This window comes from Aquarana catesbeiana, linkage group LG06 (genome assembly GCF_042186555.1).
Source record: "Aquarana catesbeiana isolate 2022-GZ linkage group LG06, ASM4218655v1, whole genome shotgun sequence".
NCBI lineage: Eukaryota > Metazoa > Chordata > Amphibia > Anura > Ranidae > Aquarana > Aquarana catesbeiana.
The window spans coordinates 144,690,228-144,834,406 of NC_133329.1; positions in this window are offsets into that span (position 1 = coordinate 144,690,228).

Consider the following 144,179-nt stretch of genomic DNA (forward strand, 5'->3'; position numbering starts at 1 on the left):
GGACGGAGGGGAGGAAAAGGAAAGAGCAGAGATATGGCACCCAAGAAAGGTAACAAAACACCACAACCTCATAGGAATAAAAAAGAAAAAATAGAAAGCAAAAATAAAAGCACTACAGGGGCACAATCTATGCAAACATCAGATATTAAGGAGTTTTTCCAACAATTACAACCACGGTCCCCCCAAATAGCACAAGCACTACAAACATCACAGGAACTATCAAATATAGTGGAATCATCCGTAACATCTAGATCGTCAGGAGAGATATAAGTAAACCATCCAAGAAATAGCTCACCAAATGATACAACGGGTCCAATAACTGAACAAAAAGAAGAGGACAAAGAAAAATGGGATATGAGAACGTATATTCGATCTCTACCAACCAGGGCAGATATGGACCAATACGTGCATAGACTGGAAAAATCATACAAAATGGAGATACAAGAACTTAAATTTTCCACAAAAAATACACAAGAAAAAATGGGCATAATAGACACGAGAGTTTCAAAAATGGAACAAGAATTGATAAAAATAAAGGAAAAAATTCAGAAGCAAGGCAAACAACTAAAACAAACAATAAACAGCTTAGATGAGGAAGAAAATAGATATAGAAGATCTAACATAAGAATTAGAGGTTTAAAGGAAAATGTGAGCTCAAAGGAACTAACAATAACACTACAGAAAATATTTCAGGAAATGGTCCAGGACATTGATATAAAAGATTTAACAATTGATCGAGCACATAGAGTAACAGGAATAAGAAGATCAGACCCTAATAAACCACGGGATGTTATCTGTAAAATGCATTATGCTCAAACAAAGGATAAAATCATGCTTGCGGCACGTCATAATAAAAATATCCAATACGAAGGTGATCCATTAATATTTTTCCAAGACTTATCAAAATTCACATTGGACCGGAGAAGAGCATTAAAGCCCCTTTTGGAGCAATTAATTAAGAAAAATCTTCAATATAGATGGAAATTTTCATTCCAAATACAGGTTCAAAATGAAGGACTTATTGTATCATTTAGAGACCTGGAAGACTTGCCGGAATTTTCGGCAAGTCTTAAAATTCCAGAAGTAGAATTACCGGACTGGCCCATTTTATACACAAAAACATTTAATAACCATAAGCTGTATGGGGGGGGGGGGAGGGTCTGACATAACTATATAATGAATCATAGATGAAGTAAGTAAGATAAAATAATATAGTAAGTGGAGGTAAAGAAGAGAAAAGAGGGGGGAGGGTTTTTTTTTTTTTTCACAATTATGGAAAAGGTGGGTCATGGAATAATAAGATATAAGGTGGAAAACAGGGAATAATATATATGGGGGTGTGTATATATATTTATATGAAATTTTTTTTTTTTTTTTCTTCTCACAATAATGGAAAAGGTGTGTCACGGAGCAATATGATATAAGATGAAGCACTAGGAGTAACATATTTGTGTGTGTATATATATATGTATATCATTTTTTTTTTTTTTTTCCCCTTACAATAATGGAAAAAGGCGTGTCACGGAGTAATATGATATAAGATGAAGCACTAGGAGTAATATATATTTACCAAATTCTAAACTTATTTAATAAACAAAAAATAGATGTTATCTTATTTCAAGAGACACATTTTCGTTCAGATCACATTCCGAAACTCAACAACCAAAACTACACTACCTGGGTCCATGATACATTTTCTTATTCCAAATCAAGAGGGGTATCTATTGCATTCCACAGGAATGTACCCCATCAAATACTACAAAATTATAAGGGCAAAGATGGTAGATCCTTGGTTCTAAAAGTAGCGATATACGGGAAAATCTTTACAATTATTAATTTATATTTACCAAACTATGATCAAATCAGGAATGGGATGAGGGCTTTAAAGAATACAATGGAGAAAGTGGAAGGTACCGTGATCATGGACGGGGACTTTAATTTTATTATGGATATAAACAACGATACAACTAACACCTGTGCTCATAGAAATAATAGTCAAATAGAGGAGTTTAAAGGGTTATTAGTGAAGTACCAACTGGTAGATATCTGGAGGGCCCAACATCAAACGGAGAAGAACTACTCATATTACTCAAATATACACGATTCCTATCACAGAATAGATTATTTCTTTATTAACTACTCTGAAATGATGATGACTCCATCATCAGATATAGGTGGGTTTTTATGGTCAGATCATACCCCGCTATATTTGCAAATTAAAGTAATAGAATACCTAAAAACAAAGGGTAATTGGAGATTGAACGATAACCTGATTAAAGATAAAGATTGCGTAGAGGACATCCGTAAGGGAATTTTTGTTAATTCATAAAAATGTCATCAATTTCCATGCAGTGGGAAACACTAAAGTGTGTGCTAAGAGGGACGTTCATCAAGCATGGCTCAAGATTAAAAAAAAAAAAGGGAACAAAAAAAAACTCAATTAATAAAGGAAATTGAGAAGATGGACAAAAAACATAAACAGAGTCTGAACTCGTCAGATAAAATAGAATTAAAAAGTAAAAGATTGGAATTACAAGCAATGCTTGATAAGGAATCTCTAAGGATAAGGGATAAAAACAGAGCACAATGGTATCAATACGGAAACAAGACTGGGAAAATATTGGCTAAAACACTAAAAGATCAACAACCGTCAACTTCCATAATAAAAATATTAAAAACAGATGGGGAACTGACATACGACCCAAAAGAAATATCAAAAGAATTTCATACATATTATTATAATCTGTATAATATTAAAACACATCGAGGGATTAAGGAAGAGGAAAGGAAGGGGGAGGAGATTAAAAAATATATTGAGGAGACAGCCTTACCTAAGTTCCCTAAAGAAATATTTGAGGCCCTGGAAAAAGATATCTCAATAGAAGAGATTCAGCAAGTTATTACAGAACTGGTTCCAGGAAAAAGTCCAGGACCTGACGGATATACTACTAGATTTTATAAGAACTTCCAGGATATAATTACTCCCATCTTGAATATACAACTCCATATCTAACACACAAAGTTTTGTACCTCAAAGCACAGAAGCTCATATTACTTTAATCCCAAAGCCAGAGAAGGATCATACACTATGTAAAAATTATCGCCCAATATTCTTAACTAATATAGATATAAGGTTCTACTCTAAAATTATCGCAAATAGATTAACACCAATTCTACCTAATCATAAAAAGTTAGAACAAGCAGGGTTTACAAAAGGGAGAGAAACTAAGGATAATATCATAAAGACCTGTACATTGGTGGAATTTGCCCAAAGAGCCGCCATCCAAACATGCCTTTTGGCTGTCGATGCGGAAAAAGCATTTGATAGGGTGGGATGGCGGTTCTTGGAAGCAACATTAATACAATTAGGCATGGGCCCAAAAATGCTCAGTAGGATTGTCGCATTGTACTCCAACTCAAGAGCTAAAGTGAGAATAAATGGAGTATTATCAGAAGACATATCAAACGGAACCCGTCAGGGATGCCCCCTTTCCCCTTTGCTGTTCGTGTTAGTAATGGAGCACTTAATTACGGCAATAAGGAACAACAAGGGTATCAAAGGGATAAAGGTGAAGGATAAGGAATATAAGATTGCGGCATACGCAGACGATTTGTTAATATATATAACTAATCCTGTTACAACTATTCCAAATTTAATGAAAGAATTCAAAAAATTTGGGGAACTAAGCCATTTTAAAGTCAATTATGACAAATCAGAAATGTTGAATATATCATTAACCGAAAAAATATACTCACTCTTGCAAAAGGATTTTCCATTTAAATGGAAACAAAATGCAATTAAATATTTAGGAGTCTTCATACCAAAGGATTTGAAACAACTACAGGGGTTGAACTATGATGAGACAATCCGAAAAGCTATTATACTAATACAGAAATATGATAAGTTAATGTATTCATGGACGGGAAGAATTAACATAATAAAATGGATATACTACCAAAAATATTATATACTTTTCAAACAATACCATTAGAACCTCTTAAAAAATGGATGTTGGAATTAAGAAAGGCTATGGTCGATTTTATCTGGGCTCACAAAACTCCCCGGATAAAAAGAGAAAATCTAATTAGAAAAAAGAGAAATGGAGGACTTGCATTACCAGATTTCGTAAAATACTTACAAGCAGCATCATTGACCAGTGTGATAGACTGGCATCACAATAAAAAAACAAAGCAATGGGTCAGTTTGGAGGAAGAAATAATAGGTCCTCAATTAAAGGCTCTCCCATGGATAAAGCCCCAACTAAGACCAAAAAAAAACCGAATTAACTCTTTTTGTAAATGCTACACTAAAAATATGGGACACCATAATAAAAAGGGGGACTCTTTCCACAATGTTGGGACCTATGACCCCTCTGTTTTCCAATCCCGAATTCCCTCCAGCTATGGAGGTTACAAACTATTTGAAATGTAATAAAACCGAACACACAAGATTAGTACAAGTTCTTGCGAACGGGAAACTATCCGGGTTGTGGGAATTGGGATCGGAAAATAAGAATAAATGGCTGCAGTATCAACAATTGTGGGCATTTATAGAGGCCAAATTATCTAAGATAAATTGACCATTAACTAAATTTGAAAAAATACTCATTGAAGAACAAGTCCCAATTAAAAAATTATCAAAGATATACGACGAGTTACTTCCTTACGGCCCGCTTAGAGAGATAACTGGAATTAAGAAGTGGGAAGCAGAATTGGGAAATCCTTTATCAGAAGAAGAGTGGGGAAAATTTTTTGAAATTATACATAGAACAACTATAGCAAACAGATATCAGGAGAGAAATTATAAGATCGCAATGAGATGGCATAGGAGCCCAGTAGCTTTAAACTTAATTAATAAAAGAAATACAGATGTATGCTGGAGATGTAAAATAGAAAAAGGAACACTGGAACATATATGGTACGGATGTCAGCGGGTGAGGGGATTCTGGAATAAGATATTTGAGATCTACTACAAAGTATCAGGAGTAGAGGAGACTCCAAGTTTGGAAATCTCGTTACTATCTTTGACATCAAAATCAATAAAAACAATTAAAACAGATATCGTCCACCACATGACATCCGCAGCCAGAACTATAATAGCAAGAAATTGGAAAGAAACAAGGTGTCCAACAATAGCGGAATGGATATGTGAAATGAACGAAATTCAGTATATGGAGAAACAGATAAGAGATGAAGGGTTTATAATAAATCAAATGCCAGAAGTATGGCAAAAATTGGATAAGTTTCGGTCATCAAAAGAAATGTTAGAATTTCTATAAAGGGAAGGAACAGAGTTTTTTTTTTTTTTTTTTGTACGGATGTATTAGAGGTATGAATTTGGTGGAAACGGGGAGGGTAGGAATAAAGAAATTGAGGGATAATGAATAAGCTTGTTTACTAATGTACGATATATTAAAATATCATTATATGTATTTTTTTTTTGTATTTATATATGAAGGAAATGATGTATAGATTATTATTATTATACAGGATTTATATAGCGCCGACAGTTTACGCAGCGCTTTACAACATAGATGTTGATGTATATTGTTATTAATTTTCTTTTTATAAAAAAATGAGTGAAAATCTAATAAAGAGAGATTGAAAACAATTATGTGACCGTTTGTATGCAAGACAAGTTTGGGCCAATGCCCTTCGGAAAAAATCCCACGTTTTTGTTGGCCAACAATCCGATCGTGTGTACGAGGCATTAGTGAATAGCTTTCTGTAGCTACACAGACTTATGTAAATAGACTAGGTGTTGATTTTAACATGAATGATTCCTTCTCAAAACAATCAGACGATTCACACAGGGGCAACAAGACTTCAGTGCGATTTTGCAAGGCGACTTCAACACAACTTCAACGCAACTTCAGCCCTACTTGAAGCAACTTACAACGCGACTTCAAGTCGCCTCCAGGACAGGCGACTTTGACTGTGGCCAATCACATAATAATCATCTCTCTGGGAGGGAGGGGTTTGCCTGGGTAAACTAATTTCTCTTCCTGTAAAGTCGCTTCAATATAGATGGAGATCCGACTTGGAGGCGACTTCCATTGAATTCTATGGGTACAGGTCGCCTTGAAGTAGTACAGGAACCTTTTCTGAAGTTGGAGCAACTTCAGTAGTGTACATTAAGACGGCTCTCATTGACCATAATGCAATTCCCAATGCCAAGCGACTTGGGGCGACTTGAGGGCTGACAAGTCAGATCCCAAGTCGTTGTAGTGTGAACCGACCCTAAAGCTTAAACCACTATTTCAGTATATGGACATTTATGTTAACCATATACAAACTTGGTAATTTTAACAAAGACTATTTATAAATAAAAATACATTTAGAATTAATTTATTTTTAAACATGTATCACAACAAAACCATTGTACAGACTTTGGCCTTAGCTTTGTAGAGACAGACAAAAATGTGTATGTCTCTTAATATTTGGAATATAATTATTTCATGCTGCAGGTAAAATAATATAACTCCAATTTTCTCTGCCATATATTTAAATGATTTTGTTTTGTAAATGTTAAAACAATTCAATTACCAAAAGGTAAAAATAAGAAGATTAATACTTTACCAGTGCTTAAAGTGGTTGTAAACCCTCTCTAGTGACTTTTAACTATAGGTAAGCCTAGAATAAGGCTTACCTATAGGTAGTGGAAATATCTTCTAAACGTGTGCCGTTTAGGAGATATTTCACTTGTAATGCACCGATGATGTAATCGGCGCATGCGCTGTGAAGAAACGGACCTCCGTGCCATTTCTTCCCCCTGCATGTGTCGTTACTGATGGCTCCCGCGTGCATGCGCGGGAGTGACATCACGCGGCTCCGGACAGTCACAGAGCCGGAGTCCGTGGCTCCTGGAAGGAAGAGGGGTGAAGATGGACGCAGCCTGCACAGGGGACAGCGATGGATTCGTTTGCAGGTAAGTGTCACATAATGGGCTAGTATGCAATACATACTAGCCCATTATGCTTTTAATTTGCAGGCTTTGCAGGGAGGAAAAGAGGAAGTAAAACCCATCAGGGTTTACTTCCTCTTTAAGAACTCTGTTGTTTTGAGAAGCATCAAGTTAGGTGTGCCTTAGGACTTCTTCCAACATTCCTATATCTCTGAGCTCTGTCCTTCTCCTCTCGTCTTCCAAGATTCTTTCCATCCCAAAAACTCTTTCAGCCCCCTTCCAGCCCTCTTTCAGCTATGTGTAACCACTTTTATCCCACCCAAAAAGTGGGGGTGTGTGTCTACGTAATTGATGATGTCAAACGGCGGGTTGTTTTCCATGTAACCATGACAACCTCGTCTGTGCAGCCATCTTGGACTCCTAATATTTTCACCACCAGGGGCAGTATAGGATAAGAATTATATTGAAAATGATTTTCATTTGTCCAAAATTAATCTTCATGTTACCTTCAACTTTAGGCTTAACAGAAAGCTATGAATTGTCTAAAGTTGACACTCATGTGTCAACTTTTCCTAGACATTCCGGCTCCTCTTGAAATATATGTGTTTGAGAAAATATCCCTACACAATTAACGGCTGTTCTACATACCTTGAGACTCAGATCATTGGAATTTAACCCTGTGTATTATTTCACAAATACAGCTTCTAATACAGATAACTTTTCATAGGATTTCATATTGGTAACCTGTATTATAATAATATATATATATTAATGGGTTTTATGAATATCCAAACAATAGATTATGAAAATATTATGAAAGAAAAATTATTATTAAAATACATAAACCAATATATGTAAAATTATTTGCTTAATTATGCATATAAGTACTGTAATGTAATAACAATTCCATGTAACTTTGGCTAATATGATTACTTATGCAATACGTAATACAACATATTTCATTTGTGAATAAGCCCTCTCTTGTTGTTCAATCCTGGAAACAAAATTTAGGCCTGTGAGCTCATTTGAAATATGAGTCTCTAGTCTAAACACTAGCCACAGACCCTCTTCTTATCTTTAAGTGTCAAAGGCTCCTAATTTATGACCCAGGAAAAATAATACAGATAAGGCTTACACAGTCTCCTTGTTAATCACATTTAAAATAATATTTTAAACCATTAGAAATTAATATTAATATTTAACCACAATAGTCCTGACAATTGTATACCATAGATATCGCCTAAGTCACTTTATTCCAGTACCAAAATAATATGGGGCAGCACCATATTAAGGGCCCTTTCACACTGGGGCGGTTTGCAGGCGCTATTGCGCTAATAATAGCACCTGCAAACTGACCCGAAACAGCCACTGCTGTCTTTCCAGTGTGAAAGCCCCGAGGGCTTTCACACTGGAGCGGTGCGCTAGCAGGATGGGAAAAAAAGTCCTGCTAGCAGCATCTTCGGCGCGGTTAAGGAGCGGAGTGTATACCGCTCCTTCACCGCTCCTTCACCGCTCCTGCCTATTGAAATCAATGGGACAGTGCGGCTATACCGCCGGCAAAGCGCCTCTACAGAGGCGCTTTCCGGTGGTTTTTAACCCTTTCTCGGCCGCTAGCGGGGGGTAAAACCGCCCCGCTGGTGGCCGAATACCGACGGTAATGCGCCACTTACAATAGCGGCGCTTTACCGCCGCTGCCGCCCCCGCCCCAGTGTGAAAGGGCCCTAAGTGGATTAGTGAACCTTCCTCTCTACAGCACTTGGGACATAAAGGTGAGTCTCTCCTACCACAACGATGCAGCTGAGTAGTAGTGTGATAGGCTCTATGCAACAAGAACAAATGTGATAGCTTGTGTGACTGTGAGACTGAAATAGTAGGTATGGACTGCAAGCATATCTCCAACATTTCTCCACTAATATTCCCAAAGTCCTGTACCCAACCACGCCTACATGGTAAAGAGGCCGAGTCTTGTATGGTAGACAGTAAGGTAAAATATATATGCTAGATCATGCCCTTCTTGTCAGGCCATTAAAAAGTTGATTTGATAAAGAAAGAGTAGCATTATGCCCCTGAGCCTGTAAGGCGTGTCAATTGAAGATACTTATAAAACTGATGTCTGGGTAAATTAAATAAGTAATTTATTAATCAATTTTCTCTGGAGGTCCATAAAGGTTTTTAACACGTTTTGAGTAAATAACTGTGATATATACTTGTAGCACGGCCCCCTAAGGGACTGCTTGGATTTACCTGCTCATCTGCACTGCCATGACTTGATGAACATTCCAACCCATCTGACACTCTGGGTTCAGACATCTTTGCACCACCTTAAAGCAATAAGTCAGACAACTCTGTGCGTTTATGTTCTGATAATGTTTAATAGAACAGTTCAAAGAAGATATTGTCACAAAAAGGAAGTAATAGATATGCTGAGTTTTAGGCAACAGAGCCAAATCAGCAAAGGAATTCCTCCAAATAACACAAGTCAAGATAATCGCAGGTAAAACAGTCTATTGTATACACATGTACAGTGGAGTTCTGCTTGCACCTGATAGGATAAATAAAGTCAAATGGTTATACTGACAAATTTCTAAAAGGGAAACCTTGGCCAGCCTATAAACCCTTAATCCTAATGAGAGGTCAGACTTAATGGCAGTGGTATAAAGACCCTTGTAGCAATAATGACAGTGTAGCAGGTCTGATGGTCTTCACCGGCAGTAGAAGCTCATCAATTGTATCCAATAAGGTGTAATAGCAAGCAATAAGGTTTCTTGAAATGGTAGAAACTAAAGGTGTCTATGCGCAGTGTTCAAAATAGATTCAGTAAAGTATTCCCGAGTTAAAGATGTCTGTTCAAAGTGTTTCGGTGAAACTGTGAGAAAAGGATTTGTAAAGGTGGGTGATTGCCCTCTCACCAACGACCAGGCCGATTTAATGCCCTCCCGGCAGCAGCTCCTGTAGCGACACACGTGCTGCGGATCCGTCTTATCGATCTCCCGATGCGAAGCTCAGAACACAGGTTGGCAGGCAACTGAAGTGGTGTTGGATGGATGTCTGACGAACAGCAAGCAGTGCTAGGCACCTCTCATCTGAGTTGGAATGTGGTTCACCACGTGGTAGGCCGTGACCTCTCTCTCCATGCACGGAGAGGTCCGTCTCGCGTCAGGCCAAGGAGGAAGAGAGCGCAGGGTCGAACTGTGGTTTCTTTTATAGTTCCTCCCAGCAATCTCTCTGATGGTAGCAAAGATCCCTGGGATATGTAGTCCAGGTACAGAGTTATGCGAAGCAATTATCAGTCTGAGGAACTACTCATCCCACAATCCCTTTAATTTGGCTCACAAACATGATGTCACTTGATAACACTGGGCACTAGAGGGACATGCGATGCATAGAAATACAGGAGGATCACTCTACTTTATAATTGTAATCCACATTGCTACATACTGAATACCTGTGGTCTCCCATGCCTTAAACCCCTCCAATTTGTATACTTCATCATAAACCGGGTTGTGCCAAACAGTAGGAGTTGGTGCTCCATGTAGCAATACAGCGTGGATCTGACACATCCAACAACCCCCAACCACCCAGATGTTGGAGCTGGAAAGCATAAAAATAAAGCCTTGGATTAGGTACCGCCGATCCCCCTTGATCTTTGCCATGTTGCAGCATGGAGAGGCGAATCCTGGCAACCTGTTTTTTCCAAATAAGAGGCCTAAATAGTGTTTCAATAAGTATAAACCATCTACGAGGTATCCATTGTGGGGAATTGTAAATGATTTATAGTAACTGTGGGCACTACACCAAAACAAAAGTTTAAAGAGGAGGGTTGTCTCCAGTCCCCTAAAGTCTAATGCCGCGTACACACGATCGCACATTCCGACAACAAAATCCATGTTTTTTTTCCTACGGCTGTTGGCTCAAACTTGTCTTGTATACACACGGTCATACAAATCTTGTCGGAAATTCCGAACGTCAAGAATGCGGTGACGTACAACACGTAAGATGGCACTAGAAAAGGGAAGTTCAATACCAAGTGCGCCACCCTTTGGGCTCCTTCTGCTAATCTTGTGTTAGTAGAAGTTTGGTGAGAGGCGATTTGCGCTTTCCAGCCTTGTGCTTTTCCGATCGTTACTGCTCTTCAGTTTGTGCTTGTGGGTTCGTATCTGGTTTTCAGTGCTTGCTCCCCAAAGTGCACGCGAGGTCCGTATAAAATATATGGAGTACTTTGCGGGTAGGGGGGCCATTAATATGCCAGAAAATGTTTAATAAACATTTTAAAAATACATTATTTTATTTAAACTGAAATAATATTTCCTTTGATTTACTGCTTGTGTTTCTTTTAGCTGTCTCCTAGGTTCTCCAATTGGCTGTTTTTTTTTTGGACATTTTCTTCAATAGTGCAAATGGAATTTATTTGATAAATGAGGTGACAATCTCTTCTTCAGTGAACTAATATTATGTTGTGGGTCTGCTACACACACACCTTGTTTTTGTTGTTAATGTATGTAATGCATTACTTTTAAAAATATACATAATTTTCAACACCATGAATGAATTTTGCAGAGTCACGAAAATGGCATGATTGTGGCAAATTATAAAGCACTGTGGGAGTTATTTACTAAAGGAAAATCCACTTTGCACTACAAGTGCACTTGAAACTGCACTTATAGTGCACAGTGGATTTGCCTTTAGTAAATAACCTCCATTTCAGTGTAAACACCAACATAGTCCAAAAAATTATATTGAGCATTGAAAGAAGCTACACATTGTTGAGTAGAAAACCTTTTACTCTGTGCACATTCACATGTGCGTTAGAAAATAGTTTTTGAACAAACCAACATATTTTAGTAATAACATTTTTTTTTCACAGTACAAATAGCCTTTTTTGTGTTAAAACAGGCATGTTTAAAACCATAAAACAATACACAACTCATGAACTTACAAAGTTCAACTTTGACAAAGTGAAGGCAATATCAGACATTATTATGTCCAAACTGTGTTGATCTTGCCTTCATCAGATGGAGTGATGTCACCCCTGTGAAAGCCAAATTTTGAACATGCACACAAATTGAGAGTCAAAATGGGGATTTCCCTCCTAATCCCATGCCTAATGTCAACATGTGCTAGCTCCCATCATGGGGAGATAAATGGACGTGTTCCTCTCATCTACTTTATTTGCGAGGAAGGGGTTGCACCCCCAAAATGCGTACCTTGATATCCCCTGATGGCAGATAGCACATGTTGACACACTGTGTGCATCTTCAAAATCTGGCTTTCTAAAAAATATTCAAAATGTGTGAAAATACTAAAAATAAACTAGAAGAATTTTGTGTTTTTTTAGATTCTGCCTAAAACATCAATGATGTTTTTTTTTTTTTTTCCACATCATTGATGTCTTCCTTGATCTTTTGTAAATCACGTTTGCACACTATGATCTCCCCGATGAGGACGTGTGCACTTGCAAAATGCAAATCTTCTTCCACAACATCCACATCAACTAGAATTAAAAAACACACCATGTATTATAAATATGCAGGCATACATCTATTACCTGAAGCTGTGGTCTCAGACACTCACCTATTGTGGTCACTATTTCGCCCACTTCATAAACCTCTCCTTCCTCCACATCTTCTGGTTGTGGTGTGGGGATTTGCTATTCTTTCAGAGGTGGGGGGTCCCTGGTGTCCTCAGATGTCCCGAGTCTTTTCTTCCCTATGTGAATAAAAAAAGGTATTCTTAGCACACAGATATTTGAGGCCAGAAATAGTAATATGAAACATTGCTTGGAAGTGTTGTACAATTGTCTTTTTTGGCAGAGTTCCAAGCTGAAGACATTATTTTTCTCCCTTTCTAAAGCTGGAATACTTACCTTTTTTGTACAATTTTCACACATCGACACACCCCTAGTATCCACTGGAGCACCTGTGTAGGACACCCTAAAAAGTGTGTTCTGGTGTCCCACACTAGTGCTCCTGCGTCCAGATGTGTAAACAGCTGCTGAGTGTCCTCTCCTTAGACCCCTTTTACACGATCGGACCGTTCAGGTCCACCTGTCAGTTTTGACAGCGGACCTGAACGGGCGCTCCATGTTAGCCTATGGAGCGACGGATGTCAGCGGAGACATGTCCGCTGACATCCGACCCTGTCCGATCCGCTAAAAGCAGACGGATGGCCCTACGTCCAGATCCGTTGCTGGTGGATCGGATTGGGTGAGATCTGGCGAAAACGGACATGCTGTCCGTTTTCATCCGATCCCTCCATAGGCAGCAGCGGACTGCCGGCGGACTGAGGCGGGCTCCGTGGAAACGGAGTACGCCTCGTGTGAATGAGGCCTTACACTGAATCAAGTTTGCATTTCATTCTAGTACAAACCCATCTAGACAACAATGTCATAAAGTAATTTTAATACAAATAGGCCTGAACAAATGAAGTTAACCTGTATCTGCCAAAAACATCGTATTAGTCGGCGAACTAACAATGTTTACTCTGAACGATTACTGTGCCCACGAACCTGAAAGTTGCCATTTTAAACTGTACAACAGTAAAGAAAAGCACATGGAGCAGCAAGCAAGTAATAATAATAATAGGAACACACGACAACTACTTACTTTTTTGAAGAACTCTCTTGATCTTTCTGTACTGATCCTGCTCCCTCAATTTCAGGTCTGACCAGCGTTTCCTCAATTGATCCTTGGATCGTCGTACCCCAAAATTCCTGTGCAGACTTTTTACAACTTTAGCCATGATCTTGGCCTTTCTGATATTTGGGTTTGGGTAAGGTCCATGCTTCCCATTATAGTCGGCCCTCTTCAAGATGTCCACCATCTCCACCATCTCTATAAAGGATATATTTGAGGCCTTAAATCTCCTCTGGGATCGGGACGTTTGTGGCTCCAGGCTTTCGTCGTTGCTGCTCTCCTCTGCATGCACTTGCTCTTTCTCCGCCATGTGCTTTCCCACTGCGCCAAAAGACAAGGGGCAGGGAATAGACTAGAAAGAACATCAGGGGCGGGCAGAATTTCACACATGTGCAGTGTATATAAAGCGTAACACGCGTGCGTCGGACGTACGATCTGTGAGAGGAGGAAGGAGTATTGGAAGCGCTGATCGTTAGAATGAAGGTACAATTTTAACTTGGTGCATCAGTGGCCTATACTGCTTATAGATTGAGGCCTATATTGGGACAAGATTAGTAGAGTTTAGCCTGACATTAGGTTTTGTCTTGTGTTATGTCTTGCAGAGAAAATGGATCTATTGAATGATCAGGACTTTGTTCCCATATTCATTGATATGTACAGGGAGCTGCCCTGTCTGTGGCAGTAAACTATCCCTTTTATAACAATAAAACAAAGAGGAAGGCAGCGCTGGATCAATTGCTGGAATTTGTGAAGCCATTGATCCCCACAGCAGACATCCCCTATTTGAAGGCCCTAATTGGTGGCATGAGGAGCACTTATAATAGGGAGCGCAAGAAGGTCCAGGATTCCCAGAGATCAGCAGCTGTAGCAGATGACATTTATGTACCTAGGCTGTGGTACTATAACAGACTGCATTTTCTGGCAGGCCAGACTGAACCCAGGCCAGCACTCTCCAGTCTTCCTTCAAGGCTTACTTCTACCTCAGCTACTTCCGACATCCAACCTGGGGCTTTCAGCCAGGAAGAAGTGGAGGAGCCCAGCTTGAGCCAGGTATAACATTGTTCAAAATATTTCTTGTCAAAAAATTAATGATGTTAACTAGATGTTATTATTGATCAGTAATTTCTGATTTTACAAAGTGTTTTACATATCAATAGACAGTAGTGGCCACAACTGATTGGGAAAAAAATGAAAAATGCTGGGGTCAGAATGATAGTCTTTTCTATTTATTAATATTCAATTTGCAGTCATGAGCTGAAAATTGTGTGTGATTGATGAACCAAAAACTAAAACTATGTCCCTTTTTCATACACAGGAAAGTCTCAGCCAGGAGGAGGCTGTGGAAAGTGGCAGCCAGGAGGTGGCAGGGGTAAGTGGCAGCCAGGAGTTGGCTGGGCCCAGTAGCCTGCCCGAATCCCAGGTCCCTTCCCTCAGTCTTCCAAAAAAAAGTACCAGGAAGAGGAGTAACCTGGAGGAGGCAGCACTTGGCCTATTTCAGAAGGTTACTCCGGCCCTCAGAACCCCCCCCCCCAATAATCAAGACGACTATGCCTACATGGTAACCTGCAAAATGCAGGAAATGGAGGAGGGCCAATGCCTCTTATGTGAGGAAGTTATGTTACAAGCCCTAAATAAGGGGTTGAGGGGTGAACTCACAAGCCAAAGCCACGTTTGTGAGTTCAACCATGATCCTCCTCCTTCTCCACCTCCTGCCACAACTACAACACCAGAGCCACAGCCTGGAAGCAAGCCTGGAAGGAAGCGTGGAAGGAAGACAAGAAAGTGATGGCCTGGGTTCAGTAGTTTGGTCTGACAAAAGATGCAGGCTGTGGTAAGACCACAGCCTGGGGACAGATATGTCATCTGCTGCTGTTCCTGATCTCTAGTAGTCCTGGACCTGGATTGTGCTCACTATTATAAGGACTCCTCAGGCCATCAATTTTTACTGTAAAATAATTGATGTCTGCCCTAGGGTAGAAAGTCTTTGCAAATTTCACCAGTTTCTCCAGCATTTCTTTCCTCTTTATTTTGTTATGACCCATAATAAATGGCTATTTATTTTTCACAAATACTTGCCTATGTGTTTTTTTTTTTTAATCAAATCCTTTTTATTATTTTATATGAAAACGACATTGACACAATACAGACAAAACCACAAAAATAGAAATCACACCAAACCAAAACCCCTCAGAACCCCCCCCCCCAAACCCCTTCCCTTCAACAAGCCTCACCAACCCCCCCCCCCCCACTCAGAGTATATATGACAAACAAGAAAAAAAGGAATAACAATATCCAGCATTACAAAGTACACAGTACACATTGGTTGACATGATACTTAAGTCATAGATTGAAGCCATCTAGACCAGATAACATCAATCTTATTCAGGGAGTTCGTTAGGAAATATGTATGCTTTTCAAAAAGAATGATCCTATTGAGATCTACAATCCAATCGGACACAGTCGGTGGATGTGGAGAGGTCCACTTAAGAGCAATCTGTCTACGGGCAACAAAAAGTGCGCGCCGTATAGTATTACCAGTAGGGGAGGTGTAGATAGAAGTGTCACAGTAACCCAATTAACATCTAAGCGGTTTAACCGGAATAGTAATATCCAATACCTAATTTAAGGTACCAATCACCTCCACCCAGATGTATTAACGTACCTGTGTTACCGCATCTAGCACAGGCTGGCTCAGATTTCAGTCCAGTTGCACTGAGAAACTGCGGAGTTCTATAGACCCTATAGAGAATAAAAATCTGGGTCAGTCTATGTGATAGAGAAAGAGACACACTGCACAGGGACCGGAGGACATCGTCCCAAATCTCTTCAGAGATGGGACCAATATGCCTATGTGTTTTACTTCAAAAAGGACAGTTTGTTTGTGAGTAGGCAGGTACATTTCAAAAATACAATGTCAAATTAACAAGGGACGCCAACACCAACCTCCTTGAGGTTAAAAAATACAAGATAATAATGGTGTTGTGGTAACTTGACACAAAACGAAAGAAAAAATTATTGAGATCACTATAAAAAAAATAAATAAATAAATAAATAGGAGATCTGAAAAAAAAAATAATAAAAAAAAATTCTAAACATAATTATGGAGATATGACGAAAAAAAAAATTATTCATGAGATCACGAAAAATAATAAAGAAATCAGTTTGTCAGAACTCTGTCTGAATTTGAGCAGCAAAACAACTTCATTATTCTAGCATTATAAAGAAGAAGAGAATGAGAATGCAGCGTGACGTATATACTATCTCCATTACAAACGCTAGTTTTACCAGAACGAGCTCTTCTGTCTCGTACTTGATTGAGAGCAAGCGTGGAACTTTGTGCATCGGAATTTTGTACACACGATCGGAATTTACGAGAACGGATTTTGCTGTCGGAAAATTTGTGATCCATATCTCAAATTTTGTTTGTCGGAAATTCCAATGAAAAATGTCCAATGGAACCTACACATGGTCAGAATTTCCGACAACAAGCTCCCATCGAAGATTTATTGTTGGAAAATCCGATCGTGTGTACGCGGCATTACAGTGCCAGCCTGTTTACATAGCAATAAGAAAAGGTCTCTTTTGTCTCCAGCAGTGCCCGACTAACTGCATCTGTAACTAAGACAGCCACACGTAGAAGCACAGTCTTAACCAACTACACACACTGACAAAATGTGAGTGAAATCAGGATCAGATGAACTGCTATGGCCCTGGTTCTGACACTTGGCAGGAAATCCCCATAAAATTAGCTTAACCTGTATTGTGGAGTCCTGTGCCACTGTAACACAACTAGGATGTGACTGTCATTCGCTGGATTGTTGCAGAGAGAACACCAGTATACAACTGGTAAAACCTTTGCTTATTGGTCAACTGGAGAGAATGTTTGGATTTATTAAATATGGCATGAGTCTACCAGTGACTGAGTATAGTGGAAACTATTCCAATGCAAGGAGAAGGGTTATAGCTCCTAGGGGGCTGGCCTTTAGTTTCTATGTTCCTAGTGTCCACTTCTACTGTAGACTACAGTGTAACCCTTGGTTACTTGTTCTTCATAAATCTGTGTCCCTCAATGAATGGTAGAGATAGTAGCTTTTAAATTTTTCTATTGCCATTTATTTTTTCCACCTTGGCAACATTGTTAGCATAGATATACAGGTATGTTAACATTTAAGTAGGTCTTCTTTGCCTTTTAAAAGAGCTGCAGAAAATTGACATAGTTTATTCCAAGGTTAATGTGAGGTAGAATCTTTTTCACATTTCATTGACTGGAAATCTAATCATGTTGTAGAAATACGTTGAGTACAGTTGCTTGAAGGCACATATTATATATCCCTTTATTGTACCTTCAGTAATGGTTGCCTCTGGGCTGTCTGACTATTGTACAAAACTACAGCTGTTTGCACTACTTTGCAGCTGGAAAATAAAAAGCTGGGTTTGTGACTAGGCAAATGAAACTGTACTTTAAAAGCATACTATGATGTATTGTAGCTGTAGCATGTTCTAAACCGTATTTACAAGTGTGTTGCAAATTTACATGATCCAATGTATGTGTAAAAAGACAAGTATCTAAAACTAATATTTTAGTAATTTTGTACTGGAGTTGTGAATTATGAAAGGATGAATTCTCCACCAGACATAAAAAGACTGTGGTCTACTCTACAGACTTTCTCTGTATATTAATGGCACATTCTGTACAAAACAGATGTGTCAGTGCACAGAAAATTCAGCTTACATGCCCTTGCATTTGTAAAAGTGGTATTAGGCCCCAGAGAAGCTAGTTGAGGCAGTCATAGTTTGTGATACACATAGTGCATCTAGAAGGTATATGAGCTGCTTCAGGGTGGCCAGAGGACAACAAGCTGTTTGACCCTTTCAATCACGATGCAGCCTAGATTCCAAAAATCCTTCAAAGGGTAACTTCACTTTTATGGAAAAAAATATATAGCAAAATAAATAAATAATATAGCATATACAATTGTGACACAAACCATATTGTAATATAACTTTATTAAAAATTACCTTTCCTTTTCAATCTGCAGCACTGTAATTTTCTGTAAAATTCAATATATTATGGCAACCTGGAAGTGTTCTGTACACAGATGGTCTAGAAATGTAATTTCCTGCTTGTGTGATTGGCTCACTGATTTTTCCAGAAGACTGCACTAAGATACCAATCTGATTTTGGACATCTTCGCATCCTCTGCAACAAAAATTTCATTTTTGGTGAGATAGTCCCAAAGGGTTAAAGTGATATTAAAGGCTTTTTTTTAATAACAAACATGTCATACTTACAGTGGGTATAGAAAAGAATCAACCCCTTTAAAATAATCATATTTTATTGCTTTGCTGCCTGAAATGAAGACAGGAACAGTTTTTTGTTTTATCCAGCTGTATTTACTTTACTTTAAAACATCCGAATGAAAGATATAACACTAACATGTCACAAAAAAAAAATCAAAAACAGAATCAGGTTCACCACCTTGAATTTTGCTAAACCACCTTTTGCTCTAAAGGCTAAGTTCACCTTTGTTCACCTTTTTCTTTTTCTAAATTCCAGCTCCCCTATGTACAAATATAACATTAATGCATAGATCCCAACTGTCCCTGATCTCGAGGGACTGCCCCTGATTTGGAACAAAGTTCCTCAGTCCCTCTTTCCTCCTCATTTGTCCCTCATTTTGGTCTGATCTATATAGTTGTATATAAAATGCACTATTTATCTTTCAAAAAGTGTTTCCCAGTGCTGAACCTTTCATCCAATTTCTAAACTGCTGCATTTGTCAATTTCAAAAGCCAGTATAAATGAATAGTAGTGGTTAAAAAAAAGCACTTAAATAATCTTTTTTTGCATAATTCCCCTTTAAGGGGGTGTGGTGGGAGGTGTCTCCTATACCTACATACTTTTGCTAATAGGTGTCCCTTGTTCCAATCTCAAAAAGTTGGGAGGTATGTTAATGTACTTATTTTGTAAAAATTAACCACTTCAATACAGGGCACTTAGACACCTTCCTGCCCAGACCAATTTTCAGCTTTCAGCGCTGTCGCAGTTTGAATGACAATTGCGCGGTCATGCTACACTGTGCCCAAACTAAATTTTTATCATTTTGTTTCCACAAATAGAGCTTTCTTTTGGTGGTATTTGATCACTTCTGCGGTTTTTATTTTTTGCTAAACAAATAAAAAAAGACCGAAAATTTTGAAAAAAATAAAAGTTTTGCTTTTGTTTCTGTTAAAAAAAATTGTAAATAAGTAAGTTTTCTCTTTCACTGATGGGCACTGATAAGGCGGCACTGACAGGCACTGACAGGCACTGATACGGCGGCACCGATGAGGTGGCACCAATGAGCGGGCACTGACGGGCACTGACGATGGGCACTGAAATGCGGCACTGATGGGTGGCACTCATATGCAGTACTGATGGGTATTGATAGGCGGCACTGATGGGCACTGATGGGTGGCACTGGGTGGCACTGGTTGGCACTGATGGACACTGATGGGTGACACTGATGGGCAATGAAAGGCGGCACTGCTGGGCACTGCTAGGCACTGATAGGGTGGCACTGATAGGCGGCACTGATAGGCAGCACTGCTGGGCACTGATGGGCACTGATAGGCAGCACTGCTGGGCACTGATGGGCACTGATACATGGCACTGATGGGCACTGATACGCAGCACTAAAATGACGCACTGATGGGCATCCCTGGTGGCACTGGCAGTGGTAGGCATTGCAGTGGGCACTGACTGGCAACTGCCTGGGCACAGATTGGCAGCTGCTTGGGCACACAGTAACATTTCCCTGGTGGTCTAGGGGCATACCTGGTGGTCCAGTGTGGATCGCTTCCCTGGTGGTCCTGGGCGGCTTCCCTGGTGGTCCTGGGTAGGATCCGAGGGGGGGCTGTGCTGATAAACAATCAGCACAGACCCCCCCTGTCAGGAGAGCAGCCGATCGGCTCTCCTCTACTCGCGTCTGTCAGACGCGAGTGAGGAAAAGCCGATCACCGGCTCTTCCTATTTACATCGTGATCAGCCGTGTCCACGGCTGATCACGTGGTAAAGAGTCTCCGTCGGACACTCTTTACCTAGATCAGTGTTGCAGGGTGTCAGACTGACACCCCGCAACAACGATCGCCGCGATGCACGCCCCCGGGGGCGCGCAGCAGCTAGATATTCCTGATCACGTCATATGACGTCCGATCAGGAATATCAAACCACTTTGCCGCTGTCATTCTGTAATAGGGCGGGCGGCAAGTGGTTAAACAGCTTTCCATTATTTCTGCACCGGATTACCTCACTGTCTACATAGCCGTTTAACCACTAGCCAACCAGCCACCGCAGTTATACTGTGGCAGGTTGGCACGGCTGCACAAAACGCTGTAGCTGTACATGGCTCCTTTAAGATGTCACAGCAGGCGCGTGAGAACCGGGATCTGTGTGTGTAAACACGCAAATCCGAGTTCTCTCAGGGAAGGGGAGACAGATCGTGTGTTCATACTAAGTATGAACACCAATCGGTCTCCTCCCCTAGTCAGTCCCATCCCCCCTACAGTTAGAACACACCTAGGGAACACAGTTAACCCAAACAAATCAATATACACTTATTGCGATTTTTTTTTACCAAAAATATGTAGAAGAATACATATCAGCCTAAACTGAGGAAAAAATTATTTGAAAGTACAAAACATTGTGTTTTTTTCAAAATTGTCGCTCTTTTTTTGTTTATAGCGCAAAAAATAAAAACTGCAGAGGTGATCAAATTCCACCAAAAGAAAGTTCTATTTGTGGGGAAAAAAAGGATACAAATTATGTTTGGGTACAACGTCGTATGACCACGAAATTGTCATTAAAGCGACGCACTGCCGTATCGTAAAAATCGGCCTGGTCAGGAAGGGGGAAAATCCTTCCAGGGCTGAAGTGGTTAAACACACTGCTCGATTACTTTTGCCTTACTACCTGGTCAGAATTTAGTTCATGACACAGGAACGAGTTGACCAGCTGAGGGTAGATGATGCAAGGTGTGTGCTAATGAGATCAGTTGGTCAACTCCTTCCTGTGTCATGACCTAAAGTCTGACCAGGAAGTAAGGCAGAAGTAATCGAGCAGTGTGTTTAAACAGCTATGAATTGGAAAGCTATTTTATTTTTGCAAAATAAGTACATTAATGCTACATTGGTACATAGGGAAGCTGGAATTTGAAAAAAAAGGTGAACTTGGTCTTTAATTCCTCCTGTATTGGATTGTATTGTAATTGTACTGTCTGTCCTAATGTTGTAAAGCGCTGCGTAAACTGTTGGCGCTATATAAATCCTGTATAATAATAAAAATTCCAGCCTTTAGTCTGTTGGGATATGTCTCTACTCACTTGCCCACTCTCCTTCGCAAAACTGATCAAGTTCAATTAAGATTGATGGTGACTGTTTGTTGACTGCAGTCTTCATGTCATTCCACAGATTTTCAATGGGGTTTAAGTCTGGGCTCTGACTAAAGCCTCGCACACACGATCAGATTTTCCGCAGACAAAACCTCGGACTGTGCCTGGATTTTGTCTTGCATACAAACGGCAAGGAATCGTCGGCCAACAAACACGAACGTACTGACATACTACGTGGTTTTTCAGCTCTTTAGCACCACCCTTTGGGCTCCTTCTGCTAATTTCATGTTAGTAGAAGTTTGGTCAGTGTTGACTCGCGTTTTTCATTTTGCGCTTTTCATTTTGCGCTTTTCATTTTGTGCTTTTCATTTAGCGATTTTCAGTTCGCGCTTTTCAGTTTATTTCTGAATGGCTGTTCGTCAACCAGACATGTTGCGGGATCGGAGGAGATAACATGTTATTTATTATTGGCCTTGGAGTTATTGCTTTGACCCAAGTCCAATCCAGGAACAGGAGGAGTTCTTGGACCAAAAATTGGTTGCTTTATTGATCGTGACCACTTATGTCATTGCTGCGGGAGCTCCAGGAGAATAATCCAGATGATTTTTGGAATTATCTCCAGATGACGGACCCCTGCTTTTACTAACTCTTGGTATTGCTGACCCCCTATATTAAGAAGCAGGACACATGCATGAGGCTTTTATTGTATTTTTTGGTCGAATAATAATGATTTGATTTGGTTTATTTTCTGTATTTTTGGATGCAAAGAATGCGCTTTTTGGTTAAGTTCTATTGGCAGATAGCATGTAGATTGTGTAGAATAATACTTGGCTATGTGTTTTACTTCAAATGATAGTTTGGGAGTAGGCAGTTACATTTAAAAAAATACAATGTAAAATTGACAAGGGACACCAACATAGTTGTATCTTTGATCTTAAAAACTATGGGATAATGGTGTTAAAAAAAAAAAAAAAAAGCATAATAATATACAAATAGGTTGAACTGTTCCCCCTTTCCCTGTCACTCTCTGTCGGACACACCATAGGCAGAACGGGAGGAACTCTCATCTCCTGCTGGCTTCCCAAGCTTGCATTTCAATTTCCATCAGGTATGTCTACACTGCACTTTGGTGTTTGCTGAATTTGCTTGTCGTCTGATGCCTGGGCTTTTCTATTTAGGAAAAGTCAATTTTATTTTATTTGGTTTTTTTGATCATATATTGTGTTCTAGGTTTCCGTACCTGATATATCTCTCAGGGTCTGGCTTGGATTGGGTGAACACTGTCCCCTCCTTCTCTAAGTCTCCCATCTTTTTTAGTATACTATGATCCTTCTATCTTGCACATCCCATCTTTGAAGTGAATTACTCCAATTAACCCTGTGGATGCGATTAAAAGACAGTATTGATTCTACAAACCAATATCTTTAAGGTAACCTTAAGACCTGTTTTACTTATATACTAACTTAAATTTTTTTTTCACTGATATAATATATATCTTTACCAGCTATTATATATCCTCGTATTGACAATAATTTTTTGTTGGTCCTTTCCTCACCAGAAAGGACTTTTCAAATTGATCATCTTTGTATATTCTCTGCAAACGCTTTCTTTGAGGCCCGTCCTTGGGCGGAGGCAACTCATGGAACATATTCCAAACTGACTGCGATCTTTAGCTTTGAGTGATACTTATTGAAATCGCTAGTTGGGTAAGGTTCATTTTCATTCAGTAGCTTTATGGCCATATATTCTGCTTCCGTATCTATATAGGCTTTTGCTTTCATATTCTTCTGTACATATATAAAAAATATATATAAAAAATAAAAACTCCCTTTCTGTTATATGCTTTTTCTACTTCAGTAAAAATAATGTATATCTGATCTATAAACCAACTGTATCTAATAATTCATTATTTGTTTTCTGTAATTTTAGTACAATATGATGCCACATGCTAAGTCTCCTGAAGAAGCTCTACAGAGCAAAACATATTGAGAAAAGTGATATTCTTATCGTGATTTGTCACTGGATTTTATGAATTTTTTGTATTCCAACTGGTCTTATGCCTTTTAATATTGTTCAAATAAAAATTTAGTTTTTATTTAATAATACTGATGTATTTACATTCCCTAATCACTTACAACATAACACACCATTAAAGTCCCAAAGCTCATTACCTCAAAGTCCATTTTCTTTAAATTGATACAAATTTGGGATGTGGTGTTATAATATTTGGTTTTCCTCTTTCCATTTTTCACCATAATAATATTATTCTTGATATCACTAGAAAAAAAAAGCGTTTGAAAATTTGTTTGCAATAACTCCATCAGTATCACCAGAAAAGCAGCTTCATTATTATCCCATTAAAGAAGAAGAGAATGTGCGCTGCATTTAGAGATTTCATAATTTGCCACGTCACGAAAGTTAATTCTCCATTACGAACACTAGTTTACAAGACCGACCGCTTCTGGCTCGTCCTTGCTTCTGAGCATGCGTGTTTGTACTTTGGATTTTTGTCCGACGGACTTGTGTACACATGCTTGGAAAATCTGACAAAAGACACATGTCCGCGGAAAATTTTAAAACCTGCAATCCAACATTTGTCCGCAGAAAATCCGACAACAATTGTCTGATGGAGCGTGCAAACGGTCGGATTTTCCACCAACAGCCTGTCATCACACAATTCCCGTCGGAAAATCCGATCGTGTGTACCAGGCTTTAGCCATGCAAGGACATTCATCTTTTTCTTCTTCAACCACTGTGTGGTCATTTTTGCTGTGTGCTTTGGGTCATTGTTATGTTGGAAGGTAAACCTTCTTCCCATTGACAACTTTCTGGCAGAGGGAAGCAAATTTTCCTTTAGAATTTGACGTTTTTTTGCCCCATCTATTTTTACTTCTATCCTGACAAGTGCTCCAGTTCCTGCTGCAGAGAAACATCCCCATAACAGGATATTACCACCTCCATACTTTACTGTAGGAATGGTGTTATTTGGATGGATTTCCGCCAGACATATCATTTATTGTTGAGGCCAAATAATTCCATTTTAGTCTCATCTAACATGTCTTTCCATGTGGCCTCAGAATCTTCAAGGTGCATTTTGGCAAGGTTCAGTTGTGACTGTATTCTTGAGGAATTTCTTTTTTCTTGCAACCCTCCCATACAAGCCACGTTTGTGGAGAATGTGTGATAGTGTTGCCACATGCAAACAATGAACACACTTTGTCAAAAATTCCTGCAACTGCTTCAGAGTTGCTGCAGGCCTCTTGCATAGTTGCCAACATTATAAATAAATTTATAGGGACACTTTTTTGCCTGTAGGCGGAATTTTATAATAATTATGGGGCGGGGCGTGCGTTCAGAGGCGTGGCATAGCGGGGACAGAAAATGGGCATGGTTTAAAAGGGCGTAGCTCAAGGAGGTGTGGTTAGAGCCTGAGATGAACGAGGGATGGAGGGAGAAAGAGAGAGGGAGAGAGGGAGAGGGAGAGAGAGATGGAGGGACAGCAGGCCCAGATCCTACACCACAATAGAAATATGTGTATTCCAGAAATTTTAACAATCAGCAGATAAAGATACTCCAAACACCTGGTGTTAGCGTTTCAATCATCCCAGCACCATAGTTGTTATTATGTCAGGATGATTGAAGCACATTATTTCTATTATTACATTGTAATATAAAACAAAATCATTCAACTCACCATGAGGCAGAAACAGTGGGAGCCCTGAGTGTGTCACCTGCCACGTTGCCTGCCACCAGATGCCATCAGGTGCCCCCAACGGAGTCCATCCTTACATCAGGTGCCCCCAGCAGAGTCCGTCCTTACATCAGGTGCCCCCAGCGGAGTCCGTCCTTACAACAGGTGCCCCCAGCGAAGTCCCCTCCTTACATCAGGTGCCCCCAGCGGAGCCCCTCCTTACATCAGTGTCCCCAGCAGTGGAGCCCCTCCTTACATCAGTGTTCCCAGCAGCAGGGCCCCACCTTACATCAGTATCCCTGGCAGCGGAGCCCTCCTTACATCTCTGGTGTCCCCAGCAGCGGAGCCCCTCCTTACATCTGCGTACCCAGCAGCAGAGTCCCTCCTTACATCTGTGTCCCCGGCAGCGGGGTCCCTCCTTACATCTGATGTCCCTAACAGCGGAGCCCCTCCTTACATCTGTGTCCCCAGCTGCACAGTGAAGCCCTCCTTCATGTGTCTATCCCCAACAGCGGCAGCTACAGTTCCTGGCTTTCTTGTGTGTGAAGCCAATAGGCTTCAGTGTACAAGTGTAAAGATGTCTGGCGGCAGACATCTTTTTGTAGCCCGCTTGCCGTTTTTGCCTAAAACATTCCCAATTTCCTGGGGACAAAGACAAAATCCCGGGAATTTAATCGGGACGAGCTCTGAACGGGACGAGGGTCCCAAAATTGGGAAAATCGGGACTGTTGACAAGTATGCTCTTATTACCTCTCACCAGTTTCCTCCTGGCTCTGTCATCCAGTTTGGAGTGATGTTCTGATCCAGGGAGGGTCTGTGTTGTACCAAATACCTTCCACTTCTTAATAATCGACTTCACTCTGCTTCTAGGCATTAATAAAGCCTTTTTTTGTATCCATCTTCTGACTGTCCACAACTTTATCCCAGAAATCCCGGTGACAGTGCCTTTCCATCCATAATTGATTGTTTGCTTCAGTTGAACTACCAGGGACTGAAATGCTCCAAAAAAGCTCTTTGCATGCTTAGCTACCGTATTTTTCGGCATATAACACAAACTTTTTTCCCCTGAAAATCAGGGGAAAATCGTGGGTGCGTGTTATAGGCCGATCCCCGCCAATTTTGTGCGATCGCCGCCGACATACACAGCCGTGTGTAAATTCAAATATGGCGCCGAGACTGCAGGGACTCAGCGGAGCCGAGATACACATACTCGAGAGTCCTCGGCTTTTCTTGGCGTCGCTTACAGTCCCGCCCAATCCCGCCATTGGACCTGTGTGATGTCCATGTAAGCGGCGCCGAGAAAAGCCGAGGACTCTCGGGTATGTGTATCTCGGCTCCGCCGAGTCCCTGCAGTCTCGGCGCCATATTTGGCTGTGCATGTTGGCAGGGATCACGCCGATCACACAAGGCTGCACTGGGGCAAAGCTGCACTGGGGCAAGGCTACACTGGGGCAAGGCTGCACTGGGGCAAAGCTGCACTCACATGGCTGCACTGACATGGCTGCACTGGGGCAAAGCTGCACTGACAAGGCTGCAATGGACACTGGGGCAAGGCTGCACTGACAATTCTGCACTGGGGCAAAGCTGCACTGACAAGGCTGCACTGACAATTCTGCACTGGGGCAAAGCTGCACTGACAAGGCTGCAATAAACACTGGAGCAAGGCTGCACTGACACTGACAAGACTGCAGATGGACACCGATAACGCTGCATTGATGGGCATTTTAATGTAAGTTTTTCTTCCTTAAACTTTACTCCTAAAAGTTTTTTTCCTTAAAATTTGGGGTGCGTGTTATACGCCGGCGCGTGTTATACGCAGATAAATACGGTAATCAAAATGACCACAGCTGATCCCAGTTGTAAGTAAAATTACTTTATATGCCATTGAGAAGGTAATTAGTTACAACTGATTGAGTTTACAAGTAATTTTAAGGAGGGGGTGATCCTTTTTCCAACTCAGTGATTCTGTGTTTGAATTTTTTAAAATATTTTCTGATATGTTGGTGTTATATCTTTCACTTGGATGGTATAAGTTGCAAGAGTAAATACAGCTGGATAAAACAAAAACAATGTCTGTCTTCATTTCAAGCTGCAAAGCAATAAAATGTGATTATTTTAAAGGGGGGGGGCGATTCTTTTCTACACCCACTGTACCTGCTCAGTGGTTTTGCAAACAGTAGAATTGATCCTCCTCTTCTCGGGTTCCTTGCTGGCACTCCTGGCCCCTCGCCCTGCCGAGGGCCTCCAGAGCAAGCAGCTTGCTATGGGGACACCCAAGCAGGCTCACTCCAGAGCCGCTACTCTACATACTCTGTCCATACACACACAGAGATGTGGCTTGGCCCCAACCCCTACCCTCTCCTCTCTCTCCTCATTGGCTTACTGTCTGTGATTGAGGCCGAAGGATGGAGTGTGCCCGGAGAGCCAAGGCTCTCATGCACATCGCTGGATCGCAATGGAGCTCAGGTAAGTATTTGGGGGTCTCGGGGCGGGGGGGGGGATGGGCTGCTGCACACAGCAGGTAGAAGGTAAAAACATTGAGGCTTTTTAAACACTGACACTTTCCTCATTAGAGGACTGCAAGTGCAACAATTGGTCAATATTGAAAAAGTCACTCCCGTTCACGTTTAAACATGGGCACAGGCAAACAACAGCTTTCTTTAGAATAACAAAAGGTAGGAATCTGCAACAAAGTTTGATATAATCCCTGCAGTATACATAAATCACCCAGAGGGGGGGGGGGGGGTTTTCTCAACAAAAGTAGATTTACTCTTTAAAGCAGGGGCGTCCAAACTTTTTTCAAAGAGGGTCAGATTTGATGAAGTGAACATGTGTGAAGGCCGTCCATTTTGCCTGACATTCTTTGCACCATTAAAATTAAATGCAAATGATCTATTATATGCAAAGTTTATTTCAAACGGCATACTTTTCATTTCGACACATGGATGACAAATCTAAACAGGTGTTAAATCACTCTGTCTTTCATATCTGAAGGCCAGATGAAAAAAAAAAAAACAGGAACATTGTAAAGTACATTACATATTATTAGTAATAAAGGTTGTCTGTTGACTTTTAAGTTAAAAAAATATGAACAGTAACATAACACCAATTATACATGTTGCGTCCAAATATATTTATAACTGATTTAGACCAACTGACATTAATTGAGATTTTACAATGTATTCATCTCAATTGAAAAAAAAACTTGCCTGCACACTGCTGTGTGTGGTGAAGAGTCTAAGGATGAGCAAGGGGCGTGTTATTTGGATATATATCTTTTGTAGCCCCGACGAATCCCCGAGCACCGCTCAGGACTAAGGATGAGCTTGGGTCACAACTCCACGTCCCCGAGACTGCCAGGAAGCTGACAGAGTGCAGCGCCAATCACAGGCACTGAGTCATTTTGCGATCTCTGCAGCTGCGGACCGGGAAATGTCTCAATGCCTGTGATTAGCATTGCATGCTGTCAGCTTCCTGGTGGGCTCAGGCACGTGGAGTTGTGAACACGCTCAACCTCATCCTTAGTCCTGAGCAGCGCTAGGGGATTCGTTGGGGGCCACAAAAGATATATATGCAAATTAACAGTGGGGCCATACTAAAATGGAACATGGGCCACAATTGGCCCACAAGCTAGACTTTGGACATGCCTGCTTTAAAAGAAATATGTGGTGGGAGAATTCAGAGGCTGCTATTGCAGATGCTCTTTTGGCCATACTTCTCCTGTAAGAAAGGGGAGTTATGGTCTGGAGAGACCACTCTGACAGCTCCATCCCTGAATATTGCGAAAAAAGAGGGAAGATAGGGACTTTGAATGAGGTGAGAGAGATTAGGCACACGTACACAATAAATGCAATAAAATTAATTTATTGATCACAGAAGCTGTATAAACAAATGGGAACAGCAACAATTGTGCGTTACCTGGCATAGTGGCCTAGTTAACAGCATAAGTAAAAAACAAATACAAATTCACTACAATTCATTTATACACCCATAAAAAGTAGCAAGATCCATAATAAATTGCTAAAACTAATAGATACATATACATCATCTAAAATGTAAAAATACACATGCATGAATTGAGGCAGTGTATAAACATGATATGACCAACTATGGATAACCAGCAGAATGGGTGTGCAGGTTTTAGCAATTTATTATGGATCTTGCTACTTTTTATGGCTGTATAAATGAATTGCAGTGAATTTGTATTTGTTTTTTACTTATGCTGTTAACTAGGCCACTATGCCGGGTAACGCACAATTATTGCTGTTCCCATTTGTTTATACAGCTTCTGTGATCAATAAATTAATTGTATTGCATTTATTGTGTATGTGTGCCTAATCTCTCTCACCTCATTCAAAGTCCCAGGGCTATCTTCCCTCTTTTTTCGCATACTTCTCCTGTAGGTCACAGGAGTACACTTAGTTCTACACTCTTGTGACCCAGATTACTAAAGCCCGCTGTTAGCTTATGTCACAGAGCTAATCCAGACTGCAGGGATCCCGACAATAATGTTGGGATCTGTTCAGATGCCTGACTGGGTAGCTGGCTCAGCCTCTCAGCGCACTGCTGAGAGCCTGAGCCTGTGGCTCCCACTCCCTCCATAGCCTGGGTTAGGGTTAGTGCTGTAGGGGCAGAGCTGACAGTAATTGCTCTGTGCTCAGAGCAGACCTGAGGACTGAGTGATCAGTGGTCTTTGATTGTTCAGTTCTCGGTGTAGAGGCGGCAGGGGACAGATGCAGCATCAGATCCATGCTGCATCTACATAGTTGAGTATGATTTAAAATGAAAAATATAAGTGCAGCGCTATTAATCTATCATATGAAATATCCGGTGATATAAAATTATATTCAAATAAATAAATAAATGAATCTATATAATAATGTGTACAATTAAAGTTCATATGCTGAAACTTTTCTGCGTTGAATTATTGTGACTTCTCAATTATTGTGACTTCTCATATCATCCACCACTGTGCAAATTGTGTCACATAGCACATAATACTTTAGGTAGGTGGCGTTAATTGTCTTTTATACACAAAGGTGAGTATGATTGTTTTTTTGTTTTTTTTTTACCTTTCTCCCATACTTCTCTATTTTTTTTTTACAAAAGTTTTAATTGGAAGATTAAATAAAGGTTTCACTACATTGAGGAAAATATCCTTTGCGTATACAGTGTTAGAATATAATATACAGTAATATACAGTAATATACAGTATTGGTTTAATATTTTTCAAAGCAGGCTATATGTATAACAGCTTAAGAATAAGACATCGTAATGTTGGGTAAGATTATGTAAAAGACCATTAGGAGGACATTGGAGAGATTGGTAAAACTGCATAGGATTCTAGAATGGTAATGCAATATATGATAGTATGTGCTTATGGTAAATTCCAATAGATCCATTTCTTATTGAAGACATGCATACTGTCGTGTAGGGTATGGTGGATTCTTTCTTTGAGCATTTCCATCCTGGATATGACCTGAGACCATAGTAAGTTATTGGATTTCCAATTAAGGGCAATCATCCATTGAATAGAACTGAATAAGGAGTGGATCAGTCTGTTACAGGGTGAGGGTATAACTGGGATTGAGGCATATAGAAGGCATATTTGTGGTGAAAGGCTAATGTTTTTGTTTGATGCCAACTCTATTTTACTAGCAGCAGCTTGCCATATTGGTTCTAGGTGTTTACAGCTAGATGTGTAGGTAAGTTCCTAGTAAAGTACAACCTCTGAAACAGTAAGGAGAGGCTGCAGGGTAGAAGGAATGAATTTTTGAGGGGGTCATATACAGTCTGGAAAATAGTTTCAATGATGATTCTCTGAAGGAAACCGCTCGGTTACTTTTACAAAAGTTATCTATCATAGTATTGCATGTCTCCATGGAAAAAGAAATCTGATTCCCAGTGCATCATTAGACCAGATTTTTCAGGCATCATAAGATTATTGAGGTATCTATAGAGTTGGGAGATCAAACCTCTGTCCCTTGAGGAGTTTATACAGATGTGTTCAAATAATGTGACTTGGGATTGGATAGCTAGTGAGTAGTGTTCTGTGTAGTTTTTAATCTGGAGGTAGTATGAAAATTCTGAGGAAGGCAGATTGTATTTAGATTGTAAAGAGGAAAAGGAGGGAAATTTCATGTTAATACTTAGTGATCTTAGAGTGGTCAGGTTGTTATTTCGCCATTGTGAGAATGAGCTGTCATCATTTTAATTTTGTGACAGTCTAGAGTCCCCTAAAAAAGAGGCCAGAGGGGGGTTTCCGAAGAGAATTTAAAAGTTTTATTAATTTTGAGCCATCATTGGAGAGAATGGGCTACTATATTGTTTAATTTGAGGATTTTGTGGTGAGAATTTAAGTTAGACCGTAAGATACCTTGTAAGTAAAATGGGGAAATTGAAGTTGATTCTGATAAGGTCAGGGATTTAATTTAGAGTTCTCACTTAATATGATGCCTACATGTAAATCTGTTTTTAACTTTTTGGCTGTTGAACCCAATTGAAGCTGCTTTTGTTTTCTTGTAACTATATTGCCATGGTGTTGAAGCTTGTGTTCGTAACCCAGGTGACTCCTGTTGTTGTTTACCCTTGCCCTGTGTGGGGGGGTTGTGCTAATGCTATTGTTTGTATAAAAGGCCTTGGAAAGATTAAAGAGCGGCAGTCCATTATGCTCAAGAACTGATACACGGATTTCTGACTCTGTGTCTTAATTCCTATATGAAGCAATAATTTGGCAAAGCAATATAAACTATAAGCAACTTATTTAACAGTTGCATCTAACATTTTGGCGCCCGGACGAGGAACTCACCGATGATACTACAAGAGGTGGATGAGCTACGCTGACGGAACAAAAGAAATAGGCATTCCGGGAATCACAGATCAAAAAAAAACCTGCGCAGGTAAGAAAAAGCTTTATTTTTCTTATATTCTGTGCTCCCCTGATTTGTGCCTATCCGTTCTGTCAGTTACGGTTCTCCTGGTTTTAAAACACCAGCCTCTGTAGTGGTGAGTCTAGAATTACTGCATATTTTAGTTTATATTGCTGGAATTATTTGTTTGTTTTTGTTATCTGTGTTTGTCTTGTCTGTCTTGTTGAGAAAGTGAATGAGCCTTGTCAAGGATGGTATGAGTTAGAAGGGGATTGCCGAACTAAGCAACAGAATGCGCCTTACCTCACACGATTGGGAACCTGAGGGCTTGTGAGCTTGGGGGTCTGACGCTTATGCTTAACCTCACATCTAACTCATAAACCATAGACGGGTTGAGAGTATAAGCCCTGTCTGCTCCATAAAACAGGGATAAGAGTGTATGAGAGGGATTCCCAGATACGAGGGGGGGAATAAGGTCTCAACAAAGTCCCGAGATCTAGTCGGATACCTGGCCACTTAAAGGAATGCTTGTATATGTTGTAGCCGCATTTTTGTATATGTTGTAGCCGCATTCTGGTTTGTTATTGGGCTAGCATATAAAGTAATTATTTATTTTTGGGCTAGCATATAAAGTAATTTGGTTTCAGAAATCTCATTCCGGAGAGGTTTCTAGAATTCTAGCACCCTAGGAGGAAGGCAACGAGGAACTAGTGTAACTTAGCTGGTTTGCTATTGGGCTAGCATATAAAGTAATTATTCATTCTTGTATATGTTGTAGCCGCATTATATTGTACACTAAGTGTCCCACACGCTACCTAGGCAGGACTGTTAGAATGGGCCAGAGGAACACAAAACCCCGTCAGGGAATTGTGGCGCACTATACGGTGCCACAGATAATTAAGAACATTTATGGGAAAACCGAAGCATAGGACTTAAAGGATGTCCTTCGTAAATTTAAGGTGAAAGGAGCAGCGGGCTTAGACCCGGATGTATGGAGTGAAATAAAAAGGGACAGACAAGGAGAGGTGTTAGAGAAGCAATGGATGCGTCAGGTTCAATGCTTAATTAAGGTTTCAAATAGAGAAAAAGAAGAGGGGTGGAAACATAATCCAGATTGTGATGGTTGGGATATGAAAGACAGAAGAACAAAAAATGTTGAAATTTTAAATAATCTTAGTTCAACCATCCCACCCCCATATACTGACATAGAACGTAAACCACACAAGATATATCCTGTACTTAAGGGTAGAGAATGTTTTTTTTTTTTTTTTTTTTCAGGTTTGTGGAGTATAAGAATTTCATTCAGAAACTGTAGCTCCCGTACGCACTGATACATGCATTATAGTAAAGCCAGCTGTTTTCTGTAGATTTGTGACACAGTTAATGAATACACATGAAGCAACCTGGCAGGATGGGGAGGATTTATGCAGACATAAAATGACTCTGACCCTGTTTAACCAGTTTATGACTGACCTGCAGACCGAGCTGAGGGGGATGGCAATACTGGAGACAGACAGACACATAGACTCAAGGGCTCCTTTTATTGTTAGATTAGAAGTTTTCTGTCAGGCAAAACAACAAGAGAGGGGGTCCATATCACCCATGAAGCAAATGCCAGGACAGACTGTATCGGAATTTTACTTATCTATGGAAAGTATGATGGCAGATGAGGGATTGGACTTGGCCCTGCCAGTCACAATCCGAGCCTTCAATAGACAATTTATGGAGGGATTAATTCCACAGATAAGTGAGAGACTGAAAGCCTGCACACCAGAGTGGAGGGCAACTAGAGATAGAGGGACGTTGTTACAAAAAGCGCAAGGCATAGAGGCGGACTTAGCAGAAACCAAAGGGAGGAAATCTCATGCTATCAACGCACTCGGGGGTCCCCAAGAGCAAGGTAGAGGTTCCTTTTGCAAACCCCTTACCTGTCACTACTGTAACAAGATTGGTCACATCAGACGCAACTGTAAGAAAAGAATAAGGGATGAAGGAGAGGAAGGTGTTGATTCTCCAGTTAATCAGAGAAGGAACCAGCCCAGGGACAACAAAAATAGTCATATCAGGCAGCAGGGAGATGGTCCACGAGCATGACTCACCCCGGTTTTAGAAAAATCCAAAACAACAATGCTTAAGACAAATATAACGGTTGGTAATAAGAAAATCTCTTGTTTAGTCGATACAGGAGCTTCACGCTCGTTACTTTCTGACTCTGAACTACTCCCTGGCCAAAAATCACCTGACACTTTACTAATAACTGGATATGATGGCATTTTAGCCGACGCCCCGCTTACAAAACCTCTGAAAGTTAAAGTAGGAAACCACATGTTCCTTTCACGCTTTCTGGTATCCAGAGGAGCCCCCACTAATTTGTTAGGAGCTGACATTTTGCAGAAAATAGGAGCTAACATTACCTATCACCCAGATGGCACTGTCACCTTAGCTATAGGGGATAATCAAGAACACATGGAAATGTGTAACCTGATACAATACCTAGAGGAGGAATCGGAATTGTCCGGTACACCTCCTTCAGACTTAGATCAGATTTTGTCGTCCCTTCCAGGAGAACTATGGGAAAAACATCCAGCTGATGTTGGACTTTTGCCCATACCTCCGGTTACCCTACAGCTGATTCCAGGAGCAGTGCTTCCCCAACAAAAGCAGTATCCACTTAGTGCACCCCAAGAGACGGCCATAGAAATGCAGGTCCAATCCTTCTTAAAAAGTGGAGTTCTAAAAGAGGTAAAATCACCGGCAAACACTCCCTTGTACCCGGTTAAAAAGAAATCAGTAGCCGGTAGTCCGGTTAAGTATAGAATGGTCCAAGACCTTAGAGCGGTCAACAAAATACTAGCCCCGATGACACCTTTAGTACCCAATCCACATACATTACTGTCACAAATACCATCAACCAGTATGTACTTTACGGTTATAGATTTAGCGAATGCTTTCTTTTCCGTCCCGCTTGCTGAAGAATGCCAACTTTGGTTCGCATTTTCAATAAAAAATCGGCAACTAACCTGGACACGCCTACCTCAGGGTATGGCGCATTCACCTACCTTGTATTCGCAAGCATTGCAAACGGTGTTGGGAGAATGGGTACCACCAGATTCCTGTGTATTGTTACAATATGTGGATGATTTATTGTTATGCTGCCCTGACAAAGAAACTTGTTTGGCCACCACCCTTAATTTGTTGCGATTTTTGGCAGAAAAAGGTTGCAAGGTTAATAAGAAAAAGTTACAAGTGTGTCAGGAAAAAGTTATCTTTTTGGGACATTGTATATCACAGGGTACGAGACATCTCACTGAGGAGAGGGTTCAAGTGATAAAGGGAATGTTACCCCCACGGAATTTCAAACAATTGCGTATGTTTTTAGGTATCGTGTCATATTGTAGACAGTGGATACCACATGCTAGCGCTTTGATGCAGCCATTATACGATTGTTTGAAAATTGTACCGTATATGCTTACAGAAATAGCTTATGAGTCGTTTATCACTTTGAAAAAGTTGTTGATTTCTGCCCCGGCTATTGGTATACCAGATTACACCAAGATATTTAATCTGTACATTGCTGAGATCACTGGACACGCCACAGGTGTTCTGACACAGGCACATGTAAAACAAAGACCAGTCGCTTACTTTTCAGCAGCATTAGATCCAGTATCTAGAGGTTCACCGTCTTGTGTACGGGCGGTAGCTGCAGTGTCAATTATCATAGATAAGTCATCAGAGATTGTTCTAGACAATCCAGTCGTAGTGCATACCACACATGACATACATGCAATCTTGTCTCAGGTACAGCCCAAACACATTTCAATGGCTAGGCAATTAAGATTACAGTGTACTTTACTCTTACCTCCAAATGTTACTTTTCAGCGCTGTACAACCTTAAATTTGGCCACCTTTTTGCCTCTTCAGTCACCAGATTTGGCAAGGGGGAATGATAGTACTAATAGTACTAGTGAGAAAAGAAATGAGGACACTCTTTTGTTTAAAGAAGTAGATCAGCACGATTGTTTTCAGCTCATGGAACAGGAGACAATGGGATTCCCACATGTTACAGATACACCGATTTTAAATGCTGAGCACACCTTGTATATAGATGGTAGTAGGTTTGCTGATGACAAGGGTAAATATCACACAGGGTATGCTGTAGTGACTGATACGCAGGTAATTGAAGCACAGGCCTTACCAGCCCACATGTCAGCACAGGAAGCAGAATTAAAAGCTTTAGAACAAGCCCTAGAATACTTAAAAGAACGAGAAGGGAATATTTACACTGACTCTGCCTACGCTTATGGCGTAGCGCATGATTATGGCCACATATGGAGGGCTAGAGGTTATCTGACAGCAGCAGGTACACCTGTAAAACATGGAGAAGGGATTAAGAGAGTCCTGAACAATCTTCAAAAGGTTAAACGAGTGTCCATCATGAAGATAGCGGCACACATGAGCGCAAAAACAATTGAGCCAAAAGGAAATGCATTTGCAGATTTGACTGCAAAACAGGCAGCTCTAGGGGAAGGAAGCTCTGAGACCTTAGCAGCGGTAGAGGTGAGTATCCCAGAACCAACATGGCAGCAGCTGAGTAAATTACAGGAGCAAGCAGGGGAGAGCGAGAAAGATAAGTGGGTCAGGATGGGAGCAGCACCAGACCTTGACAATGTATGGAGGGAAGGAGGCAAAATATGCCTGCCTGCCTCTCTGTACCCAGCAATGGCAGTGGCAGTTCACCTACCCACACACGTCAGTTCCAATTCCATGTATAGGATTGTGAACCAAGGATGGCTCGCCCCTGGATTCAGTAGCACTGCAAGAAATTACTGTGCAGCCTGCCAAATCTGTCTCCTGAATAACCCAGGACAGAGAGTAAAAACCCCACGAAAACACCAGGTCCGGGCCCAATACCCCTTCCAGAGACTGCATATTGATTACATACAAATGCCTAAGAGCGGCCCTTTTGAATTTGTCCTCGTGTGTATCGATTTATTCTCAGGTTGGCCCGAAAGTTATCCAGTAAAATCGGCTACAGCTAAAGCCACAGCTAAGAAACTGATCACTGAGTTAATACCTAGGTTTGGTCTTCCTGAAACCATAGAATCAGATAGGGGGACACACTTTACAGGAGAAATCATGCAGAATGTGATGACCATGTTAGGGGTTCAACAAAGTTTTCACACCCCTTACCACCCACAGAGTTCAGGATCAGTGGAGAGAGTAAATGGGACAATAAAGTTAAAAATACAAAAAGCCATGCAAGAGTTAAACAAGCCTTGGCCAGAATGCCTGCCTTTGGCTTTGTTCTCTATAAGGTACACTCCAACAGGAAAGACAGGATTATCCCCATATGAGATACTTTTTGGGAATGCACCTAGATTGGGTTTATACTTTCCACAGAGTATGCAATTGCAATGTGATAGTTTGACTGCATATGTGATACAATTACAACAACGTCTAACTAAGATCCACAAAAGTGTGTATTCTTCTCTTCCAGACCCTAATTCAATAACAGGTACACATACTCTGCTACCAGGGGATTATGTATATGTGAAGAAACACACCAGAAAGACATTGGAACCCAGGTTTGAAGGTCCTTACCAAGTACTCTTGACCACCGCCACCTCAGTAAAGCTGGAAGGAAAACCTACCTGGATACACGCATCACATTGCAAGAAACAACCCGAGAGAACAACATGATGAAATATCTACTTACATATTTTTTGTTGAAGATTGTTGTTTTACAAATATATGCATGGACTCCTGGTATTAATGTACTTGAAGTAGAGGAAACAACAACTTTCGAATGGGCTATAGATGATCCTAAAGTAGCAAATTATTATTGACAAAAGGTAGACTAGTACATCTTTCCTCACAGATACAACAGGATACTGCACCACATTGGTGGGATATATTTAGTGGAATGTCTTCTACAGCAACCAATACCTTTCACTGGTTGTTAAGTCCAATGGTAATTATTATTCTAATATTAATATCACTTACAATCACGAATATATGTGTATACAGGAAAATAAATAGGAAAATTAGGAGAATAGACAGGGTATACTGATAAATGTGTATTGACATCACCCTACTCCTATAAAACTCCTCTTCTTGAATTTTAAGATGTTGGTAATACCTAGGGAGATGGGTTCTACCCCTCTGACAACTCGCGGTCAGGGAAAGGACTCTGGGGAAAAACTGACTAGAACTTATTCATGAGGACCCAGGGGGAAGGAGAGGATGATGTTAAAGGGGGAAATTGATAAGGTCAGGGATTTAATTTAGAGTTCTCACTTAATATGATGCCTACATGTAAATCTGTTTTTAACTTTTTGGCTGTTGAACCCAATTGAAGCTGCTTTTGTTTTCTTGTAACTATATTGCCATGGTGTTGAAGCTTGTGTTCGTAACCCAGGTGACTCCTGTTGTTGTTTACCCTTGCCCTGTGTGGGGGGGTTGTGCTAATGCTATTGTTTGTATAAAAGGCCTTGGAAAGATTAAAGAGCGGCAGTCCATTATGCTCAAGAACTGATACACGGATTTCTGACTCTGTGTCTTAATTCCTATATGAAGCAATAATTTGGCAAAGCAATATAAACTATAAGCAACTTATTTAACAGTTGCATCTAACAATTCGAAGGTTAGCCATGGGATATATAGAATGGGGCAAACCATTGGGCAATCCGTGTGAATTTGGATGCTAGAAAGTATTGCCAGATGTTTGGAAGGCCAAGTCCACCTTTATTTTGGGGTCTAAACATGACAGAATAACTACATCTTGGTTTTTTATTTGACCAGATAAATCTGTTGATCTCTCTTTGGAGAGCTTCTATTCTAGTTTGGGGAACATTAATAGGAAGAGCTTGAAAGTAGTATAGGAGTTTGGGAAGGATTGTCATTTTGAAGGCACAGATCCTACCAAGAAGGGAGATATGGTACGAGGACCATATTTTAAGTACTAAAAAAATGATTGAATAAAAACCAAGCGCTGATGTGGATAGATATGTGTGATATAAATAAATTGTGCTAAAAAATATATATAAACCAATATAGTTAGTGCTATAATAAAATCAGTAAATTAAAGCTGCTATCAATATATGGTGATCAGATAACCAAACAAATAGTACTAAGTATAAAATTGATGCGCTTTAAATAAATAGTGCACAATATGCTGCTGCGACTAAGCTTAAATCCAGGAATAAAAAATGCATACATGTGAATAAAATAGATAATTATGGTGCTAATACATGTGTTAAAATTGCCAAAATAAATCTTCAAATTGGTGATGTGACGGTGAATATAAATAAAATAATAATGACACTCTGAGTACAATGTCCAGATAGAGATAAATAGTGGGGGAAAGTAAAAATAATTAAACAGTTCCTTCCCTTAATCCAGATTGATTGACTCACTGGGTTAGATCGTTTGTCTCAGGATATTTAGTTTTTCTTGCATCCCACTTCAGCCATAATATTGCTGATGATTCGGCTCTCAGGATAAAGGTTTTATGCAAAGCAAGCAAAGAAAAAATAGATCATTGTGCAGTGAACTTACTAGATAGTGCACAAGCAAAACAGGGACAAGAGATACACTCACAAACTCCCAGTCTATTAGAAGCATTCAAATATGCAGATTGCAGTCAGCCGCTGTGGACAAAGTTTCCCATAGAGAAACAGCTGCTGTTAACCTTCAGGTGTATTGCAGCACTGAATGTCCTAAGCTCCTCCCACGTGTTACATCACTGACACGTGACTTTTTCAAGGACCCGATAAATCTGTTGATCTCTCTTTGGAGAGCTTCTATTCTAGTTTGGGGAACATTAATAAGAAGAGCTTGAAAGTAGTATAGGAGTTTGGGAAGGATTGTCATTTTGAAGGCACAGATCCTACCAAGAAGGGAGATATGGTACGAGGACCATATTTTAAGTAGAGAGCTTATATGTGCAAAAAGTGGGGGGTAGTTAGTTTTATATAGTAATTTATGGTGGGATGTAATGTGAATGCCAAGATATCTGAATGAATTTGAACACCATATAAAATTGAAGTTTTGTTGTAATAGGGAGATCAAGTTGGGGGAGTGATTGATAGGGAGGGCCGAACATTTATTTATATTAATACCTAGATCAGTCAAAGAATGAAACGTGTTTAGTTCAGATATGAGGTTGGGCATGGATATGAAAGGGTCTGTTAGGAATAGGAGAGCATCATCTGCATATAGACTTAATTTGAATTCATTTGGACCTTTATTATAGCCTTTAATGTTTATATTGTTTCTTATGGCATGTGCTAGGGGTTCTATTGCTAATGCAAATAGAAGTGGGGAGAGGGGGCAGCCTTGTCTGGTGCCTCTACTTAGGGAAAAGAAGTCTGAATTGTTGCCTGGAATTTTAATTCTAGTTTGGGGGAGATGGTAGAGAGCATTAGCTCCATGTAAAAATGTATCTGTAATGCTAAATTCGGGGAGTAAGTGGTTGAGGTACGACCAGTTTACACTCTCAAATGCCTTGTGAATGTCAAGACACACTGTGCGAGAGTAAAGGTTGGCGTCTTGTACTATGTTTGTAACAAGTCTGATATTATCAGTTATCTGTCTGCCTGGGATGAATCCAGTTTGGTCAGTATGAATTAGGGATGTTATAACTGCTGCTAGTCTGTCTGCCAAAAGTCTGCCAAAGATTTTCAAATCATTGTTGAGGACTGAAATAGGGCAAAAATTTTGTGGGAGGGTGTGGTCTTTAAGAGCTTTAGGTGTTAAAGATAGATTGGCTAAGAGCATATCTTCAGGGAAATGACCGCCCATTAGTATATGGTTAAATAAATTGGTTAGTTTGGGCACTAATTGGGGTGCACATTTTTTATAGTCGGGGGCATGTTTTAAGGGATCAGGTCAGTGCAGGGTTTATTAACCTCCCTGGCGGTATGATTATTTCAGATTTTTGCGTCTCAAAGCGGTACAATTATTTTGCATAGAAATTTGGCGTTTTATATTGTAGGTCTGTAATTCTTAGCAATAACACACTTAGATCTGTCTACCAAGAGTCTAGTAGATATCCCGGGTATGATGAAGTTTGAAACACAAAATCATAAATTATAATATAATAAATAAATATAAATAATTAAAAAAAAATAATAATATAACAATAATAAAATAATAATAATAATAATAATAATAATAATAGTAATAATTCACTATCGCTCAATTCTGCAAGTGTTATAATTTACTATCGAAGATCAATAAGGGATAGAGGTGACGTGAAGCCTCCACCAAACTTCAGTGTGCAAAGGAAAGGCACACCACACCCATGTGCTATCAATCTGCTTACCAGAAAGATATGAAAACAAGCGATGTAATCATATGATGCAAAGGGTTAACAGTAGATCCGAATGGCACACTCCATACTTGACAGGCAGATCATAGAAATAGTCAGGTCGTCAAATATCAAAAGGACATCAGGACTCACATACAGGGCTGTCTTTAATATTGATTGGACCCTGGACAAAAAAAAATTTGGGCCTCCTCCATGCAGTTTCGCTCTCCACCTGCTCTGAGACATACAATAAATAGCAGCTAAACTCAAAATCAGTTTACTGAATCAGATCAGGCAGCTATTGGGATTGGTTGCCAGAGGTTACAGTGTATCATTACCGCTCACTGATTAGTTGCTAGAGGTTACAGCACATGATTTCTGCTTGTTGATTGGTTGCTAGAGATTACTGTACAGCAATACTGCTCACTGATTGGTTGCTAGAGGTTACTGCACATCATTACTGCTTTGCAGAACAGGCTGATGTTAGGCTCATGACCACAATTTTAGCATAGTTGCCAACAGTCCCGATTTTCCCGGGACAATCCCGATTTTGGGACCCTTGTCCCGATTTAATTTTGTCCCGGGTGTTTTCCCGAATTTTTGGGTTTGTCCCGAGAAAATCGTGAGTGTTTTTGTGGTAACGGCAACGGCTCCACAAAATTGGCCGCCGTTGCCTCCACGAGTCAGTCACAAAGTTCCCCTTGTGTTCAGTGCAGGGGAGAGGGGCAGCCAATCCGCTTCTCTCTTCAGTGTACAAATAGAAAATTCTATTGTACACTGAAGCCTATTGGTTGGAGGGATTGGCAACCCCTCCCCGCTCTACACTGCACACAAGGAAGACGTGATCAGCCTCCACCACCATCACCCTCCGCCCCCGTGTGTCCGACGGGGCTCAGGGAATAGTGGGAGTGACGGGAGGGAAGAAGGGAGGCTTTCATCTGGCTGTTCAGGAGTTGTCTGACCTGTGAGTAGTGGCCTGTCAGTGTAGTGGGGGAGAGGAGAGATGGGGGGGGGGGTGTACTCAGTGTATGGGAGGCTTGGAGCTTTCCCTGCAGTACACTTCTCAAAGGCTGAGGTCCAGCATGGAAGGACCGGGGCTCCTCTGGCTGGGCACATTGATGGTCCTGGCTCCCCTCTTGCTCCCCATGTCACCACCATACCTGATTCCCCCTCCCCCCTGTGTCACCAACATACCTGCACCCCCCTCTCCCCCCTGTGTCACCACCATACCTGATTCCCCCCTCCCCCCTGTGTCACCACCATACCTGATTCCCCCCTCCCCCCTGTGTCACCACCATACCTGCACCCCCCTCTCGCCCCCGTGTCACCACCATACCTGCACCCCCCTCTCCCCCCCGTGTCACCACCATACCTGATTCCCCCCTCCCCCCTGTGTCACCAACATACCTGCACCCCCTCTCCCCCCTGTGTCACCACCATACCTGATTCCCCCCTCCCCCCTGTGTCACCACCGTACCTGATTCCCCCCTCCCCCCTGTGTCACCAACATACCTGCACCCCCCTCTCGCCCCCGTGTCACCACCATACCTGCACCCCCCTCTCGCCCCCGTGTCACCACCATACCTGCACCCCCCTCTCGCCCCCGTGTCACCACCATACCTGCACCCCCCTCTCCCCCCCGTGTCACCACCATACTTGATTTCCCCCCTCCCCCCTGTGTCACCAACATACCTGCACCCCCCTCTCCCCCGTGTCACCACCATACCTGATTCCCCCCTGTGTCACCAACATACCTGCACCCCCCTCTCCCCTCTGTGTCACCACCATACCTGCACCCCCGTCTCCCCCCCGTGTCACCACCATACCTGCACCCCCCTCTCCCCCCGTGTCACCACCATACCTGCACCCCCCTCTCGCCCCCGTGTCACCACCATACCTGCACCCCCCTCTCCCCCCCGTGTCACCACCATACTTGATTTCCCCCCTCCCCCCTGTGTCACCAACATACCTGCACCCCCCTCTCCCCCGTGTCACCACCATACCTGATTCCCCCCTGTGTCACCAACATACCTGCACCCCCCTCTCCCCTCTGTGTCACCACCATACCTGCACCCCCCTCTCCCCCCCGTGTCACCACCATACCTGCACCCCCCTCTCCCCCCGTGTCACCACCATACCTGATTCCCCCCTCCCCCCTGTGTCACCAACATACCTGCACCCCCCTCTCCCCCCTGTGTCACCACCATACCTGATTCCCCCCTCCCCCCTGTGTCACCAACATACCTGCACCCCCCTCTCCCCCCCCCCGTGTCACCACCATACCTGATTCCCCCCTCCCCCCTGTGTCACCAACATACCTGCACCCCCCTCTCCCCCCCGTGTCACCACCATACCTGATTCCCCCCTCCCCCCTGTGTCCCCAACATACCTGCACCCCCCTCTCCCCCCTGTGTCACCACCATACCTGCACCCCCCTCTCCCCCCCGTGTCACCACCATACCTGCACCCCCCTCTCCCCCCTGTGTCACCACTATACCTGCACTCCCCTCTCCCCCCGTGTCACCACCATACCTGCACCCCCCTCTCCCCCCCTGTGTCACCACCATACCTGCACCCCCCTCTCCCCCCCGTGTCACCACCATACTTGATTTCCCCCCTCCCCCCTGTGTCACCACCATACCTGCACCCCCCTCTCCCCCCCGTGTCACCACCATACCTGCACCCCCCTCTCCCCCCTGTGTCACCACCATACCTGCACCTCCCCTCTCCCCCCCTGTGTCACCACCATACCTGCACCCCCCTCTCCCCCCCTGTGTCACCACCATACCTGCACCCCCCTCTCCCCCCCTGTGTCACCACCATACCTGCACCCCCCTCTCCCCCCCTGTGTCACCACCATACCTGCACCCCCCTCTCCCCCCCTGTGTCACCACCATACCTGCACCCCCCTCTCCCCCCCTGTGTCACCACCATACCTGCACCCCCTTCTCCCCCCTCTGCTGGGGGCACCTTATGTAAGGACAGACTCTGCTGGGGGAACCTGATGGCATCTGGTGGCAGGCGACGTGGCAGGTGACACGCTCAGTGGTCCCACTGATTCTGCATTATGGTGAGTTGAATGATTTCATTTTATATTACAATGTAATAATAGTAATAATGCGCTTCAATCATCCTGACACCATAACAACCTTGGTGCCGGGATGATTGAAGTGCTAACACCAGGTGTTTGGAGGTGTATGGTGGAGTATCTTTATCTGCTGATGGTTAAACTCTGGAATACACATTGCTATTGTAGTGTAGGATCTGGGTCTGCTGTCCCTCCATCCCTCTACCCCCCTTTCCCCCTTTCCCTCTGCATCCCTCATTCATCTCAGACTCTAACCACACCCCATTTTAGCCATGCCCATGTAAGCCACGCCCACTATTTCACGTAAACCACGCCCATTTTTTGCGCGGTGCGCGAAGCGCGCCGCATTTTTTCCCTTTTGCTATGCCACGCCTACTAACGCATGCCCCGCCCCCAATTATAGGCTGACTCCGCCTACAGCCAAAAAAGTGTCCCGAAAATTTTTTTTCCAATGTTGCAACTATGATTTTAGGCAGGACTTTCTAGCATGCCCCTTTATCTCCCAAGTGGCCAGCATTCAGTATAGGTGATGGTGGATATGACCTCAGGGGAGCATGATATACATACAGTATGAATATCGGCTCTATTTACAATTGAATGCTGCCGGTCCGCAGCTATTTACATATAAATGCAGCCGCTATTTACATATCAATGCCGGTATTTACATATAAACACAGGGTCTGCAGATGAGTCATCTGTACACAACAATAGGGCAGAGCTGGGCAGCATTAGTAACAAAGCTTCACACAGGACTAAAACCTCAAGGGAGGAGGGAGTTTAAACTGGGATGGTTGGCAAGTATGAGGCAGCTGCTTTGGGCCCCACAACAATGACAGGACCCAGGGCAGCTGCCCCTTTTGCCCTGCGGTCCTGATCACATAAGAAGATGGATGAATTGTGCGATCACCAGCAGGATAAAACCCAGTAGGATAAAACCCAGTAGGAAAAAACCCAGTAGGATAAAATCCAGTAGTGAAAAAGGAACATCATCACAAAAAGAGAATAATCCGCGGCTCAGAGTACGTGCATCGGCCAGCCTAGGCTGGCCGATGCAAGTACGCTGTGAGCCACGGATTATTCTCTTTTTGTGATGACGTTCCTCTTTTACCTGTAAGTAGACTACAATAAATACGTGTGTTTACCTTTACGGGCTTCACTATTGTTGCTTTTTTCCTACTGGGTTTTATCCTGCTGGTGATCGCACAATTCATCCATCTTATGTGAGTCCTGATGTCCTTTTGATATTTGACGACCTGACTATTTCTATGACCTGCCTGTCAAGTATGGTGTGTGCCATTCGGATCTACTGTTAACCCTTTGCATCATATGATTACATCACTTGTTTTCATATCTTTCTGATAAGCAGATTGATGGCACGTGGGTGTGGTGTGCCTTTCCTTTGCACACTGAAGTTTGGTGGAGGCTTCACGTCATCTCTATCCCTTATTGATCTTCTATGGACTATCACATATATTTTTAAATTTGTTTCACCTAAGCGCTGCATTTTGGATTTTTATATTTGTGTTTGATGAAATCAACAAACTATGCTGGCTGCTTTTCTTTTTGGTGTTCTTTTTAGTTAGCGCAGATATTGGTTCACCTGGTTTTTTATAATTTACTAACGCTGTTTTCTAGCTGGTCTAAAGCCACTTTTGACGTAAAGGGACGCTTTTTGGTTGCTATGGACAATCTCAAGTTTCCAGGCAGGAAGAACAGTATATGTAATATAAAACTGCATGCAGGGCATGGGCCAAAGCACTGGGGACAAAAGGGAAGTGAAATGATTTCATACAGTACTGTAATCTGTAAGATTACAGTACTGTATGTGTTATGAATTTTAAATTTTTTGGAATTTGCCACCAGGCTCCGCCCCCGTGCCTCACGACGCTCGCAGGGAACGGAGCCTGGCACACAGAGCTTCGGGCAGAGGATGGAGTCCGCAGACAGCGCGGGGGACATCGCAGGATCCTGGGGACAAGGTAAGTAACCTGCACCAGGATCCTGAGATGTAATCCCGAGTGTGGCTCGGGGTTACCGCTAATGGTGCTGAAATTTAACCCCGAGCCACACTCGGGAATACCGTCAGGGAGGTTAAGGGAGGCAATATGTTGCTCATTAAGAGTCGGAAGTTGAAGGTTATTTAGCCAATTTAATTTAGATGTCAAGGACCTCTTGGGGATGAGTAACCAGATTACCACTTTGGTTACATAGTTTATAAACATGGGGTGGTTTGTGTTCCTGGTTTAGTTTCTTTGCGAACATGGCGGAGGTAGAATTGCCATGTAGCATAAATTTAACCTTGGAGAATCTAAGGGATTTTTCAGTATCTGCTGATAGAATCGTGTCTAGGGCTTGACGTTTAGTTTGTATTTGTTTGGTTATTTCAGGGGAGGGTGATTGACTCAATTTATTGTATACGTTGTCGAGATCTCTGGTGAGGCATTTGATTTAGGTAAGTTTGTTTTTGGCTGCGGCAATGCTGATTATATGTCCCCTCAGTACTACCTTGTGTGCTGACCAGAGTGAGTTAGGGGGAATATCGTCAGTTGAGTTATTGATAAAGTATTCTTCAATGTGTGTTTATATTTTGAAGTATGGATGGATCAGTCAGAAGGGAATCATTTAAACGCCAGTTAAAAGGGGTAGGTGCTAGTCCGACATAAGAGGTTTCAAATGCGAGTATGTTGTGATCAGACCATGGACAGGGGTGGATTTGATGCTTAGAGGAGTTGGCTAGTAGTATAGGCATACCAAAAATGTAGTCCAGTCGGGCATAACCCTTGTATGGGTGAGAATAGTGGGTGTAAGCTTTCACACCAGTGTTGTGAGCTCTCCAGGAATCAATTAATTGGAATTTGCTAAGGGGGCGATTAATTGATTTGAAGAAGGCCTTTGAGGAGGGAGCAACTCTGCTTTTGTCTAAGGCTGGGTGTGCAGCTAAGTTGAAGTCTCCTCCCGGTATTATATGGGGGGAGCTGAAGTGGTCTAGAGTTTCAAAGAATTTAGTGAAAAATGAGGATTGTGCATCATTAGGGGCGTATATTGATGCAGTTGTCAGTGAGCGCTTATTCATTATGCCCTTCAAGATGATGTATCGACTGTCTACATCTTTATAGATGTTTTGGAGTTAAAAAATTATAGAGGTAGCTACAACCCCTGGATTTATGTTTTATCAAAGTAGGGTGGATGATTATTTGATGAGAAGTGAGTTTCCTGAAGGAGGATTATGTCTGTGCCTAGTGTTTGGTAATGGCGGAATGCTTTTTTACGTTTGTGTGGGGAGTTAAACCCTTGTACATTGTGTGAGAAGATCCTAAGACCCATTTTTAAGGGAAAGATATGATCATGTTATAGAATATAAGCTAGAGGTAGGTTGGGGTGGACAATGTATATAGTATGCAGAGATTGGTCGTTTAGTACTGTATCGGTTACTTTTACCGACATTACAACACTACGATTAAGGTTAAAAGATAGGAGGTATTGTTTGAGGATGTTACACAGTGCGAGGGAAAAACATTGACTCAATATCCTGAACGTCCTCTTGAGCAAACATGACTGAGAAGATGGAGAGAATCTTCCAGTAAGCATTTTAAATATGAACATTGCCATAAGGGCTAAAACATGTAATTTGTAATGTAAAATAAAGGGGTCAGAAGACACAATGTCATCTAACCTTGCAATACTTAGGAGAGGACAAAAAAGTCCTAGACTCACCAACAAGGCCTGCCACGACATCCCGCGCAATGAGGGTGCAGTACCAGGCCGCGAGAGTGAGTATGGGGTCAAACCAACAACGGCGGATGTGCCAGGTATAATTATTCATATCAAACCTTAAAGTGCATGGTTATAGTAACAATTTATACATAACTTTGGGAATCACCACAGATTTAAAGTACTATACATAGTACAAACAAGTGAGTTCAAAACCATGCTATATATCCAAGCAAAAAGCTAAATCTAAAGGGAAGGGAGAGAGAAGACTAAAATAAAATTTAAAAAAAGGAGGGGGGAGGTTGGAGGGGAAGGGGGGGTTCTTGTCTACTTTATTGTCCACTTCCTACCATCACTTACACCCCTTCTCCTCCAATATAAAAATATTGTTCAGGTAAACCCAGGAGAATGTGACTTAAATGTCAGGTTGGTTTAAGTTTCTAACCCCATGTTGCAATAAGTTCCAGTGCAATCTAGAGTGGAAATTAATGTTCTGCGGGGTGGTGTAGACTGGGAGAAGGATTGGTAGTCCATCATGAACCATTTACTGGATCCAGAGAATAGCGTTCGTGTAGTGGATTTTAGTGACTACGTCACATTAATTCGCAGCAAAGGATTCATAGAGTGCATAAGTGAATTCAATAGATCAAGAGTACCTACATGATAATGGGGGAGACCTAAAACAAAAAGGGGTCTTCTGAAAAGGATTCAGCCTGCTGTTGGAGGAGATTATAACAAGAAGGGTTGGTGAACAGTCAATCAAACCATTGGAACTATGAGAATATAACAAGAATTTTTCTCTTTTCATTTTCTTCCTTCACTCATACTCTGAACGCATGGCTAGAGAACTTAAAAGTGATTATTATGCCTGATCCTGGAAGGATTGGCGCCATCTTCTTTGGTCTCTATTTGATTGCGGCGAGATGAAGGGGTAGACCAAACAGGTGATGAATGGGGGGTTGCAGGAAGACGGTTCGGGGGTTCCAGCAGGCCCAATTTGACTAGAAGGTCTTTCCCCTCTATGATGTTGCAGACTGTATAAGTGGAGCCATTGTGCATCACAGATAGCTGAAATGGGAATCCCCAGCGATATTTAATTCTGGCTGTCTGGAGGACTAAAGTGACTTCTTTCATCCTGTGTCTTCTATCGAGGGTGGCTGGGGAAATGTCGGGGTAGATTTGTACTCTGATACCATCCAGTTCTATATTAGATGTATTCCTGGATGCCCTCATGATATCTTCTTTAATGAGAAAATCTTTCATGCACATTATTACATCACAAGGGGGTTTATCAGGTGGTGGTTTTGGGCAAAGCGCTCTGTGAATCCTGTCACATGTAAAGGCCGACATGGGTTTATCAGCAGGAGTAAGATCTGTGATAGATTCTGGGATACTGCGTACCCTTATATTAGTCCTACAATTTCTATTGTCCAAATCCTCCACATATGCCTGCATAAAAGAAAAGCTATCTGCAAGTTTCTCATAGTCTTTCCTGAGGTCATTATGGGCGAGCGAGAGTTCATCGTGTTTGGTTTCAAGTATATCTGTGCGGCTTCCTATATTAGCTATCTCCTGTGTTAAGGCGCTTGTGGATTTGTGAAGTTCAAGCTGTATCTTATCAGCTAACTTTTCATATATGGCTAACAGGCTAGCATCCAGATCTGCTTTAGACAGTGGTAGACTGTACTCACGGTCTTTTGATGGCAGACAGTGGTCCGGCGTGGAGCTGTTTGAGGCCGCCTGTGAGCTGGTGCCATTTTGGGTCATCTTCACCTTCGGTTGTGATTTTTCAATGTTGAGAAGTTAGTTTGTCAGCGAGTGTCTGAAACGGCAATTGCGTCCCTTTTTGCTTGACTGCATGCACTACAATGTCCCACAGCTGAGCTGGTGTAAACCGGGTGGTTTAGGTGCGAAATAGCCCTGGGAATCAAGCCTGGCAGTCCGGGTCACAGGGAGCTGTGATCAGACACATCCATCCCGCATCGCGTCGCGCATGCGCCCCCCCCCACACACACTTCACTTTTAATGACCCAATTTGAATTATCCTACTAGCAAAGTCAGGGAGAAATGCAGTAATCCTGTTCATCATAATTGTTCTGGGTCCCTTGCTCAGAAACTATTGACATCTTAAGCCTCGTACACACGATCGGATTTTTGGCCAACCGAGTGTCAGACTTTTGTCCGAAGGGCGTGTGCTAGGAACTTGTCTTGCATACTAACGGCACACAATTGACGGCCAAAAAACACGAACATAGTGATGTACTACGTGGAATTTCAGCTCTTGGGCGCCACCCTTTGGGCACCTTCTGTTAATGTTGTGTTTGATGAACATTGATTCCGAGCATGCGTGTTTGTACTTTGGACTTTTGCATGACAGACTTGTGTACACACAATATGAAAATCTGACAACAGACTGTTGTCCGCCAAAAATTTACTAGCGTTCTATCCAACATTTGTTGGCGGAAAGTTGGACAACAGTTGTCTGAAGGAGTGTACTAACGGTCGGATTGTAGGCAAACGGTCCATCATCACACAATTCCCTGCTGAAAATCTGATCGTGTGTACAAGGCTTTTGAATCAAATAAATAGTTAAACAGCTAATATTTTCAAAAGGAGAATTTAGTATGGCAACCCACATATTTCCTTAGTATGAGTTTCCTTTATTAGGGACAAAACATTAAATAGAGAGGCAGCAATAAAACCCTTTGCTTCTACTAAAAAAATACAAAATTTTGTGTTCCATTCATAATTTAAATTCTTGCTTGTACATGTCTAGTAGAATACCTTGCAGGCTTGTTTTTTTCTATGGTCTCTATACCAGGGAAGGGGAGGAGGGGGTTTTACTTTTCAGGTAAGATTTTTTTTTTATTTTTATTTTTTTATGGAGAATGCTGAAAAATCCCAAGGTGGGTAGGAACACCCCAAACTTCCAGATGGACAGGAACTCTTTTATTTCAAGTCACATAAACAGGAAAAGTGGCTGACTCAGCCTACTAGGCCCCACATATAGTTAAACGATCACTTTTGAGTGCACTGTTCCTTTACCTATTTTTGCACATTATTGGTGTTGTGTCTTTGAATTCACTAGCAGGTTTACTTAAAAAATGCTATGGATGGGTTTATGAGAATGAATAGATTATACAGATTATACTGACTAATTGGACCCAGTAATGTATGCGATTAGTTCTAATATTAAGGCCTCATACACATAGGGCCAGCTGCAGGAACTAACTGCATGCATTTTAACCTGCCTACATGTGCATGGGCAATGATGAATGATTTCAAAAGCTGATGCCATGGACACAAAGTCATCTTGACATGCGCCATTAGAAGAAATTCAAATGCAGGATGCTTACAGGTGCTAAAAGAGCTTGCAGCTGACATACTCAAATAGTAACAAGAAATATGCACCTGAGAGACAGAAGTCAATATGCACAAAAGTGAAGTGACATGCACCAGCTATTTCTGGACAAAAAACCTGAAGCAAGGTGCCCCTTCAGTGCCTTCAGTATACCTGGGTTCAAGTGTTTGTGCAAGACCTATATTTAGACACTTTGGCTTGACAGAGCTTTTGATTTTAAACCCCCATCTTGCTGCTACACGTCTGTCACTTCCTGGTTTAACCTGACTGTTATGGTGGTCATACACTTTAATCATTTATCAATTCCTTTTCTGATTGGTGTAGTGATCGGGTATAGTATTATATACTGGGTGATATGATGTAGAGTGGGTATGATAATTAATATTTAGGTATTATTATAATGATGATGTAAGTATTCTAAACTATAGACTGAATGCCGTGTTATATTCACCAGGCATTGAATGGCTGAGCAATTTGATTGGCCGTTTCAATTTAGGACTTTGATAAGCTTTAGTCTATCAAACAGACAACAACCCCCAGCCGTGAACAGCCGTGAACCACCCCAATTTGCACTCCCGCATATCAACATCAACAAGTCCCCTTTAGATATATGTAATTAGATTAGATTAACAGATACCACCTGAATACCCTTTGAGATGTTCAAATAGACTTGCATAAGATTAACACATCAAAGAGTCTTCAGCTGTTAAAATTCAGTTGGACAAATCAACCATTCTGTCATTGTCATTCTGGCCTGGTCAACATTGACTGCATGTGTACATACACACAACAATGTCCCACATAAATCGGTGAACATATTACAACATATACAACATATACCCCCACTTGGGTCGGTTCTAACTACTAGAACTGACCCATAAATCAAACAACAAAAAATATCATTACGATTTAAGGTACTGGATGCTTTACAATGGCTCATATAAAATATGAAGTTGAAACTGGTTACATCTCTCTTCGCCAGCCTCTAAAATATCCCCATGAAACAGTTATTAGATAATATAACTTTTAGACCATGACTAGAAAAGGATTTGGTAAACATCAGTGGCCCATATAGCTGTTAGGCCTTATTATATCACATCAAGATCTTGAATATTGCGCAAAGACAAGCTGATGTCACAGTCCATCCTTTGGTCTGACTTCATCACATCTCTCACCATCTCACTGAAAGTAAACTTGGTATGCTCTGGGAACTCCAATCCACATAACTCCAGGATTTTTTTCATCTCCAGGCTCAAGCTTTCCATTTTTAAAGATGCTTTTACGCAAACACTCTACTTTCATCTTTATAGTAAGAAGAACTATCAATGTGCCAGCACTCACTTTCAAGGTAAAAAGGTTTGGATATGGCAGTAAAAACTGTGCTTCAAACTATTTTCTTGCACTTGACATTCATGAGTCCATCTTTGTTGATTGCCAGTCACAATTTGCTTTTGTAATTTGCTGTAGGCCGACCCCTCATTGCCTTCAATAAAGCAGTTACTTGGATCATTCAGTCCACAATTACACCTGAATGGTATACCAACATATACATATAGATATACCCCCACACGATGGTTCAGATAGAGTCAGCTTGACATCAGTGTTTATCAGATCTTCTATCCATACAAAGCAGCAGTGGAAATTCTTGCCAGTATCCTCACCATGAAAGGTAGAAAGGTCTTTTTCATCCATATATGTCATAGCCTTTAGCATATTATAAACAACTGATTCAACAAAGTTTCAAATCATGACTAGAGTGATTAATTTCACTCACCCCTCTTATAAATTTAGGAAAACCACCCAACATACTATAATTTATGCTATGCCAAGCCATTGTGTAGCATCTCACCTTAGATGTCAAATATATTGATCAATACGCATTATGTAATATGTACAGATGATATGAAAATTATTTTAGGTTTAAATGCTTCTCTTTGGTTTTAAGATAAAGTTCAAGAAATAAAACATAGAGAAAATAAAAAAATGAAAAGCAAAATATATCAGGAAAAGGGAGAAAAATTAAAAATTAGGGCGTTGAAGAAAAAAGAAAAAAAAAAAGGTCCATTGCTTGATGAATTCTTTATAATTCCTTGTTGTCTATTCAGCATTTCTTCCATAATTCTCCCCCACTAGCCAGCAATTTCAGACTGTGCTTCTGCTATTCACCGTCATTTAAATGTCAATATCTGAAAGACAAAAAAACTCTAAAAACAAAACTCATTAGCGAGGTCCTTAAACATTGTTTGAAGTTAAAACAAAACACTATTTACACGTTTACAGTTTGGAGCTAATTCACCCCCACTGCTAGAGAAGTGTCATCTGCATTCAAAAACAGATCTGGATAATGTACATCTTCTGCATTCATGACATCCTGTACCCCCTTCAACTGCTCTAATAATTTATCACGTTCCCCTCTCATCTTCTCATACTCAATCTTCAGGTGGTCATATCTGTTTTAACTGAGAAAACGGTATCCAAGTCTTGGACCTTTTCTTATTATTATTTTGGTCAGCTCTGTTTTTCATATTAATATCACTTATGTTTGACCCAGTTTGTCCTCTCTGGGTCTGGGTTATTGTTATAAACTGTGGTAGTCACATTGGGGGCAGCTGGTAATGAATTATCAGATTTAATATGAGGTTCTGTTTGCTGCAGATTGCTGAATCCAAGATTTGATGCATATCTGCATTCCTGAGATCTCTTCTCTAATTCCATAATTCTTAATTTTAACCACTTCAGCCCCGGAAGGATTTACCCCCTTCCTGACCAGAGCACTTTTTACAATTTGGCACTGCGTCGCTTTAACTGCTAATTGCGCGGTCATGCAATGCTGTAACCAAACGAAATTTGCGTCCTTTTCTTCCCACAAATAGAGCTTTCTTTTGATGGTATTTGATCACCTCTGCCGTTTTTATTTTTTGCGCTATACACGGAAAAAGACCGAAAATTTTGAAAAAAAATGATATTTTCTACTTTTTGTTCTAAAAAAAATCCAATAAACTCAATTTTAGTCATACATTTAGGCCAAAATGTATTTGGCCACATGTCTTTGGTAAAAAAAATGTCAATAAGTGTATATTTATTGGTTTGCGCAAAAGTTATAGCGCCTACAAACTAGGGTACATTTTCTGGAATTTACACAGTCTTTAATTTATGACTGCCTATGTCATTTCTTGAGGTGCTAAAATGACAGGGCAGTACAAAACCCCCACAAATGACCCCATTTTGGAAAGTAGACACCCCAAGGAAATTGCTGAGAGGCATGTTGAGCCCATTGAATATTCATTTTTTTTGTCCCAAGTGATTGAATAATGAAAAAAAAAAAAAAAAAAATTACAAAAAGTTGTCACTAAATGATATATTGCTCACACAGGCCATGGGCATATGTGGAATTGCACCCCAAAATACATTTAGCTGCTTCTCCTGAGTATGGGGATACCACATGTGTGGGACTTTTTGGGAGCCTAGCCGCATACGGGGCCCCGAAAACCAATCACTGCCTTCAGGATTTCTAAGGGCGTACATTTTTGATTTTACTCCTCACTACCTATCACAGTTTTGAAGGCCATAAAATGCCCAGATGGCACAAACCCCCCCCAAATGACCCCATTTTGGAAAGTAGACACCCCAAGCTATTTGCTGAGAGGCATGTTGAGTCCATGGAATATTTTATATTTTGACACAAGTTGCGGGAAAGTGACAATTTATTTATTTATTTATTTTTTTTTTGCACAAAGTTGTCACTAAATGATATATTGCTCACACAGGTCATGGGCATATGTGGAATTGCACCCCAAAATACATTCTGCTGCTTCTCTTGAGTACGGGGATACCACATGTGTGGGACTTTTTAGGAGCCTAGCCGCGTACGGGACCCCGAAAACCAATCACCGCCTTCAGGATTTCTAAGGGTGTACATTTTTGATTTCACTCTTCACTGCCTATCACAGTTTCGGAGGCCATGGAATGCCCAGGTGGCACAAACCCCCCCCAAATGACCCCATTTTGGAAAGTAGACACCCCAAGCTATTTGCTGAGAGGCATGGTGAGTATTTTGCAGCTCTCATTTGTTTTTGAAAATGAAGAAAGACAAAAAAAAAATTTTTTTTTTCTTTTTTTAATTTTCAAAACTTTGTGACAAAAAGTGAGGTCTGCAAAATACTCACTATACCTCTCAGCAAATAGCTTGGGGTGTCTACTTTCCAAAATGGGGTCATTTGGGGGGGGTTTGTGCCACCTGGGCATTCCATGGCCTCCGAGACTGTGATAGGCAGTGAAGAGTGAAATCAAAAATTTAGGCCCTTAGAAAGCCTGAAGGCGGTGCTTGGTTTTCGGGGTCCCATACGTGGCTAGGCTCCCAAAAAGTCTCACACATGTGGTATCCCCGTACTCAGGAGAAGCAACAGAATGTATTTTGGGGTGTAATTTCACATATTCCCATTGCATGTTTGAGCAATATATCATTTAGTGACAACTTTGTGCAAAAAAAAAAAAAAAAAATAATAATTTGTCTCTTTCCCGCAACTTGTGTCACAATATAAAATATTCCATGGACTCGACATGCCTCTCAGCAAATAGCTTGGGGTGTCTACTTTCCAAAATGGGGTCATTTGGGGGGGGTTTGAACTGTCCTGGCATTTTATGCACAACATTTAGAAGCTTATGTCACACATCATCCACTCTTCTAACCACTTGAAGACAAAGCCCTTTCTGACACTTTTTGATTACATGAAAAAATTATTTTTTTTTGCAAGAAAATTACTTTGAACCCCCACACATTATATATTTTTTTAAAGCAAATGCCCTACAGATTAAAATGGTGGGTGTTTAATTTTTTTTTTTCACACAGTATTTGCGCAGCGATTTTTCAAACGCATTTTTTGGGGAAAAAACACACTTTTTTACATTTTAATGCACTAAAACACACTATATTGCCCAAATGTTTGATGAAATAAAAAAGATGATCTTAGGCCGAGTACATGGATACCAAACATGACATGCTTTACAATTGCACACAAACGTGCAGTGACAACAAAATAAATACATTTTTAAAAGCCTTTAAAAGCCTTTACAGGTTACCACTTTAGATTTACAGAGGAGGTCTACTGCTAAAATTACTGCCCTCGATCTGACCGTCGCGGTGATACCTCACATGCATGGTGCAATTGCTGTTTACATTTGATGCCAGACCGACGCTTGCGTTCGCCTTAGCGCGAGAGCAGGGGGGACAGGGGTGCTTTTTTTTTTTTTTTCTTTTTTTCTTTATTATTTTTTTGCTTTTTTATCTTATTTTTAAACTGTTCCTTTCATTTTTTTTTTTTTTTAATCATTTTTATTGTTATCTCAGGGAATGTAAATATCCCCTATGATAGCAATAGGTAGTGACAGGTACTCTTTTTTGAAAAAATTGGGGTCTATTAGACCCTAGATTTCTCCTCTGCCCTCAAAGCATCTGACCACACCAAGATAGGTATGATAAAATGCTTTCCCAATTTCCCAATGGCGCTATTTACATCCGGCGAAATCTAAGTCATAAAATGCTCGTAGCTTCCGGTTTCTTAGGCCATAGAGATGTTTGGAGCCACTCTGGTCTCTGATCAGCTCTATGGTCAGCTGGCTGAATCACCGGCTGCATTCTCAGGTTCCCTGTTGAGACAGGAGAGCCAGAGAAAAACACGGAAGACGGTGGGGGGGGGGGGGCATTCTCTCCCACTGCTTGTAAAAGCAGTCTAGAGGCTAATTAGCCGCTAGGATTGCTTCTACATGAAAGCCGACCGCTGGCTGAAAAGAATGATACCAAGATGATACCTAAACCTGCAAGCATCATTCTGGTATAACCACTCAAAGTCGTGAATGCTGTACCTGAAGACAAAAAAATGGTTAACAATAAAGCACAGTAAACGGTAAAGTATAAATAATTACATACCTGAAAAACAAACATGATAAAACATAATAACAATAAAACATTGCAGAATAGAATACAGTAAAAAAGAGCAGAACAATAGAGAGAGAATAAAGAGAGAGAGAACAATAAAACGACAACTATTATTTTTTATTTTATATTTTTGTTTGTGTTTTTTTTTTTTTACACTTTTTTTGTAACTGTAACTTTTATAACTGTAACCGGTTCCAGGTTCGGGTCTCTCAAAATGCGATGGCATCTTGGGAGACCCTGTGAAAGTGTGCCTAGTCTGTGGAATGCTGTACCCTACGCTAATACTCAGCTAGTGAATGGTAGCGTTCAAAACATTCACCAATGCAAAGACCAGGATTGTCAGGACAGGAGGGACAATAATAGCGGGTGTCACGCCTATATCCGCGCTTGCTGCAGACACAACATCTTTTTTGGGGGGGTTCGTTGGGTAGGGGTACTCGGGAGGACATAAAAATGCCTCTCATGCAGCCGACTGCATTTGGTTGGGGATGTGAATGGGGGAAGTACGGGCGCTGCAGAAGTGGTGGGTTCCCAATTAGGATTGGCGAATGCACCAGGAAGGGCACTATGGGCATGACGGGCCTGTGTTTGTCTTCTTGGTGGCAGCGGGACACTATTTGTGCTTGCCACCTCACCAGCTTGAACTGCACTTATGGGACTCGCCACGTCACCAAGTGTTACTGCAGTGCTGGTTTGACTATGACCGGGGTGTACTAGGCCGCTGGCGCTTGCCAGTTCACCAAAACGCTACCAAAAAAACTGTAAACGATCGCAGGGATCAGGCCTGACTCTGCGAACGCTGCAGTTATGCGTTTAGTGTTTTGTAAGTGACAGTGATCGATCGATACTGCACTTGGGTGGGCTGGGCTGGGCCGGGCGGAGGGGTAAAACGCAGTTGCTAGCAGGTATCTGGGTTGATCCCGCTAACACTGCGTTTTTGGGAACCCTAAACTGCTGGGGACGCTAGTATAGATCTGATCGGATCAGATATTGATGCGTTCAGATACTATACCACTAAGGGAGGTGTACGGTGCGTGCGTGGGTGTTAGCGCTACTGGCACTAACCTGACGCTGCCTGGGGCTGGTGCTTGCCAGTTCACCAAAACGCTACAAAAAAACTGTTAGCGATCGCAGGGATCAGGCCTGACTCTGCGAACGCTGCAGTTATGCGTTTAGTGTTTTGTAAGTGACAGTGATCGATCGATACTGCACTTGGGTGGGCTGGGCCGAGCTGGGCGGAGGGGCAAAACGCAGGTGCTAGCAGGTATCTGGGCTGATCCCGCTAACACTGTGTTTTTGGGAACCCTAAACTGCTGGGGATGCTAGTATAGATCTGATCGGATCAGATATTGATCTGTACAGATACTATACCACTAAGGGAGGCGTATGCTGCGTGCGTGGGTGTTAGCGGTACTGGCGCTTATCTGACGCTGCCTGGGGCGACGCATATCACCGCCGGGCGATCAGGGGGCTAAATCTTTATTCGGTAATAAACGGCGGGTGCCCTGACATTATAAAAAATAAACAAACTAACCAGCGTCACCCGTAACGGTTATACAGTGATCAGTGGTGAAAGGGTTAACTAGGGGGCAATCAAGGGGTTAAAACATTTATTAGATAGTATATGGGGGTCCCTGTCGCTATAAAACTCTGACGGCGAACCTAAATATTTACGTCCCTAACTAGCATCACCAGCGACACTAATACAGCGATCAGAAAAATGATCGCTTAGCGACACTGGTGACAGGGGGTGATCAAGGGGTTAAAACTTTATTAGGGGGGGTTAGGGGGGTACCCTAGACCTACAGGGGGCCTAACACTCACTGCCCTGACACTGTAACTGTCACAAACTGACACCAATATAGTAATCAGAAAAAAAAAAAAAAAAAAAAAAAAACCTGCTTGGTGTCAGTTTGTGACAGGGGGGGGGGTGATTGGGGGGGGGATCGGGGGGCGATCGGGGGGGGGATCGGGGTGTTTAGTGTGCCTGGCATGTTCTACTGTGTGTGTGTGTGTTGTGCACTTACATTGCAGTCTTCTCTCCTCGGCCCGGAACGGAAAATACCGAGCCGAGGAGAGATGACATCATTTCCTCTGCCTCTGTGTACAATACAGAGGCAGGGAAATGATCCCATTGGCTGAGAGCGATCGCGAGGGGGGGGCCACGAATGGATGGCCTCCCCCTCACCTCCGATCGCCGGGGGAGATTTGCCGACCGCCGCAGGCACCGGGGGGGGGTCCGATCGGACCCCCCACCCGCGGGCAGGCAAGGACGTACATACACGTCCTTTTGCCTGCCCGTGCCGCTCTGTCGACGTATATAGTCGTGCGGCGGTCGGCAAGTGGTTAATCTCTCATTTTCCTCTGATAATTCATCACAATGTTTAGATTTCTCAAGTAAAGCTTCTCCAATCGTAACCGCATGCAATTTTAAATTTACTGTCTCGGTGTCTGATTGGTTTTGTAACCTCTCACAAACATTGTTGCTATTATCAACTGCCTTCTGTAAGTGGGTAATTTCCTCAACCTTACCTTTTAAAGAACTTTCCATTGTTAAACAGCAAGATAACAAGCCCTGTATAATACAAACTTTTCTTTTACTTTCTGAAATTTTGCTATCAAAAACATTTTTCTCTAAAAATTCCTTCATCATCGTCCACGTCTGCTTACATTTTTCTGGAATTTCATAAGGACCACCATGGCGCTTAATACATTTTAATACCCATCTGTTAACTTTATCAGAACTGACACTAGCTTCACACTGAGTAAGCATTTTGACTATATTACTAATAATTAAAAAAAAGGAAATATTTTACTCACCGCATTTGTTACTCCTTCAGCTTCCACTTCAGGTCTTCTGGTACACGACACAGTCCTTTTTTTGTTGTTTCCAATCTCCAGAGAATAATCCTGGGGCTCCCAACTTGTTTAATTTTGTAGATCAGACTCTCTTATGTCACAACCAGACATTAGAGTCACAGCACAGCTCTTGGTTCTTCATCAGACTTCTGTCCACCTCACAGGATTGTTGTCACCACCAACTTCTGTTACTAAGTCCGAAAATGCTCTTCTGGTCACTTGAACGGCACCAATGTAGTGATCGGGTATATTAATATATACTGGCTGATATGATGTAGAGTGGGTATGATAATTAATATTTAGGTATTATTATAATGATGATGTAAGTACTCTTCCGCAGCAACCCAATTCTTCCAGAGAGATGCACTTTATTGAATTCCGACACAGAACAAAGTCCAAAGTCCACAGATGACAGAAAAATCCGACAGAGGAAATATAATTCAAAGTCCCATGTTCTTAGGTCTGGGTCTCCATACACAGACAAGCCTCTCCTAAACTATAGACTGAATGCCGTGTTATATTCACCAGGCATTGAATGGCTGAGCAATTTGATTGGCCGTTTCAATTTAGGACTTTGATAAGCTTTAGTCTATCAAACAGACAACAACCCCCAGCCGTGAACAGCCGTGAACCACCCCAATTTGCACTCCCGCATATCAACATCAACAAGTCCCCTTTAGATATATGTAATTAGATTAGATTAACAGATACCACCTGAATACCCTTTGAGATGTTCAAATAGACTTGCATAAGATTAACACATCAAAGAGTCTTCAGCTGTTAAAATTCAGTTGGACAAATCAACCATTCTGTCATTATCATTCTGGCCTGGTCAACATTGACTGCATGTGTACATACACACAACAATGTCCCACATAAATCGGTGAACATATTACAACATATACAACAATTGGTCACCCCTGATCGGAATAATCAATCTATAGTGTACAACCTATTCAACTGATATGCCACATGCATGGGAATCAAATTTTGATCAATAAATGGAAGATTATCAATTCCATCTCTGTTTTCTCCATGCAATCTCGTAATCTGATTGATTGAAATACAATTAAATTCATGACCAAAGATTCTCATTGCTGCCGATCAATGCAAAAACTATCAATAATTTTCTGCCCTGCCCGATCGACTCAGTCTAAATCAGGTCTAAATTGATCACAAGGGAAGTTTTACCTATTCAATTGTTTTTATTGAATTGCATATTGATCAGATAATAAAATTGAAGAGTATATGGCCACCATTAACTGGTGCTGACTGCTTCAGCTTGGCTTTTTCTGACAATCTCTGGAAGGTCATTTACTTCCCGTAAGCTGTGTGATATGCCATTATTCCTTGAGGTCTCTTTGGCCTGTATGGATCCATATTATGGACTATATTTATTCACAAATTGTTGATTTATACAATTTAATTGGACACTTTATTTGTTAATTTATTTATTTTTGTTAATGTAATTTATCTCCTTTTGCGATGCACCTTTTTGATTTATTGTCAGGATACCTGAACAGTGCCTGCATCTGATTGGGTGCAGACGTTGTTCGGCCAACAATTTTCCACTCGGGTCCTTTGATTTTTCAGTCAAAGGATGCTCTACCAACTGCTCACCCTCGCAATAAAGCCTACATAAATTATAGGTCAATAAGTGCTTACGGTATCTCCCTCCAGCAAAGGTTTTACTCCAGGTGCATTAAGATGGGATTTACTTATAGCTGCATCATCCACATATAATAATACTGTATGTCAATATACTGTAAGAGTCTGATAACATGTTGGGACTTTCTGCACAGCGCAGGAGAATGAATATTGTGATATGCTCTGTTACTTATGGCTGTAGCAGGCTCTCCTGGATGTTGGGCTCCATCAACACTCAAAAAAAAAACAAAAAACAAGGCCATCATCATGCATACCATTAAAAACAAGCAATATTTATTAAAACCTCAGTACTGTATATACATTGAACTGTGCACTTAATACTGGTGCACAGTAGCACAGCAGAGTATATTGCATGTAAGACAAGATATTGCCCCCTTAAGGAGCTAACACATTGGCTTCACAGAGTATACCATAGGATTACGCCACTTCCAGTTACGTGATGATGTCAGTGGCTCCTCTGATGTCTTTCGTCATAGTCATGTGACTTCCTTAAACAATTGTTTGCCTTTAGGCAATTATTATAGGCCTAGCCCGGTTAGAGGGTGTCACCATTGCTGCTATATTGTAATCATTTTGTGGCTACTTTATTGTTTTTCACAGTTGTTTGGTTATCAGCTTGGTAGTAGATTGCGCTGTCTTTTAAAATTTTATTTATCTGTATGGGTGAAATGATGCCAACAGGGCCACCCAGGGCTGCTGATAAGGCAGTACAGCCAGCCCTCCTGTACTTAGCCCAGGCCCCATCAGTTCAAAGAGGGGGCCCAGTCACCTGCTGAGCATGAGGGTCAGGTGTACTACCTTACTGCAGACACCGATCCTCTTCTGCCTTCCCCTGCAGAGCTACTGGCTTCTCTTTCACTCCCTCCCTCCCGTTATGCTGCAGGGGGATCAGTTCTAGCATTTTCACCACCATCACACTGCTTTCTGGGCCCCCCGTGCACCCCTTTTCTCCACAGCTTGGTCGACTTCCCTCCTCGCCTGCCGGCAGCTGCTGCAGGAACACAAGGAGATGCTTCAGGATGGAGAGTGGAGGAGGGGGGTTGGTAAACCTGTAATATTCTGAGCGAAAATATAATTTGATATTTTCTGAGGGTGGAAGCAGGGCCCTGTCAGTTAGGCAGTATGGGGCCCCATTATTTCTTACAGCAGCCCTGGGGCCACCCACTGATATAATTCAGCCAATTCATTTGGAACTGAATGAAATCCGCTCAGTGAATGTCCAGCTTTAACCTCCCCTGGGCTTTTTTTGCAGGACACAGCGTAGAACATTTTTTACTACAAGAATCATTCTCTGAGACAAAAAAGTGTTTTATCTCACATGTGACTTTCTTGTATAATGAATTCCATTTTTACTTACTGTAAAATGTCCTAAAATTATGAATAACTGTAGTCATTTAAATTTCCTGCTTTGCCATTGTTCTGTTATTTGGGCTGAACGAAGCTGTCAAATGTGTTAAGAATGAAATGAAGATGTTATTGTTATATCAAAGATTTCCTCTCTGCCCGCCTGCTGCAACCATGTAATGAGCTCTCCAGTTCAGAAATAAGGTTTGAAGGCTGGCATTAAAACTCCCCCTGCTGTGCTAGAGCTGATTAATTCTGTTCTCATCAACAGCTGCTCGCCTTCATCTCCTATGTATAGCCCACTTAAAAAGTGTGAACATGCTGTAACCAGTTCAAAATCTGTGATTTTGTAATTTGTTTTACAGTTTATTGTTTAAAGAAAAACTGTCATGCATTTTATAAACAGAAGTCACCTAAAGTCTGGCAGTTGCTCTCCTTTCAACTGTCTGACCTCATGCACTGTTTCCCTACCACTTAGGCCCCTTTCACACTGGAGCGGTTTTCAGGCGGTATTGCGATAAAAATACCGCCTGAAAACCGCCCCTAAACAGCCTCCGCTGTTTGTTCAGTGTGAAAGCCCGAGGGCTTTCACACTGAAGCGGTGCGCTCGCAGGACGGTAAAAAAAGTCCTGCGAGCCGCTTCTTTGGAGCGGGGAAGGAGCGGTGTATTCACCGCTGCTAAACCGCTCCTGCCCATTGAAATCAATGGGACAGCGCGGCTATACAGCGGTAATGCCGCGGCTATAGCCGCGCTGTACGAGCGGATTTAACCCTTTTTCGGCCGCCAGCGGGGGTTAAAACCGAACCGCTAGCAGCTGAATACCGCTGCAAGAACGATGGTACAGCAGCGCTAAAAATAGCGCTGTTGTACAGCCGACGCTCCCACCGCCCCAGTGTGAAAGGGGCCTTAGAATGCCTAAGGCCCCGTGTTGATGAGCTTTTGTTAGCGCATTAGAGGTTTTGAATTCCCGTGCAAGTCTATGGGTATGCAAAACCTGCTTGAAGCAGGTCAGAAGGTGGCCAACTCTAGGTCAAATGCACCTTTCAGGTTGGATTTACAGTGTATTTGGACGTGGCTCATAGCAGGGGTCTGGTGCATCCCTGTTCTTCGTTTCACGAACGAATTAGGCCCAAATTTTTGCCTGAATTTGGACCTGAAACGGAGCCAAAGACAAACAGGATCCCTGTGTAATCTACTCCGCAGCTGCCCTGGAGATGTGTGAACTGGTTCCATTGAGAGCCGGTCACAGTCTCCTGTCATGTGAATTGGATGCAGTGAAAACCGCATCCAATTCGCAGAAGCCTGTCATACTGATTCCCAAAAGCACAAAATTTGCCCTTAGGAGCAACGCAAACACAGCTTGCGTCCTTTTAGTGAAAAAAGCTGGCAAGCACATTGACAGCAAGGGGCTAAAAATTGCCTAGCGTAAAATTCTGGGCAGTTTCCTGTTTGGGGTGCCACCAGTGCTGCGTAGAGCCTGCCATACAAGAGAATCACTGAATGCGGCCATACTCTTATAAATGCTGATGTTTCTATATGCACAGGTAAACATGGATGCACAGAAGCGTCTCTGCTTTCAAGAAAAAGCCGCATACAACCATTTACTGGTATGGGAGGCTGTACAGGCAGCTATGACTCCCCGGATGTGGGAAAAAGCCCCAGAATTTAATGCTGGGCATATTTCCAGCCTCTCACCCTCTGAGTGCATTAAGTCATAAGAGGCTCAAATCAAAATAAGAAATCAACAAGAACTGAAAGCCCATTGATACAGACCCTAAGGGATTCTGTTGTTGGTGAGAACTCATTGGTGGCAGTATCACTTTGGAGGACAAACCAGAGTGAATGCAATGGCCTGCTTGCATGTGTCTTTCTCTTGCCGGCTAGAGGATCAAGGTGGTGCTTTCTTACTAGCAATTCAGTAGGGAAGTGATACTTTGCTGCCGAAGTTGGTGAGGGGGCAACACATACAAAGCAGGTAAGTGTCCTTGTTTGTTTTCTGGTGATGCTGTTACTGGTGAATGCTGGCTACAAACATGACTATTGTATAACATATTTATCCCATATACCCCTTATAGTCATCAACCCACCAAGCGAGAAACTGCTACGACCCCTACACCTTCTTTTCCCCCAGAAAATGAGACCACACCAATCTGGAGTAAATAATTGGCCGTAGCAGCCAATTCCTTTATTAATAACAATAATAACCAATCAAATAGAATTAACATAAAATAACATAACTGTATGAAAACACCTGAAATAAACCACCCCCATCTGTTAAATACTCCTGTTGGTCTTTGCAGGGAAAAACCCACCAATCTTGCCACTTGATCCACTCGGGCACTGCGGTACCTTAACTAAAAAATTGGCCTCCAGCTGACATGCTAGCTCGGAGACAACAAACCAATTGACCGCAGTGCACCCAATAACCAAATTCCAGCTAAAACCCCTGTTAACTGGAATACCAACAAATGTGCTTCATACTACCGATGGGTCCCAAACTCTTCGTATCTGGGGTTTAATCCTTCACCTGCAAAGTTCAACACCACGCCACAGTACACACCAGGGAAAAACCTTACCCTTGTGTGCCCTGCCAAACCCTCAAAGCTCGCTGGATCCCATCCTGTAAACTCAAGGCCCACAGGTCAATCCCCACATCATTCAGGTGTACACCATCCCTCCTCAAGTACCTCCACGTATCCACCTCCAACTCAAGGTGTCTGATTGCAAGCGCACCATTCCTGACCACGAAACCACTCACTTCCTTGTTCACCTTCTTCCTGGCTCGGTTGATCTTATCCACAGACCTTGCTAACCTCCATGTGGTTCGTGCCACAATGTCCGACCACACAATAATCATGTGTGGAAAGGCCATTCGGAGTTGCCAAAAATCAAATTTGATGTCTTGCACCAAATCCAACATTGACCTAGACCCTAAATCATTTCCACCCACGTGTAAAACCAACACGTCGGGAAGACTATCCAGCCGTGCAAATTTGCGCACATCTGACACTGTTCTACCCCACAGCATACCTGGCACCCCCAACCACCGGAGACAGGCTTCCTCTCTGGAAAAAGAGACATTTTTTAAAAATTGCAATAAATTGAAAACGAGATAACGACAGCCCATCCCGATGCACCAACAAGGAACCTGCCACGTCTGGGCGTAGCGCGAGAAAATCCCCCACCAATTTTACTGGGCACAAGGGAGACCCCGGCAGCGAAAAAACTTGCACCGTCTTTCCCTTGCCCTGCTGATCAGTTTTAGATTTTTTAACCAGTATGTATAGCTTGTCCTCCCCACATCTGACATCCATTACCCCTATACCCCCTGTTACCTTCTTAGAGGGGCTAACTAATTCACTAATCCTAAACGCCCCGAAAAATGCCAAGATGAATGCCGCCTTAAACAGAACCACCTCATACTCCGAGGAACAGGACAATCCCAACCGTGCCAACAACCTACCTAACAGCTCAAACGACACAGGCCGCCTAGAGTCCTTTCCTGGCCTAGCTCGCCGGTAACCTTTTAGCGCCTGTCTAACCCAAAAATCCTTAGTGAAGTCAGGTAAACCGTGAAATTTAAACCAAAACGCCAACCCTGCCTGTTTTTTCTCCAACCCCAACACCGAAACCCTGTCCTCCAAATTCCGAGAAACAAAATACAAAACTAGCAACCTGAGATCTTGTTCCTCATGTCCTACCGCTACCTGTTGTACCATGGACACCCATTCCTGCCATACCCTGTTGTAAGCTGACCACGTCGCGTCGCTCACCGATCGCCTGATCCAGCCGGCTACTCGTCCAAGGCAATCCTCCACAGCCACTCGGGACAAGGGACCCCCGCTCTGCTCCGCCCCCGGTGCCAACTCCTGAAACCTGTCCCACTGAAAGCGAGATAACGCATCAGCAATGACATTTTGCTGGGGAGGTGAACAGCAAAAATAAACACGTTCAACTGCAGGCAATGTAGTACCAGGTGCCTAAGGAACCTGACTACAGGCGGCGATGCCGCTGACATTTTGTTAATCACCTGTACTACCCCCAAGTTGTCCCCGTGAAACCTCACTTTTAAATTCCGGAAAGATTCCCCCCACAACTCCACTGCTAACACCACGGGGAACAACTCCAACAGTAACATATTCTTCACGAGCCCAGCATCCTTCCACGACTGAGGCCAAGGCCCTGCACTCCACTTACCGTGGAAAAAAGCTCCAAAGCCCGCAGAATCCGCCGCATCCGTGTACAGCTCCAGATCAAAGTTGCTAACTGGACCTGACATCCACACCGCCCTGCCGTTGAAATTAGCCAGGAACGTGTGCCATACTGTCAGGTCCTCTCTATGAGCCTTCACCAAGCGCACATAGTGCTTGGGAGACGTAACCCCCGCAGTACTTGCAGACAGCCGCCTGCAGAATACCCGCCCCATGGGCAAAATGCGACACGCAAAATTCAGCTTACCTAGTAATGATTGTAAGGTTCGCAGCTGCACTTTGCGAAGTCCCAAGATCCCCCGAATCTCTGCCTTCAAAGCCTCCAACTTATCCTCTGGCAGCCTGCATTCCATGGCATCTGAGTCTAAAACGATGCCCAGGAAACTCAACACCTTACTAAGACCTTCTGTCTTCTCCAGTGCTAAAGGGATGCCAAACTTATCAGCAATATGCTCCAGTGTGGCCAACAGGACCGCGCAAACTTCAGATGTAGGTGGGCCCACGCAGAGGAAATCATTCAGATAATGGATGATGGAATTTACTCCTGCGACGTCACGTACCACCCACTCAATGAAAGAACTGAACTGTTCCAACAATGCGCAGGAAATAGAACACCCCATGGGCAGGCAGCGATCCACATAGTATTCTTCCTGCCAAAGGCAACCCAACAAACGAAAACTGTCCGGGTGAACCGGGAGCAAACGAAAAGCCGACTCAATGTCAGCTTTTGCCATCAGTGCCCCCTGCCCATACCTCCTAACTCAAAATACCGCAGCATCAAAAGACGTATATGAAACCGCGCATACCTCCGGGTCAATAGCATCATTCACCGAACCCCCTTTTGGGGATGATAAGTGGTGAATGAGCATGAATTTGTTGGGCTCCTTCTTCGGCACCACCCCCAGAGATGACACCACCAGATCCAGTATTGGCAAAAAAGGAAAAGGACCACCCATGCGGCCCAACAAAACCTCCTTCCGCAGTTTCTCCGAAACCACGCCCGCATCTTGCAAGGCTGACTGCAAATTGCATGACAAGGGGGGAGTATCGACCAGCCGTGACGGGATTCTAAACCCTTCCAAAAAACCTAAGCCCAGCAACCGCGCTGCCTCCCTATCCGGGTACCTATCGAGGAAAGATTGCATCTTTTCCACTATCACCGGCGTTGTCCCCCTTACTAACAGATTCAACGGTAAGGCTTTTACCTTGTTTAAAACAACGTGACACGGAGTGTCCCCCCCACAACCTGAACATTCGTACTTGTACTTGCAGGACCCCCCAAATCTGCAGACACCCTTGTTAAATTGCCAACAAACCTCTTTTTTTCTTGAGGCCGATTGTCCGGGGTTGGATGAGCCACCACCCCCCCCCCCCTGAAAAAACTGACTCGTCGGCCTTGCCGACGTCATAAGGCGCATCCATAAACTGATGTTCTTATGATCCCACCTCAAGGACGGGCGGATAGCCCTCCGCTGCCTAAATTGCTCATTGTACCGGAGCCACGCTGTAGACGCTGTAGGCCTCTCCCACGGCGTCCAGATAACAGAGCAGTGCCGAGCAGTGTTCCGGGTTCTTTTCCCCAATAACGCTTGCCATGATCGCAAAGGCCTGCAGCCAATTCGCGAAAGTCCTAGGGATGAGCCTATACCTCCTTTTTTCTTCATCCTCTTTCTTATTGTCCTCCGGCTTCACCCTGTCCAGATTGAACTTTTTAAGCGGTAGGAGCGCAAAAATCTCTACATAATCTCCCTTCCAAATTTTTTCCTTTACCTCAGGTTTTAGATGTGCTCCGAGGGGCCCCTCAAAACACACATAAACTTCACATTTAGCAGCATCCGCCAACCTTACTAAGTCCTGTTTTTTAGCCCCTTCCCCAGTTGCCCCCTCTGGCGTCGTAGATGCTACCTCCTTAACGGGTGCCGCCGACTCCGCAACAGGCCCGTGGGAACCACCCCCTTTGTCGCCCCCCCGACCCCAGGAGCCACCCACACCGCTGCAGGCGACTGTATATCACCCGGCCCCGGCTAAAACTTGTGCACTAACTCCTTCAAACCCGCTAAAAATGCCTGCAACCCAGCGTCTGCCGTAGCGAGGTCTGCGACCAGCGCGGCCGGAAGGGGAGGCACGGTCGCGTCCGACCGCCCCGCTGAAACCTGACCTCCACCATTACTCACCCAATCTCCCCCACATTAGTATCCCCAACACATGCAGTAATACATTTCAACTTACCAGGGTGCCTGGAAGGGGTCCCACCAGCCGACAGTCCCGTCTCCACCGCCGTCGGACATCCGTGCTGCCCATCGTCGTCCAACTGCGACAGCTCTCCTTCAGACCGGTCCACCTCCAACTCTTTGTCACTTGCCAACAGCCCTCCAGCGGAAACGTCACTGGATGCCGGAGATCCGCGATTCTCCACACTCCTCCTCCCAGCGCCGGATCCACCCACCGACTTGTGGGTTGCTTTTTTGTGCCCACTGTCTTTTTTCCCGCAGTGCCGCACAAGGCCACTGCCAGCTGCTGTCCTCCTCCCTTCAGTCAATGGGGGCCCACCTGCTGCGGATCTGGAGTGCCTGGCTGCCGTCACTGATCCTATCCCCGCCGAAGCCCCACCCCCGCCGCAGCAAAGCCAGAGGCCGAGCTCGCTGTCTTCTCACTAGTAGGCCCAGCATCCGCCCTGGGACTGCTGGTGCTAGCTCCTCTCACTCCCGGGCCTGTCTGTGACTGTATCCCCTTCCCCCTCACTACCTGCGCTGCCGCGCTCTTCCCAGGCGGCCCTGATAACGGCCGACCCGCGTGGACATGTTGCTTCAGCACTGTGGGGGGAGGGGAAGAGGGGGGTCTGGGGAGAAGCGAGCCGGCGTCCGAGACCGCCGGCCTCGCGTCGAATCACGTCCCGCCGAAGTGGCCGTAGGGGAACCCTCACCCAGCGCCGCCGTCAATCTATCCTCCAGCCATCCCTGTCCCTTGGATGCCGCCTCGGCTTTCAGCCTAGCAAACAACTGCTCCACTGCTGCCATGCTTCAAGCTCGTTCCTCCTCGCAAACTGAGCTGGGGAGGGATCCCTCCTACTGCTAAACTAACTCCGCTCCACCTCTTCCTTCAAACCCAACCAATCCCAACATCTTTAACATAATCTCTCCCTATTATGTTCCCCCTGTTAACACTGTCATGCCCACCCTGCGCCCATTGCATTTTATTACTTTTGCTCCGGGCTTCCTGGACAGTTAGTGATAGTGAACCTAACTGTGTGACATAACAGTTCAATTGATAACAACTACCTGGATTTTTTTTTTTTTTACACTGCTAATGAATGAAAATGCAACATCTATATCTTTTGTATCTCCCCTCATTAAGAAACTAGGCAAAAAACAAAATTATTAAAAGAAAAAAGTAGGGTTCTCACCTTGTATCAGGATTTTTGGCTGCTTCCTGTAAGTGCGGGTGATAACATTAGGCATCCTCCCTGGATCCTGGGAATTCTGAGGAGTCCAAATCTTGTAAGTAGTTACTCCATCACTGTATGGGAGAGATGTAACATTAGATTTCACAGGATACTGGAAAAATGCTTTGCACTTTTTAAATGAATGCAAAGCATTCTCTGATTGGAAGAGGTGGAGTGCGTCACCACCCCGTCTCTCAACTTTTTTCAATCAGAATATGTTTTGCATTCATTCAAAACTGCAAGGCACTCTCTTAATGCTGCCTGCACTGAACGGCCAACCTCCTGCATGCAGAATACAGCAGGACAGCCACTCTACAAGGGACCCTAAAGCAATTGCCGATCACTGCAATAGCGATGTCTACTTGAGTGATTTCCATCTTCCATGGGCATCGGCCAGGTATGGTATATACATAGTGGGAGATTTACTAAAATTAGAGCACTGAGAATCTGGTGCAGCTGTCCATGGTAGCCAATCAGCTTCTAACTTCAGCTTGTTCAATTAAGCTTTGACAATAAAACCTGAAAGCTGATTGGTTTCTATGCACAGCTGCACCAGATTTTGCATGTTCCAGTTTTAGTAAATCTCTCCCATAGTTACATTGGTCCAAGCTGAATACCGATGCTGGAATTCCTCTTAACCACTTGCCGACCGCCACAAAGTTTGGCGGCGGATATCGTTGTTATGGCAGCAGCTAGCTGCCATAACCCCGGTATCCCCGTTTTCGTGTGGCGGTCGGCTTTCAGATAAAAGTAGTCTCTGCGGCGGATTCGCCATGAGATCAGTTTTATTGGTGGCGGGAGAGGGGCCCCCGTCCCGCCACGATCCGGTGCCCTCCGCTGCTTCCCGGAGCCGTCGGTAGCAGCGGAGGCGATCGCATCTGTCTCCCTGCTGTGCCTGGAGACGAGTGAGGCTAAGATGGTGCCCACTCGTCTCCATGACACTGCTGGGTGGAAGCGACGTCAAAACGTCACTTCTGCCCATACGTCTTAACCACTTGCCGCCAGCCATATAGCAGAATGACGGCAGCAAAGTGGTTTCAATATCCTGACTGGGCGTCATATGATGTCTGCAGGATATTGAGCCGCTGAGCGCCCCCGGGGGCGTGCATCGCGGCGAAGGTTGTTGCGGTGTGTCAGTCTGACACCCTGCAACACCAATCTAGGTAAAGAGTCTCTGATGGAGACTCTTTACCACGTGATCAGCCGCGTCCAATCATGGCTGATCACGATGTAAATAGGAGGAGCCGGTGATCGGCTTTTCCTCACTCGCGTCTACAGTTATCAGCACAGCCCCTCCTCGGATCCTACCCAGGACCACCAGGGAAGCCACCCAGGACCACCAGGGAAACCAGCCACACTGGACCACCAGGTATGCCCCCTAGACCCCCAGGGAAATACTAATCAGTGCAAAGGCAGCTGCCAATTAATGCCCAGGCAGCTGCCAATCAGTGCCTACTCCAATGCCTACCACTGCCAGTGCCACCAGGGATGCCTATCAGTGCCGCGTATCAGTGCCGCGTATCAGTGCCCATCAGTGCCACGCATCAGTGCCCAGCAGTGCCGCCTATCAGTGCCCAGCAGTGCCGCCTATCAATGCCCATCAGTGCCACCCATAAGAACCCATCTTTGCAGCCTTTCAGTGCCCACCAGTGTCGCCTATCAGTGCCCATCAGTGCCCACCAGTACCACCCATGAGTGCCCATCAGTGTCGCCTATCAATGCCCATCAGTGCTGCATATCAGTGCCACCCATCAGTGCCGCCTACCAGTGCCCTTCAGTGCCGCATATCAGTGCCCATCATCAGTGCCTGCTCATTGGTGCCACCTCATCGCTGCCGCCTTATCAGTGCCTGTCAGTGTCGCCTTAACAGTGCCCATCAGTGAAAGAGAAAACTTACTTATTTACAAAATCTTTAAACAGAAACAAAAGCAAAACTTTTATTTTTTTTTCAAAATTTTTGGTCTTTTTTTATTTGTTTCGCAAAAAATAAAAACCGCAGAGGTGATCAAATACCACCAAAAGAAAGCTCTATTTGTGGGAACAAAATGATAAAAATTTAGTTTGGGTACAGTGTTGTATGACCGCGCAATTGTCATTCAAACTGTGACAGCACTGAAAGCTGAAAATTGGTCTAGGCAGGACGGTGTCTAAGTGCCCTGTATTGAAGTGGTTAAAGGCACATTTTTTTCAATGTCATTTTTTTAAATTACTTTTTTTTTTTTTTTTTATTACATTTTAGTGTAAATATGAGATCTGAGGTCTTTTTGACCCCAGATCTCATATTTAAGAGGACCTGTCATAGGACCTGTCATGCTTTTTTCTATTACAAGGGATGTTTACATTCTTTGTAATAGGAATAAAAGTGACACATTTTTTTTTCACAGAAGCGAACGCATACGTGAGTAGCGCCCGCATATGAAAACGGTGGTCAAACCACACATGTGAGGTATCGCCACAATTGTTAGAGTGAGAGCAATAATTCTAGCCCTAGACCTCCTCTGTAACGCAAAATATGCAACCTGTAGAATTTTTTAAACGTCGCCTATGGAGATTTTTGAGGGTAAAAGTTTAACGCCATTCCACGAGCGGGCGCAATTTTGAAGCGTGACATGTTGGGTATCAATTTACTCAGTGTAACATTATCTTTCACAATATAAAAAAAATTGGGCTAACTTTACTGTTGTCTTATTTTTTTATTCAAAAAAGTAAATTTTTTCAAAAGTCTTTTAAGACCGCTGCGCAAATACGGTGTGAAAAAAAGTATTGCAATGACCGCCATTTTATTCTCATGAGGGGGGGAGTTCTGATCAGCCAACTTAGGTGCTCTTGATCAAGGTCATCTGCTGAGCTGAGAATTGTAGTGGGGACTTTTAATTGCAACTATAATCAGAGGTAGTGTTACTCACTGTGTCTCCGGCTTCACTGTGTCTCCGACTTTGTGGTGTCTCGCAGCAGTGACACCTATGCCAAAATCAGGAGATAGGGTCTCCTCCAACCCCTCCCACTTCACATTACTCACCAGTCAGCTGACCTCTAGTCTCTGCCTCCCCAGCCATGCCGTGAACTGAATGGGTGGCTGCGAAGAGGCTGAGTGGGCGGCCGCAGGCTCCAGGAACAGCCCAGCCGGGGTGGCCACAGGCTCCAGGGACAGCCCTGCTGGGCGGCCGCGAAAAGGCTGGGGGAGCCGTGCGGGATTCAGGAACAGCGCAGGATTTGGTGACCCCTGGCAAATCGTCATTCGACCCTCGAGGGGGTCCTGACCCCCAGGTTGAAAACCACTGTTCTATAGGCTTATAGAAAGTAGAATGACAGGGAGTTCTGAAATGTTTAACAATAAGTAAGTGGGAAGCCTTCCAAGCCTGGGGCTTTGTTGACCTTGGAGGAGCTAGATCACGTTCCTCTGATGTGAGTGGTCCCTTTAGCCCAGGGGTGCCCAACCTTTTGAGGAGCGAGGGCCACTTTATTAACCTGGTAACCGGTTACGGGCCACAATGAGCGTAAAGAGGGGATGGCAGGTCTGTGTCCACTCTGCATATGTAGAGCAGACTCGGATGCAACCCGCTCTACCCTAAGGGCCCTCCGATCTGCCCAGACAGAAGGGGACAGATCCCCTTCTGTTTTTTTTTAAGGAGATTGGATTGCAGATAGGCGGGTGTAAACGGACACAAGTCCGTTTACATCTTCCGCTCTATAGAAGTGAATGGAGAGTCCGTTTAAGTCCACCTGAAAAAACACACAGGCGGACCCGATCGGACCGATCATGTGAAAGGGGCCTAAGGCTACTTTCACAGTGATGCACAGTGGTTTACCTGCTCCTCAACAGACCTCAGTCTTCACTTCTTCCTCAGGATTCCTGCAGCTGGCTGGTACTGCTGGTGGGTACTGCTGACAGGTGCTGGTACTGCTGGCTGGTACTGCTGGCGAGTACTGTTGGCTGGTACTGGTACTGCTGGCTGGTACTGGTACTGCTGGCTAGTACTGCTGGCGGGTACTGGTACTGCTGGCTGGTACTGGTACTGCTGGTGAGTACTCCTGACAGGTACTGCTGGCTAGTACTGCTGGTGGGTACTGGTACTGCTGGATGGTACTGGTACTGATGACTGGTACTGCTGGTGGGTACTGGTACTGCTGGCTGGTACTGATACTGGTGGCTGGTACTGGTACTGCTGGCTGGTACTGGTACTGCTGGTTTATACTGCTGGCTGGTACTGATGACTGGTACGGATGGTGGGTACTGGTACTGCTGGCAGGTACTTCTGGCTGGTACTGGTACTGCTGGCTGGTACTGATGACTGGTATGGCTGGTGGGTACTGGTACTACTGGCGGGTACTTCTGGCTGGTACTAGTACTGCTGGTTTATACTACTGGCTGGTACTGATAACTGGTACGGATGGTGTGTACTGGTACTGCTGGCGGGTACTTCTGGCGGGTACTGGTACCGATGACTGGTACTACTGGCTGGTACTGGTTCTGCGGGTTGGTACTGGTACTGTTGGTACTGGTACTGCTGGCTGGTACTGGTACTGTTGGTTGGTACTGGTACTGCTGGAGGGTACTGGTACTGATACTGGTGGCTTGTACTGGTGGCTGGTACTGGTGGCTGCTGTGCCAGATCGCGGGTTCCTGTGTCCTGAGATGCCATCCCCGAGTATAATTGTGACAGAAGCATGCAGCTGCAGTAGAGAGCAGAGCCAATGCTTCCTGTCACAGGTGGAGTACATTTGGTATCACTCCGCCTGTGAAGGAATCGGCGCTATACAGGAAGCATTGGCTCTGCTTCCTCTAGAGGCGGCTCCGTTCTTCGCACTAATGCTCGGAGATGGCGGGTCGGGAACCCGCGATCTGGGCTTTCCGACTCGTCATCTCAGAGCAAGACATGGCAGGCCACATCGGAGGGCGCCGCGGGCCACATGTGGTTGGGCACCCCTGCTTTAGCACATCTCTTGCCCCCTGAGGAATCGATTGGAGGTAGGATTCTATATGTTGGGGACATAAGGGAAAAGAGGCCTTACCAGAGGAATGGAGGTTGTATGGACAAAGTGGCAACCGAATGTTCTGTTTTAAATTATTTTAATATGTATTAAAATTGAAGGTTTTATTTATAAAAGCTGTCTGATAGTTGTGATATTATTATAAATAAGGATATGATGTTAGTGATTCCCCAAAGAAGTAGTGACATCCAAAAGTTACATTTTGTTTATGTTTGGTGCAGGGGCGTTGCTAGGGGGCAAAAAGACCAGGGGCTTCAGCCCGAAGTGCAAGGCCGGCACGGGGGGGGGGTCTCTAGTGGCACAGGGTTTTTTGGCTGGGTGGTGGGGTTGTGTGGAAGGGGGTAAGCTCACTTGCTGGTTGCTACTTGGCTTACCGGTGCCCATCAATGCTGACCACTAAACTGACCTACCTACCTGACACACACTGACCTACCTGGCACATACTGACCTACATACACTGACCTACCTGACATACACACACTGACCTACCTGACATACACACACTGACCTATCTGACATTCACACACTGACCTACCTGACATACACTGACCTACACTGACCTACACACACTGACCTACCTGACACACACTGACCTACCTGACACACACTGACCTACATACACTGACCTACCTGACACGCACTGACCTACCTGACACACACTGACCTACATACACTGACCTACCTGACATACACACACTGACCTACCTGACATACACACACTGACCTACCTGACATACACTGACCTACACTTACCTACACACACTGACCTACCTGACACACACTGACCTACATACACTGACCTACCTGACACGCACTGACCTACCTGACATACACTGACCTACCTGACACACACTGACCTACATACACTGACCTACACTGACCTACACACACTGACCTACCTGACCTACACTGACCTACATGACACACACTGACCTACCTGACACACACTGAACTACCTGACACAAACTGACCTACACTGACCTACATGACATACACTGACCTACACTGACCTACACACACTGACCTACCTGACACACACTGACCTACCTGACACACACTGACTTACCTGATATACACTGACCTACACACACTGACCTACACTGACCTACATGACATACACTGACCTACCTGACATACACTGACCTACACACACTGACCTACCTGACACACACTGACCTACACTGACCTACATGACATACACTGACCTACCTGACATACACTGACCTACCTGACAGACATACACTGACCTGGTACCTGACATACACACACTGACTGACCTACCTGACCAGGAGGAGACAGACTTTATGTGTCCAGGTCCTGCAGCAGCAGCTCAGCCGTGGTGCTGGTGTGCGAGGCAGCCAGAGGAGAGGAGGCGAGCCGCCCATCTGAGCGCTGAGCGGGGATCGATGTGGCACGGCAGGCCCCTTTGTAATTCTCGCCTTCTGGAGCCTTCTTCCTGTTCCACTCACAGCGAGCTGGGAGAGGACTGAGACTGGAGGAGTGCAGGCGCTGGGGATGCTGCTCAGGGTGGCGGTGTCTTCTCTCTCTCTTCCTCCTGGGCTCTTCCCGGCTGCCGAGGTATCCCCCTCCCTGCTGCTCTGCACTACACGCCACCACCAGACCAGCGGCGGGACGTTCCAGTCCAGAACTCGCAGGCCAGTGTGGTAGTGGGCAGTGACGTCACTGGTTGCTAGCCACTAGGCGGCTATAGCAACCAGTGACCAAGAGTAGAGTCAGGCGGGGGCGGAGCTGGAGCCGGAGCCAGCGCTACCACGGCTCAGTCCACCCCTGTCCCCTGCATTCGTCCCCTGCATTCTGGACCGGACAAGAGACTCGGGGCTATTGGCCCCAGGCTCGGGGCTGTGGCCCCAATAGCCACCCCCTAATGACGCCTCTGGTTTGGTATAATAAAAAAAGAATTATACAGTGCACAAATTAAATTTGCACATACAGTGCCTTGAAAAAGTATTCATAACCCTTGAAATTTTCCACATTTTGTCATGTTACAACCGAAAACGTAAATGTATTTTATTGGGATTTTATGTGATAGACCAACACAAAGTGGCACATAATTGTGAAGTGGAAGGAAAATGATAAATGGTTTTCAATTTTTTTTACAAATGTCTGAAAGGTGTGGCGTGCATTTGTATTCAGCCCCCCTGAGTCAATACTTTGTAGAACCACCTTTCGCTGCAATTACAGCTGCAAGTCTTTTTGGGTATGTCTCTACCAGCTTTGCACATCTAGAGAGTGAAATTTTTGCCCATTCTTCTTTGCAAAATAGTTTAAACTCTGTCAGATTGGATGGAGAGTGTCTGTGAACAGCAATTTTCAAGTCTTGCCACAGATTCTCAATTGGATTTATTTCTAGACTTTGACTGGGTCATTCCAACACATGAATATGCTTTGATCTAAACCATTCCATTGCAGCTCTGGTCGTATGTTTAGGGTCATTGTGCTGCTGGAAGGTGAATCTCCGCCCCAGTCTCAAGTCTTTTGCAGACTCTAACAGGTTTTCTTTAAGATTACCCTGTATTTTGCTCCATCGATCTTCCCATTAGCTTCCCTGTCCTTGCTGAAGAAAAGCATCCCCACAACATGATGCTGCCACCATCATGTTTAACAGTGGGGATGGTGTGCTCAGGGTGATGTTCAGTGTTAGTTTTCCACCACACGTAGCATTTTGCTTTTAGGCCAAAAAGTTCAATTTTGGTCGCATCTGATCAGAGCACCTTCTTCCACATGTTTGCTGTCCCCCCCTCATGGCTTCTCGCAAACTGCAAACAGGACTTCTTATGGTTTTCTTTCAACAATGGCTTTCTTCTTGCCACTCTTCCATAAAGGCCAAATTTTTGGAGAGTACGACTAATAGTTGTCCTGTGGACAGATTCTCCCAACTGAGCTGCGGATCTCTGCAGCTCCTCCAGAGTTACCAGGGGCCTCTTGGCTGCTTCTCTGATTATTGCTTTCCTTGCACGGCCTGTCAGTTTAGGTGGATGGCCATATGTTGGCAGGTTTGCAGTTGTGCCATACTCTTTCCATTTTCGCATGATGGATTGAACAGTGCTCTGTGAGATATTTCAAAGCTTGGGATATTTTTTTATAACTTAACCCTGTTTTAAACTTCTCCACAACTTTATCCCTGACATTTCTGGTGTGTTCCTTGGCCTTCATGATGCTGTTTGTTCACTAAGGTTCTCTAATAAACCTCTCAGGGTTTCACAAAACAGCTATATTTATACTAAGATTAAATTACACTATTTACTAATTAGGTGACTTCTGAAGGCAATTGGTTCCACTAGATTTTACTTAGGGGTATCAGAGTAAAGGGAGCTGAATACAAGTGCACGCCACACTTTTCAGATATTTATTTGTAAAAACTTTTCAAAAACTATTTATCATTTCCCTTCCACTTGACAATTATGTGCCACTTTGTGTTGGTCTATCACATAAAATCCTAATAAAATACATTCGTACGTTTTTGGTTGTAACATGACAAAATGTTCAAAAATGTCAAGGGGTATGAATACTTTTTCAGACACTGTATAAAGAGCTAAGCTGAATAGGTTGGATGAAATCTGATTGCAAAGCACCTTCCAACTGCCATCTGCATCACTCAATAGTCATTGTGTTTGTCAAGACATTGAGTTTGTCAATAGCTCCTTTAGCCTGTATTTGCATATTTCTTTGTCTCCAAAAGACTATTAGCTTATTGTAAATGCCAAATTTCCTGATTTAGGTTTACCTATCTGTGCTGTGTATAGAGAACAATTAGATTGACAGAATGATTGAAAGCTTTTCTTGCCAACTGCTTTGGCCAGACATTATGAATATTATTCGTTTAAATCCAAAGTGTAAAAATGTGTCATGAAAGATGATCACTGGGTGATTTATTCTCATATGAGTATGTATCTAGCTGCTCCATAAAGCACAAAGGGTCACTAATAAGCCACGGCTGATAGGGAGAAGTGTTTGAAGACTGCAGAAGGGTGATTTGATCTTTTGCTTGGCACACAGACTTTAAATAGCTGTAAAGATCAGAATATCTTCTCACTTTGGTAAGAGACCTCTTGAACAAGACAGCATCAATATTTACTCCAAAGAAATATACTGTTGTATAAACTGTCATTTCAACAAGATGATAGCCTAAACTCTTTTGGGTGACTTTTTTGCATTAAAATGACAAAAGAGACACCAGGAACTTTGTGTGGACCTTTACAGAAAGTAATAGTCACAATACAATACAGTAGTCATTATTTTCACAACAATCCAGAACCATTTACAATTTTCAGGCAGCGTAATGCAGAACTATAGATTTAAACATTTTCATAAAAACAACAGAGAACAAACTTCAAACAGTCTACATATAGACACAAAAACAAGAAAAACATGGGGATGTGGAGACGTACAAGGGAGAGAATGAATGCTATCAGTGAAGTCAACCTATTTTGTGCTCTGTGTTCAGCAGGACTCTTCGTATCCATTGCTGTTAATGGTTAGTTCAGTTGTGTTATAAGGTCTGAAACTGTTTTGTAATATGTTTCATTGTTTATTTGAGAATTGTAATCGCTTCCATTTGATGTATTTTATCAACTCAAGGGGGTTATTTTACGAAAGCCGTGCGCCATCAGTAGAGGTACACGGCGAGGCGCAACGCACATTTTCATATTTACGAAATGGTATGCCGGTAACAGAGCGTGAATCCCCCATTTACTATAGCGATCTCAGCGCACGGGAGAATGCAATCTGTGCGCCACTATGGACATAGCGCATGGCATCTCCAAATCAATATTGACAGAAGATGGAGGTGCCAATATTATGGGGTGATGTGAGGAAGTTTAGTAACAACTGCCCAAGTAACAAATATGCCCAAAATAGAATAAGAAAGTAACTTTTTCAGAGAAAGCCTGCTGTGTCTGCAAGTACGTTTAGAACTACGTGAGATCAATGTAAGCAGTGCGCATGCGCAAACGGCTGTTGCGCTCGTTCACATACGTTTGTTCACTGCGCGGCCAAAATCTTAGTAAATGTTAAGCAACGTATATGCAATTGCATGAGTTGAACGGGCGCACCTCTAAACTTGACACATTTTTTTTTTACGTTGATTCACCTATGTATTTTTTTAAGGATATTTGCACACAGGTCATGTTAGCATGTTACGTTGTGACATGCACCTTGTTAAAATTATGTAAAAAGACTCTCGCTCCTCTAGCTCCTCCTAAAAGGGCATTTAACCTTCCCCCTCTAATGCATATGATTTCCTTGGGATAGTTTTTGCTTTTAAAGGGGAACTCCACACTCCATTCTCCAATGCTCTTGTCTCCCCCTCTAACCCCTTGGATTTCCATGGGCTAACTTTTGCTTTTAAAGGGGAACTCCACACTCCATTCTCCAATGCTCTTGCCCCCCCCTTTAACCCCTTGGATTTCCATGAGCTAACTTTTGCTTTTAAAGGGGAACTCCACACTCTGTTCTACAATGCTCTTGTCTCCCCCTTCTAACCCCTTGGATTTCCATGGGCTAACTTTTGCTTTTATAGGGGAACTCCACACTCCACTCTATTCTCCAAAGGCTGTGAGCTGCCTTCACCAATGCAAACCACATCCTTTTTCAGAGCATACAACAGGGCCAGCTAGGAAAGGGATGAGAAGAGCGATCGCCCAAACCGCTCCTGAACCATACAAGGCCACATGCACTCAACATAGCTGGCTGCCTTTGGGGCATGTTGGGCTCAGCTCAATACCAACCACAAAGCACCTTGTACCCACTAGTTTAACCACTTAAGCCCCGGACCATTTGGCTGGCCAAAGACCAGAGCACTTTTTGCGATTCGGCACTGCGTCATTTTAACTGACAATTGCGCGGTCATGTGACGTGGCTCCCAAACAAAATTGACGTCCTTTTTTCCCCACAAATAGAGCTTTCTTTTGGTGCTATTTGATCACCTGTGTGGTTTTTATTTTTTGCTATAAACAAAAAAAGTGACAATTTTGAAAAAAACGCATTATTTTTTACTTTTTACTATAATAAATATCTCCAAAAAATATACAAAAAAACCCATTTTTTTCTTCAGTTTAGGCCGATACATATTCTTCTACATATTTTTGGTAAAAAAAATTGCAATAAGCGTTTATTGATTGGTTTGCGCAAAAGTTATAGCGTCTACAAAATAGGGGATAGTTTTATGGCATTTTTATTAATTTTTTTTTTACTAGTATTGGCAGCGATCAGCGATTTTTATAGTGACTGTGACATTATGGCGGACACATCGGACACTTTTGGCGCTATTTTGGGACCATTCACATTTATACAGCGACCAGTGCGATTAAAAATGCATTGATTACTGTGTAAATGTGACTGGCAGTGAAGGAGTTAACCACTAGGGGTCAGTGAAGGGGTTAAGTGTGTCCTAGAGAGTGATTCTAACTGTGGGGGGGCTGGGCTATGTGTGACACAACACTGATCACCGCTCTCGATTACAGGGAGCATTTCCCCATTCTTCCTCTCCGTGAGACGATTGCGGGTATCCCCGCGGACATCGAGTTCTTCACTTCTTAAAGGGCAACGTACAGGTACGTTAACCCCTTCCCGACGACCGTACGCAGATGTGCGTACTCGGCTTTCGGGGGTTAAACCGGGATGATGCCCGCAGCTGCAGGCATCATCCCGGTACCATTGTTTACAGCGGGCGATCGGCTATCCGTATATAACAACCGATGCGGCTAAAAGCCGCTCGGCTGTTATACCGGAGAAGCGGGAGGGGACACCTCCCCTCCCGTCGCCTCCCGCCGCTCTTACCGGGCCTCCCGTGCGATCGGGAGGCCCAGTGTCCAATCGGCTGCCTCCGGCGGCTGGGGGCGGGCTGGAACGAAGCCATAAATGGCTTCGTTCCAGCCTTCTAATTGTAAACGCGGAAGCGACGTCATGACGTCACTTCCCGTTTACTCGGCTGCCAATGGCGCCGAATTTTAAAAAATGCACAGTATTCAGAATCGCCGTTTTCGGCGATCTGAATACTTTGAAGTGCAAAGGAGGGATCGGGGGTCTTTTAGACCCCCGATCCCTCCATAAAGAGTACCTGTCACCTTCGCGCAGCGAAGAAAACGCATACGGAAGTCGCGCCCGCATATGTAAATGGTGTTCAAATCACACATGTGAGGTATCGCCACGATCGTCAGAGTGAGAGCAATAATTCTAGCCCTAGACCTCCTCTGTAACCTGGTAACCGTAAAAAAAATTTAAAGCGTCGCCTATGGAAATTCATAGCTACCATAGTTTGTTGCCATTCCACGAGTGCGTGCAATTATAAAGTGTGACATGTTTGGTATCTATTTACTCGGCGTAACATCATCTTTCACATTATACAAAAAAATTGGGGTAACTTTCATTTTTTTTTAAATTAATGAAAGTGTCCCTTTTCCAAAAATTTGCGTTTAAAACACCGCTGCACAAATACCGTGTGATATAAAATATTGCTACAATTTCCATTTTATTCTCTAGATTCTCTGCTAAAAAAAATATACATAATGTTTGGGGGTTCTAAGTAATTTTCTAGCAAAAAATATGTATTTTAACTTGTAAACACCAAATTTCAAAAATAGGCTTAGTCATGAAAGGAATGCCTGTAAGTGCCCTTCCTCCGACGTATATCGGCGTGAGCCAGTCGGCAAGCGGTTAAAGGGGTTTTCCACATTCCGTAAAGCCCCCTGTCTGCAGCCCCCCACAACCCCAGCCTAGGTTTGTGGGGAAGAGGCCCCTGTCCCCCTGAATATGGGAACAAGGTGGTTGACTTTTGGGGTGTCTGAGCCCCTCCTGCCCTCAAGCATCCACCTCCCTTTCATGGGCTGGCTTGCTGTGTGTTTGGCTAGGGGTTTGTTAGTGTGTGGAAGGGGCACAATATTTTTTTAGTTTGGGGTGGTATTTTTCACGTGGGGGTTCTCATTTTAAGCCTTAACAGACCCAAACAGCCTTGTATGTATTGGGGGGACAGGTTTTTTTTGTTTTGGGTTAAAATCTTGCAGCTGCAAGAGATTTGTAAGTAAGCCGTACATCTTTGAAACAGCATTTTTGGATACATGCTACAGATGCACCACTTTACAGGCAGAGTAAGCCCCCCCAAGTTATTAGCTTTTAAGCAATTTTGCATTTTTAAAGGCACTTTTACTTCTTTCGTTTTTGGGGTTGTCCAAATTGGTGACATTGATATATGTCCTTCAGGGTGGGACCTGGGCCCCCATACCCATTTTAAGGCCAATAACTAGAATATAAGCCAGCCAAGTGAGGACTCGCAAAATTGACAAGTCAGTTCCCATAGACTGCAATGGTATTTGTTGTATAACTTTTGCCCATGTTAGGCTCTTTGTTTGCCCCCCTGGACCTGGGGGTGTTTGTCCCATTTGTAATTTTGTTGCATGCTGGATGATGTGCTTAACTTTGGACAGGGTGGTGGCATTATTTTGTTCTAGCTGCATTTGGGTTGTTCTGGGCATGATGTTTTTTAGCTGAGGCTATTGGTGTGTGAAATGCATTTGTGTTGGTCTGGGCATGCCCAGGGACTTTGCTTTTTTTGTGCTTTTTGTGTGTGAACAGCACTTGGATTTTTCTGGGCATGCTCAGATAGAGTGCTTTTTGTGTTAGTAATTTAAGGACATCCTTAACAGGTGTACCCACTTTGAAGTTCTGTCTCTACATTGGGTGAACTTGCATTGTGTGTGTTTCATGGACTGTGCATGTGTTTTCAATTGCCTCCTTAGCACACAAACCTATGCTATTTAAAGCTTGCAGATAGCATTCTTTATCTTGCCCTGAAATATTTTTGAGTGTTGTTTGTAGGTTGTTAGTTTCACTTTGATTTAATTGTCTGTGCTGCATCATTTTGCAAACTCTTCCCCAAGCTGCTGTGACTACTGAATGTTTAAATCCTTAAGAGACTGTCCGTTTGTGGGCGCAGTCCTTTTAACTCCTGTTAATTTCCTCTTCAAAATGGTCAGACCTCAAAACCATATTCTGTTAGTGTCTCAAATTAACATACATGTGTTTTTTGCTTTCCTTGCTCTTTTCCAAGTCCTGTTTTGTTGACCAATAAAATTTGTTGCAAATTTTTATGTTTTATGTGTTTTGTTAATAATTTGTTTTGCAGATGAATACTCAATCCAAGTAATGCATTTTACACTCCCCCCCCCCCCCAAACAATTTTCATGCAGCAGATTTCACATCTGCAGCTTTACTAGGCTGATTGGCATGGCAAAACAAAAAAAAGTGTGATTTGTCTAAAAGCTACTTTCCTGGTGCCTTCATGTTAGCAAATGCATGCGTATGCTGCCATGGATAAGCACCAGGAAAGGAAAATTACAGAGAGGTAAGTGTTACATTTTCTATTTTAGCGCAGTGGTTCTCAGCCTCAGTCCTCAAGTACCCCCAACAGGACATGTTTTGGGAATTTATCTTAGCTAAATAGCTGTCCAAAATACCAAGCCTTTGACTCTGATTTAAAGCACCTGTGCAAGATGAAGGTAAACCTGCAAACATGGCTTGTTGGGGGTACTTGAGGACAGAGTTGAGAAGCACTGATTTAGAGCACTGAGCTAAAATCTAGCTCAAGACAATCCTGTTCTAATTGTGGGCATTTGAGAGAAACCAAGTGAGTGTTAGAAGTTCTAGAACCCCTGCTTGTCTTTTTTAGGTTGGGCTTTGTGTCCCTTTTCTGAAAATTGGCTTCACTTCCTGTCACATAGCCAAACAGGAAGTGAGGGTAAAACCCTACTATTGTCTTTCCTTGGGGACACACAGGTCAATCTAACTAGTGTCCCTATTAGGCAAATTGCACTCTAGCACTTTGTTGTGTACACCCCAAATTATTAGGTATTTTGGGGTTTATTAAAGGCAAATCCACTCTCAATACAAGTGTACGCGCTGTAAATCTGAGGGGAAGCACTGGTGAATTTATCATCCAATCATGTAGAAGCAAAGTTCTGTTTTTTTATTTTCCTTGTATGTCCCCCTCTGATCTCCAGCAACTAGACTTCCAAGTGCACTTGTAGTGCAAAGTGGCTTTGCCTTTAGTAAATAAACCCCAAAGTCCAAGATACCTAATAATTTGGGGTGTACACAGCAAAATACAAGTGTGCAATTTACTTAATGGGCAGGGCCAGATTTGCCACAAGGCCACCGAGTGGTGCAGGGGCGGCGCTGCTCCTGTGGTGACTTCGCGGCCGCCCCCCCCCCTTTCAGGCTGCCCGTTAAAGTCGATTAAGGGCACCGGTGCCCTTAGAAAAGATGGCCATGAGCCGCCCACTACTGCGCATGCGCCGTTCGAAGCCGGACGTGCTCGGGAAAGCTCGTATGTGCTCGGCTGGGTGGCGCATGCGCAGTAGCGTGATTGCGCTGCCCGGCGCCATTTTTGAAAAGATCGAGAAGTAATGTTAGCGGTGCGGCAGCGGGGGAGAGAGATGACATTTGTCATTGCCCGTACCGCTGTTCCACCCTCCTCCATCTGGTGGCAGCCAGGCAGCGTGGCAAGTGACATCAACATCTGGTGGCAGCCAGGCAGCGTGGAAAGTGACATCTCCATCTGGTGGCAGCGTGGCAAGTGACATCTCCATCTGGTGGCAGCGTGGCAAGTGACATCTCCATCTGGTGGCAGCGTGGCAAGTGACATCTCCGTCTGGTGGCAGCGTGGCAAGTGACATCTCCATCTGGTGGCAGCCAGGCAGTGTGGCAAGTGACATCTCCATCTGGTGGCAGGCAGGCAGTGTGGCAAGTGACATCTCCATCTGGTGGCAGGCAGCGTGGCAAGTGACATCTCCATCTGGTGGCAGGCAGCATGGCTAGTGACATCTCCATCTGGTGGCAGGCAGCGTGGCAAGTGACATCTCCATCTGGTGGCAGCGTGGCAAGTGACATCTCCATCTGGTGGCAGCATGGCAAGTGACATCCCCATCTGGTTGCAGGCAGCGTGGCAAGTGGCATCTCCATCTGGTGGCAGCGTGGTAAGTGACATCTCCATCTGGTGGCAGCGTGGCAAGTGACATCTCCATCTGGTGGCAGACATAGTGGCAAGTGACATCCCCATCTGGTGGCAGGCAGCGTGGCAAGTGACATCTCCATCTGGTGGCAGGCATAGTGGCAAGTGACATGCTCAGGGCTCCCAATGATTCTGCATTATGGTGAGTTGAACTATTTCATTTTACATTACAATGTAATGATAGAAGTAATGTGTTTCAATCATCCTGACACCATAACAACCATGGTGTCGGGGATGATTAAAGCACTAACACCAGCCATTGCCCTGGAAAATTGCCCGCAAAAAATCCTTACCCCTCGCACGCTTACCCTGAAGTATTTTTAGTCTGTACAATTAAAGCCAGTTATTTTCAGTGTTCTCGTGTGTGGAGATATGTTTTTGATTGATCTATTGTAGCAGTCATCGATAAAGGACAAGAATGGTGGTGTGTGTGTGTGGGGGGGGGGGGGCGGCATTGAAGGATCCAGCCTTGGGGGCGGCAAAGGGAGTAAATCCGGGCCTGCTAATGGGGAAACTATTTAGATTGACCTGTGTGTCCCAGAGGAAAGCCATTGGTAGGGTTTTACCCTCACTTCCTGTTTGGCTATGTGACAAGAAGTGAATAAATTTGAAGGAGAAACTGGCAAAATTGGGAGGTGTCTTCACCCTATCAGGGGTGCAGACATCCCCAAAAACTGACAAGACTTCTAATCCCTCTGCACTCTATCCTCAAGCAAAAATAAGAAAGGATTTCATTTAGTTTAACTTTGCAAAGACACATTCCTAAGTTCAACCGTGATGCATGTCAATGGCCCTTTTAGACCTTGTTTAATAGAAAACACCAGCTGCCTTTCACTATAAATATTTATTACTCCAGTCCTTGAAATCTGCATCTGCTTTACTATTAATTTCCCTAAAAATTGGGTTCCTGCATCTAGATGCGCCAAATGCATCTAGATGCGCAACCACTGTGTATGTGAGAGGCGCAACTGCTGTGTGCACGGAGGTATGTACCCGTGGCGCATATCTGTGTGCTGATGTGGTGGTCAGCACACAGAAATGACATCACGCCCCTCCAGGAAGTTGCTTGTACTGCTGCTAATTTCTTCCCACCACCATACCCCGCTCACTGTTCTCTGAGGAAGAGATGATCCTTATTTGCAAATTAAGAAAATTTTTGATTTATTTTTACATGGGGTGGTGTTTGTGTGGGTCATGTGTGTATGTCTATATGATTTGGCCTTAAAACACACACCTACTTCCTGTGTACAGATTCACTTCCAGGCCATTGTATATTGCTTCCTTCTTCAGTGTCTGTGTATATATAAATATATCTATATCTATAGATGTAGGTTCTTGTTTCCACCAGCCGAGAAAAGTTGGGTAGATGCCACACTCCCAATTCTAGAGGCATAATAATGGTCTAGCACAGGGGTCTTCAAACTATGGCCCTCCAGTTGTTCAGGAACTACAATTCCCATCATTCCTAGTCAAGTCTTTGAATGTCAGAGTTTTACAATGCCTCATGGGATGTGTAGTTCCGCAACAGCTGGAGAGCCCTAGTTTGAAGATTCCTGATCACTCTAGCATGTCTTGAAAAAATGTGTTTTTTCATGTGCCTTGTATAATGCCCAAGAAATATCGTTAGGAAAATACAAGTGGGTCATGGCACATCTACATTCCAAATTTGGCACTTAAGATGGTCATGCACTATGCAATCTGATTCGCTAATCTTTGTACAACTCGATATTTAGGCAAAATAGGTAATAGGAAGACGCACTTGAACAATTAATTCAAAATATAGGAAATCAAACAGGCTCTTGCACTAAATCTAATTTATTTAAGATCTAACTGATTGCAGTGTATGGTCTCCTTTAACCACTTGACGAGCGCCTCATGCCGATGTACGTCGGCAAGGTGGCACGGACAGGCAAAATCACGTACATGTACGTGATTTGCCTTCCGCGGGTGGGGGGTCCGATCGGACCCCCCCCCCCGGTGCCCGAGGCGGTCGTCTTTTGTCCCACGGCGATCGGAGGTGAGGGGGAGGCCATCCGTTCGTGGCCCCCCCCTCGCGATCGCCGCCGGCCAATCGAATCATTCCTTTGCTGCTGTATGCTAAACAGCAGCAAAGGAAATGATGTCATCTCTCCTCGGCTCGGTAATTTCCGTTCCGGCCCGAGGAGAGAAGACAGGTATGTGAGTGCACAACACTACACACACACAGTAGAACATGCCAGGCACACAAAACACCCCGATCCCCCCCCATTCACCCCCCCCCCCCCCCGTCACAAACTGACACCAGCAGTTTTTTTTTTTCTGATTACTGCATTGGTGTCAGTTTGTGACAGTTACAGTGTTGGGACAGTTAGTATTAGCCCCCTGTAGGTCTAGGATACCCCCCTAACCCCCCCTAATAAAGTTTTAACCCCTTGATCACCCCCTGTCACCAGTGTCGCTAAGCGATCATTTTTCTGATCGCTGTATTAGTGTGACTGGTGACGCTAGTTAGGGACGTAAATATTTAGGTTCGCCGTCAGCGTTTTATAGCGACAGGGACCCCCATATACTACCGAATAAATGTTTTAACCCCTTGATGGCCCCCTAGTTAACCCTTTCACCACTGATCACCGTATAACTGTTACGGTTGACGCTGGTTAGTTTGTTTATTTTTTATAGTGGCAGGGCACCCGCCGTTTATTACCGAATAAAAGTTTAGCCCCCTGATCGCCCGGCGGTGATATGCGTCGCCCCAGGCAGCGTCAGATTAGCGCCAGTACCGCTAACACCCACGCACGCAGCATACGCCTCCCTTAGTGGTATAGTATCTGATCGGATCAATATCTGATCCGATCAGATCTATACTAGCGTCCCCAGCAGTTTAGGGTTCCCAAAAACGCAGTGTTAGCGGGATCAGCCCAGATACCTGCTAGCACCTGCATTTTGCCCCTCCGCCCAGCCCACCCAAGTGCAGTATCGATCGATCACTGTCACTTACAAAACACTAAACGCATAACTGCAGCGTTCGCAGAGTCAGGCCTGATCCCTGCGATCGCTAACAGTTTTTTTGGTAGCATTTTGGTGAACTGGCAAGCACCAGCCCCAGGCAGCGTCAGGTTAGCGCCAGTAGCGCTAACACCCACGCACGCACCGTATCTTCCCTTAGTGGTATAGTATCTGAACGGATCAATATCTGGTCCGATCAGATCTATACTAGCGTCCCCAGCAGTTTAGGGTTCCCAAAAACGCAGTGTTAGCGGGATCAGCCCAGATACCCGCTAGCACCTGCGTTTTGCCCCTCCGCCCGGCCCAGCCCAGCCCACCCAAGTGCAGTATCGATCGATCACTGACACTTACAAAACACTAAATGCATAACTGCAGCGTTCGCAGAGTCAGGCCTGATCCCTGCGATCGCTAACAGTTTTTTTGGTAGTATTTTGGTGAACTGGCAAGCACCAGCCCCAAGCAGCGTCAGATTAGCGCTAGTACCGCTAACACCCACGCACGCAGCATACGCCTCCCTTAGTGGTATAGTATCTGAACGGATCAATATCTGATCCGATCAGATCTATACTGGCGTCCCCAGCAGTTTAGGGTTCCCAAAAACGCAGTGTTAGCGGGATCAGCCCAGATACCTGCTAGCACCTGCATTTTGCCCCTCCGCCCGGCCCAGCCCACCCAAGTGCAGTATTGATCGATCACTGTCACTTACAAAACACTTAACGCATAACTGCAGCGTTCGCAGAGTCAGGCCTGATCCCTGCGATCACTAACAGTTTTTTTGGTAGCTTTTTATTGAACTGGCAAGCGCCAGCGGCATAGTACACCCCGGTCGTAGTCAAACCAGCACTGCAGTAACACTTGGTGACGTGGCGAGTCCCATAAGTGCAGTTCAAGCTGGTGAGGTGGCAAGCACAAGTAGTGTCGCGCTGCCACCAAGAAGACAAACACAGGCCCGTCGTGCCCATAATGCCCTTCCTGCTGCATTCGCCAATCCTAATTGGGAACCCACCGCTTCTGCAGCGCCTGTACTTCCCCCATTCACATCCCCAACCAAATGCAGTCGGCTGCATGAGAGGCATTTTCTTTATGTCCTCCCGAGTACCCCTACCCAACGAACCCCCAAAAAAGATGTCGTGTCTGCAGCAAGCGCGGATATAGGCGTGACACCCGCTATTATTGTCCCTCCTGTCCTGACAATCCTGGTCTTTGCATTGGTGAATGTTTTGAACGCTACCATTCACTAGTTGAGTATTAGCGTAGGGTACAGCATTGCACAGACTAGGCACACTTTCACAGGGTCTCCCAAGATGCCATCGCATTTTGAGAGACCCGAACCTGGAACCGGTTACCGTTATAAAAGTTAGTTACAAAAAAAGTGTAAAAAAAAAAATATATAAAATAAAAAAAAATAGTTGTGGTTTCATTGTTCTCTCTCTCTCTATTCTCTCTCTCTATTGTTCTGCTCTTTTTTACTGTATTCTATTCTGCAATGTTTTATTGTTATTATGTTTTATCACGTTTGCTTTTCAGGTATGCAATTTTTTATACTTTACCGTTTACTGTGCTTTATTGTTAACCATTTTTTTTGTCTTCAGGTACGCCATTCACGACTTTGAATGGTTATACCAGAATGATGCCTGCAGGTTTAGGTATCATCTTGGTATCATTCTTTTCAGCCAGCGGTCGGCTTTCATGTAAAAGCAATCCTAGCGGCTAATTAGCCTCTAGACTGCTTTTACAAGCCGTGGGAGGGAATGCCCCCCCCCCACCGTCTTCCGTGTTTTTCTCTGGCTCTCCTGTCTCAACAGGGAACCTGAGAATGCAGCCGGTGATTCAGCCAGCTGACCATAGAGCTGATCAGAGACCAGAGTGGCTCCAAACATCTCTATGGCCTAAGAAACCGGAAGCTACGAGCATTTTATGACTTAGATTTCGCCGGATGTAAATAGCGCCATTGGGAAATTGGGGAAGCATTTTATCACACCGATCTTGGTGTCCTCAGATGCTTTGAGGGCAGAGGAGAGATCTAGGGTCTAATAGACCCCAATTTTTTCAAAAAAGAGTACCTGTCACTACCTATTGCTATCATAGGGGATATTTACATTCCCCGAGATAACAATAAAAATGATTAAAAAAAAAAAATGAAAGGAACAGTTTAAAAATAAGATAAAAAAGCAAAAAAATAATAAAGAAAAAAAAAAAAAAAAAAAAGCACCCCTGTCGCCCCCTGCTCTCGCGCTAAGGCGAACGCAAGCGGTGGTCTGTCGTCAAACGTAAACAGCAATTGCACCATGCATGTGAGGTATCGCCGCAAAGGTCAGATTGAGGGCAGTAATTTTTGCAGTAGACCTCCTCTGTAAATCTAAAGTGGTAACCTGTAAAGGCTTTTAAAGGCTTTTAAAAATGTATTTATTTTGTTGCCACTGCACAATTTTGTGCGCAATTTTAAAGCATGTCATGTTTGGTATCCATGTACTCGGCCTAAGATCATCTTTTTTATTTCATCAAACATTTGGGCAATATAGTGTGTTTTAGTGCATTAAAATTTTAAAAAGTGTGTTTTTTCCCCAAAAAATGCGTTTGAAAAATCGCTGCGCAAATACTGTGTGAAAAAAAAAAAAAGAAACACCCACCATTTTAATCTGTAGGGCATTTGCTTTAAAAAATATATAATGTTTGGGGGTTCAAAGTAATTTTTTTGCAAAAAAAAATAACTTTTTCATGTAAACAATGAGTGTCAGAAAGGGCTTTGTCTTCAAGTGGTTAGAAGAGTGAGTGATGTGTGACATAAGCTTCTAAATGTTGTGCATAAAATGCCAGGACAGTTCAAAACCCCCCCAAATGACCCCATTTTGGAAAGTAGACACCCCAAGCTATTTGCTGAGAGGCATGTCGAGTCCATGGAATATTTTATATTGCGACACAAGTTGCGGGAAAGAGACAAATTTTTTTTTTTTTTTTTGCACAAAGTTGTCACTAAATGATATATTGCTCAAACATGCCATGGGAATATGTGAAATTACACCCCAAAATACATTCTGCTGCTTCTCCTGAGTACGGGGATACCACATGTGTGAGACTTTTTGGGAGCCTAGCCGCGTACGGGACCCCGAAAACCAAGTATCGCCTTCAGGCTTTCTAAGGGCGTGAATTTTTGATTTCACTCTTCACTGCCTATCACAGTTTCGGAGGCCATGGAAAGCCCAGGTGGCACAAACCCCCCCCCAAATGACCCCATTTTGGAAAGTAGACACCCAAAGCTATTTGCTGAGAGGTATAGTGAGTATTTTGCAGACCTCACTTTTTGTCACAAAGTTTTGAAAATTGAAAAAAGAAAAAAAAATTTTTTTTCTTGTCTTTCTTCATTTTCAAAAACAAATGAGAGCTGCAAAATACTCACCATGCCTCTCAGCAAATAGCTTGGGGTGTCTACTTTCCAAAATGGGGTCATTTGGGGGGGGTTTTGTGCCACCTGGGCATTCCATGGCCTCCGAAACTGTGATAGGCAGTGAAGAGTGAAATCAAAAATTTTCACCCTTAGAAATCCTGAAGGCGGTGATTGGATTTCGGGGCCCCGTACGCGGCTAGGCTCCCAAAAAGTCCCACACATGTGGTATCCCCATACTCAGGAGAAGCAGCTAAATGTATTTTGGGGTGCAATTCCACATATGCCCATGGCCTATGTGAGCAATATATCATTTAGTGACAACTTTGTGCAAAAAAAAAAAAAAAAAAAGTGTCACTTTCCCGCAACTTGTGTCAAAATATAAAATATTCCATGGACTCAATATGCCTCTCAGCAAATAGCTTGGGGTGTCTACTTTCCAAAATGGGGTCATTTGGGGGGGTTTTGTGCCACCTGGGCATTCCATGGCCTCCAAAACTGTGATAGGCAGTGAAGAGTGAAATCAAAAATTTACACCCTTAGAAATCCTTAAGGCGGTGCTTGGTTTTCGGGACCCCGTACGCGGCTAGGCTCCCAAAAAGTCCCACACATGTGGTATCCCCATACTCAGGAGAAGCAGCTGAATGTATTTTGGGGTGCAATTCCACATAGGCCCATGGCCTGTGTGAGCAATATATCATTTAGTGACAACTTTTTGTAAATATTTTTTTTTGTTGTCATTATTCAATCACTTGGGACAAAAAAAATAAATATTCAATGGGTTCAACATGCCTCTCAGCAATTTCCTTGGGGTGTCTACTTTCCAAAATGGGGTCATTTGGGGGGGTTTTGTACTGCCCTGCCATTTTAGCACCTCAAGAAATGACATAGGCAGTCATAAACTAAAAGCTGTGTAAATTACAGAAAATGTACCCTAGTTTGTAGACACTATAACTTTTGCGCAAACCAATAAATATACGCTTATTGACATTTTTTTTACCAAAGACATGTGGCCGAATACATTTTGGCCTAAATGTATGACTAAAATTTAGTTTATTAGATTTTTTTTATAACAAAAAGTAGAAAATATCATTTTTTTTCAAAATTTTCGGTCTTTTTCCGTTTATAGCGCAAAAAATAAAAACTGCAGAGGTGATCAAATACCATCAAAAGAAAGCTCTATTTATGGGAAGAAAAGGACGTAAATTTCGTTTGGGTACAGCATTGCATGACCGCGCAATTAGCAGTTAAAGCGACGCAGTGCCAAATTGGAAAAAGACCTCTGGTCCTTAGGCAGCATAATGGTCCGGGGCTCAAGTGGTTAAAGATCAAGATCTGAAAATATAAATGTATTGGGTTTAGAAACACTTCTCTGTTATTTGTAATGTATTGAAAGATTTGGGTAAAAAAAGAAAAAAAACACATTTCAAAGATATATTAGAAGTGATAGGAATTAGATTAGCGTCAAAATTAACTGAGTACACCTACTAATTGCTTAACAAGACACATCCAATGAGATGAAATTAACCAATTGTATTGGGCGTGCGCTATTATCAATGAGAAAACCACAGTTACCCTAGCGCCAGTTGCAGTTTACATATGCGGGTATTTATTATCGTTATTTGCGCTTCAATGTACAGGGATAGAGACAATTGTAGACACGCACCCACACTCACTCAGGTTGAACTGGATGGACTGGTGTCTTTATTCAACCTTACCAATTATGTAATTATTGTGTAAATGTGTGTCAGTTCGCACTTTCAATTAATGACTTTTCCGGTGCACCAATTAATGTATGAACTGGTACAGTGCCTTCTTAGTAAATCACCCCCATAGTATCCATTCCACTACTGGCAGGGGTCCAGGAGCTTTCCAATATTTTGGAATCGACTTATGGTCATATTTAGGAAGTAGTGACTTCTTATACTTAGTGACAAGCACTAGGTGTGTTTTAAAATAAGAGGACCCAAGGGTACTGTTGAAGGGTCACAGTGGTGATTTTCTCTATCGGGTCAACAATTTGTTCCCAGTAGTGTTCAATTAGTAATCACTGCCATCAAGTATGGGACACAATCTATATTTCCAGCAGGGCTCCAACTAACAATTATTTTCATAATCGATTAGTTGGCTGATTATTGTTTTGATTAATCAAATAAAAACTTCAAAAAAGTGTTGTGTATAATTTAGTTAATATGTAAAAAAAGACCATTTATTCTTGAACATCTATATGCATTGGTAAATGTAAATATAAATAACCAGCTATATGATTGGGGAACAAAATATCTAATCCACTCCGAAATTAAAAGATAATGGGGGTCATTTACTATAGAGCTGCGGCGCTAATTACCTTGAATTTGTGCTAATAGCGCTAACTCGCGCTAATTAGCACTAAAACAGTATTCACTATAGCACTGGTGAGAAAATACTCCCAAAAACGAATTTACTATATTTCCCTGAAACCAAATAGCGCCCAAACCCTTACTCTGCTAAAACCTGGAGTGCACATGGAAATAATGTTTAGAGCATGATATAATTGCCTAAATGGTACTGAAGTATGCGGTATATTATTTAAAGATAATCTGCTTTTAAACTGTGTGAAAAAGCTCAGCGAAGCTGGCCCCCGTGTGAAAAAGTGATTTCTACACTGAAATATCTTTAAAAGTCTGAGAAGTGAAAAATTCCCCGTTTTGGACAACTAGGTGCCAACACAACTGAGCATGCTCAGACCTGAAAATAACTCTCATTTTAACTCAAGTGTCTTTTTTAGCCGGCGCTATAGTAAATACCAAAATGAGAGCTAATTAAAGAGCATTTTTTTGAAGTGAAAATCTGCTCTTTTTCTCTGTCACTTTCACTTGTTACTCTCCATCTCACAACAATCTTTACCCCAAACTCACACAGGTGTCTTTATAATCCACAAACAATACCATTGCTGATGCATCACAATTTTTTGTGCTTTTTATTATTTCAAAATATTCATAATTTGAGCCCAAAAAATGTTATATGTGCACCAACATCAGAAAGCAAAATGTAATTCCCAAAAATTTGAGGGTAATATTCTACTTTCACCCACAAAAAAAACACCAAATATCACAGAATAAATCAAGAAGAATAACTCTTGAGTAATGGAATTCCATCACTTGTATGTCCAAAGAAATGCAGTATTTATGTATTTTTATGTGTATTTATGTGTAGTTATGTGTAGGAGGTTCTCACACATGGCAGCTCTGTGGCTTAAAGGTTAGAACTTCTGCTTAGTATCCCTGAGGGTCTGGGTTCAAATCCCAACCATGTTGCTTCATGTAGAGAAGTTGTCTCATCTCCCAGGTCCTATAACTATGTCTAATTGTAGTATTTATGTGTAGGAGGTTTCCACCACCATTGTAAGTCTTTTCCAGATACACTATTTAGCCAAAAGTATTGGGAAGCCTGCCTTTACACACACATGAACTTTAGTGGCAGCCCAGTCTTATGCCCCGTACACACGGTCGGACTTTGTTCGGACATTCCGACAACAAAATCCTAGGATTTTTTCCGACGGATGTTGGCTCAAACTTGTTTTGCCTACACACGGTTGCACAAAGTTGTCGGAAATTTCCGATCGACAACCACGCGGTCACGTACACCACGTACGACGAGACTAGAAAAGGCCGGTTCAGAACCAAGCGTGGCACCCTTTGGGCTCCTTTTGCTAATCTCGTGTTAGTAAAAGTTTGGTGAGAGACGATTCGCGCTTTTTCAGACTCGTGGCTTTCAGATCGTTTTCTGCTGTTCAGTTTGTGCTTGTGGGTTTGTATCTGCTCTTCAGTGCGTGCAAGCAAGTTCCGCGTGACTTTAAGGAGTCATTGTATTCTTGTTCGTTCGTTACTGGTTTTCAGGTCGCTCTTCACAGGCCTTGCTGTTCTTCAGTGCGTTCTGTTACTTCGTTCTGAGCAGCCGACCGTTTTCTAGCCATGTTTCGTATGCGTACTCCTCGTAGAGTTTGTGCTGTGCGGGGGCTTGGTGTTGGGGTCCTGACCTTGACACAAGTCCAGTCCATGAACAGGGTGGGGAGGAGTTCATGGACCAAGAATTGGTTGCTTCAGCGTGACCAGTTCTGTCATATGCCTTTGCTCCGTGAGATCCGTGAGAATAATCCTGATGATTTCAGGAACTTTCTCAGGATGACGGACCCTGTGTTTCACCGTTTGTTGGCTTCGCTGACCCCCTATATCAGCAGGCAGGATACCTGCATGAGGCAAGCCATCACTCCGGAGCAGAGGTTGGTCGCTACCTTGCGGTATTTGGCCACAGGGAGAAGTCTGCAGGACTTAAAGTTCTCGACAGGCATCTCCCCCCAGGCTCTGGGGATCATTATCCCAGAGACCTGTTCTGCCATCGTACAGGTCCTGCAGAAGGAGTATATGAAGGTAAGATTTTTATGCTTTAATATCACATTTTATTGTATTGAATGTTTGCTAATATATTGTATTTCTTTCCTCATTCCCTAATTACCATGATTGTAATATGCTGTGAATGTCCCCTTTGTCCTCATGCATGCTGGATTTTTATGTAATTATTATTCGAGGTCCTTCATACATATTTGCCCTTCAATAACCTCCCCAGCATGGTGTCTCCTGCCCTATATTCACCTCATGTAGTCACTTAACAATGTATTTTATCAGCTCCATAGTAGTGCTTTACCCCAAACACCCCCTAAAATGTTTGGAAATGTTATTTTAGCTTTAAATTCAGGCAGAGTGCCAGAGGCTTTTTTTGTGGTGTCCCCAAATTTTTTGTAACCCTCCCTCCCCCAACTGCTAAGTCAGCTGATCCCAATTCTCTATCCTCAATCATCTATCTGCTGACTTTGCCAAACCCATACACACTATACCCACCTCTTTACTGGTCAGATTTATGGATGAATTCCCCAAAGCATGTAGTGCAAGGGCCTGCCTGTATACTTTCCAATGGTACTGTTTAAAGTTTTTGGATCCTATTATTATCTTGATAGGTAATAGCAGAATGTCCAAATGTCCTCAAATGTGTACAGTGTGTATTTATATCTTTGTATTATGACACTTCTTACCTGTCCAGTGGGCTGCCAATAGTGTAACTAAGGAGGGGCTGTTCCAAGTAATACCCTGTATTTAGGCATTCATCTCTCAATGAAGTGAAGAGGGTTACCTGTCCAAGAGTCCCCCCCCCCCCTATAATGTTAGAAATGGCCCATGAGAGGGGTGAGGGGGAATATGATAGGTGTACCTTATACTTTGTTGTTGTTAAATTCCCCTTAGTAAATGCTATCTGGAGGTTGCCCCATAATGTTTGTGTATAATCTGCTTGCCATGTTTCTGTGAAAAAATAGTAATGTTTATTGTTTTTTCCTCAACAGTTTCCTTCCACGCCACAGGAATGGCAGACTGTGGCCTCCCACTTTGCCCAACGGTGGGACTTTCCTAACTGCGGAAGGGCAATTGATGGGAAACACGTCCACATCGTCCCACCACCCAACTCAGGGTCGTACTATTATAATTACAAGGGGTTTAATAGTATAGTGATGTTGGCGGTGGTGTCGGCTAACTACGAGTTCTTGTATGTGGATGTGGGGAAGAATGGCCGGATGTCCGATGGTGGAGTGATCGCCCAGACGGAGTTCTACAGGCGTCTCCAGAATGGCAGCTTGGACTTGCCACCTCCAGAGGACAATGTTGAAGGTATCCCATTTGTGTTAGTTGCTGATGAAGCATTTGCGCTGGGGGACCACCTGATGCGGCCATTCCCGATGAGGACCCTCACCCCGGAACAGAGGGTTTTTAATTACCGGCTGGCCAGAGCCCGAAGAGTGGTGGAGAACACATTTGGAATCCTGGCCAGCCGGTTCCGATTATTTCTGACACCCATCCATATGGCGGAGTATAAACTGAACCATATAATACTTGACTGCTGTGTTCTCCATAATTTTTTAAGAAAACATTCAGCCAACTATGCTGGCTCAGTTGGGCCTGAGGCCGGAATCCCAAATCCATCAACACTGACGGCGCTTGAAAGTGGCCGTCCTGGCTTGCCCTCCCTGAATGCCCGTGATGTCCGGTTACGCTACCTGGAGTTCTTTGCGGGTAGGGGGGCTATCAATATGCCAGACAATCTGTGACACCTTTTTCAAATAAAAAACAAACAAAAGAAATTCTTGGTGGACATTTACTGCTTGTGTTTGTTTTAGCTGACCCTGACAGAAATGTGTTGAGTGCAGAAAATGTCGTGATTGGGTAACCTTATAAAAAATAGTGTTGGCTGGTACTTCCTAAATGCCAAAACACATTTCACTACAAGTGCACTTGCAACTGCACTGAACCTGCACATGTAGTGCAAAGTGTATTTGCCCTTAGGAAATAACCCCCATTTTTGCATAAAACAGCAATTACATCACCCCAAAAGTGTTGTAGTGTTGAGACAATAATCCACACATTCTTGAGTAACCAACTTTTTTATACCTGCACAATCACATGTGCATTTCCCAAAGGTTTTTAAAATAAACCAACATGTTTGTTGTATAACAATGTTTGCAGTAGCATTATCAAAAATCGAAATGTCCATTTCAGATAAAACAGGCCTGTGTAAAACCAACAAGAAAGCCAAAAAACTTGAACTTACAAAGTTCACATATGGTAAAACCTGAAGGCAATATCAGACATCAGTATTTAGGAACTGGGTTTGATATAGCGTTCAGATGGGGGGAAATCACCCCTGGAAAAGCCAAATTTGGAAGATGCACACCAATTTACGAATGTCAACATGTGCTATCTGCCATCAGGGAGGATCAAGGGACGTGTTTTGGGGGAGCAAGCCCTTCCTCAATGCGACTTTATAATTGAGGAAGGGGTTGCACCCCCAAAACGCGTCCATTGATCTCCCGTGATGGCAGATAGCACATGTTGGCACACTGTGTGCATCCTCCAAATTTGGCTTTTCTAAACATTGTAAAAATTTTCGTAAGATAAAACAGGTGATTTTGTGGGGTTTAAATTCGCCCCAAAACATCAATGATGTTATTATTTTTTTTAATAACATCACTGATTTGTTGCTGAATGTTTTGCAATTGGAGATTACACCCCATGATCTCCCCAATCAGTATCTGGGCACTTTCAGATGTAAAGCGTTCTGGATCACGATCACCTAAAATGAGATAAAGAACAAAAAAAAAGGTCTCAAAAATCTGCCACCATCCATCTCGTTTACCTGAGCCTGTGGTCGCAGACACTCACCTGTTGTGGTGCCAATCTCCACCACATCTTCTTCTTCCTCCTGCTCAGCTTCTTGGGTTGGTATTTCCCCTTCTTCCAGAGGGGGGGGGGGTCTCTGGTCTCCTGGGATGAGGGGTGTCCTCCGAGTCTTTTCTCCCCTATGTAAAACAAAAATGGTATAATTAGCACACAGATATTTGATGGCCGAACTAGAAATAGGAAACATTGCTTGGAAGTGGGGTACAATTGTCTATTTTAGCCGAGTTCCAAGATGTATATTTTTTATTGCCCTTTGTCAAGCTGCAATACTTTACCTGTTTGGTACAAGCTTCACAGATGTAGCCCCCCCTATAGTATACACTGGAGCACCTGTGTGGCCCCCCTAATAAAAATGGTGTTCTGGGGTCCCACACTAGTGCTCCAGTGTCCAGATGTGAAAACAGCTGCTCAGTGTCCTCTCCTTACACACAATCTAGTTGGCATTTCATTCTAGTAACAAACCCATCTACACAAACAAATATTTGGCATCCAAGTAGGCCCCCAAAAATGTGTGAAAATGCAATGGTGTTCTAGAGGCCGAAAGAAAAATGTTTGATACGAACGAATAATGGGCCCATGAACATTAAAGTTGACCTTTTTAAACGTTACAATTACTAAAAGCATATGGAGCAGAACGAACGGAATAAAGACAGAAAGAATAGGAACACAGCACAACTACTTACTTTTTTGCAGCACTCTCCGGATCTTTCGGTACTGCTCTGGCTCTCTCAACTTCAGGTCCGACCACCGCTTCCTGAGCTGATCTTTTGATCTTCGTACCCCGAAATTCCTCTCAAGACTCCTGACCACTTTCGCCATGATTTTGGCCTTTCGGATATTGGAGTTGGGGTAAGGCCCATATTTTCCGTCATAGTTGGACTTCTTCATGATGTCGACCATCTCCAACATCTCCCCAAACGACATATTTGTGGCCTTAAAACGTCTCCTTCTGGATCGGGACGTGCCTGGATCCGGGCTTTCCTCCTCCTCGTTGATATAATTATCACGCACCTGCTGTAACTCCGCCATCATGCTCTTCCCCCACTGCGCCGAACGAAAAGGGGCGGGGAATACACTAGAAAGAACGTCAGGGGCGGGCGGAGTTACACGCATGCGCAGTGTGTATAAAGCGTAACACGCGTGCGTATTACGTACGATCTGTGAGCGGAGGAAGGAGCATTGGACGCGCCGATCATAAGAACGAAGGTAAGAGACAAACTTGTGCCTATACTGCTTCTAGATTGAGGCCTATATTGTAACAAGATTAGGAGAGTTTTGTCTGACATTAGGCTTTGTCTTGTGTTGTGTCTTGCAGTGAACATGGATATCTTAATGAGAGATACTGACTTCATGTCAGTATTCATAGATATGCTAAGTGAGCTGCCCTGTCTGTGGCAGATTACCCACCCCCATTTCAAGAACCAAGCAAAGAGGAAGGCAGCACTGGAGCAATTGTGTGAAATTGTGAAGCAGGTGATCCCCACGGCAGACATCACTTATTTAAAGATTTTCATTGGTGGCCTGAGGAGCACATATCTAAGGGAGCGCAAGAAAGTCCTGGATTCACAGAGATCCGGAGCAGCAGATGACATCTATGTCCCCAGGATGTTGTACTACGACAGGCTGCATTTTCTGGCAGGCCAGACTGAACCCAGGCCATCCCTCTCCAGTCTTCCTTCCACGCTTCCTTCCCCCCCGGCTGAGGCTTCTGATGCCCAACCTGGGCCTTCCAGGCCATATGTGGAGGAGCCCAGATTGAGCCAGGTATAGCTTTCCTCAAAATATTTCTGCTTGTACAATCAATGATGTTAACTAGATGTTAGTTGGGAGTACTAATTTAGGATTGTGATTGATGATGCGAAAACTAAAACCATGTCCCTTTTTCATACACAGGGAAGTCATAGCCAGGAGGTGGCCGGGCCGAGCCGGCTGGCTGATATCAAGGTCCCTCCACCCCCCCTGAAAACAGAAAGTGGCACTGGACGAGTGCCCTAGAGGAGGCGGCTATAGCATTCTTTTGGAGGGCTACAGAGGTCCTGGGAGCACCCCACACCATGCAGGAGAACATTGCTGCATTCATAGCATATAAAATGCAGAGGATGGAGGAGGGCCAAAAAGTAATGTGTGAGGCCCTCATATCAGAGGCTCTGGAGAAAGGTATGAGGGGCCAAATTACACCTCACACACATCTTTGGGATGGTCCTCCTCCTCCTCCTGCAGGTCCTCCTCCTCCTCCTCCTCCTCCTCCCTCTCCTCCAGGTCCTCCCAGTCCTCCTCCAGGTCCTCCCAGTCCTCCTCCTCCTCCTCCTCCAGGTCCTACTCCTCCTCCTCCTCTCCAACTGCACAGCCACAGCCCGGAAGGAAGCGTGGAAGGAAGACTAGACAGTGATTGCCCTGGATCCAGTCTGGTCGGCCAAAAAATGCAGCCTCTTGTGGTACCACAGCCTGGGGACACTGATGTCATCTGCTGCTATCCGGATCTCTGGGACTTCTGGACCAGACTGCCCTCCCTTAGATATGGACTCCTCAGGCCACCAATTTTGATGTTGAAGAATTGTTGTCTGCCGTGGGGGTCCCAGGCTAATTTCTCCTGTTGATCCAGTGTTGCCTTCCTCTTTGTTTGGTTCTGATCCCTTAATAAAGGATTTTTGTTTTTAATTCTACTCTCCTATGTGTTTTACTTCAAAAAGGACAGTTGGTTTGTGAGGATTCAGGTACATTTCAAATATACAATGTGAAATGAACAAGGGACACCAACACCATACAATCTCCTTGAGATTAAATAATAAAAGATATCAATGGTGTTGGGGTAACTTGACACACAAAACACAGACAAAAATATTCTGGAGTAAAAATAAAAATAACATTGAACAAAGATCAGCCTTGGAAAAAATCCAAACATTAAAGAAAAAAAAAGGCTTAAAATCCAAAAAATAAAAAATATAAAACTGTCAGATGTGACAACTAATAACAATATATTGAGGGAATCCCACTAAAAAAACACAAATAAAAGTTTGTGAGAAGTGTGTGTGAATATGAGCAGCAAAACTACTTCATTCTTGTCACATTATAAAGAAGAAGAGAGTGCGCTGTATTAAACCATTTTTAACATTGCAGCGTGACGAAAATGCTGTATCCATTGCGAACGCTAAGTTTACCAGAACGAGCTGTCCCGTGTCGGAATTTCTTCTAAGCATGCGTGGCACTTTGTGCGTCGGAACAGGCCACACACAGTCGGAATTGACGCGATCGGATTTTGTTGTCGGAAAATTTTATCTCCTGCTGTCCAACTCTGTGTGTCGGAAAATCCGATGGAAAATGTCCGATGGCGCCCACACACGGTCGGAATTTCCGACAACGCGCTCCGATCGGACATTGTCCATCGGAAAATCCGACCGTGTGTACGGGGCATTAGTCCGTAGGGTTAAAATTTAATTTGGCCCACCCTTTGCAGCTAGAACAGCTTCTGGGAAGGCTGTCCACAAGGTTTAGCGTGCCTATGGGAATGTTTGATCATTCTTTCAGAGGTGCATTTGTGAGACCAGGCACTTATGTTGGATGAGAAGGCCTGGCTCGCAGTCTCTATTCTAATTCAGCCAAAGGGTGTTCTATTGGGTTGAGGCCAGGACTCTGTGCAGGCCAGTCAAGTTTCTCCACCCCAAACTTGCTCATCCATGTCTTTATGGACCTTGCTTTGTGCACTGGTGTGCAGACATGTTGGAACAGGAAGGGGCTTTCCCCAAACTGTTCCCACAAAGTTGGGAGCATGAAATTGTCCAAAATGTCTTGGTATGCTGATGCCTTAAGAGTTCCCTTAACTGGAACTAGGGGGCCAAGCCCAACCCCTGAAAAACAACCCCACATCATAATCCCCCACTCCACCAAATCATTTGGACCAGTGCACAAAGCAAGGTCCATAAAGACATGGATGAGGGAGTTTGGGGTGGAGGAACTTGACTGGCCTGGACAGAGTCCTGACCTCAACACAACAGAACACCTTGGGGATGAATTGGAGAGGAGACTGTAAGTAAGGCCTTCTCTTTCCAACATCAGTGCCTGACCTCACAAATGCACTTGGAAGAATGGTGTGTCCACTCTAAGGTTTTGTCAAATTTTAGATTGTAAGCTACTATGAGCAGGGCCCTTAAAATCCCATTGCTAAATGTAGCACCAAATATCCTGTCCAAATTTTTTTTGAAGCTACTAAATAAATGTAATTTTTTTTCTGCTGGTAAAATAAAAGTACATTATTGAGCTTTGTTGTGGTGTTTTTTTTTCCTTCTACTTTTCTTCCTCTTTAGTTTTTGTGGGTGGTGGTTTTGGGAAAGTGTAATATCTCTTATATTTTATTTCAGTATGTATTTGTGCACCAAAAAAACGAATCTCTTTGCCCTGGTTCACACTGATGCTACTTTGAAATCATGCTACTTCACTTGAAGTAGCACGATTTCAAAGTAGCAAGGTCAGCGTGATTTCAGGTGCGACTTGAGAGACATCCGTGTGGCTTCATACACAAATGTCTATTGAAGTCGCACCTGAAATCGGCAAAAGTAGTGCAGGAACTACTTTAGCAAATTGGTGTGGCGCCACAAAAAAAATGTTGCATTGATTGGAACAGTGCCATTGCTGCCAATAGTCATGCGATTTGATCTCTCAAATATCATGACAAATCGCTCCAATGTAAACCTAGGCTTCTGCACACCTGCAAGTTAATGATAAAGGTGGAATCTTTATATATAACAGCTGTGGAGAATTGCAGGTAATGAATTCAGCTGGTGGATAGGCAGTGTTGTAGGTGTCAGCTTTAGTTCACATTGGTGCGATTTGACATGTCAAAGCCCTGACAATTTTTAAAAAGTTTTAATTGGTGCGACTTTGGGGTGCAATTTGTATTGATATCAGTGCAGAAACCTGCACAGATGTCTCTGAAATTCCCCCTGCAGTCGGGACTGACATGCGGGAATGAAAGTGTGTGATTTCAGCTGAACGATTTCCTCCCTCTGTCAGTGTGAACCAGGGCTCAAACTGGGCCTTTTGTTTTTGTCATCCACCTGCTGCTAACCCAGGGACACCATTTCTTATCGAACGCTTTTAAATATCATAAGTAGAAATACAAATTTGCATATCTGCAAATAAACAAAAATAATAAAATTCTAATAGTGATTGCGATCAAATATTCGCAGCAGCGATCAAAAGAGTGTGGTTTCGCCAGGGCCGATCCTAGGGTCACAGGCGCCTGGGTGCAGAAATATTTCTGGCGCCCCCACATGGGCGTGGTCATTTTAGTAAGTCCTCCCCTTTACAAATATTTCTATGGCAACGACTCAACCACAGAGATGCTCCACCACTGAGTCTTCATTACCCTGGGATCCTTACAGGTACAGTAAACAAAATACAGGAAGAGAAGCAAGAGTACTTTATTGGGACCTGGAGGGGGGCCTCTCTGATGGAGACAGAGAGCACTTCTGTTAGAGAGTCTGTTAGAAAGAGCCCCAAGAAATACTACAGACATGATACAGGAGATGATCAGAGACTGCAAACATAGTACAGGAGATGGTCAGAGACTGCAGACATACTACAGGAGATGATCAGAGACTGCAGACATAGTACAGGAGATGATCAGAGCCTGCAGACATAGTACACTAGATGATCAGAGACTGCAGACATAGTATACTAGATGATCAGAGACCGCATACATAGTACAGGAGATGGTCAGAGACTGCAGACATAGTACAGGAACTGGTCAGAGACTACAGACATAGTACAGGAGATGGTCGGAGACTGCAGACATGGTACAGGAGATGGTCAGAGACTGCAGACATGGTACAGGAGATGGTCAGAGACTGCAGACATGGTACATAAAGATGGTCGGAGACTGCAGACATGGTACAGGAGCTGGTCAGAGACTGCAGACATGGTACAGGAGCTGGTCAGAGACTGCAGACATGGTACAGGAGCTGGTCAAAGACTGCAGACATGGTACAGGAGCTGGTCAGAGACTGCAGACATGGTACAGGAGCTGGTCAGAGACTGCAGACATGGTACAGGAGCTGGTTAGAGACTGCAGACATAGTACAGGAGATGGTCAGAGACTGCAGACATAGTACAGGAGATGATCAGAGACTGCAGACATGATATAGGAGATGGTCAGAGACTGCAGACATGGTACAGGAGCTGGTCAGAGACTACAGACATAGTACAGGAGATGGTCAGAGACTGCAGACATAGTACAGGAGATGGTCAGAGACTGCAGACATAATACAAGAGATGGTCAGAGACTGCAGACTAAGGATGAGCTCCAGCGTGTTCGCAAGCTGCACGTGCAGAGCCCGCCAGGAAGTCGGCAATGCGCTGCGCTAATCACAAGCTGTGAGACATTTCCCGATCTCTGCAGCCGCAGATCGGGAAATGTCTCACTGCTTGTGATTAGCGCTGTGCAGTGCCGAGTTCCTGGCGAGCTCTGCACGTGCAGCTTGCGAACACGCCAGAGCTCATCCTTACTGCAGACATAGTGCAGGAGATTGTCCATTAGACCCCTTTCACACTGGAGGCGTTTTTCAGGTGCTTTAGTGTTAAAAATAGCACCTGGAAAAAGCCTTATCTGCAATCCCATTGTGAGAGCCCGAATGCTTTCACACTGGAGCAGAGCACTGGCACAACGTCCAAAAAATTCCTGCAAGTAGCTTCTTTGAGGCGCCTTAGGAGCGGTGTATACACCGCTCCTAAAGCACCCTTGTCCATTGAAATCAATGGGCAGTGCTTGCAAAGCGCCTCGGCAGTTGCGCCTTTGAACCCTTTAGTGGGGGTTAAATGTACCTCTAAAGTGACGATAAAGTGCCACTAAAAGTAGCAGTGCATTACCGCCGATGCCCCCGCACTGTCAGTGTGAAAGGGCTCTTAGTACATCTCATTAAACATCACATCTGTAAATGAACTACTGAGGTGCAGGAAGGGACAGGGCCTGTGTATCCTATTGTAATCTATCATACCATAAAACATCTCCTAGCAGGGGCAGCCCAGAGCACATCTAAAGGTGTGTAGGCGATGCCATTCCTACACACAGCACACTGACTCACCGCAGTTCTCTCTCCTGCAGCCTGAGATAGAGATGGGAGGGGGAGGCATTCCAACTGGAGTTGGTAGAGACAGTGCGGAATCCCAGTGTGAGGAATTTATTCCTGCACATCAGCAGCCACTGACTAGAACCCTCGTGTCAGGAAGAGGAGCGCCCCTCCCGAAAAGCACTGCCAGGCTGGACGGGCTGCCCTATGCTCACACTGGAGTTCTGGACAGACACTCACAAGGAGAGAAGGAGGGAGGGGAGAAGTCTGGCTCTTCGGCGCCCCCACCTCTGCAGGCGCCTGGGTGCAAAGCACCCTTCGCACCCTGGGTAGGATCGGCCCTGGGTTTCGCCTTCTGACTCAGAAATAAGTCATTGTAATCACCCGGAAGTCCCTGTGCTGGTCAAGATCTCCATCTAGGTGGACATGGCAAAGTCCCTCTTTAGCAAAGAGGAGGTGCTGCTCATTTTCCGGATAAGGGTATGATATGTACTTGTGCTTAATCAATGCCGGGGTGGATGTTTTAGTTAGATTTGGTGTGGGTGGGGTTCATTGATTTGTTTGGCATCCCCACACATTTGCTTCTGGCCCATGTGCACACATCACTTCCTGCATTTCTTCTGCTGATGTAAATGCAAGTATAAATGAGAGCTCCTTTCTATTAAAATATATATGACTTGTTTCACAGTTTGGCGACTTTGGACCTCCGAGTTGCTTGACAAGTTGTACCCCATGACTCTCAATGATAACTAGGGATGGGCCGAACATTCCCCCCCTGTTCAGTTCGCAGCAGAACATGCGAACAGACAAAAAATTAGTGCGAACACGCGAACACCGTTAAGGTCTTTGGGACACGAACATGAATAATCAAAAGTGCTAATTTTAAAGGTTAATATGCAAGTTATTGTCATAAAAAGTGTTTGGGGACCCGGGTCCTGCCCCAGGGGACATGTATCAATGCAAAAAAGTTTTAAAAATGGCAGTTTTTTCGGGAGCAGTGATTTTAATAATGCTTAAAGGGAAACAATAAAAGTGTAATATTCCTTTAAATTTCGTACCTGGGGGGTGTCTATACTATGCCTGTAAAGGGGCGCATGTTTCCCGTGTTTAGAACAGTCTGACAGCAAAATGACATTTCAAAGGAAAAAAGGTCATTTAAAACTACTCGCAGCTATTAATGAATTGCCGGTCCGACAATACACATAAAAGTTCATTGATAAAAACGGCATGGGAATTCCCCACAGGGGAACCCAGAACCAAAATTTTTTTAAAAATGGTGTGGGGGTCCCTCTAAATTTCATACCAGGCCGTTCAGGTCTGGTATGGATATTAAGGGGAACCCCGGCCAAAATTTTTAAAAAAATGGCATGGGGTCCCCCTCAAAATCTATACCAGACCCTTCAGGTCTGGTATGGGTTTTAAGGGGAACCCCGGGCCAATATTAAAAAAAAAATGGCGTGGGGTCCCCCCAAAAATCCATACCAGACCCTTATCCGAGCACGCAGGCCGCAGGAAAAGAGGGGGGACGAAAGAGTGGCCCCCCTCCTGAACCGTACCAGGCCACATGCCCTCAACATTGGGAGGGTGCTTTGGGGTAGCCCCCCAAAACACCTTTTCCCCATGTTGATGTGGACAAGGGCCTCATTCCCACAACCCTTGCCTGGTGGTTGTGGGGGTCTGCGGGCGGGGGGCTTATCGGAATCTGGAAGCCCCCTTTAACAAGGGGACCCCCAGATCCCAGCCCTCCCCCCTGTGTGAAATGGTAAAGGGGTACAAAAGTACCCCTACCATTTCACAAAAAAAGTGTCAAAAATGTTAAAAATGACAAGAGACAGTTTTTGACAATTCCTTTATTTAAATGCTTCTTCTTTCTTCTTTCTTCTCTCTTCCTTCGGTTTCTTCCTCCATCTTCTTCTTCTGGTTCTTCTGGTTCTTCCTCCGGTGTTCTCGTCCGGCATCTTCCTCCGCGGCGTCTTCTTCCATTCATCTCCTCGGGCCGCTCCGCATCCATGATGGCATGATGGGAGGCTCCCGCTGTGTGACGCTTCTCGTCCTTCTGACGGTTCCTAAATAACGGAGGGGCCAGGCCACCCGGTGACCCCGCCCCCTCTGACATCACGGGGAATACCACAGGGAAGAAGACGAGAAGCGTCACACAGCGGGAGCTCCCCATCATGCCATCATGGATGCGGAGCGGCCCGAGGAGAAGAAGGGAAGAAGACGCCACAGAGGAAGAACCAGAAGAACCAGAAGAAGATGAAGAAGATGGAGGAAGAAACCGAAGGAAGATAGAAGATAGAAGATAGAAGAAAGAAGATAGAAGATAGAAGAAAGAAGAAGCATTTAAATAAAGGAATTGTCAAAAACTGTCTCTTGTCATTTTTAACATTTTTGACACTTTTTTTGTGAAATGGTAGGGGTACATTTGTACCCCCTTACCATTTCACACAGGGGGGAGGGATGGGATCTGGGGTCCCCCGGGCAAGGGTTGTGGGGATGAGGCCCTTGTCCCCATCAACATGGGGACAAGGTGTTTTCGGGGGCTACCCCAAAGCACCCTTCCAATTCTGAGGGCATGTGGCCTGCTACGGTTCAGGGGGGGCGCTCTCTCGTCCCCCCCTCTTTTCCTGCGGCCTGCCAGGTTGCGTGCTCGGATAAGGGTCTGGTATGGATTTTTGGTGGGACCCCACGCCATTTTTTTTTAATTTTGGCATGGGGTTCCCCTTAAAATCCATACCAAACCTGAAGGGTCTGGTATAGATTTTGAGGGGGACCCCACGCCATTTTTTTTTACATTTTGGCCGGGGTTCCCCTTAATATCCATACCAGACCTGAAGGGCCTGGTATGGAATTTAGGGGGACCCCCCACGCCATTTTTACAAAAATTTTGGTTCGGGGTTCCCATGCCATTTTTATCAATGTACTTTTATGTGTATTGTCAGACCGGCAATTCATTAATAGCCGCGAGTACTTTTAAATGACTTTATTCCTTTGAAATGTCATTTTGCTGTCAGACTGTTCTAAACACGAGAAACATGCGCCCCTTTACAGGCATACTATAGACACGCCCCAGGTACGAAATTTAAAGGAATATTACATTTTTATTGTTTCACTCTAAGCATTATTAAAATCACTGCTCCTGAAAAAACGGCCGTTTTTTAATTTTTTTCTTTGCATTGATACATGTCCTCTGGGGCAGGACCTGGGTCTCCAAACACTTTTTATGGCAAAGAACTTGCATATAAGCCTTCAGTGAGAACTTTGGATTTTGCAGGTTCGAGCCCCGTTGACTTCCACTATTCCAGCATATGTGATCTGACAGGCATTATTGCCGCAACAGTGATGCTTTCCATTTGCATTAGCGCTGACTTTCTGAGAGCTGAAGACTTTCTGGCCTTTTTTGAGAGTTATTTTTTGGTACTGCAGGATAATTTTTTGGCACTATAGTAAATGACCCCCATTATATGTATATACTATTAGAAGTTGAATCTGGTACATATCATTAGACTCAGTGAACAACATTTTTATGTAAAGAAAAAAAAAAAAATTGATGTTTTGCAGATTTTCAGACAGGATTGTAATATAATATTATGCACGATAGACTCCCTTGTCATATTATGATACAAGCTACCTGCGGAAGCTGACATTTAGTAGCAGCAGAATGCTTTTTGTCATGATTTGGTTAAAAAACAACAATTAGCCCTTTTATAGTACAAAAACAGCAGATAATCGCTATTATAAGGAGTTCATCTATACTGTGAAACAGTGAAAGTAATATATATATACTGTATATACTTATATCATATACATAATAATAAATCTACCCAGAAGTAGGATATACAGGGTATTTTAAATTGATGTCAGACCTGAAGCTATATGAGGGGTGGAGGGGAGATATAAAACTTTTACATTAAAGTAGTACTAAAAGCGTAAACTTTTTTACATTGATATAAACATTTTAAATGCTCAATACTGGCAAACTTTTACTTTAAGGCTGTGTTCCCACCGCTGCACAGAGCAGCTCACAGCAGGGGCCTGGTGTGTCCCCATTCACCGTTTCAGGTCTGAGCTGAGCCTGAAGTTTTGACTGAACTCGGACCTGTAATGGACCAGAAGACGCACAGGACTCCTGTGAAATTCACACTGGAGCCACTCCGGAGATGTGTGAACCGGCTCTATAAAGAGACGGTCACAATCTCCTGACATGTGAATTGAATGCGGGGAAACCCGCATCCAATTCGCAATAGCCTGAACCCAGCCTTAATGTAATTGTAATGCCTTATATTACTTCCAGTCTATCAGCCTCCAGCTTCTCTGAGTTCAGATGCTGATCTTCCCTGCACAGAGCCCTTAATGTGATTGAAAACATTGGATTTTTATTTTTTTAATAAGAAACATGTGATATCTGCCTGCTCTGTACAATGATTTTGCACAGAGCAACCCCTGATCCTCCTCTTCTGGGATCCCTCGCTGGCACTTTTGGCTCCTCCTGCCTTCAGAGTGCCCTCTATGCTATACTTAGCAAGCAGCAAAGTATAGCATAGAGTGCCCCTATAGCAAAGTAAAAAAAAAAAACCTTCTGCCTTTAGAACCACTCACTTCCTGCCCAGGACTACATGTCCCATGAGGCATTGCTCCTCACACATTCACAAGTTCTCATCCACTTACTGACATGCATGGATGGTGTACTTAGCTGTATGTGTGCTGTACTGTATTTCCTGATATGTAAACAAATAATGCATTCTGTATGCAGGCCAACTAATCAGCTGACCAACGAATTAATAATGAGTATAGTCGATTATGACGATTAGTTGTTTCAGCTCTAATTTCCAGCACAGCAGGGAAGTTTGGGTGTCATATCTACAACCCCTGGCAAAAATAATGGAATCACCAGTCCCAGAGGATGTTCCTTCAGTTGTTTATTGTTGTAGAAAAAAGCAGATCACAGACATGGCCAAAAACTAAAGGCATTTCAAATGGCAACTTTCTGGCTTTAAGAAACACTAAAAGAAATCAAGAAAAATAATTGTGGTGGCCAGTAACAGTTAGATTTATAGAACAAGCACAGGGAATAAATTATGGAATCACTCAACTCTGAGGAAAAAATTATGGAATCATGAAAAGCAAACAAACAAAATAACACTCCAACACATCACTAGTACTTTGTTGCACCACCTCTGGCTTTTATAACTGCTTGCAGTCTCTGAGGCATTGACTTAATGAGTGATAAACAGTACTCTTCATCAATCTGGCTCCAGCCTTCTCTGATTGCTGTTGCCAAATCATCTTTGCAGGTTGGAGCCTTGTCATGGACCATTTTCTTTAACTTCCACCACAGATTTTCAATTGGATTGAGATCCGGACTGTTTGCAGGCCATGACATTGACCTTATGTGTCTTTCTTCAAGGAATTTTTTCACAGTTTTTGCTGTATGGCAAGATGCATTATCATCTTGATAAATGATTTCATCATCCCCAAACATCCTTTCAATAGATGCGATAAGAAAAGTGTCCAAAATGTCAATGTAATCCTGTGCATTTATTGAAGATTTAATGACAGCCATGTCCCCAGTGCCTTTACCTGACATGCAGCCCCATATCATAATTGACTATGGAAATTTGCATGTTTTCTTCAGACAGTCGTCTGCATAAATCTCATTGGAACGGCACCAAACAAAAGTTCCAGCATCATCACCTTGCCCAATGCAGATTCGAGATTCATCACTGAATATGACTTTCATCCAATCATCCACAGTCCACGATTGCCTTTCCTTAGCCCATTGTAACCTTTTTTTTTTGTGTTTAGGTGTTAGAGATGGCTTTCTTTTAGCTTTTCTGTATGTAAATCCCATTTCCTTTAGGCGGTTTCTTACAGTTCGGTCACAGATGTTGACTCCAGTTTCCTCCCATTTGTTCCTCATTTGTTTTGTTGTACTTTTTCTGTTTTCAAGGCATATTGCTTTAAGTTTTCTGTCTTGACGCTTTGATGTCTTCCTTGGTCTACCAGTATGCTTGCCTTTAACCACCTTCCCATGTTGTTTGTATTTGGTCCATGTTTTAGACACAGCCGACTGAACAACCAACATCTTGTGCAACACTGTGTGATGATTTACCCTCTTTACCTTCATACTAACAAGCAGATTTAATCTGATGCAGGTGTTAGTCTTTGTAATGAAAACTTACAGGGTGATTCGATAATTTTTTCCTCAGAATTGAGTGATTCCATAATTTATTCCCTGTGCTTGTTCTATAAATCTAACTGTTACTGGCTACCACAATTATTTTTCTTGATTTCTTTTAGTGTTTCTTAAAGCCAGAAAGTTGCCATTTGAAATGCCTTTAGTTTTTGGCCATGTCTGTGATCTGCTTTTTTTCTACAACAATAAACAACTGAAGGAACATCCTCAGGGACTGGTGATTCCATAATTTTTGCCAGGGGTTGTACTTAGGTGCACGGGGTCCCTGTACTACTGTGATGGAAAACGTTCTCTGATATAGCAGTATTAATTAAGAGGTATTAGTTAGAGAATGTATTTTGGATCAGTGCTCTTCCAGCAGGTCAAGCAGTCTGGGAATTTAAATCTGCAGTTAATAGGAGCAGTTTGTTCAGCAATGAGATACCATGAGAGACCAGTTGTGGGCAAGATTTGTCTTATCAGGTTTAGAGAGTCTGAGTTTAATGAGTTTTGGAAGATACTTAAAGGAGTTGTAAAGTCAGAAGGTTTTTTTTATAAATATATAAAAAGCCTTCAGTGTGCAGCAGCCACCCCAGCACCCCCTAATACTTACCTGAGCCCCATCTCTGTCCAGCGATGTCCACAAGTGTCTTGGCCGTTCGAGACTCTCCCTTGCCATTGGCTGAGACACAGCAGCGGTGCCATTGGCTCCTGTCAATTAAAGTCAGTCAGCCAATCAGAGAGAGAGGGGGCGGGGGCCGGGCCGGGCCGCAGCTCCGTGTCTGAATGGACAAAGGGGAACTGTGACTCGGCTCAGGTGCCCCCATAGCAAGCTGCTTGCCATGAGGGCAGGGGATAGGAGGGAGGGGCCAGAAGCACTGAAGAGACACCTGAGAAAAGGAGGATCTGTGCTGCCATGTGCAAATCCACTGCACACAGCAGGTAAGTATAACATGTTTTTTATTTTTATTGAAAAAAAAACAAGCCTTTACAATCACTTTAAAGCTGAATTCTGAGTACAATTATTTTCATTTAAATATAATTCTTAATAGCCACAAGGAATATACAGTAGAGTTGGGCGAACAGTTTTAACTGAGCAAAAGTTCGGCCCGAACATCGCCTGTTCACCCGTTCGGCGACCGCCCGAATTCGTGAGGTGCTCGGTGGGATGTTCTATCCGAGTGCACTAAATTGTGGCCTTGTCATACAGACTGGTTCCCCAAGCCATTGTTTACAAAATAAAGAAAGCTTGCAGGGAAAATCTATTTAAATGTAATTTTTTTTCCTTTATATCAATTTTGCTGCAGCAGGTTCTATACACAGTATAGGTGTGCCACTTTGCAGGCCGAGGAGATGAGCTTTACCAACCAAGAGGCAATAATCTTGCTGGAAGCCGTAAAATCATTATGTGTTCCACCTGGAATGAAAAACAAATGCTCCGACTTCCTGATGGCAGAAGTCGCCTTGATTAAACATTTTAAAGCTTGTCCCACATTCAATGGGCTAATTTCTTGAGTACTCTCCAAAAGAAACATAGGATGACAACCTCTTGTGTGATATGGACTCTGAAGGTCAGTTCAGGCACAAAATTTGAGCATTGGCATGAGTACCACCCTGTTTGGAAGTACGCAAGTATGGGTTCTTTAAATCCCAAGGCCACCAATGCTGACTCTTCTGGCTGATGTTATTGCCACCAGTAAAGCAGCTTTCAGTGAGAGGTACCACAGGGTGATTGAAGGCATCTGATGCAATAACGTCCAACAGCAATGGGAGATCCCATTTCGAAAAACAATTTGAGGTTTCAACCAAATTGCATCTTGAAAAACAGTATAATTAAATGTTGGATGCCCACTGTATGCCGGTGAAGGCAGAGATAGTTGAAATGTGTGCCTATAGCATACTTACCTATAGACCTAAATCAAGCCACGCCTGCAGGCATTTCAGAACAGCCTTCTGAAGAGTCCAGCGTAAAATCTTGATCAGCAATAATACTGGGAATTTATGCCATATTCTACTATAGGCACGGTTAGCGCTGTCCTTTCTTGTTTTCGTAAGAGTATTTACAATCTTCACACAGAATTCATTAGCCTCTGCCTCTCTAGACCCAGGCCATCAGCCTGGGCCTGTCAGATGCTGGATGAATGGGACTTTGGAGAAGATTTGATCTTACAGAGGAAGTTAATCCTTGACACTTATAAGGATGAGCAAAGGGTACCAAGGCCCCTTCGGCCAATTTGGGATCATCACCAGAACTGTCACCTTCCTCCGCCACAGTCTCAGCTGGAAGCTGAGAAATTAGAGGAAGCAGCAGAAAGGCAAAAGCTGTCTTGGAGATCAACTCTGCAGTCAGCACCTCCACCCCGATTGCTTGCAGATTCTGGGCCCTGGAATTAAACTTCAGAAACTTGGTGTTGACTGGGGATGTGAGAGGTCTACCTCTGGAAGAAAAATACCAAGCTGTGTTAGTTGTCGAAAGACTCGCAGTAGTCTGGACCATTCATTGTCGTCCAGACTTATCCTGGACAAATAGTTTGCCTGAAGATTCTTCTGACCAGGCACATAGGCTGCAAATAGCTGCAGAAGATTGACTTGGGCAGATTCTAGAATTAGAGAAACCTCCTTCAGAAGGGAGAGACTGAACCTTGTTTCCAGATGTAGGCAACAGTCGTTGCGCTGTCCAACTTTACCAGGACAGGCTTACCCCGGAACATTGCAGACGATTTAGTTTCTTCAACCACCAGTTTGGGCCACTAGTCCAGAAACCCTACTTTAACCGGTGCGCGAGTTAAACTGAGCTGCTGGAGCGAGGCGATTTTTATGGCTCAATCTGAGACGTGAAGGATGAAAGATCTCCAAATGTGGCCTAAATTGCTTGCCTTAATGGACCACGAGTCAATCACCAAAGCCATACCTATGTCCACAGAGGAGCCACATAGTGTCCCTACAGCATGTATTTGGGAGGCACAATCCCAAAATAACAAAAAGCATCCTGACATGGAACTCTTTACTGGCTTACTGCATTAGCTTCCCAGTTTTTCCTGGACTCCCAGCCAGAAATGCAGAAGCTAACCTCTCTGGAGTGAGCGTGGAAACTGACTCTTGAGATTTTCGGTCTCCTTTAACTCAGGAGACATTCATCTTGAAGCAGGGAGCCAAACTGACCACTATTAAATTTAGGCTTGACCTTCTACGATCAAGAAAAATGCAGTGATAGCGTTTGTCCTTGAAGGCCATAACATCTTCTGATGGTAAGGACATGTATATGGCCAATCCCACAAGGGACACACACTGACCAGAGGGGTGATCCCAACCCCTGGACATCTTTCAGTTCATAAGGGCATAACTTTCACATCCTGCTGTAACAACATATCCAATGTCATCCAATCTTGTAGACTGAGCACTTGATCCATCCAACATAAGAGAATTGTCAAGCTGTCCTCTGGAAGTACTTCAAATACTTCCAAAGCTTCACTTCTATTTAAAGGCATTTCGCCAACCTTGCCAATCTCGACAAAGGTTGTCCTCATCTTCCTGTTCAGAAGAGACTGAAGAGGATTGATTGGCTTGAGAAGGCCCTAATAGAAGACTGGACATTGCCAGAATAGATGGCCCTTGCAGAAGATGAATTCAGCAATTCCTTTAGAGTGTCTTGGCCATATGCTTAATTTTGACAACTTGGTCACCATCATCTTAATCACAGCCTGCCTGAACAAAGTAGGAATCACATTCATTCACCTCTACTTGGGAAGAAGAACAACCGGTTAGGTGTTGTCCTCATCTTTATCCTTGGTCACTTCAACAGGGCAACATTCTTGCAGTCATGCTTGTCTGTCTTCTCTTTGGAAGAATCTGAAGCAGATTGCTTGTCAAGGAAGGCTTGAGACTGCTTAGTATACCTTTCACAGGGTGAGTGGAATCACTCCTTTAGAGTGTATTGACCACAGGCTTAATGAATGTGACAACCTATTAGGTTTCGTCATCCTTATTCTTGGTTGCTTGAACAAAGCAGAATTATGCAGTCATGTCCATCCGGAAATTCGGAAAATCGACTGTTTCACCTGGTATGGCTAGGCAGCTTCTCATTGCCAGAGCAGATAACCCTTTCAAAGGGTGAGCAGAAACCACTCCTTTAGAGTGTATTGACAATGTGTTTATTGAATGCGACATCCTATTAGGTGTCATCCTTATCCCTGGCTGCTTGAGCCAGTGGGATACATACTGTCATGTCTATCCGGTAATTCGGAAAATGGGCTGTTTCACCTGGTATGGCTAGGCAGTTTCTCATTGCCAGAACAGGTAACCCTTTCAGAGGGTGAGCAGAAAACACTCCTTTAGAGTGTATTGACAATGTGTTTATTGAATGTGACATTCTATTAGGTGTCATCCTTATCCCTGGCTGCTTGAGCCAGTGGGATACATACTGTCATGTCCGTTCGGAAATTCGGAAAAAGGGCTGTTTAACCTGGTAGGGCTAGGCAGCTTCTCTTTGCCAGAACAGGTAACCCTTTCAGAGGGTGAGCAGAAAACACTCCTTTAGAGTGTATTGACAATGTGTTTATTGAATGTGACATCCTATTAGGTGTCATCCTTATCCCTGGCTGCTTGAGCCAGTGGGATACATACTGTCATGCCCATCCGTGTATTCCTCTTAGAGTCTGAAGAGGGATGTTTTGCTTGGGAAAGCTGTGAGACTGCTCCTTGCCAGAGAATTCAACCCCTTCACAGGGTAAGTGGGGATAACTCCTTTGAGTGTATTGGCCACTCGTTTAATAAATAAGACAAGCTGTTCGGTATCATCATCCTCATCTCTGGTTGCTTAATCAAAGCAAAGTTCACAGTCATGTTCCTCCACATCTTCCCCTTTTGGAGAGTCTGAAGAGGCTGATTTGCCTAGGAAGGCTATTAGACTGGTCATTGCCAGAGCATATAACCATATAAAAGCAAGACTCATACAGCCATGTTCATCCACATCTTCTTTATTGAAGAGCCTGAAGAGGGCTGTTTTTTTGCTCTGAGATTGATAATTACCAATAGATAACCTTTCCACAGGATTGTGTGTGCCATTTAACAAACCAACCCAGTGGCGGAAGTATAGGGGTAGCTGAGGTCGCCATGGCGACTGGGCCCCATGCTGCAGGGGGCCCTTGAGGGCCCCCCTGTTTATCGTGATAGAAGGAGCGGCTGAGATCGATCTCCCCATCGTCAGCCGAACTGTAATCGGCACTGTGCAGGGAGCTTGTCACACTGTTCTAAAGTGAAAGCACAGTGTGTGCTGTGATATTTGTCTCCCCCTACAGTGCAGTACCCGTCAGGAAGAGGTGAGGTAAAGCACTGCCGTTTTTGAAAAGGCTTTCTGTATGTGTGTGTTCTTATATGTGTGTTTATATGTGTGTTTGTGTATGTGTTTGCATGTGTTTATATATGTATATGTGTTTGTGTGTGTATATACAGTATATGTGTGTGTATATTATGTGTGTGTTTATCTATGTGTATGTGTGTGTGTGTGTGTGTGTGTTTAGATGCAGTGATGGCTCATGCATTATCCACCCCCCCTCTCCTGCCACCCCTCTATCACCAATAGATAGATTCATGCATTGCATGAATCTATCTATGGCCGCCGCTGCCACCCCCTATTCAGGCGCCCAGCCCCTTTTTGGGCACAGGGAACCAGAATTACAGCGGCGGGGGGTGTTTTTGAAGCACCGGATTAGAGCCATAGGCTCTAATAGGCATCAAAAAAGGTGACCTCACAGGTCACTCAGCTGTGTTAGAAAAGCGAATGACTATTCGCTCTACTAACACTAAACTGCCTCTCCACCAATCAGGTGCTCAGGTCTGTTACCCATCACCTGATTGGCTGAAACGACAGGCGCCGCTATTGGACGCCTATCAGGAGGAGAGGACGGGAGATGAGGACAGCAGGAGACGCATGGAGGACCCCACTCGTCGCAGTCACCCGCGGCCCCACCAAGACAGGGTAAGTGCCGGTGAGCGGTCGGGGGTCACACTGGGGGCATTCAAGGGCACACTGGCAGCATTTGATGGGCACACGGGCAGCATTTGATGGGCACACTGGCAGCATTTGGCACAGTGGCTGCAATTGATTTCACAGTGGCTGCAATTGATGGCACAGTGGCTGCGTTTGATGGAACACTGGCAGCATTTAATGGGCACAGTGGCAGCGTTTGATGGCACAGTGGCAGCATTTAATGGGCACACTGGCAGCGTTTGATGGGCACACTGGCAGCGTTTGGGCACAGTGGCTGCGTTTGATGGGCATAGTGGCAGCGTTTGATGGGCACAGTGGCTGCGTTTGATGGGCACAGTGGTAACGTTTGATGGGCACAGTGGCTACGTTTGATGGGCACAGTGGCTGCGTTTGATGGGCACAGTGGCAGCGTTTAATGGGCACAGTGGCAGCGTTTGATGGGCACAGTGGCTACGTTTGATGGGCACAGTGGCTGCGTTTGATGGGCACAGTGGCAGCATTTGATGGGCACAGTGGCAGCGTTTGGCAGAGTGGCTGTGTTTGATGGCACACTGGCAGCATTTAAGTGGCACAGTGGCTGCAATTGATGGGCACAGTGGCTGCATTTGATGGGCACAGTGGCTGCGTTTGATGGGCACAGTGGCAGCGTTTGGCACAGTGGCTGCGTTTGATGTTTTTTTTTCAAAAAATGTTTGCGCCCTCAAAAAAATTTTGAGCACCAGCCGCCACTGTTTAGATGTATGTATGCACATTTTATGTATGCACGTTTAATCCTGACACCCTATATGTGTACAATCAGGACTGATTTTTTTTTTTTTTTTGCTCGTTCAAAGTACCAGCAACAAAATGCTGTTCCTCTGAAAAGCGGTCCATGCTCAGATCACTTTTCAGAGGCATTTGACAGCATGTTGCCTCCTGACCACCTGTTTTAACCCCTTAAAGTGCTTGTAAAGGTTTTTTTTTTTAAATAACAAACATGTCATAACTTCATTGTGCAGTTAGTTTTGCACAAAGTGGCCCCAAACACCTCCTCTTATCAGACATCCCCCTAGGTAAAGCACTGTCCAGGGGGCAGGGGGGCCCTTCATGATTTCTTGCATCATGGCCCTGAAGGTTTTAGTTACGCCACTGAACCAGCCCATAGAAATAATTAAATGAAGTAAAATAGTTAGCTTAGTAACCACTGCTAGAGGGAGACTAAAGCCTCCATCTACAGCCCTGATTCAGCAGGTGGTTCGTGAGCTAAACCTAGCCCTGCCAGGAATCAGGACATAATGAAAACGTTTGTTCAGAACAGTGACAAAAAAGGTAGGAATTTTCAACAGAATTACAATAATATTCTGCAAAGTACACAAACCAAGGGAATTGTAGACATCATAAACATGCTTCTCCCCATTTTTTTTTTTTTGTTTGAAAAACTGGAGAGCACATAGAAATATAAAAGGATATCCCATATCTCAACAGGCCAAGGCTGGCTCCAGTAATCATCCACAGGTAACTCCTCTACCTTCTCTGGAAATGCTGGTATTTTGAGGGGGTTGGCATAATGGCAACAGTAAAGCAAACATGAGAAGCCACCATAAGGTTATTGCCATGTGTGAACAAAGTGTTACTTTGTGTACCTGTTATGCAGAGTACTCCCTGTGGAGGAGCTCAGGCTATGCATGGAGGCTGCAAGGAGCAAGGCACAACAATACCCAGCAATGCAGCATTCATTTGGATACAAAACATTTTTCAAATTTAGCTCACCCATCCTCCGTCATCTGACTGTAAACACTGGCACAGTGTGGGTGCTCGTGCATAGGTGAGACTCTGCCAACACCGCTGCTCACTTTACATGGACCCAGCGGACCCCAGACAAGGCTGTTAGCCCTGACAAAAGCCACCCCGAGGACCAGCAGAGGGGCTCCCTGGATTATGGGTCATTTAGCCGAGACACCAGGGACAGGGTCCAATCTAATACACACATGGACGGCCAGCCATTTAGACCAGCCAGGTAGAGGAGCACACCTAGGTCCTGCGCATAGGAGGAAAAAAGAAGAATGCCGAGGCTGTAGGCGGGTTCAAATTGATATGAGTTAAGTCCTGGAGGCATGGGGGGGCGGAGCCTATACCCAGCTGTGCTGCCATGGAGCCGTCAGTATTGTTTCACTTTAAGCATCACCTTTAAAAAAAACGTTTTGCATTGATACAAAAGGGCCCCATACCCTTTTTATGGCCAATAACTTGCATATAAGCCTTCAAAATGGGCACTTTTGATTTTTCAAGTTCGGGTCCCATAGACTTTAATAGGGTTTGTGATTCGGGTCTGAACTTTTGTGATATCCGAGAGTTCAGCCCAACTCTAATATACAGTAATGTGCAAACATTTTAGGCGGTTGTGAAGAAATGCTATAAAGTAGAAATGCTTTACAAAATATACATTTAATTGTTTATTTTTATAAACTTACAAAATGCAAAATGAGGGAACAGAAGAAAAATCTAAATCAAATCAATATTTGGCGTGACTAGCCTTTGGCTTCAAACCAACATCAATTCTTACACTTGTACACTTTGTACACTTGCATAAAGTCAGGGATTTTGTAGAATTTTTTTTTTAATCCAAACTTTTTTTATTGACAAGAATAAAAAGGGACTGCACATTGTAGGAAAAAGGGATACAAAAAGAAGAAAAAGGTTGCACACCACTATTGTAATCCAAAATCCATACTTTATTATGACATCCCACAGTGGCACCACAAGACCATAGTGCCCGGTAGACGTGTTTCACACTACTCTGAATGATTAAGCACTCAGAGTAGTGTGAAACGTGTCTACCAGGCACTCTGGTCTTGTGGTGTCACTGTGGGATGTCATAATAAAGGATTATGGATTTTGCATTACAATCGTGGTGTGCAGCCTAATCTTCTTTTTGTATCTGATTCCGGAGACGAGCCGAGGCAAGCACCCACCTGTTCCATCAGGCTTCCCTATCTCACCTGGAGCGGTGAGCCTTTCCCTGTCTTATCTGCTATAAAAAAAGGATATACATGACAGCCAATAGCACGAGCATTGCACATTAGGTATACAGCGAGAAAAAGATCATCACCTCAAATTTGGATCATATACAAGGTTTTATAAAGAAAAAAAAAAGGGGAAAGCACGAAACCAAACAACCAGAGCTTATGGAGGGACAATTGCTCAGAACATCATCTTTTTTCTACTCTTGGATAAAACTCAACAATACCCAAGCTCCAGCCAAAACCATGGTAACTCTTAGTGGATTCAAAGTTTTACAGCCTCACTAGTTGTGGTGGGGCAAGGCTTGGGTTATCAAACCAACTCTGCCACATTAAATTAATTTTTTTAACCACTTTTCGATGGTGATAAGCTAATTGATCTCTAGGTTGAAGGGAATTAACATAGGCGATCCACTGCGCCCTAGTAGGCACGGTGGCTGCCAACCAAAATTGGGCAATCAGCTTTCTAGCAAGGTACAATAATCTGGTCACCATAGTGTAAATACCTTTTGGATATGTTTCAGCATCAATTACTCCTAAAAAGCACACTAATGGATCTAATGGACTAATGAAGAGATATAGGTGTTTGGGCTAGGTCAGAAATAACCTGTACAATCTTCGCCCAATATCGGGCAAGTTTCGGGCAACACCATATCATGTGTATGAAGTCCCCTTTGACCATTAAGCATTTTGGACATAAAGGAGACTCTCTGTGGCCCCAATCACATATTTTATCAGGCGTGCGATAAGCTCTATGCAAGATGAATAATTGTGAAAGTTTATGTGCAGCTGATACAGACACAGCAGGAAACTCCTCTAGGGCCATGTCCCATTGATCACCATCCATATCTCCAATATCAGTAACCCAATGGGCTCTACTTTTTAATAAAGTATGATCTTGGATAGAGGACAACAAAACAGAGTAGGCCTGTGCTATCATGCCCCAGCGAGTGGCAGCTTGCAGGTTCCCCCGCTACAGTAGATATAGTTAAGTTTGTTCTTGGGTCTGTATCGCATGTTGAAATTGGAGATATTGATATAATTGTTTATGTGTTAATGAGAACTCCGCACGCAGCTGATCATACGTCTTTAGGGCCCTACTCATATACAACTGGTGAAAAGACCACACCCCTTGCTGCCTCCACGAGGAAAATCCCTGCAGTTTACATAATTCAGGATAATTAGGGTTGTTCCACAGGGGGCCTGCAATGGATAATGCTTCCCTAGCTGCCCGCCAAACTCTCCGACGCAGATCTGTGATTGGAGAAGAAGGGGCACTACTCAGAAGATCAATCTCTAAATGAAAGTCAGCTGTCAATTTAGGATTGGACAGACACACTAGTTGAACTATAGGATCTGAATCCTCCCCAAGTCCCCATTCTGCAAATTATTGGAATTAAGATGCCAAGAAATAAATTTTGGAATATGGGACCACCAATCGTCCCCTATTCTTACCATATTACAGGATACTTAAGCTATTACGGGCCTGTTTCTTTTTCCATATATATCCCTAAATTGTGAATCAATACATTTAAACCATTAATTAGATATCCACATAGGGGAATTATGGAAAATATATAAGAGCTGCGGGGCACAGACCATCTTTATCAAGTTTACGCTTCCCACGACCGATAATGGCAGTTTACACCAACTTTGACACATAAACAAAGGATTATCTCATAAAGGGGTTAAATAGAGTTTTAGGTATTGAGACGGGTTTGGTGATACCATCACACCCAGATACTTAAATGAAGAAGCTATAGCAATCCGGGAGGCACCGGTGGGAAGGGGTGATACCAGTGGATCGAGAGTGGAACGAGAGGCATAGGAATAGATTTAGACCAGTTTATGGTAAATCCAGAGAATTCACAAAATTTAGTAATAGTTTCTATTAATTTTTCTAGAGAACCGCCAGTATCCCCCAAATACAACAGCGCATCATCCGCATAAAGGGATACGTTTTTTCCAACTGACCTCTGCAGAAGCCTACAATAGTAGGGTTCTTACGGATCATTACGGCCAAAGGTTTCACCGCCAATGCAAATAGAAGGGGGGATAATGAACACCCTTGTCGAGTGCCCCTATATAATGGGAATGGGGAGGAGAGGGAGCCATTGATGCGAAGGCACGGAATAGAGAACACGTACGCAGTTAATAAAGTTGTCCCCCAGTCCAAACTGGGACAGGACTTCCCAGGGATAGGGCCATTCAACACTGTCAAATGCCTTAGCAGCGTCTAAAGAGAGAATGGCCCTACCTCCCAAGGTTATCCGCTGGTACCTGTAGGTTAAGGAACAAACGTCTGATATTATCCGGTGTCGAGACTGGTCTCGGTGGACCAGCTGACCAATTACCCTTAAAAGTCTATTAGCTAGAACTCGAGCAAGGAGTTTTACATCTGTATTTAACAAAGTGATGGGACGGTATGAGTGCGGTAGGAGTCTGTCCTTTCCTGGCTTAGGGAGCACCACAACAGAGATTTTGTAGGATTAGAGTCAGGTGTATGATTAACCAATTATACCAAGCAGGTGCTAATGATAACCTATTTCATATGTAGATTGAAACACAGTCATTGACTGAAATTGAGTGAGGAACAGCCAAACTCTGCTACTAAGGTGAGGTTATGGAAGACAGTTTCATATCACATATCACTATGGCAAGACTGAGCACACAAGGTAGTTATACTGCTGTAGTACCTACCCCAATTTTCCAGGAGCCTGATGCGGACTACCAGAAGTAGGGAGGGCTGACATAATTCTTCAGGGTGCAGGTTACTAGGCATGGTGGGCGTTGAACAAGAGAGTCACTTACTGTATATGCAGAAACAACAGAGAAGTTTACTTCTCAAACAGGGAAAGTGTTTTAGAGAGGGGATAGGGAATAGGACACTCTTAGTAGCGATCAGCAACAGGCAGATTGGCAGACTACTTATACAAAAATAAGAGACAGGGTAGACAGTAGTACAGGAAAAAGAGCCTTTAAGCTGAACCAGCACATCTGTACTTTGTAGGATAGGCTGACTTTTTTGAATTATAAATCAAGACAACAGTAAAGTTAGCCCATTTTTTTTTTATATTGTGAAAGATAATGTTACCCTGAGTAAATTGATACCCAACATCTCACACTTCAAAATTGCACCCGCTCGTGGAATGGCGACAAACTACGTTACTTAAAAATCTCCATAGGCGACGCTTTAAACGCCTTAACAGGTTACATGTTTAGAGTTACAGAGGAGGTCTTGAGATAGAATTATTGTTCTCGCTCTGACATTTGCGGTGATACCTCACATGTGTGGTGTGATTTACCTATGCATGCGTGGCTTTTGCACTCAAGCACAGAGGGATGGGGGCACTTAAATTTTTTTTCTTATTTATTTTACTTATTTTTTTTTTTATCACTTTTATTCCTATTACATAAACATCTCTTGAAATATGAATAACCCCTTCCCGCCGACCGTATGCACATCTGCGTACTCGGCTTTCGGGGGTTATACCGGGATGATGCCCGCACCTGCAGGCATCATCCCGGTACCGTTGTTCAGAGCGGGCGATCGGCTACCCATATATAACAACCGATGCGGCTAAAAGCAGCTCGGCTGTTATACCGGAGGAGCGGGAGGGGACATCCCCCCCCTCCCGCCGCCTCCCGCCGCCTCCCGCCGCTCTTACCGGGCCTCCCGTGCGATCGGGAGGCCTGGTGTCCAATCGTCTGCCTCCGGCGTCTGGGGGCGGGCTGGAGTGAAGCTGTGGGCGGCTTCGTTCCAGCCTTCTCAATGTAAACGCGGAAGTGACGTCATGACGTCACTTCCCGTTTACTCGCCTGCCAATGGCGCCGAATTTAAAAAAATACACAGTATTCAGAATTGCCGTTTTCAGTGATCTGAAAAAAAGGACATTTTTTTTTTTAAACACAATTTTTAAGTATAAAAATAAATAAAATATATATATATAAAAAAAAAAAAATTTTAGCATACGGAAGTCGCGCACGCATATGTAAATGGTGTTCAAATAACACATGTGAGGTATCGCCGCAATCGTCAGAGCAAGAGCAATAATTCTAGCCCTAGACCTCCTCTGTAACTCTAACCTGGTAACCGTAAAAACAAATTTAAAGCGTTGCCTATGGAAATTCATAGCTACCATAGTTTGTCGCCATTCCACGAGTGCGTGCAATTATAAAGCCTGACATGTTTGGTATCTATTTACTCAGCGTAACATCATCTTTCACATTATACAAAAAAATTGGGGTAACTTTACTGTTTGGATTTTTTAAAATTCGTGGAAGTGTCCCTTTTCCAAAAATTTGCGTTTAAAAAACCGCTGCACAAATACCGTGTGATATAAAATATTGCAACAATCTCCATTTTATTCTCTAGATTCTCTGCTAAAAAAATATATATAATGTTTGGGGGTTCTAAGTAATTTTCTAGCAAAAAATATGGATTTTAACTTGTAAACACCAAATTTCAAAAATAGGCTTAGTCATGAAAGGGATAAGGATGACACGTTCTCTTTATGGAGAGACCGGGGGTCAAAAAGACCCCAAATCTCTTCTTTACCTTTAAAAGCAAAAGATAAAAAAAATAAATAATTTTTTTTGCGATCTTTTCCTTTTAAAAAATAATTATTTCCAGCCTGGACCGGAATGATGTCATGACGTCGCTTCGGTTCTCTAAGGCCACAGAGGAGATAAAAGCGTGTCTAGTCTTTGATCGCCTATGGGAGCAGCCAGCCGCACTGTCAGATTGTTTCTCGGGTGAACGGGTGGAAACGGTAAGCCCGAGAAACACCGGCAAGCGGCGGGAGGGGGTGGGGGTCCCCTCCCACCGCTTCAGAAACTGTTGTAGCGGCTCATGAGCTGCTCTGAATGGTTTCGTGAGAAAGTCAGCCGCCGGCTGTAATAAACTGACATCTTCAGCCATAATTCCTGTACACCACTTGCAAACCACAATGTATATATACATATTGTGATCGGCAAGTGGTTAAGAAAAAATGGATGATAGGAGTGACAATCCCATGGGGCCACTTTTTTCTTTTGTGGCCCTGACCTTCTACTGCCAATGTTTGTTAAAGAAGATTGCACAGTTATGTGTTGATTTTATGCACCTGTTAAACATGGGTGTGGTTAAAACACCTGAACTCAACAATTTAATTACCATTCAGTATGCCATCATTACCTTCTGGCCACTTGGGGTACCTGGACACATTCATAAGGCCTGCTTCAAATGGCAAGCTTAAAGGTTTTAAGCCTTTCACATGGCTTCATCTTATACAGTATAAGAGCAATGTGAACGGCAAGCTTTGACAAAGTGCCATTCAGTTCCAGTTTGTAAATGTTGAACGCAGATCTTAATGGGAGTGCTGATGGCCACTTTAGGCAAGGTGCTAGATAGCTGGAGCACTTTTTGAAGCTTATGCCCTGTACACACGGTCGGATTTTCCGACGGAAAATGTGTGATAGGACCTTGTTGTCGGAAATTCCGACCGTGTGTAGGCTCCATCACACATTTTCCATCGGAATTTCCGACACACAAAGTTTGAGAGCTTGCCTTTAAAATTTTCCGACAACAAAATCCATTGTCGGAAATTCCGATCGTGTGTACACAAATCCGATGCACAAAGTGCCATGCATGCTCAGAATAAATTAAGAGACGAAAGCTATTGGCTACTGGCCCGTTTATAGTCCTGATGTACGTGTTTTACGTCACCGCATTCAGAACGATCGGATTTTCCGTCAACTTTGTGTGACCGTGTGTATGCAAGACAAGTTTGAGCCAACATCCGTCGGAAAAAATCCTAGGATTTTGTTGTCGGAATGTCCGATCAATGTCCGATCGTGTGTACAGGGCATTACTGAAATCCTGCTAGCAGCTCCCATTAGGATGTGCATTCAGCATTTACAAACTGCAGCTGAATAGCACTTTAAGAGCTTCAACAAAGCTTGCTGTTAACACACTGCTCTTAGGGCTTGTTCATACTTGCTCAAAATACTGATGCTTTTCAAACGCACCTATAGCACTAATGCTCGGTAATAAGTGCATTTAGTAGGCGTTTAATGAGCCCAAAGTAACTGACGCGTTTTGAGGGTGTCCCCCCTTCCTCAGAGCTCTGAGGAAGAGGGGACACCCTCAAAACACTTCAGCTACTACTTTTTGGACTACACATCCAACCTATGTAACTGGCCAGCTGATCTTGCTAGATGATGCAATCGATGGACTGTACATTATATGCTTGACTCAATACTCGTTTGTGAGTATGAATTTTTATACAATAAAGTGTTGTGAAGGTAATGCACAAGGCTGGTGCACCCTCTGTTTGTTTACCCTGCAATCACTATATCTGGTCTCCCACAGAACATGGAAATGCAATTATTTTAGTATATATAAACTGCTAAATACCTTTTCTCATCAGCAGTATATGGCAGTGAATTTTATCAGTTCCTAGTTAAAGCTTGTAGGAGGAGTTTTCATTCTGCTCTGACTATCCTATCAGGATCCAGGACCCATGACACTATGGACAATGCTGATTGGCCCTGTGCTGATCACATGCACTCTCCCAAGAAAAAAAAAACTCTCTAGCAATACACACCAAACAGAGCATGTGCAGCCTGACTCCAGTAACTCTGTCTTATCCAGACCTGTTTTGGAGTCAGTGGAATAAGAGGAGGATCTGTGCATACAAGATCAAACAGCCTTTTTACACAATGCAGAGGATTAACCCCTTAGGTTCCAGTGAGCATAACAAGCATGCTTTACTGCATACTGTATACAGACTGATTTTACTGTTGTGGGTTTATTAACACTTTTAAAAACAATAATAAAAAAAGTACATCTAGGTTATCAGATGGCTGTGTCAGGCTTGAAAACTTCTGTGGCCAGCATGGCCGTCTGGCTGGCAGGACCGGATGTCATGCATGGATTGTCGAGGCTGCCGAGGGAGTCAGAGGTAGTTACAATATCTCCTTCAGTGACAAGCTGCGGGGTGTAAGGGGGCGTATACAATGCGTTTCAGAGGTCATGCCTCCTTTGTCAAGTCATATTAATCTGTAATGTTTTAAAACAAACCATTGTAATAAGAACTATACGTTTTATCAAAAGTTTAATTTTGGTGTAAAATATAATACTGTTGGGTCATCTATAAACACCCAATTTTTTTCTTTTTGCATTGACTCTGTTTTGTATAGATGGGTGGATGACCTCCCAGTACTTGGGCTGGCATAGCATATTAGGGATTTACCCCTTTCCCTCCACACATATATCTTTTTGGTCATGTGGCGGCAATAACACACATAGTCCAAGTGTGATGTTAAGAACTTGTATTGAAGTAATGAAAAGACAGTTCACAATAAACCCGGTGTAAAGACAACCCAACCAGGAACATTTATGGGTCCCAACAGCATGTAGAGAACAGGCATTAGCCGAACTGACAAGACATGTTAGGAGGTGCAGTATGACCATCTCGTGCCCAAGCGGGAAGTTGTCGAGAGACGTTGCAAACCCTAAGCTTTTCCTCCTCATCAGGAGCCTTTCTCTGCTGCACGTTCTGTTCCTAATATACAGGACACCTGTACTTACTCTACCCACTTGCAAATGCACACTAAGCCTGGGAACCAGGGCCTTAAATAGGCTCTACCTAACCCAAAATGGCTGCTAGAGTCACATGGGACAGCATACAATCGGACAGCTTCCCCAGTGACCCAGGAAACAATAGAGGGACCATGTTCCTCTTGACTTCCTCTCCAACTGCAATGCTACACCGGACAAGCGCCACCTACAGTGGAGAAAGTAGACTGCACCTGCCTACACCTCTCCCCTTTAACAGATGCTGTCCTCAGTATTACAGTAACATGGAAACAACAATGACAATAGTGATAAAAGCATAATCCAAGGAAGGTTAAGACAGAGCAGTAAATAATTTCAAACAACTTAGTTGGAATATCTTGCAGGGAGCTGCCCCACAGTTAGACCTCAAGGGGCCCAGCTCACTTGATTCTCTGTAGAGTCACTTGACAGAGGTTTATCTGCAGATAGTGACTCGGGGGCCATAGGTGGCAAGGGAGTAGATGTGTCCTCTACTTTATCTTCACCTTGCCCCAATTTCAAATCCTTGGATAAGTCAGTACCGTCTGTGGTACTGGATGGGGTGGATAGGCCTTCTTGGCTCTTGACACCAGAGTCATCCATCTCTGAGGTCAGAGACTCGAGTACAAGAGGCAGCAGGAACCAATCAGTCGTGACTTCATGCAACGTCAAATGCCTCACAGTCATTGGCAGGTTTCCTGGAGCGGTCTCCACCCATCTTGTAAGCAGGTGCAGTCTGTTGTCTCCACTTCAGTTGGTGCTGGACCGGTATTGACACATATGCAGGAACTATGGGCGGTCTGGACTCAGAAACCCATCCAGACCATTGTTAAATCACTAACTCCCTTAGGCAGGACAACCCCCCCGGGACAGACAACGCAAAGTCCCAACAAGGCCAAAAGAAATGATGGCTCCAAGCCCAGTGGTTTCCACCCTAGTCAACAGACAGAAGTTTTTTGGACACTTGATCAGAGATCACCGTTATGGAATGTGACTTCTATGTACAAAGGTTTGGAGCCCGAAGAACAGTTGTAGCCTGTTGGCTTTCTCTCTGAGTGGCCAATAATCTACCTATACTGGTTGAAGGAATCACCTGGGTGAAGATTCAGATCGAGGAACAGGTGGTAGAGCAGGTTGGGGTGGTTGTGTCCCACATCCCAGAAAACCCTGCAGTGCCCATAGTGCTGGGCATGAACATTTTGAAAGACCTGGACTTGGTCCGCCTGCTGGCCAGATATGAACATTTGGGCAGGCAGGCCCATGGCTGTGGCCTGTGAGTAGTATGGCTCAGAGTATTTTGAGGTCCAATGTAGAGCAACCAAGAGACAACCAGAGCAGGTAGGGGTGGTTCACACCCCCCTAAAACAAAAGCTAATCTTGGCACACTCACAAGAAGTGGTCTGGTCCCTTCCAGTGGGGGCTCACAGGAAGCTTCAGGGGGCCATCGTTATGATATGTAGCAGGTGCCCTGCATATCCTGCGGCCTGGCCAAGCTAGCCAGGCCACAGGAGAAAGTGCCTGCCAAAGGAGAAATAGCCTGCCAACAGCTGCAACGGAATTTCCCTCCTCCCTTTTCTCCTCACTGACTCCCACAGACACATAGAGCTGCTCACTCTGCATCCTCCCGTGTGTCCTTATTGGCAGGAGAAGGGGAGCCAATGACAGGAGCAACTACAGGAGCAAATCAGGACTTTAACAAGCAGCAGCTGCAAAGGATTCTGGGATATGTAGTCTCCATCTAAAACGGCCCCATAGCTTTCTATGGAGACAGAACTACAATAGCCAGCCTGCTCTGGGGGAAAAGGAACTAGAGACTCCATCTTGCTGATCTGACGAGATTGCTCAGACTCCACGAGGCAGAGGAAGAGATTAGACCTAGGGGAGAGGTGCTGCCTCCCAGGTCAGTCCACTGCGTGATTTCAGACTTCCACAGCCAGTGGGGACATCCAGCCTGAAAGAGGGGGATCCCAGGTGCATATCCAGACGCACCTGCAACGATGGTGTGAAGCATTCCGGTGTGAGGTGACCAGTTGGGTCGCTAGAAGAGCCTGCCTGTTCCAGGATGTTCATTTGGGCCTTGGCCGCAGGATTGGGTGAGAGGGCTTTCGCCCATTTGCAGGAAACAAGGACACTGCACACAGACAGAGTTAAATGGACACAGACATCATTGCTGATGATACATGATACAGACATCATTGCTGTAAATGCGAATGCTCCTAAATGGTTCTAAAATGTTCTTTATCATACATCGCCAGACACAGATCAACCATGATGATGGCTGTATGGGTTATACGCCACCATGGACACTGGCAGATAGTCGAACAGGAAGTCCGCCCCTATATAACCCTTCCTACACAAGAAGGACCTCAGTTTTTTTCGCCAGTGTCTGTAAGGTGGAATGGTCACTGATGTGATACATGTGCTCTTGGAGCATACTTGGAGGTCTGGATGGTTCTATTTAGAATCATGTACTTCATTCAGATCCATTCAAAAAAGCTATCAGCCAAAATGGATGGTACCCGAGCCTCATTGGAAGGAGAAAAGATTCCAAGAGGTTTGCCTGTAATGCAGCCTTACGGCGCTGGACCCTGCGTAATGGAACCCTGTGCAGCGTTTGTCCTGACCATGGTGCTTTCCTGCAGGGTGCTATACAGGTCCAGGGGAGTGGACCCCACTTTAAGGGGGACCCAGTCCCTTAAGGTCTTTTATGACAAAGCTTGCCGCGATGGGTGAAAATTGGACTCCTGTTATGTTCAGAGTCCTGCAGTGGGAATGGTAAGTCTGCATTTTTTGCAGTTTGTCTTTTTGAAAAAAAAAAAAAAAGAGAGATCTAAATGTTGTCTGCTCTCCCAATGGCCACTGGGGACAGTGTGCTGTTTAATCATGCTGTGTACTTCCTTATCGTGTGGGCTGCTGTTTCTCCTCCAGCCACTAGAGGGCGCAGGCTCACTCAGTATGGCCTATTTTTATATAAGCAGGAAGTGGAAGGCGGCCATGCCATGTGGCAACAGGTTCAGCAGGCCTCTGCAGACATAGCACCAGCCCATGGATACTAAGAAACTGTGAGTACTTACTATGGGAGAAATGTGTGGTCAGACACACTGCATACTTGCTACTTAATCCGGGTGGCCTGTACAACTGTAAGTCAGTACACCCCTAGCAGTGCACTTTAAAGGGTCTCCAGAATACTGTGCATTTGGCATAAAAATAGTATGGGGCCTGGTGCAGTTGAACAGGTGCAAACTTCAGAATAATGTGCATTTGGTCTGCAGGACCTTACTTTTAGGCTGAAGCAGGAAAAGCCTGCATGGCATGCATATGTACTAAACCAGTAAAAACTAGTATGGGGCCAAGTACAGCATAGTATACATGCTTGCAAGCTTGTTGCCTAAACTAAACGCATGCTTGAATAAACACATGTTTTGCGTAGATGTTGCATACATACATATGGCATAAGCACGTGTTTGGAAGACCATGGGCATCAGTGCACTTAACCACTTGACGACCGCCTCACGCCGATGTACGTCGGCAAAGTGGCACGGACAGGCAAAATCACGTACAGGGTACGTGATTTGCCTTCCGCGGGTGGGGGGTCCGATCGGACCCCCCCCCGGTGCCCGAGGCGGTCGTCTTTTGTCCAGCGGCGATCCGTGATGAGGGGGAGACCATCCGTTCGTGGCCCCCCCCTCGCGATCGCCGCCGGCCAATGAAAACACTCCTTTGCTGCTGTATGCTAAACAGCAGCAAAGGAAGTGATGTCATCTCCCCTCGGGTCGGTATTTTCCGTTCCGGCCCGAGGAGAGAAGACATCTATGTGAGTGCACAAACACACACACACACAGTAGAACATGCCAGGCACACAAAACACTCCGATCCCCCCCCCGATCGCCCCCCGATCCCCCCCCAATCACCTCCCCCCCCCCTGTCACAAACTGACACCAGCAGTTTTTTTTTTTTTTTTTCTGATTACTGCATAGTGTCAGTTTGTGACAGTTACAGTGTTGGGACAGTTAGTATTACCCCCCTTTAGGTCTAGGGTACCCCCCTAACCCCCCCTAATAAAGTTTTAACCCCTTGATCACCCCCTGTCACCAGTGTTGCTAAGCGATCATTTTTCTGATCGCTGTATTAGTGTCGCTGGTGACGCTAGTTAGTGAGGTAAATATTTAGGTTCGCCGTCAGCGTTTTATAGAGACAGGGACCCCCATATACTACCTAATAAATGTTTTAACCCCTTGATTGCCCCCTAGTTAACCCTTTCACCACTGATCACCGTATAACCGTTACGGATGACGCTGGTTATTTCGTTTATTTTTTATAGTGTCAGGGCACCCGCCGTTTATTACCGAATAAAGGTTTAGCCCCCTGATCGCCCGGCGGTGATATGCGTCGCCCCAGGCAGCGTCAGATTAGCGCCAGTACCGCTAACACCCACGCATGCAGCATACGCCTCCCTTAGTGGTATAGTATCTGTACGGATCAATATCTGATCCGATCAGATCTATACTAGCGTCCCCAGCAGTTTAGGGTTCCCAAAAACGCAGTGTTAGCGGGATCAGCCCAGATACCTGCTAGCACCTGCGTTTTGTGCCTCCGCCCAGCCCACCCAAGTGCAGTATCGATCGATCACTGTCACTTACAAAACACTAAACGCATAACTGCAGCGTTCAGAGTCAGGCCTGATCCCTGCGATCGCTAACAGTTTTTTTGGTAGCATTTTGGTGAACTGGCAAGCACCAGCCCCAGGCGTCAGGTTAGCGCCAGTACCGCTAACACCCACGCACGCAGCATACGCCTCCCTTAGTGGTATAGTATCTGAACGGATCAATATCTGATCCGATCAGATCTATACTAGCGTCCCCAGCAGTTTAGGGTTCCCAAAAACGCAGTGTTAGCGGAATCAGCCCAGATACCTGCTAGCACCTGCGTTTTGCCCCTCCGCCCGGCCCAGCCCAGCCCACCCAAGTGCAGTATCGATCGATCACTGACACTTACAAAACACTAAACGCATAACTGCAGCGTTCGCAGAGTCAGGCCTGATCCCTGCGATCGCTAACAGTTTTTTTTGTAGCGTTTTGGTGAACTGGCAAGCACCAGCCCCAGGCAGCGTCAGATTAGCGCCAGTACCGCTAACACCCACGCACGCACCGTACACCTCCCTTAGTGGTATAGTATCTGATCGCATCAATATCTGATCCGATCAGATCTATACTAGCGTCACCAGCAGTTTAGGGTTCCCAAAAACGCAGTGTTAGCGGGATCAGCCCAGATACCTGCTAGCACCTGCGTTTTGCCCCTCCGCCCGGCCCGGCCCAGCCCACCCAAGTGCAGTATCGATCGATCACTGACACTTACAAAACACTAAACGCATAACTGCAGCGTTCGCAGAGTCAGGCCTGATCCCTGCGATCGCTAACGTTTTTTGGTAGCGTTTTGGTGAACTGGCAAGCGCCAGCGGCCTAGTACACCCCGGTCGTAGTCAAACCAGCACTGCAGTAACACTTGGTGACGTGGCGAGTCCCATAAGTGCAGTTCAAGCTGGTGAGGTGGCAAGCACAAGTAGTGTCGCACTGCCACCAAGAAGACAAACACAGGCCCGTCGTGCCCATAGTGCCCTTCCTGCTGCATTCGCCAATCCTAATTGGGAACCCACCGCTTCTGCAGCGCCCGTACTTCCCCCATTCACATCCCCAACCAAATGCAGTCGGCTGCATGAGAGGCATTTTTATGTCCTCCCGAGTACCCCTACCCAACGAACCCCCCCAAAAAAGATGTTGTGTCTGCAGCAAGCGCGGATATAGGCGTGACACCCGCTATTATTGTCCCTCCTGTCCTGACAATCCTGGTCTTTGCATTGGTGAATGTTTTGAACGCTACCATTCACTAGTTGAGTATTAGCGTAGGGTACAGCATTGCACAGACTAGGCACACTTTCACAGGGTCTCCCAAGATGCCATCGCATTTTGAGAGACCCGAACCTGGAACCGGTTACCGTTATAAAAGTTAGTTACAAAAAAAGTGTAAAAAAAAAAAAAAATATGAAATAAAAAAAAATAGTTGTTGTTTTATTGTTCTCTCTCTCTCTATTCTCTCTCTCTATTCTGCTCTTTTTTACTGTATTCTATTCTGCAATGTTTTATTGTTATTGTTATTGTTATTGTTATTGTTATTATGTTTTATCATGTTTGTTTTTCAGGTGTGTAATTATTTACACTTTACTGTGCTTTATTGTTAACCATTGTTAACCATTTTTTTGTCTTCAGGTACGCCATTCACGACTTTGAGTGGTTATACCAGAATGATGCCTGCAGGTTTAGGTATCATCTTGGTATCATTCTTTTCAGCCAGCGGTCGGCTTTCATGTAAAAGCAATCCTAGCGGCTAATTAGCCTCTAGACTGCTTTTACAAGCCGTGGGAGGGAATGCCCCCCCCCCCCCACCGTCTTCCATGTTTTTCCCTGGCTCTCCTGTCCCAACAGGGAACCTGAGAATGCAGCCGGTGATTCAGCCAGCTGACCATAGAGCTGATCAGAGACCAGAGTGGCTCCAAACATCTCTATGGCCTAAGAAACCGGAAGCTACGAGTATTTCATGACTTAGATTTCGCCGGATGTAAATAGCGCCATTGGGAAATTGGGGAAGCATTTTATCACACCGATCTTGGTGTGGTCAGATGCTTTGAGGGCAGAGGAGAGATCTAGGGTCTAATAGACCACAATTTTTTCAAAAAAGAGTACCTGTCACTACCTATTGCTATCATAGGGGATATTTACATTCCCCGAGATAACAATAAAAATGATTAAAAAAAAAAATATGAAAGGAACAGTTTAAAAGTAAGATTAAAAAAGCAAAAAAATAATAAAGAAAAAAAAAAAAAAAAAAAAAAACACCCCTGTCGCCCCCTGCTCTCGCGCTAAGGCGAACGCAAGCGGCGGTCTGTCGTCAAACATAAACAGCAATTGCACCATGCATGTGAGGTATCACCGCGAAGGCCAGATCGAGTGCAGTAATTTTTCCAGTAGACCTCCTCTGTAAATCTAAAGTGGTAACCTGTAAAGGCTTTTGAAGGCTTTTAAACATGTATTTATTTTGTTGCCACTGCACGTTTGTGCGCAATTTTAAAGCATGTCATGTTTGGTATCCATGTACTCGGCCTAAGATCATCTTTTTTATTTCATCAAACATTTGGGCAATATAGCGTGTTTTAGTGCATTAAAATTTAAAAAAGTGTGTTTTTTCCCCAAAAAATGCGTTTGAAAAATCGCTGCGCAATTACTGTGTGAAAAAAAAAAATGAAACACCCACCATTTTAATCTGTAGGGCATTTGCTTTAAAAAAATATATAATGTTTGGGGGTTCAAAGTAATTTTTTTGCAAAAAAAAAAAACTTTTTCATGTAAACAATAAGTGTCAGAAAGGGCTTTGTCTTCAAGTGGTTAGAAGAGTGGGTGATGTGTGACATAAGCTTCTAAATGTTGTGCATAAAATGCCAGGACAGTTCAAAACCCCCCAAAATGACCCCATTTTGGAAAGTAGACACCCCAAGCTATTTGCTGAGAGGCATGTCGAGTCCATGGAATATTTTATATTGCGACACAAGTTGCGGGAAAGAGACAAATTTTTTTTTTTTTTTTTTGCACAAAGTTGTCACTAAATGATATATTGCTCAAACATGCCATGGAAATATGTGAAATTACACCCCAAAATACATTCTGCTGCTTCTCCTGAGTACGGGGATACCACATGTGTGAGACTTTTTGGGAGCCTAGCCGCGTACGGGGCCCCGAAAACCAACCACCGCCTTCAGGCTTTCTAAGGGCGTGAATTTTTGATTTCACTCTTCACTGCCTATCACAGTTTCGGAGGCCATGGAATGCCCAGGTGGCACAAAACCCCCCCAAATGACCCCATTTTGGAAAGTAGACACCCCAAGCTATTTGCTGAGAGGTATAGTGAGTATTTTGCAGACCTCACTTTTTGTCACAAAGTTTTGAAAATTGAAAAAAGAAAAAAAAAAATGTTTTTTCTTGTCTTTCTTCATTTTCAAAAACAAATGAGAGCTGCAAAATACTCACCATGCCTTTCAGCAAATAGCTTGGGGTGTCTACTTTCCAAAATGGGGTCATTTGGGGGGGTTTTGTGCCACCTGGGCATTCCATGGCCTCCGAAACTGTGATAGGCAGTAAAGAGTGAAATCAAAAATTTTCACCCTTAGAAATCCTGAAGGCAGTGATTGGTTTTCGGGGTCCAGTACGCGGCTAGGCTCCCAAAAAGTCCCACACATGTGGTATCCCCATACTCAGGAGAAGCAGCTAAATGTATTTTGGGGTGCAATTCCACATATGCCCATGGCCTGTGTGAGCAATATATCATTTAGTGACAACTTTATGAAAAAAAAAAAAAAAAAAAAAAAAAAGTGTCACTTTCCCGCAACTTGTGTCAAAATATAAAATATTCCATGGACTCAATATGCCTCTCAGCAAATAGCTTGGGGTGTCTACTTTCCAAAATGGGGTCATTTTGGGGGGTTTTGTGCCACCTGGGCATTCCATGGCCTCCGAAACTGTGATAGGCAGTGAAGAGTGAAAGCAAAAATTTACACCCTTAGAAATCCTGAAGGCGGTGATTGGTTTTCGGGGCCCCGTACGCGGCTAGGCTCCCAAAAAGTCCCACACATGTGGTATCCCCATACTCAGGAGAAGCAGCTAAATGTATTTTGGGGTGCAATTCCACATAGGCCCATGGCCTGTGTGAGCAATATATCATTTAGTGACGACTTTTTGTAAATATTTTTTTTTTTTTTTTTTTTGTCATTTTTCAATCACTTGGGACAAAAAAAATAAATATTCAATGGGTTCAACATGCCTCTCAGCAATTTCCTTGGGGTGTCTACTTTCCAAAATGGGGTCATTTGGGGGGGTTTTGTACTGCCCTGCCATTTTAGCACCTCAAGAAATGACATAGGCAGTCATAAACTAAAAGCTGTGTAAATTCCAGAAAATGTACCCTAGTTTGTAGACGCTATAACTTTTGCGCAAACCAATAAATATACGCTTATTGACATTTTTTTTACCAAAGACATGTGGCCGAATACATTTTGGCCTAAATGTATGACTAAAATTTAGTTTATTGGATTTTTTTTATAACAAAAAGTAGAAAATATCATTTTTTTTCAAAATTTTCGGTCTTTTTCCGTTTATAGCGCAAAAAATAAAAACCGCAGAGGTGATCAAATACCATCAAAAGAAAGCTCTATTTGTGGGAAGAAAAGGACGCAAATTTCGTTTGGGTACAGCATTGCATGACCGCGCAATTAGCAGTTAAAGCGACGCAGTGCCAAATTGGAAAAAGACCTCTGGTCCTTAGGCAGCATAATGGTCCGGGGCTCAAGTGGTTAAAGGAGTTGTTTCTAGAATAGCATGCATTGGGTCTGCAGTAGCTTAGTTTTGGGGCTCCCTTTTCACACTTATGCGATTTGAAAGTCGTGCATTTTGGCCGCAACTTTTATGCAATTTTGCAGCGACGTGAAGCAGTGCCTGTGTAATTTTGAGGTCTATGGACCTCTAGTCGTGCCAAGGTCGGGGTGGTGCAGGGGCTGCTTTGACGTTGCTGCGACTTAAAGACACACGCATGTGAAGGGTACTCATTGGAAATCATGGAGTGCGACTTGTCAGGTGACTTTGCAGTCCCAAGTTGCAGGACAGGTGGCATAGGTGTGGAAGAGTCCTTAGGCTGTTGAAACAGCATAGAGGCTGCATTGGATGACTATGTACTTAGCTAAACCTGACTATAACTAGTATGGGCCCAGGTGCAGTGAGCATGTGCAGCATAGTATACATGTTTGCTTACTTGCATAGAACACAAGCCTGCATAGGCACATGTTCGCAGAGGGCCCCACCCCATGGCTCCCGCGCCCAACAAGCGGGCGGCGCCCAACATGCAGCCCCCCAAGTCCAGCCGCATCTGCGAGGATGCATGTTGTGTAAACGCAGGTTTTTATAAGCATATGTTTGTATAGACGTGTGGGCATAAGTGTGTATGCATGTTGACATAGACACATGTTTGCGTAGATGCGTGTTGCGTAATACATGTTGCATGAATGCGTTTCATAAATGCATGCTTGCTTATTCCGTAGATGCAAGTCTCCATGGGCACGTATTACGTAAGTGCGTGTTTGCATGTACACGCGCTTTCATGTTTTGCCTAAATGCATATTTGCTTAAGCACATACCTACATGCTTCCATAAACGCATGCCTCCATAAATGCATATTGCTTAAACGCATGCTAGCATGTTTTCATTTGTACTGCATACATATATGCTTAGTTTGAACTGTATACATATGTGCTTGTTTTTCCTAGGACTACATACATATTTTTTTGCCTAGGACTATATACATATGTGTTTGTCTAGGGATACATATGTGCTTATTGCCTTTAGCTGCATACATAGATGCATGAATGGCAAGGATACTTGTATACCTGCATGTTCGCATACCTGGGTACCTGCATACTTGCATACCTACGGGTTGTATAGCAGTAGACCAACATTGTCTAGGCCTGCATCCTTGTGGAACTGCGTATTAGTTTGTCTAATACAGTCACTTTATTATGTATTTGTTAAACTAGCTAAATGACTTAGAAGGGTGAGGCATGTACACTGCCCTCAGGTTCAGTGGTCTGGCAATGTTCACATCTCCTGTTGAAGCAATGGCATCAGGGTGTTCTGAGCCACTGTGGTGCCTGATCTCGGATCAAGCCTGGTTAGTACTTGAATGGGAGACTGCCCAGGTTTCCCTCCTAAGTGAGGGAGGTATGTGAGGTTGCTGTGTTTGAGAGCATCTCAGACCATAAGATTTTAGAGCAGTCTCTGAGGTGGTTCGCTCCTTCCTTAGTCGGGTCAGTCTTGGAGAAAAAGTTATGGGCTCATTATCTTAAAACAATTAGATGGTAGCAGCTTCAAAACTGAATAGGGACATGAGGTCTATCTTAAGATCTCAATCAGCTGGGCATCCTTCTGTTTCAGATAGGCTTGGTCTGTTCAGTGATGACCTCTCTGCAAAAGGTCGTTTACGGGGCCCATAATCATCAGGAAACACACAGCTGAGTTGTTTCCAGCCTCATCAAAGATTTCTCTAATTGCAGTGGAAAGTCGTCTGTTTTTCTCATTTTTTTTGTGGCCAGCCTTCGGGCTGGCCACAGCTTCTGAGGTTCACAAAGCTCCTAGCTCTGGTGCTGGACTTGCTAAAGACACAGGGTGGGGGGGGTCAATCTCAGTATACCTCAATAACCTTTACTCAGGAAGCAGTTGGTCCAGATTTTCCTTCGATACATTTTGCAATACGAAGCTGTATCTAGGTCGAAGCACTCCAGATCTTGGTAAAGGATCATTCATTCTCTCTGTCGGGAACTTTAAAAACCAGGCATTGGAGTGCCGAAGGGCTCTGTTCTCGGGGGGTGGGGGGGGGTTGCATAGCTAAGGGTTGATGGTTCGGAATCTAGAATGGTGGAATTCTTCCTTTCAGGTATTGGAAAATAATAACCGCTGAGGCCGGTTTCTCTGTTTGGTTTGAGGGTGGCTACAGTTCAGTGGACTTGGTCTCCACAGGGGAGTATACTGCCCATAAATATCTTGGAGCTTTTGGCCAGTATGCCTTGCTCTGGGTTATGGTACAAACCAGTTGTAGGTTCATCCTGAAAAGCCTCTGCAGGGGAATATATATCAACCACTAGGGCGGCACCAGGAGTCATGCGGCTCAGGAAGGTGAACCACATTCTGTCTGGGACAGCACAAGTGCTGTCTCTATTGTTCGTGCATATTCCAGGTATAGAATAGTGGCAGGGGGAACTCTGCAGGTGAATCTATTAGATTCCAAGTTCTACAACATGTTGGGACAGGTTGTGTCTGGGATGAGGGTCCCACTGGTAACACCTTAGGGACTAGTTCTCCCTTATTTGACGCTTTCCCTCTGTTTTGACTTCTGCCACATCTTTTGCGAAGAATCCGGAAGGGGGTAACACTGATAATAATGTTAGCTGAATTAGCCCAGGAGGGCTTGGTGTACACTGACATAGCGAGTCTTGCGGGGGTCGCTCCTGTGTGTGAGTGGGAGGTTTTCTCTTTGTTTCTCCAATCGGTAGGGGAAAGGAGATTGGCCTTAAAGCGGGGTTCCCATTTAAAAAAAAAAAAATTAAAAGTCAGCAGCTACAAATACTGCAGCTGCTGACTTTTAATTGGACACTTACCTGTCCCAGGGTCCAGCGATGCGGGGGATCGAAGTCCTGCTAGTCTCCTCTTGCAGAGGCCACTTTTGGAACCAGTCGGGTGAATTCTATTGGTTCTTTATCTTGGAAAGTGGCTTCTTTGGTTTTCACTTCTCTAAGTGGAGTGTTAGAGTTTCCAGCTCTTTCATGCAAGGAGCTGTTCTTGGTCTCTCACAATAAGGTGATGTTGTGTCCTCATCCATTTTTTGCCTAAAATGGCCTTTTTTCTGATCCTCATTTGGCAGGAGTTGGATCGCTGCATACTCTGGAGGTAGTTATGGCGATCAGAATTACTGATTTGATGGTACAGGTCAGGAATCCTGGTTTGTGCTGTCAGTAGAGCCCAGGATGAGCAGGAGGCATCCAAGTTCTCTATTTTCATTGGATTTGCCAGTTTAATCATTCGAGCCTATGGCTTGAAAGGACAAGGTGTCCCCCACCCCTTTTTTGGTAAAAACGCTTGCTACCAGGTGTGTGGGGGCATCTTGGGCCATCAGATTTCAGTGGCTCAGGATTTAAAGAGGAGTTCCACCCAGGGGGTCCATTAAAAAAAAAAAAAAAATTTAAAAGTCAGCTACAAAGACTGCAGCTGCTGACTTTTAATTGGACACTTACCTGTCCCTGGGTCCAGCGATGCGGGGGATCGAAACCCTGCTCGCCCCCCCCCCCCCCCCGCTCGTCGGCATTTCAACTGTGGGCGCCGGGCTGTGGCTTCACAGCCTGGCACCCACTGCGCATGCGCGAGCGCCGTGATTGGCCGCTCAATCACCTGGGACCTGTAATGGGTCCCAGATGATTGACAGGAGGGAGGGAGCAGAGCGGAGCCCTTCCTGTGCCGAGGGGGGAAGTGATGTCACCAGCCCAGGCAAAGGAAGAGGCAGACTACGAGGGACCACCTAGCAACAGGCATTTAGAGGTAAGTAAAAAAAAAAATATATCCAAATGTTTTTTTGTTTTTTTTTTAGAATTTTTCAGGTATTTTTGTTTTTTGGGTGGAACCCCACTTTAAGACCATTGCATGGTCTTTTGTTCATACATTCACAGAATTTTACCGGATAGATATCAAAGCCACGGA